Source organism: Rhipicephalus sanguineus, chromosome 3 (assembly GCF_013339695.2).
Source record: "Rhipicephalus sanguineus isolate Rsan-2018 chromosome 3, BIME_Rsan_1.4, whole genome shotgun sequence".
Taxonomy (NCBI): Eukaryota; Metazoa; Arthropoda; class Arachnida; order Ixodida; family Ixodidae; genus Rhipicephalus; species Rhipicephalus sanguineus.
The window spans coordinates 57,737,845-57,882,023 of NC_051178.1; the positions used below are offsets into that span (position 1 = coordinate 57,737,845).

Consider the following 144,179-nt stretch of genomic DNA (forward strand, 5'->3'; position numbering starts at 1 on the left):
CCAACTAGGTCAGGCGGCCTTCTGCAGCCCATCCAGCCACCTCGCCGGCCGTTCCAGCAATCGGGATGGACTTGCTGGGGCCGTTGCCGACGTCAAATTCCGGAAAGAAAAGGATCGTCGTAGCTACCTACTACCTCACGCTCTACGCCGAGACAAGGGCCCTGCCCAACGACATTGCCGCCGAGGTAGCTGAGTTCTTCGTTTGGAACATCGTCCTGCGCAATGGCGCCCCAGGGGTCCTCATTTCTGACGAAGGTACGGCCTTTACTGCGAAAGTAATTCAGTAGATCTTGAAATACAGTCAGGTAAGCCACCGCCGGACCACCGCCTACCACCAACAGACCAATGGCCTCACCGAGCGCCTAAATAGGATCATCGCCGATATGCTCGCCATGGTCATCGACGCCTAACACAAGATGGGGAATGCCATCCTTTCGTACGTGACCTTCGCATACAATACGTCCACGCAAGAAGCGACGCAGATGACGCCGTACAAGTTGGTGTACGGAAGAAACCCGGCAAAGACGCTCGACGCCATGCCACCCAATGTCACTGACGAAGAAAACCTTGACGTGACTGTCTACCTTCGGAGCGCCGAAGAAGCCCGACAACTCACCCGCCTACGCATCAAGAATCAGCAGACTGCCGAGAGCCGCCGTAACAATCTTCGACGACGCTTCGTGGAATACCAGCCCGGCGACCGAGCTTGGGTCTGGACGCCGATACGCCGACGTGGACTAGGTGAAAAACTTCTTCGGCGATACCTCGCGCCATACAAGGTTCTTTGAGGTCCCGGCGCTCTAACCTGCAAGGTCATGCCGGACGGCATCACAAACTGTCAGCGGCGCCGCGCAAGACATGAAGTCTTCCATGTCGTGGGTCTTAAGCGGTTTCGTACGCGTTAGCGAACCTTAGAACTCCGCTTTTTAGGAGTTGGCTCGCAAGGTTCTTAAGCTGGGGCAATGTCCCGCGCCGTAAGCGTAACCTTATTTCCAGAGGCGACCGCTACAGGCGCAGCTCGCGCGATCTTCCTGTCGTTCTTCGAGCGCCTTGATGATGACATTAACACAGGCAAAACCACATTTCCTCAATTTCCTCGAAGACACGTTCGGCCACAGCTGCAAGGCCTGCGACCGCTTGTGGTTCGACATTAACCCTGTAAAACCCAGTGTATGATATATGATACATTAAAAATAATGCCTCAAAAGAGGTAATAAGCCCGTCAAAGCTTCATGGAAAAGCCATTATTGCATATTTAACATCTTATAATGAAGTTATACTGAGTTATTCGTTTAATCAAATTAATTAATTAATTTTAATTAAGTGTAATTAAGTTATGATCGAAATAAAATTTCACCCTTTTTTTTTCCTAAAATGAACTCTACACGAAGAGTAAATATAGTGAGTGTTTTTTCACAATTTTTCGGAAGGCAGAACGCCTTTTGGGCATTACAGGGTTAACCTGACCACAATTGCTACTATAACAACGTGTGACGTCTTTATATGACAGTAGAGGAATTGTACGGAGCATTCTCTGTTTGCCCGATTATCTCCGAGCCAGCTCCTGAATCATAATTCACTTCGTGGATATGGCGTGATTTTTTAACACGAAAGTGTTTTATGCCGGGGTCCACCAAGACTTCACTGACGTTCTTAAAATGTACACGAACATAATACGAAGAAAAAAACCAGAAGAAAGAGTTCCACAAACATGGAAAATTTGGGAATCGAACCCACGCCCACTCGGTCTGCGACGATAGATCGCCGAGCGTTTAAACCCATTGCGCCACAAACGCATTTGCAGAGAGCTACACAGACGCGCCTTATATATCTAACACTCCTCCGTGTACCTGCGCTCTTTGCTCGGGGCAGTGCCGCCGCCTACGAGCAGAAAAGAGAAGTACTGCATTATGACACTAACGCGCACCGACAGTGAACGCTTCGGTGGTCTCAGCACTACGACGATGCCAGCATTCGAAGGGACGCTGGCATCAAGAAGCACTACCAAGGCCACCTAGGTGGCGTTCGCCCTACTCAGCACAGCGGAGCGTGGCCTCCGCAATTAGCTCTGAAAATGTTTCTGAAGTTGATCGCGGAGGCTGCAATTGCGACGCGCTATCCGCCTCGTGCGATGCTGCTTTGAGTTGTACTGGTGGCGCCACCAACGGCGAACGGTGGCGAAAGGTGGATACGCGCGGCTCATGGAAGCCGTGGGCAAAGCGCCCGTTACTCGCCGTTTTTCTATTCATTTTTCATTCTGGTTTGATATTTGTACTGCCGACGCTGCTCCACTAGACAACCATGCCGTTTGTTACGTCGATTGTTCTATATTATTAAATGCGAAGCATTTCTTAGCGAACCTCTGGCACTTTGAGCGTTTCTATCTACGTATCTATCTATCTATCTATCTATCTATCTAGCCGCCTAGGTCTGGGTGCTCTCATGATCGCCTCCTTAACTTGGTGTAGACCAAAATTTGCATGAGAGGGTAAGACGATTTGACGAACATGATTGCCGGTTCATGACATGAATAACGTTAAAATTCTGTGGCGTACGTCGTCAAACCCTTTCCACCTGACACGTGTGGCACATACCCGTTTACCACGGGCCGCGGTGTACGGGTATGAACCACAGTTGATTGACAGTTTATATCTACCCAGGAACGGTGAGAACAGACATTGGTAACCTAAATGCTAGAGCGTTAAGGAAAACCAACATCAGCAGCGTTGACTCAACGAATGGAAAAAATGAAAATTAGGATCCGAGCAGGAATCGAACCCAAGCATTCTGCGTGGCAATCAGGTATTCTACCACTGAGCCACGCCAGGTCTGTAAATTGGTTTGGAAAAACAGCCTACGCAGGCGTAATAACGGTGCAACGTCAATTGTGGTTGTGGTGCTGGCTATCAAATTTTACAAGAAAGCAATGAGCACTACATGATACTCCTACGATGTGTACTCTACGATACAGGCGTCGTATCAGATTAACGTGTGTGGTTCCAGTGTTGGCTCCGCTTTTATAGCAGTCTAATAAACATAACGTTTGTATTCCTATGATTCAGCAAGCTATATTGAAGCATTGCTCGACCCCGGAAAAATACAATAACGAAAGTTACATATGATATCCACATCACCGCACCGTAAAGTGCACTTCGTCCACCAGAATGACGCAGCGTCCTCTTCATTTCTTACGAGGCTGGGCGATGGCCTCATGCTGGCCGAGGATGATGCCAGGTTGATTGACAGCCACTTTGTAGACTAGGCTACGTATGCCACATACGCCCAGGTAGTCTACGAATACGACAAACACCATCCACTGATGTTGGTCTACGTAGCACTATCCAGGCCTACCAGCCTCGACGGCCTATACCTCACCAACGCGAAGGGTGGCTTCAGGTTCCGACATGTCGCCGGCTCTGTCGACAGACAGTTTGTCGACGAAATGACCGAGGCATCCACGAGTACCAAAAGCTCTACTATACCACATACTTCACTACACATGGACCCTTCATCACCACAATCACGACCGCATCCTATAACAAGTCATGACAAGCTGCTGGTGCTCACTGATCACGGTGATGATGCCCTTGTTGATGCCCGTTTTGCACACATGCACACGGGTTCGTAAAACGTGCGTGCGTTCTCGGGACACGTATAAGCACTACATATCAGCTTACCGCTTCTGGTTTTGGTAATACCCACGTTGACATTGGCAGCGTTACCCAACCGTAAACAACTGGTTATATTACTCATATGCCGCTCTTCAACATATATATGTGTGCGTATAAGATTTATACAAATCTTTAGCGTCATGTTGTGACGTGTCGCTCAGTAAAAAAAATTACGCCACAGTCACCTACCCGCCGCATGCTTCGCATAACATCGACTCCCACGGTACGTGGGATCTGCCGAATTATTTGTTTTAAAATTACATGCCCGTTTTTATATGTGCGCGCGCGTTGCACTGCATACGTTTCTTACGTGCATGTGTCCAAGTTGTTTGCGTGGTCTGTTAACACAGATGAAATAAAAACTGTTGCAGTAGGAAACAGCATTCTTGTTTTATTGAACACCCCGAACAGTACAACAAGAATGACTACTACTGCTGTATGCCTGCTTAAGAAACGCACAGACACGCGTTTTTATCTTCGCCTAACACTCGTAGCACTCAACTTGGCCAAGAAAACCAAAATCTAACTTGCTGAACGTTTTAACAGCCGTCACACAGCTGCATAATAATGCGTGAAAGTACTTTAGCAAATGACCAACAAATATTCACACAGCGTTTTTTTTTTTTGTTAACAGACCGTGTTAACATATGAGAAAGTTCTAACTGCACTGCATTCACATATATCGGAATATCTAATCACTTTCACCATTGAAGCCACAGTCCTCTAACACATGCGCCTTAATTTGAGCATGGCATTACTCAGACTTATATAGAAAATGCGCACGCGTGGCATTACTCAGATTTATATAGGAAATGCGCACGCGTGTAATGTATCTCGTATGCTAGATTCTCCTTTGGTACGTGCAACACAACATAAAATGCGATTCTAGAAGTAATGTTCGTGGAGAAGCGAGCATATAGAAGGGAAACTACATACAACTTCACTTACCTTTGCAAGAACAGTATTCCAATTGCAATTCAATATTAACTGACGCAACAACGATAACAACACACTTGTTGCACACAGGCGTACCAGGTTGACGCGCGAGGCCAAGCGCGGTATTTTAAGTGTAGCACAATCGTGCGCGTACAGTACGCTAGAGTATTCTGGCACAACGTCGTCAAGCTTGCAGTCACTTCAGCGGTTCCCACGATGTAGCACCAGTTGACGTCCTTGCGTCATCAAACTGCTGCGACGCCGAGAACTACACGCACAGCTGACTTGGAAAAACGCGGTCTTGCAGGAAGCCATCTTGTCCAGCAACCAACGGACAAAAGTACACAACTGAGGCGCCTGAAACATTGCCGTTGATGAAATGGCAGCTGAACGAAATCAGGGTTCATCGTCCGACGTGTGGCCAGCGCCTTACACAATATTAACGTTGCAACGTTCAAGGAAGACGCGACGAAAGCGACGAGCCCAGCCGGCCTTGTCCGGTGCGCCGTCGACTACACAGTGCACAGCGCGCGCTCTCATGGCCACCGAAAGAAATAAAAGAAAGTGGAGAGAGGAGTTAGCTTGGAGCATGGCCAGTCGGTGGAAGAAAGAGGAGGTGTTGCATTGTCGGTGTGGCGTGTTGTCGAGAGATGGCGCTAGTTTGTTTTCGCGCAACGGAATCGCAAACTTCATTAAAAATGCATGGGATCCTATGGGGGGTTGGGAGAGGGCATAGAGTTTCCTACAATACTTACTAGAGGGAACTCTGGCGCTAGTGTCTATGGGAGCTGCAATGAATCGCGCTTCAGCCAGCATGGGAATCATGGGTAGTACACGGATTTGTCTAAACTTCGTTCTTTCGGCTCCGTTTGGCTCCGCGTCGCCTGCATCCGCTTTGTCACAAACAAAGTTTAGCAAAAAGTCTGCAGGGGGGGGGGATCGGAGATCTCTGTTCGTTCCGCGTTCGTTCTGGCGGTGTTACGTCACAAAAGTGGGCGGTCCGCAGCTCTCTTCCGCCGAGAGGAAGACGACAGCCAATCGTCAAGCGGTGAGCGGCGAACTTTCCGGAAGTAGACGCGCATCGTTTGTCCTCGGCAAAGGGACCGAATATTTCAAAACGAAGTGTTTCTCGCCTTCTAATAAATACAGTTGTTATACAAAATATATTGTTCTTCTTTTCAAGCTCAAGCAGTTTCTCAAACAGCAATAGCTTTGAGTGCTGATATTCATTGGTGTTAGTTTTTGTAACGTGCTTTCTATGTTAAGTCGCGCACGCGAAAAAAAAAAGAGAAAAGCAGCGGTTGGCGCAGTTTTTCAAAATGTCGTCCCACCGGAATGTCTGGCTTGGCTCCCGGGTGTCGAATCGTCAAAGGGAGCTTCTGCTGGCTTTTATAAAAGAGCACCCACAGATAGCTACGCCGTCGCGCCCGCTGGGGCCGTCGTTCACGAGTGAGGACCGGGACGACACGTGGCAAGAGCAGGTAGCGCTTTTTAACTAAGAAGTCCCTGCGCGTAAGACCACAGCCTAGTGGCAGGCCCGTTCATTTCGTTCGCACTGTGCGTTTGGAGAACCGAAAGCGACGCCGCACTCGCTCATGGCTTCAAACGCATCTCGCACCTCCAACGGCAAGAGAAGCACACGTCGCAAGCGCCAGTTTCTGAAAATCAGCTGTTGCGGCAACCGCAACCGCCGCATCATGCCGTGCGAAGCCGTTTGTTCGCTCGAGAGAACGCGTGCGAACGGCCTCGCGATCCGTTCGTTTGTAGCTGACGACATGCTCGTTATGACGCGGTGTGACGTCACCAAAAAATAAAAGATCAAGCAAAAAGAAAAATGCCTACGCCCCTTACAGACGTGGTTTTTTCCGGCTTTGGCTAATCGCTTGCGCCGCCAGAATGGGTGCAGAACGAACGGCGAAGAACAGATATCTCCGATCACCCTACTCGTTATGACGCGATATGACGTCACCACAAAAGAAAAGATCAAGCAAAAAAAGAAATAGCGACACCCCTTGGCCTTGAGTGGCATCTCCCGCTTCAGCCAATCAGCGCACTTGTTCTTCCCCAGGAGAACGAACAATGAACGAACAGATCTCCGATCTCCCCTCAGTTCTACTTCACCACTTTAACTTCTTTAGGCTCACCGATTCAAATCTGGTCACGAAGTTCACAACGATCCATTCTTTTATCAGAAAGAAAACCAAAACATACCAATAAACAAAGCCACAAGTGCGTTCGAAGCCCACAAACACGAAGACTAGGCAAATCCGTGTACTACCCATCATTCCCATGTGGCTGAACGATCGCAGCGCCAGAGTTCCCTCTAGGGCATTCTAAGAAACTCTATAGGAGAGTTTACAACCGCCTTAGCCGAGCGGTGGCGCCACCATACCGATGCACGAGGCGGATACGCGCTGATTTGACTCGGTGACGACGTCGGTGAGCTAACGTCGCGCGAGTGAGTTTGGTGCAGCGATGGACACGCCAGGGAGGAGCGGGAGGACTTCACGCGTTCACGGCTCAAGCTGAGAACCCTGCCTCTCGATTTCCAGAAGTTGACCGCATCGCGACCCAACTGGCTGCCATACACACAGCGAACCAAGACCGAAATGATCGTACCTTCGCCGAAGCGACCCGCCAGCGGGACGCCGCTCGACAATACGACGCAGGATGCCCAGCACACCCACAGGGTGGTCCACGACCAGCAAATCATGCACCCTTCGCTGCAGCGGACCGCGAGTTCACCAAACGATTCAGTGATAACTCGTTCGGTTTCGCCTGCACGGTTTGCGAACGCCTGTGGTTCACGTGTGATTTGCGCGATGCTCCGGCGCGTGCAATGCAGTGTCTCCGGACAATGTATCCCGGTCGCGAGTCTTTCCAAGACTTCCGCTTATGTGCCAACTGTTTCACTTTCGTGTTCTACACCGATTCCTATATCAGAGGGATCAACCACATTTTTAGGGGCGAAGCTCCTTAAGGCGGCACCCGTTCGTCCCTCGTAGTCGTAGTAGTGCGTAACCAGTCGTAACGCTACTACCAGATCTTGACCTCCAAGGTGGTGCCGGTGGGAGATATTTCCTGCGCGTTGTTGAACAATAAAAAATTCGCAGCGTGCGCGTTAACTAAAAGCCGAATTCTGTCTCTCATTCCCCATTAGCAGCCATTGGCATGTTCCAGTAGGAAACGTTAGTAGAAGTAGAAGTGTAAGTGTTAGCTAAAAGCCGACTTCTTCTGTCTCTCATTCCCATTAGCAGCCATTGTTTACCTCCAAGGTAGTGCGTGGTGAGATTTCTCCTGTGCGTGATTAAGCAATAAAAATTTTGTTCAAAACGCCGTTGATTGATGAAATAATCCAACGAAAGATGCCAGATGTTTTCTAAAAGCAAAACGAAAGAACGCCAGATGTTTCAAAAGCAAAACGAAAAGACGCCAGCTGCTTAACGAAAAGACGCCAGATGTTTTCTAAAGCAATGGTTTTCTAAACAATGAAAATCCACAGCGTACATGTAAAATTAAAGTGAGCTGCAAGTCGTCATAACTCATCGAACCTTTAGTATAAACGCGCCCGATCTCACGTCGGTGATGATGTACTGGGCAGAATTCACGGAAGGTTCATGGTTTACCGATGAACCTCCGTAGCTTCGCCCACTCATCATCATTCACTCCGTGGATATGCTGTGATTTTTTTTTCTTTATCATTGTACTTGAAATGCGTATGCACTTTTCCCCCCTTCCATGTTCTGTTACAAGAATCAGGACGATGCTTTTTCAGAGGGGGGGCAATGCAACGTTGATACTTTTCTTATTTTCATGCAACTAGTGCGTTGTACGCGTAGCCGCTGCCTTGCGCAAGCCGTGCCCCAATGTCTGGGAGCCTTCCAAATTATTTTACCCGCCACGGGGGTCTACTGGCTGTGATCCTCGACTGCTGACCCGCAGGTCTCGGGATCGAATCCCGGCCGCAGCGGCCGCATTTTCGATGAAAGCGAAAATGCTTGAAGCCCGTTTAATTAGATTTAGGTGCATGGAAAAGAACACCAAATAGTGAAAATTTCCGGAGCCCTCCACTATGGCGTCTCTCATAATCAAATCGGTTTTGGGACCCAACAATTATTATTATTATATTCCATAGAACTTCAAAATTTTCTTATAGGCTTGAGCGCGCAAATGCGAACAGTTGAATTTATTCTGGAACTAACTCGGCCACCAGAGATAAGGCTCGAATGTTCGATGCCGCATGCATAAATGCCGACGCGCGTTACTGCATATGGAATTATCGGCGGCCGACGCTCTGCTCGCCGCTATAAGTGTAAGCATGTATCGCTTGTAGTTTGACTTCCCGATTACGGGGCACATGTTTGCCCAAATATATAGTTTAGTCTTGAACAAGCCGACTGTTGCCTTCCTCCACGTCACGACCCCGTGACAATATTATTATACACAAAGGCGCGCCGTATCAGACTGTAAACGGGAAAAAAATCACAGTTTCACCGCAAAGGCAAAACAATGAATGCGATAGCAGCATATTGTAATATTTTCACGGGGTTGTGACGTGAACGAAGGCTGTAGTCAACTTGTTCGCGGCTAAACACTTTAATTGAGCAAACATGTGCTTTGTAAACAAGAAGTCAGACTGCAAAAGATACACGCTTACACTGATAGCGCCTAACAAAGCGTGGGCCGTCGATAAAGGTACGTACACGCTGGCTGAAAACATGCCGCGGCGGCGTCGCGCCCGTCGGAACGTCCGCGCGGCAAGCAGCGGCACGGTGTCCATGTTGCCGGCGCGAGAGTTAATAATATTTTACCGTCCCAAAACCACGATATGATTATGAGGGACGCTGTAGTGGAGGGCTCCGGAAATTTCGACCACCTGGGTTTCTTTAACGTGCACCCAAATCTAGGTACACGAGCCTCCGACATTTTCGCCTCCATCGAAAATGCAGCCGCCGCGGCCGGGATTTGATCCCGCGACCTTCGGGTCAGCAGTCGAGCGCCATAACCACTAAACCACCGTGGCGGGGCAGTCACGAGACAAGAGTGGACATGTCGAGGAGCGCGCGCCCGCCGGCTCGCGATTTCTTCCCCGAAAGACGGAGAGGGGTGGCACGGGTGAGTAGAACAATGTCAGATTGCCATGACGACAGCCCGTGTGAGAAGGAAGGGGACAAAAAGCAAGCGCTGATTGGCGGTTTGCTTGCGCGGCAGCAGCGGCAGCGGCAAAAATGGGCCCTGAAGCGATTGGGTTGGCGGCAGAAAAGCGTTGATCCTCCGCTGGAGAAAGAAAGAAAAGCGGCATCGAGCGAGCGGCGGGCGGTGGCGGGTGGGGGAGTGCCGCGCCCTCAGTGTGTTCTTACCTAGAACGGGAAAAGTACCGCATTCCTTTTCTCTTCGCCGCCGCGCGCTCTCGGCGGCTTCGCCACGCAAATGGTCCAGTTCGCACGCCTCGCTAGTGTCTCCTGGCCGCTGCCGCATGGCGCTTCGGAGGGCGATTGTTTTTATAGCCAGAGAAAAGCGTGCTAGATCCTTACGGCGTTCGGTATATTTTTGACTTACATCACAAGTCTGTCAAGACATCGAAGAATGCCTGGGTGTTGCGCTTTTGATTGCAGCAACCGGCGGGAATCGGGTAAAGTTTGCATTGGTATGCCCTGCGGGAATTAAATGCGAAGCATTTCTTAGTGAATTTCTGCGAGCTTAAACGTATCTATCTATCTATCTATCTATCTATCTATCTATCTATCTATCTATCTATCTATCTATCTATCTATCTATCTATCTATCTATCTATCTATCTATCTATCTATCTATCTATCTATCTATCTATCTATCTATCTATCTATCTATCTATCTAGTCGCCTACGACTTTGTGCTCTCCTGCTCGTTTCGTTAATGGAATGTATACAAAGATTGATATGGTATAAGGTGACTGTGTGACAAATATAAATGACAGGTCATAACATGAAAATAATAACATGTATGTCATGAACCGCATAATTTACGCGCCACTGTCTCTGTGCTTTTGCGGCCGCTTTGTTAACTTCAAATATACCACAATTGTATGGCGTGACAAGCGTGTATGACGAACATACGTGACTGGTTCTAACGTGCAAATCATGACACGCATGCAATGTCAAACATGACTCACATGACATGGTCTCGGGGCGCTCGCAGCCATTCAATTAAATGGATATATACCAAAATTACCATGACGAGACAATTCTGTGTGACGAACGCAAATTAAAGATGGTAAAATGAAAATCGTGACTTGCATATCATGTAGAGCATGACTTACTTGACACGCTCATGATGTACTCGCGGCCGGTTCGCTAGCTAGATATGTACCAAAATTTACATTGTCGCGGGACTGTATGACGAACGTAAATGACAGGTGGTAACATGAAAATAATGACATGCATGTCATGTGTGGCATGATTTACATGCCAGGCTCATGGTTGGCTCGCGGCCGGTTCGCTAGCTTGGGCGACTGAACATAATGACAAGCGAAATAGAGCACGATGAGAATGGGGCCCTATATCGCTATCGCGTTCAACTCTTAAAAGCGAAGCTTAAGCGTCCCCCAATTTTTCCATTCATGTTAACGAAAGTGAATTCTAACGAGATCAGACTATGGGCACTAAGAGCTTAAAGGAGTACTGACCCAAAAATTTTTGTCTGGCGTGTTTTCTTTGTTTTTTTTTTTTTTTTGCTGCGTTGGGTAACTCGGGGCCTAGTGGTCAAAGCCAAGCACATCGCTCGCTGAAGCGCGTGGCAAATAATTACAGACCAGCTTCAGTTTCGGTTAGGAAGAGCTCCGAGATCGACCAGCCGTCGGGTGCAATTAGCGCGATTTAGCGTGTGAAACGGTACACAGAACTGCGACGTACGTCACGCGCTGCCTGCATCGTTTCCTCGCGTCCCGCTTACAAAAATCTTATGGAAAAATTATTTCAAAACCGTTGGTCAATGTTGACATATAATGAAGAGTAATTGTCTAATTGTCTGTCCATTGAATATTCATTCATTTCATTGTTGACACCTATTTAAAGTTGGCCGATGAAATTTTACAACAATTTTATTGACAGAGAAGTAGTGGACTTGTTATTTAAAATACATTGTGCATTGAGAATTCTTCCTGACTGTTCGGTTGAATAATTTTTGAGCTATAATTGAAACCAGAATTGAAATGTGATGATGTATTCAAAGTACATATGAGCACGCAGCTGTCTACATGTGCCCTGCCGGTGTATGTTTGCGTAAAGAACTATAGGAGGCCTGCACAGCTTGAGTGTTATTGTGACAGACTATGCCAACTAACTCTGCACTGCAAATGGCAAGCTAAATGTACACAAAAAGAAAAGAATATCTTAAATCAGGCCTGTTTACTTTCACTACAGCTGAATTACAGTAGGTAAGGCACAACTGGTCGGAGGCAGATCGCGCTTTCAATAACTGCAATCACAAAAACTTTTTATCGCCTGCTATAACGCTTCAATTCCTCAAAACGCGCGTAAATCTGAAAACAAGGTAATCTGGGCGAGAAATAAAACACCAAGACACGGGCACATGAGTCAACTTATGTGTGTATAAGTCAACACACAGTCCAGGGGCGTAGCCAAGGGGGGGTTGGGGGGTTCAACCCCCTTTCCCCGAAATTTTTCAGTTCTGCTTGCGCATATAGGCACACACACATACAAACGCACGCACGAACATACATGAAGTATGGTTGAACCCCCCCGAAAAAAATTTCTGGCTACGCCCCTGACCCAGACACTGGGAGAAGTCAGCTCTTTTATAAGTTCTGTGACCTTTCGTTTTCTTTCAAGAGCCCAAGGAAAAGAAGAAAACGCAAATGTGCTGACATCTATCGTTATTTATGCAAAAAACTGCAAATAACCCCACCATCAGACATGAAAGCCATAATTTTGTTTGGTGCAGCACTTGTTTCAAAATATAAAGGGCGAGTCTCACCTGCAAAAAAAAACAAACAAAACAAACAAGTAGCCTCGCAGAGTCAGTATAGTAGTACAGGCGCACGAACTTAAACCTCATTGTATACCTTAAAGCAAGCTCTATTAAGTCTCTATTCCAAAATAGAGCAAATAGCGCAAAGTAGCCTCGCAGAGTCAGAATAGTAGTACAGGCTCACGAACTTAAACGTTAATCTATACCTTAAAACAAGCTCTATTAAGTGTCTATTCCAACATAGAGCAAATAGGGCAAAGTAGCCTCGCAGAGTCAGAATAGTAGTACAGGCGCACGAACTTAAACGTTAATGTATACCTTAAAACAAGCTCTATTAGGTGTCTATTCCAAAATAGAGCAAATAGCGCAAAGTAGCCTCGGAGAGTCAGAAGAGTAGTACAGGCGCACGAACTTAAACGTTAATGTATACCTTAAAACAAGCTCTATTAAAGGGGCCCTGCAACACCTTTCTTTGTTATATTGGAATAGTCCCATTATTGACGTATGACTCTTCACGAGCCATATGCCGCAAAAATTTTTCGAATCCGTCAAGTCTAAGTGGTGTTACCAAATTAGAGAGATCACGTTCCGCAGCTTTCTCTCTCAGCTCAACGCAGCGAGCGCGCGGAAAGCTGCGCGCGGCGTGAGGGGAGGGAGGGAGGGCGGAGGTGCGAGGAGGCGACGTCAGCGCCGGCGGCATTTTTTTCATTTTTTTCTCTCTGGCATCTCGGCGCAACCACGTGGTCTGTGCCACCACTTCCGGTCGGCTTGCGTCGTTCTCGTCGAGCGGAGTCGATCGCGCTGTGTATCGCGCGTGCTTGAAAACTGCGCGTCGGTTTGGTAATGTTGGGTGTGCACCTCGAACGCCGTAGTGTTTTCATCGCTCTGCCAACCATGGAAGCAAACGTGCGCGCTTGTTTGGAACGAATGACAGCTGAGATCGGTTTCGGCCCATACTCCGATACACCGCCTCGTAAGACGGCACTGGCAGACGACCCCGAAGCGCCGCCATTACCGGACGCGAGCATTGTTATCGGAGACACGCTGCGCCCGTGCCTCGGTCGGTCGTGAGAACGTGCCGACGATGCAGTTCTCAGCTGACGAGGCAACACTCGAACGGCTGCCACTCTCAACGGCAACCGGCGATGGTCAAAAGCACAGAAATATTCACGTTTTCGGCACTGCGCATGGCGAAGAAAACGGAACCACGCAACTACGAGCTGTCGGTGAGACCGGAAGTGCTAATATTAATGTTTGTTCGGTGTTTTTAACGCGATAACATAATATAAACGTACATATTATCTACTTATTGAACTCAAAATTAACAACGAAAGTAATAATGAGGGTGTTATCGTGATTATAACATCAGCCAATGGTGGAACTGCCGACAATCGCGTCATATATTGCGGACTAATACATCATTTGTCGAGAGAAGAGGGAGCGATTTTCAGCTGACTTTGAGAATTTATTGTAAATTCCAGGCCGTGCGCATCGCTATAATATTTGGCTGGCGTGTTCTCGGGAGCCTCGACTACCGATCGGCAGCGCTTTTTTGAGCATGCTCGAAAAGTGTTGCAGGGCCCCTTTAAGTGTCTATTCCAAAATAGAGCAAATAGCGCAAAGTAGCCTCGCAGTCAGAATAATAGTACAGGCGAACGAACTTAAACGTTAATGTATACCTTAAAGCAAGCTCTATTAAGTCTCTATTCCAAAATAGAGCAAATAGCGCAAAGTAGCCTCGCAGAGTCAGAATAGTAGTACAGGCGCACGAACTTAAACGTTAATGTATACCTTAAAACAAGCTCTATTAAGTCTCTATTCCAAAATAGAGCAAATAGCGCAAAGTAGCCTTGCAGAGTCAGAATAGTAGTACAGGCGCACGAACTTAAACGTTAATGTATACCTTAAAACAAGCTCTATTAAGTGTCTATTCCAAAATAGAGCAAATAGCGCAAAGTAGCCTCGCAGAGTCAGAATAGTAGTACAGGCGCACGAACTTAAACGTTAATGTATACCTTAAAACAAGCTCTATTAGGTGTCTATTCCAAAATAGAGCAAATAGCGCAATGTAGCCTCGCAGAGTCAGAATAGTAGTACAGGCGCACGAACTTAAACGTTAATGTATACCTTAAAACAAGCTCTATTAAGTGTCTATTTCAAAATACAGCAAATAGCGCAAAGTAGCCTCGCAGTCAGAATAATAGTACAGGCGCACGAACTTAAACGTTAATGTATACCTTAAAGCAAGCTCTATTAAGTCTCTATTCCAAAATAGAGCAAATAGCGCAAAGTAGCCTCGCAGAGTCAGAATAGTAGTACAGGCGCACGAACTTAAACGTTAATGTATACCTTAAAACAAGCTCTATTACGTCTCTATTCCAAAATAGAGCAAATAGCGCAAAGTAGGCTCACAGAGTCAGAATAGTAGTACAGGCGCACGAACTTAAACGTTAATGTATACCTTAAAACCAGCTCTATTAGGTCTCTATTCCAAAATAGAGCAAATAGCGCAAAGTAGGCTCGCAGAGTCAGAATAGTAGTACAGGCGCACGAACTTAAACGTTAATGTATACCTTAAAACAAGCTCTATTAAGTCTCTATTCCAAAATAGAGCAAATAGCGCAAAGTGGGCTCGCAGAGTCAGAATAGTAGTACAGGCGCAGGAACTTAAACGTTAATGTATACCTTAAAACAAGCTCTATTAAGTGTCTATTCCAAAATAGATCAAATAGCGCAAAGGAGCTTCGCAGAGTCAGAATAGTAGTACAGGCGCACGAACTTAAACGTTCATGTATACCTTAAAACAAGCTCTATTAAGTGTCTATTCCAAAATAGAGCAAATAGCGCAAAGTAGCCTCGCAGAGTCAGAATAGTAGTACAGGCGCAGGAACTTAAACGTTAATGTATACCTTAAAACAAGCTCTATTAAGTGTCTATTCCAAAATAGAGCAAATAGCGCAAAGTAGCCTCGCAGAGTCAGAATAGTAGTACAGGCGCACGAACTTAAACGTTAATGTATACCTTAAAACAAGCTCTATTAGGCCACGTACTTCTGAAACATGTGCATGTCGCCCGTGATGCAACAATACACGCATTTTCATTTTTTATATTTTTCGAATGTAATTGTGCACAGGTAAAGAAAATGAACTTACCTTCAACAAGGACAGAAGCCTGCAGTTTAAATAATCTGCAAATCCAAGCAATGGTAAACGCACATCAAGGTGATCGTGTCCGTCCCTCCAAATTAATGGTATTGAAAAAGTAGCCTCTAGTGTGAGGAAGGCAAAAGGTTTTCTTTTGAAGGTTTTTTTTTCTTTTCACAGTAAAGACACATAAAGACAGTTTGCCGCTCAGAACCATAGTTTCTGAAAAAGGTTCTTGGCAGTTGTGCTTGTCTCAGTTTCTTCAGAAATGCTTAAACCAGTTAAACGTTCAGGATCCGTTCATGGTGTCTAATTCAGAGGAAGTTGTGCATTACTTGAAACACTGCAAACCAGGAAAATTCCGTATGTTTAGTATTGATGCAGAAGATTTATATTATTCTATACCGCAGAGGGAATTGATAGGATGTGTGCAAAGATGCTTTGATTTGTACAATGATGAGTGTGAATTGTTCAATAAGTGCTGTGTTTCTGTCAGTTCCTTCCTAGAATTATTAAGCTGTTATTTAAGATCCACTGTTATAGGTTTTGAGGGTAAGATGTACTTGCAAAGAGAGGGTATTTGTATCGGGTCGAGGATTGCCCCGGTTCTGAGCAATATATTTTTGGGTTGCATTGATGAAGATATTGAAGAGGAACTTGGTGGGTGTGGTGAAAAAATTTTTAGGTATGTAGATGACTATCTTGTAATCGTAGATGAAAGTAAAAGCTCTAGAACTTTGGGTGACGTACTTGACGTTTTCAAGAGTGTTGGCAAGGGTCTAAGATTGACGTATGAGGCTCCTCAGCAGAACGAGCTGCGGTTTCTTGATTTGATGTTGTCCGCCTCTCATGATCACATTTGTTGGGAGTTTTGGCCACGTTCTAAAAAAGAAATTTTGAGCTATTCGTATGGCCAATGAAAAATTGTGAAAGATGCCATTGCTGGCTCTGCTCTACGGTCAGCTACTAATAAGATGTGCCTTCATAGAATAAATGAGAGTGTGTCAAGACAGGTGGGTAGGTTAAAATGTGCGGGGTTCCCGGATCATGTTTTGACACGTACTTGTGAAAAGTTAATTCGAGCAGTAAAACAAGCTGAGGGCAAGGAAGCACAGAAAGAACGAATCGATGAGAAAAAGAAGAAATGTGTGGCGGTTGTACCGTATGGTCATGCCTTATCCCATGGTTTGAAAAATGTCGCAGGTAGATATGGGGTGGAAGTGGTTTTTTCGGTACCAAACAAATTAGGGGCTATTTGCGAACGTGTAGAGAGACAGGCAGAGGCCAAAATAGAAAAGAAAGAAGGTTGTGGTGTCAAGCACAAAAATCCGGCTATCAGTTGTGCCACGAATGCGGTTTACAGTCTGCCTTTGTCTTGCGGCTCTGCTTATGTAGGCCAGACGGGCCGATGTGTTAACGTGAGATTAAGGGAACATGCGGTCAACCTACGTTGTGATAGTTTTTCGCACATTTCTCAGCACTGTCAGAAGTGTGGCTGCGCGCCTCAGTTTAGCCTCACTAGCATTATTTCAAGGCATCATGATAAGACGACTCGGGAAGTAATCGAGGCATGGAACATTCAAAATAAAAAACAGTCTTGTATCAGCTGTCCCTCGATTGCGCTACAGGATAAAGAAATATTGTACCTGAATAGTTAACGTGCTTTGGCTTTTGGTTGTTCTTTTTTGTTCTTTTTTGTTTTTTGGCGTTGTGTGTAGCCACGTGTGTGTATATATCTGCTCTGTGATATGGAATAAACTTTAGTTGTGAGTCGGCGCTTGTGTTCGTGTGATCTTTCGTTTTTTTGTCTTCCTTGTTGCGCCGTTCTGAAGCCATGGAAGTACGTCAAGAAGTTAGGCGGTACTTGCTATTATTAAGTTATGTAAAGCTTGCTGGTTAACGACGGTCAAGGACCTTCGCACTCTGCATACTTGGTGACGCAATGCAACACAACACATTTATTATTCTTTTGGCCTTATTTTCTTTGTCGCAGTAAGACATGGCGCGCAAGCTCGAGTTCAAGCGTTCAAGTTTCAACAGTTTTTGCATGGAGCAAACGGCGCGGTGGCGTACGTTTGCGACAGAAGGGGTAGTAATAAAATAACATGAACAGGAAACATAGTCGCTGGCACATCACGTTCCTCTGATAGCTCTATGCGTTGAGGTTTGAGATAATGGTTTAGTCGACACCGCGTACAGGCAGGCGCTGTATTACGCGCCGAGGCCCCCACTATCCATCGGTAGATACTTTTACGTCATTCCCGCGATAACTTTAAAGAGCTCGTTTCGCAGAAATTCCGGTGTTGGCGGCGGCTTCTTTGGTTGCGAGCGAAAAAATAGCGTTGGCCGTGAGCAAAAACTCGAGGTAGATGCAAATAAAGATTTGAGCCAGCGGGCACCCGCACTATGGCTTGTCTTGCGGCATGGTTTGGGTCTCTACCGAGAAGCGAAGGCAGGCTAACGATGGGCAAGGCGATACTCACCCGTATACATTGGACACGCAATACAGTGTTTTCATAAATGTGCTGTTGAAGAGGGCGCATTGCTTTACCTTTACTATATATATTTCGTGTGTGTGTGTAAGTGCGTGCGTGCGTGCGGATATCGCTATCGCGTTCAAGCTTAATGGTTTATCAATTTTTGGTACTGGCACGCCTCCACGGGGGTACATCAATGATGCCTATCCTTAAACACTGCTTATGACCGTTATATCCTCAAAGGAATCTTCTTTTGGGGCCGCCGCGGTGGTACAGTGGTTACGGGGCTCGGCTGCTGACCCGAAGATCGCGGTTTCAATATGGAGCCAAAAGTGCTAAAGGCCCATTTACTTTGATTTAGGTGCACGTTAATAAACCACAGGTGCCTCAAATTTCCGGATATGAGCCCTCTACAACGGAGTGCCTGATTGGGATTTTGGCGCATAAAACCCCAGTTATTCATTATTTAGGCTTTCTTTGTAAAGTCAGCTGCAGTACAGTTTCTGCGCACTACTGTGGCGCACTACTAAAGCGAGAAGTCGGCGATGCTTTGTTGCCGCATGAAGAGTTATGTAGTGGGTCATTCGATTAGAGCTAATTAAAACGGACAGGCTTGAAAAATCACGCTGTCGAAAGTAGCTAGTAATATAATCCCACGTAGGGACCGCCAGGCCAAACAATACGGCCCGATCGAGGGCACTCTGGATGGCCAGGGTTTGGTCATTGAGTTCGGGGCTTCGCAAGCCTCGTGCACTTCTGAATATCTGTTACCATTGCTACATCTCTGCATTACTGTACAAGGTTGCGTAAAATGTATAGTCGAATTTAAAAATAAAATTGTATTTCTTATAATTTATTACATTTCATGCAGCAGCAAGTTCTGCATATGCTTAAAAGAAAATTTTGCTTTACATTAGCTGACACATAGAGAGCGTCCATGATGCAAGTAGTGCTGTAAAGTTGATTGTGTGCAAGGGTATTTGTTGCTTGTTGGAAACTAAATGTCATGTATGTAGGCTACAAAAAGGCAAATAAACCTCTATATGTGCATGTGTGTCTGGATTTCTTAATAAGATGGCAGTAGTGGTCGTGGTATTATCTGTAATAAGCTTCACGCCCACCTTTACACGTGGGCCGGTTGGTCCTAAACTCAACCACCGTACAACAAAAAGAAAAAAACCGACAAAAGATCAATATATCTTTCAACATGTACTTTTTATTGAAAAGAATCAATGACAATTTCGTTGTCTAGTCATTGGGAAGATTCAACGAGATTTGACATTTAGTTGAAAAGTCATTGATTCAGCCATTCGTCAATCATTTGTCAACAGTTATTCAATAGTCATTTCTATAAGGGTTTCGCTTCCGTATGTGCGATGTCGTTGCCGTCATCGTAGAGCACTGCACGGGCTCGGGCCTACCCGAAAACCCGGGTCCGGCCCGGCCCGTGGGCCGGGCCGGGCCGGGTAAAGTAGCTTTCACGGCGGGCCCGGGCCGGGCTCGGGCCTGAAGCTCCGGGCTTAGGGCCGGGCCCGGGTTTGAGGTTGCGGGCTCGGGTCGGGCCGGGCTTGGACTTTGCTCCGTTCATAAACGGTTTCTAAAGTGAAACACTGAATCGGTTTACACCGATAGAGTGTACTCTTAGAATCCGAAAGTCATTAATTTCACCATCAATGAGTCTATTAATAAAGGAGAAAATCAAGGTCAAAGTTCCATCTTGAAATTTCGCGCTGGAATCTCCGCACGTGGCGTCATGGATTTTAAAGTGAATTCGTCGTATTTTGGGGACCTTGGCTCAACGAAATTTCCAGAAACTTCGTATATCAATTCTGTTATGGACCCTCAGAGGTCAATGTGCTTCATTTTTACCCACTATAAGCTACGTAGGGCCCAGTAGATGCCGTCAGAATCTATAACGTCGCGGCATTTGGTGCGTCAATTACAAGTTGGCGTCGTTACTTGCATTTTCCTGCGAGTTTTCTCTCTTACCAAGAGTCTTGTCGCGGCGAGCGTGGTGCTTTTGGATTGGAAAAAGAGTAATTTACTGACGATAGAAAAATCGTTTTGTGCATACATATAGGGTCATTCCACGCCAAACGTCCCAGACATTGCGCTCGACCCTCTCCAATTGTATTGTAAAAAATTGTGGACGTTCATATCAGTGCGCTATTTGCCCTCGGAAAGTATTTTTTGGAAAAAAAATTTTTCTTGTCTGTTACAGTGATTTGAATTTTGCCGTAGTGGGTGAAACATAGGTTGCGAAAAAATACTCTAAAAAATACAATACTTTATGGAACGCCTTAAATATCTGCCGTTTACTTGAAAAGGAATGGCACTATCTTATTATCACCCATTGACGACCACTACTTTGTCTCACGATGTGCTTTGTGGTGAAGCAATGCTGCAATTCTGTGCCCATTTTGATTATTTTTTAAAAATTCTACGAATATTACAGACAAAATAGGACTATATCACATGGCTGGATAGTTGGCAGTAAGTGTGTCAAAAAAGTATTGAAGTCGATGACCGCGTAGTTTCGAATTGGAAGGGGCGCAAACAATGAAAAATGTGTGAAATGCTCCACGTTCAGGCACATGTAGAGTGGTGATGCAGTCCAAGTAAAAATTCATGCTTGGTCTCGTTGGGAAGAGTAAACAAAGGAGATTTATTTGTGAAAGTTTAATCGGAGTGTTTTTTGTTTTTGGCGAGAAACAAAAATTTATGTTGAGCGTTCGCGGCGTGCCTGGGCGCGGGCCCGTAGGTCCGCTTCACTGCGCCGCCACTGTTCCTTGGGGCAACGGAAGTATGCAGCGCCCACGCAGGTGGCACGATCGTGTGCTGCTGTGAGTTTTCACGTTTCGACACGCATTCTTCGGCTTTCCGCAGTGCCGCCGACGAAGTGTCAGGGAAAACGAGGGATGGTTCGTTTAAAATATATTATTATATAATAAAAGTGGCTAACTGGCACCGGGAATACACTTATATTTCTTTTTTATGGGCAGCTCGCTTGAACGTGACTCGCGCCATTCGTGCCTCGGAGCCGAATGGTGCTACGTATTCTTACGCTCGGATCTTCGGCAGAGGTGAACTTTGCTCCGGTGATCGCGTCGCCGAGCGATGATGATGATGAAAAACTTTATTATACATATTGCTGTGTCGCCGAGCGAGCACGCGGCACTCGAAGGTTCGTCTTTCGGCCGCATCCCTTGGCAGCGCGTAAGATAAACATTGCGAATGGTGAGTATACTGCTATCGTGTCATATTTTAGACGGAGAGCCTGTGCGACGGAAACCGAAAGCGATAAATATACAAAAGGACGAAGCCGCCTTTAAGGCGGCTTCTTCCTTTTAAATGTCTATCGCCTTCGCTTAGTAATCGCAAGGCGATTACTAAGATGAAAGCATCTCATGCAGCGCAGCAGAAAGTTGAGCTCTCAGCAAGATTTGAGTCTACAATCTCCCTCAAAGATACGCGCACGTTTCACCTTTTCGTGCCATCATCACTGACCACTCGTAATACCGGGCTCACCACCTACTCAGCAACACAGGCATTTCAAGTGGCGAAGACCATACGTCGGCAACGGAAGTAAGAACTGCAACCTCCGCAGAGATCGAAAACACAACCAAAGCTCTGCGCCTGTCGTACGTGTGCATGCTGTGACGTGGCAATGAAATCGTGCTCTGCTCCGACTACTAACCGGCAGCCTTTAGTGCCCTTCCGAAACATTCTGCCAGCCATATACACTGTTTGCAAGTTTTCAGCAACGTGAAAACTCACAGTAGCACACGATCGTGCCACCCGCGTGAGCGCTGCATACTTCCGTTGCCCCAAGGAACAGTGGCGACGCAGTGAAGCGGACTTACGGGCCCGCGCTCAGGCACGCCGCGAATGCTCAACATAAAATTTTTTTCTCGCCAAAAACAAAAAACACTCCGATTAAACTTTCACAAATAAATTTCCTTTGTTTACTCTTCCCAACGAGACCAAGCGTGCATTTTTACTTGGACTGCATCACCACGCTACATGGGCCTGAACGTGGAGGATTTCACACATTTTTCAATGTTTGCGCCCCTTCCACTTTGAAACTACTCGGTCATCGACTTCAATACTTTTTTGAGACGCTTAATGCCAACTATCCAGCCATGTGATATAGTCTTATTTTGTCTGTAATATTCGTAGAATTTTTAAAAAATAATCAAAATGGGCACAGAATTGCAGCATTGCTTCACCACAAAGCACATCGTGAGACAAAGTAGTGGTCGTCAATGGGTGATAATAAGATAGTGCCATTCCTTTTCAAGTAAACAGCAGATATTTAAGGCGTTCCATAAAGTATTGTATTTTTTAGAGTATTTTTTCGCAACCTATGTTTCACCCACTACGGCAAAATTCAAATCACTGTAACCGACAAGAAAAAATTTTTTTCCAAAAAATACTTTCCGAGGGCAAATAGCGCACTGATATGAACGTCCACAATTTTTTACAATACAATTGGAGAGGGTCGAGCGCAATGTCTGGGACGTTTGGCGTGGAATGACCCTATAAGCCCCACATTTTATCTCGAAAAAAAGCTTTTTCTATGTGGGGTAAGCTCTTTGAAGAAGTTTTATGAGGGATAAGTACTGAACCGATTGCTCTTCTTCGATATGAGCTACTTGATTTATCTGAAACGGGTGAGCTAAAAGTAAATAGACCAGTCGCTTTCGTTATTATTTCCCAAATGTTACTCTGTAATCGCAGTAATAAATATAATATGATAAAATTATACTTATGACATGTCATCGCAAGAGCTATCACAGAGCTACAAAGCGGGGAAACGTTGTTGAAAGTTAGAGCCCCCCTCTAAAACGAAAGGACTGCACGGAGTCTCCCTCCGTGCACAAAGAATCCCTCTGCACATAGAATCCCTCTAAAGAAGGACTGCACATAGAATTCCTCTAAAGACACATTCTTTTTCTGTGACTCTGTGACGGCTCCCAGGGGTCATCTGGCGCGAGATGGACATGCACAGCCTGCTTTGTGTGCCCACATTTTTAATGTCTGAGCTTTCGTCTTGTTCCGCCATATCAGGGGTCTCAAACTCACCTCAGCTAACGGGCCGCATTCACGAAAAATTACTCCCGCAAGGGCTAGGGCAATGACGAAGGTAGGAGCATGGGAGGGGGAACAGGTTTTCAAACTACCGTCATTTCACAGCAGACCTTTCCCATATCTCATATACGGGATCATTTGTGAAGGGGATTTGGCGGAAGGAGTCCCACAACATATCGATACCCATTGTTGCAAAAGAGTGCGGAACGGAGCAGCTTGGAGAGTGCCAGACTCTATAGTGTATATATATATATATATATATATATATATATATATATATATATATATATATATATATATATATATATATATATATATATATTGTTGAGGCGTTTCTTGGACAGTAGTCGGCGACGATATGCAATGGCGACAGTCAAGGCACAAACACGGACCCAGAGCGCGAGCGCGAAGAGCCAAAGGCGATGACCCGTAGAAGGCTATAGAGAGCGCAACCCATTACTCATTAAAGGCTTCGCTACAATTTCCCCGGGTACGAAAAGGGAGCCGTCCGGCGACCTAACAGCTCGTCACTATGAGTGGGTCATAGTAGGCCTTGAGACGCTCCGCGTTGACGATGTCGCGCCCTCGACGGCGCATGTCCGAAGATGGTTCGATGGGTTCGATCACGTAGTTGACCGGGGATGTGCGCTCGACGACCAGGTAGGGGCCTTCGTATTTCGGAAGTAGTTTTGTAGAGAGGCCAGTTGCAGTGGTAGGGACCGAGAGCCATACTAGCGCTCCAGGGAGGAACGTGGACTCAGAAGTGGTGGTTCCACCGCGAATGCTCTTCTGCCGCTCTTGTTCCTGCGTTGTAAACGTCTTGGCAAGCTCGCGACACTGTTCCGCAAGCCTGGCTGTGTCAGATATCGGCGCACACTCAGTTGAATCCGGCTTGTATGGGAGTATCGTGTCGATGGTGTGCGACGGGTGCCTTCCGTACAATAGGAAGAAGGGTGAAAAACCAGTTGTGCTTTGAGGGGCGGTATTATAGGCGTAGGTGACGAAGGGCAGAATGGCATCCCAATTAGTGTGATCGGCGGCGACGTACATTGAGAGCATGTCGCCGAGCGTGCGGTTAAAGCGTTCGGTGAGCCCATTCGTCTGCGGGTGGTAAGCAGTACTTTTGCGGTGAACAGCACGGCACTCTTTTAGAATGGCTTCGACGACTTCCGACAAGAAGACACGGCCTCGATCGCTGAGAAGCTCCTGGGGTGGACCGTGACGCAGCATGAATTGGTGTAGCAGGAAGGAGGCAACGTCGCGCGCTGTAGCCGCTGGGAGAGCAGCGGTTTCGGCGTATCGCGTAAGGTGGTCAACAGCGACGATGGCCCAGCGGTTACCAGACGATGTCAGAGGAAGTGGTCCGTACAAGTCGATGCCCACGCGCCCGAACGGACGGTTCGGGCAAGGTAATGGTTGTAGACCGGCGGGTGACACGTGCGTTGAAGGTTTTCGGCGTTGGCAATCGATGCAGTGCAGGAGCGAACGAACTTCTGCACGTAGCGGTACATCCCTCGCCAGAAGTATCGTTGTCGAATGCGGTGGTAAGTTTTGGATACCCCAGAGTGCGCGCATTGTGGATCAGAGTGGAAGGACTCGCATATTTCAGAACGCAGACTGCGGGGTATCACAAGTAGTCACTGGCGGCCGTCGGCGTTGTAATTGTGTCGGTGCAGTAGGTCGTCATGAATGGTGAAATGGTGGGCTTGACGACGCAACGCGCGAGTGGTTGGTGTTGCCGGCGGATCAGTGAGCAAGTCTATCAGCGAGGCGATCCATTTATCCTTGCGTTGTTCGGTAGCGATGGTGTGAACGTCGATGGAAGAAACAACATTCTTAGGTACCGAGCAGGGGGCATCGTCGTCAGGCAAGGGGGAGCGCGAGAGGGCGTCGGCGTCAGCATGCTGGCGTCCGTTGCGGTACAGCACGCGAATATCGTAGTCCTGTAGGCGAAGTGCCCAGCGGGCGAGGCGGCCTGAGGGATCCTTCAATGACGACAACCAGCATAGTGCATGATGGTCGGTGATGACATCAAATGGGCGGCCATATAAATAGGGTCGGAACTTTGTAAGGGCCCATATGATCGCCAGGCATTCCTTTTCGGTGACGGTGTAATTGGTCTCGGCTTTTGTAAGCGTACGACTTGCATATGCCACGACATATTCAGGGAATCCTGGTTTGCGCTGCGCATGGACAGCGCCAAGGCCAACACCGCTGGCGTCTGTGTGTACCTCTGTAGGGGCCGTAGGTTCGTGGTGGCGTAGTATGGGAGGCGACGTCAACAAACGACGGAGCTTTGCGAAAGCGTCGTCGCACTCCGACGACCACGAATGGAGGGGCCCGTTACTTCCGAGGAGCTTCGTCAGCGGTGATATGATAGTCGCAAAGTTTCGAATGAAGCGTCGAAAGTAGGAACACAGTCCTACGAAACTGCGCAGTTCTTTGACGGACGTAGGTTTCGGGAACTCGGTCACGGCCCGAAGTTTGGATGGATCGGGGAGAATTCCGTCCTTGGACACGACGTAGCCGAGTATTGTCAGCTGCCGTGCTGCAAATCGGCACTTCTTTAAATTCAGTTGCAGACCAGCGTCGCTCAAACGCGTCAACACATGCCGGAGGCGTTGAAGATGCGTGGCGAAGTCTGGAGCGAAAACGACGACGTCGTCGAGGTAGCACAAGCACGTGTGCCATTTCAGGTTGCGCAGAACAGTATCCATCATGCGCTCGAAGGTGGCGGGCGCATTACACAGCCCAAACGGCATGACGTCGAATTCGTACAAGCCGTCGGGCGTGACAAAGGCGGTCTTCGGTCGAGCGTCATCAGCCATTGGTACCTGCCAGTACCCTGAGCGCAAATCGATAGACGAAAAGAATTCGGCTCCTTGTAGGCTGTCAATCGCGTCGTCTATTCGCGGTAGTGGATACACGTCCCTACGAGTGATCTTATTGAGTCGTCGGTAGTCCACACAGAACCGCACAGAACCGTCCTTCTTCGCAAGAAGTACGACAGGAGACGCCCAGGGGCTGTTAGATGGTCGAATAACATCGCGTCGAAGCATGTCGTCGACTTGCTCGTTGATTACGCGGCGTTCTGTGGGAGATACGCGATATGGACGTTGCCGCAGTGGTGGTTGGGCGCCAGTGTCGATGCGATGCGTAACGGTGGACGTGCGGCCGAGAGAAGTTTGAGCAATATCGAAAGAAGCGCGAAATTCTTCCAACAGGTCTAGAAGCTGGGAACGCTGGACCGGCGTAAGGTTGTCAGCAATGGAAGAAGCAAATACATCAGCGGGCGATGAACCAGACGCGGTAACAGAACTGAGCGTGCCGGAACTGGGGCAGTGCGTGCCATCTGGTTCGTCCATAACTTGTGCGTCTTCGAGGGGTTCCACGCTGCCGAGACATTCTCCTCGCACCAACGTAACACTGTACGGATATGGGTTGATAACAAAAATTGACGTGCTGCCCTGAGTGACTTGCACGGTCGTGAAGGGCACCAGCAAGCCTTTCCTCGTGCAAACACGGTCGGATGGCGAGAGGAGGGCGACGGTGTCGGAGAGACTGGCGCAGTAGACGGACACGGCCGTTGACGAGTATGCAGGCAGTTTGGTGTCGTCTTTGACGAGTACCTTGCTCACAGACGATGGACTGCCAGCCGGCGTCAGATCAGAGAATGGTGAGAGCTCTATTTCGGCGGGTGCGCAATGAATCACGGCGTCGTGGTGGGAGAGAAAATCCCATCCTAGGATGACGTCGTGAGAGCATACTGGAATTATTATCAATTCGACGGCGTACAGAGCATCCTTAATCATGACGCGGGCTGTGCACACCGCTGTAGGGTGAATACTTTGGGCGCTTGCTGTACGGAGGGAGAGCCCGGGAAGTGGCGTCGTCACTTTTCGCAGTAGTCGGCTAAGTTTGGCGTCAATAACGGATACGGCGGCTCCAGTGTCAATAAGGGCAGATGCGCGCACACCGTCCACAAACACGTCTAACACGTTTGATGGGCTTCGCTGAGGGCTTTCGCAGTTCGATAGCGTCGCAGCCCTTGCCTCGTGGACTGCGACGACTAGTTTTCATGGTCACGTGTGACCGGCCGTGGCCGCATCGGTGACAGTGAACGGCGTCGTGGTGACGGCGAACGGTGGGTAGATGGAGCTGGGCGAGACGACGGTGACATAGGCGGCGGTGAATCGTAATACGGGCGGCTTGACTGGCTGGTGATGGTTGAGCCGACACGAGGCGGCTGCACGCGATTGCAATAGCGGGCGACATGACCGGCGCAACCACACGCGAAGCAGATCGGGCGGTTGTCAGAAGTGCGCCATCGGTTCGCCGGGGTAGGTCCCATCCATGGAGCAGGACGCGGTGGACGAGGCGTCTGCTGATACGACTGCATGATGGGCTGCATCGGTGGCCTAGGTATGGCGTCGGCAAACGCAGCCGGCCCACTCGCTTCGAAGGCTTGAGGTCTGGCGACGGCTTCGGCGTAAGTAACTGGGGCAGCCACAGGAATCGCTTGGGGTGACCTGGCTACAACCTGCGCGTAACTGAGCGGCGCAGGTGCCGGAGGGGGCTGGTGGTATTCCGGCATGACCTCCGCGATTTCCTGCTGAATAGCGCGGCGTAAGGGAGCCAGCAGCGTGGTCGACGGCTGTTCAACATGCTGCGGATGAGGGAAGGCCAGTAGGGAGAACTGGCGGGCAATTTTCTCGCGCACGAATGACTTGATCTCGGCGAGCAACGCGGACTGATCAGAAATGGCCGACAAGCCTGCGAGATCGGCGTCGCGTGATGGAGGTCGACGGGTCAGCAGTCGCTGCCGGCGCTGCTCCTCGTAGCTTTGGCAGAGCGTGATCACCTCGGCCACAGTACGAGGGTTCTTGGCGAGCAGCATAGTGAAGGCATCGTCGTCGATGCCTTTCAGAACGTGGCGGATCTTGTCAGACTCAGGCATGGCCGCGTCAGCCTTCTTGCACAAGTCCAGGACGTCTTCTATGTAGCTCGTAAAGGACTCACCGGTCTGCTGAGCTCGTTCACGTAAACGTTGTTCGGCTAGCAGTTTACGAACGGCAGGGCGGCCAAACACATCGATGATGGCGGTCTTGAAAGCAGACCACGTGGGGAACTCGGTGGTGTGGTTGTTGTACCACAGGCCCGCCACACCCGCGAGGTAGAAAACCAGGTTGCTGAGTTTGCCTGCCTCGTCCCATTTGTTTGGTACGCTCACACGCTCGTACATCGCAAGCCAGTCCTCAACATCGGTCCCATCCGCGCCGGTGAAGATAGGAGGGTCGCGGATGCGGGGGACACCGGGGCATGCGGTCGTTGTGGAAGGAGACGTTTGCTGAGCAGCGTCTTGAGGCATGGTAGTTGGTAGGGTACGGGATCTCAGCTCCAGGGGCATCGAATAGGAGCACAGCACCTCCACCAATTTGTTGAGGCGTTTATTGGACGGTAGTCGGCGACGATATGCAATGGCGACAGTCAAGGCACAAACACGGACCCAGAGCGCGAGCGCGAAGAGCCAAAGGCGATGACCCACTATAGTCGGTGACAAGCTAAGAATAAAAAAGGGGACCATGAGGCGATGCGAAGCCGGAGCACTTGCACGATCGCGTTCCGTTGGCATTCGTTGGGCATGCTACCGACCTCGCGTCGTGGAACGCGAAGAGGGACGCTACGCGCGTCGTATCTTTCATCTAGCCTGGCCGTTAATTCTCACAGGGCGAGCGGGGAACGCGGTCGACAGGCGGGCGAGAGGGGGGCAGCGTAGGAGAGCAGAGAGAAGGGGAGAGGACGCGCATGCGCTCGAGCTCATCGCGGCGTTGCGCAGGAGAGAATTTCGGCATGTCTAGCCCGCGTTTCAGAGGAAGAGTGGAAAGGGGGAGGGAAGAGGGGTATGGGAGAGGGAATGTGGGGAGGGAAAGTGGAGAGGGAAAGTGGAGAGGGAACGTGGGGAGGGGAAGGGGAGAGGGAAAGTGGAGAGGGGAAGGGGAGGGTGAGTGGAGAGGCGGTGTGTGGAGAGGGTATGCGCATGCGCAGTAAGGGTGGTCATGCCGCACACCACCACCACCACCACCGCCGGATTGAGCTCGACCTTAAGATACTTCGCATCTAAAAGTAAACTATACCGCTGTCCATTTGTATTATGCGCGTCCAACTACGGCCGATCTTTACATTGACGTAACGGTTAAGACGAACCAATGAAAAATTCAACATGGCGCCGTTCGCGACGAGAGGCGAGGTACCGCTACACCCAGACCGAGATGCGTCATTTTGAATTTCCTGCGGTGTTTGTTTCTTCCAGAAGATGCTATTTCCTACTGTTATTCGCACGTACCCAGCATCGTCCTCGCCGGTCGTCATCCGATGCAGTAGAAGCCTGTGACTGTGCCGCGTTTGAAGTGCACCGAAGTGGCAGCAGCTCGGAGTGTTTTACAACGCTTTAGCGCGTTCCGTCGTTTCGGCAGCGTCAAGTTGCAACACGGCGTGTGTTCCCTCCATCGTTCGGATACATCAAGCATATCGCCTGAGGGTCACCACATCGGCGATTGTCGTCGCGTTCATTCGTGTGCAGTGAGGTGAAAGTGAAGTCGGAATGCGCGCGTCTGTGTACGATTTACCGCCCGCGAAATCCATGGCACTAGCGTTGCCACGTGTGCGCGCGTGTGTGTGTTACTTGGAGCTCGCAACGTGGGAATCTTGGTGATCTATTATGATATGCGCCGTGCTGTGCGCCTATATAAACGACGTATGTGCGGACGAAGGGTGAGAAAAAGAAAGCGACCAACATAACCCGTTAGCGCAACACAATGCGAAAGCAAACAAACCAGGTGTGGAGAATATGCAGTGGTGTGTGCATTATAAGAAGATAATTGTGGTCATCTGATGCGTTTGTGATTATGTGACGTGTGCCTATGGGCGCAGTTGCGCCGTATCAACGGAATTTAGTTCCACCAGCCCAGAATCATGTGCTAGGTTGAAGTGACCGTCGCGTAAGTATCGCGCTCGATGCACGAACGCCTTGCAATGAGAAACGCCGTGCGAGGTAATCGCTGTTTACGAACCGTGAAATGATGTGCTTGCTGTGACACGTCGATTACATGGATCGTGATCGTAAGTGAAGTGACGCCGCTAAAACTATTATTCAGTGAAAAAAAAGGTGTTTGTTTTAATGGCGTTGCATCATATTTCACGATATCATATTTGGAATCCTTGTTTTTGTCTAACGTGCGTTTTTTAGCATTTCGCGTGTATTGTGGGCATGTATTACGCAGTGATAATTTGTTTATATTAAACTCGTGAAGCTTATAGTTCATAGACCCTTTTTTAAGCGCTTATCCCTTCTTCTGAAGCCTCACCCCCTCACTATGCTTCACGAACAAATGAGGAGGGGGGAGCCGGAGAGCTGGGGCTTGACAATGTATGAAAGGAATGTACTTACTGATTGTGTCGACCGAGATTACCTATGGAGACATCTATATGTTTTCCTTTTTTTTTTCTTCGAGGATGCACGTGCTTTTTCTATGTCCGAGTGTATATTTGTGGTCGTTTGGCTACTGATTTTTTCATTTCTACATTTATGATTTTTTTTTGTCGCCCTGCCTGCACGGAGGACGATTCTATAAAAGCGCATTGAAGCCTCGTAAATTTTCCCTTGATAAAGATCGGTCTCCGATCGAAATGTTGAAAAATAAACTCTTTTGAGAAGCGTGTATCCTTTTCCTATTTGTCTTACGGCAACCGATGACAGCCTCTTCACAATCTACGTATAGATATATATGTACCTTCGCACAGATACACACATATATAGAAGGTAGGGGCCCCCCTTCTAGCAAAAGTGGGCCCCCCTGCTGTAATTCCCACTGGAGTGGCGCAGTTATGTAATAAATAAGTAATAAATTAACTAAAACTTGAAAGTTCAGTGCAAGTTAAGTTATCGAAGCGAGAAACAATCCCACGTAAAGCTTTTAGTCAATGCCAATTTAGCCACTTGCACCTCCTTGGCGTGAACGGCAAACGCACGCAATGACTCCCACAGTTAAACGCCATGTGTAGAACATGCTTTTATTTCCATGAAAGAAGACGTCAAATGAAGCCTTGGCGTCTTCCTCAAACACAATGACAAGCACGGCGACTAGAGACGCAAATGCGGTATTTACCACAACGCAAGAGTCGAAATTCACAAAAGCGTTCTCAGACCACTTCGCCATACTTCGCTTTGAGTCACAGTTGCCATAATTACAGCAGATAGTGAAGAAAACTGGCGGCGAGAGTTTCGCAAAAAAATTACAAACGACCTTATTAAACGTGATTAATGTCCCTGTTTTCTTCTGTGAAACCGTAAAATAGTGATTCCTTTATTTTAAGTTTTATGTGAAATCTGGCATTCTTTATTTTAATACCATATTAGGTACTGCTCAGAAACATTGTCTTTGAGATGTACATTACTTTTTCGTATAGACTCCGAGATGAACGTGGCGGAGGGTGCGATTTAAACAACACATATATTGTTATGCTGACGCTAAACTCTGTGCCTTCACAATTTATTTTATCTAGCTTTGCTTTCTTTGTTTCAATATCAGTGCAGTATTGCAAAATAAGGTTTATATGAGTGAAAATTATTGCCATTGTTTAGGAACTACTTCGTTTGTAGCGCGGAGGCATGCAAAATATGAGCAATGCGGCCTCGTGGGCGGAGCTTATATTTATTCTTAGGTTGTCACCGACTATAGAAGGCTATAGAGAGCGCAACCCATTACTCATTAAAGGCTTGCTACAATATATATATATATATATATATATATATATATATATATATATACTCCGACGAAGGCCGGTCCCGCGGCCGAAACGTCAGTCCTTTACTGAACAATTTTTCCTACGTGCTTGATATTTTTTGAACTATATATATATATATATATATATATATATATATATATATATATATATATATATATATATATATATATATATATATATATATATATATATATCGAAGAAGAGGAAACCGAGGGACATCGAGGGCACGTGCACGTGGCCGGCGTAGCAGTTCGACTTTAGTATTGCCATTAAACGGACGTCTCTCTTTCACGTCTGCGGAACCAGTCATTTCGTATCACCCATAGTGACTAAAATCTGGACGCCGATTCCGAAATATAGCTCTTGTTTCACGGTTATGTATCAACACACGGTGACCGCAGGGGGCGCCTCACGAAAAATGTCCTTTCGATATGAGACGCCTGTGTATCTCAAGAACATACTTATAAAGAAAAAAAAATGGGATCAAGGCAGTCATGTGCGGGCTGCGGGCCGCTAGCGAGAGGTCCGCGAGCCGCGTGTTTGAGGCCCTATATAGTGCGCTATATAGTGCGAGAGCTACATGATACTGCCGCAACAGCGTTGGAATGTGCAGGAACAGAATAGGTCCATTGAAGAAGGCGTGGGGTGAAGTATATTTGCTTGACAAAATATCTGGCTTGAAAAAGGACAATGACAGATTTCGTGCCGGCTGATGTCCCTTTACCTCGAACCATATGCATCTAATAAGTTTGCTTCGAGAAGCTTAGTCGCGCCTTTATTAACAAACTCGAACGAACCCCGAAAATATATCGAAATCGCTTCGTCCACTTCCTGCCAGTTCTAACCGTGTAGTCCAATGGCCACCTTCTACCGGTACAACATCGCTGGGAAGGCATAAGCCATTATAATATGACAAAAAACGAGCACAGTGCAAACCGTGCATAACATACACTGCTGAAAATTGCAAGGAGAGGAGGTTTATGGATGACATTGAAGAGTGGCACGACGTTCGGGAACGAGAGAAGTGAAGGGATGAGCTACAAGCCATATTCATTCTACAGAGCTCCACAAAGACATCCTAGATTTGCTCCAGTGGTGGAAGTTAAGAACAACGACTGCCGACGCCTTCGCAATTGGCAAGGCAGATGTGGTGCGCCCGTGCGGTCAGCGCGAGCAGTGCAAGAAGCTTTAGCGCGGCAGCATATGTGATGCAACACGGCATGGCGTGCAGGAATATCTTGATACTTTGATTTTTCGCACAATAATATGTGAAGACGTAAACTATAACGTATGCCATAAGAAACTTATAGACTGTATATACTAGCAGTGGTGCGTTATATAAAAATAATGCTATGAGAAATAGTTTTTTTTTCTTCCTTTCGGCTGCTTATACGCATACACGTGGTGCACGCGGTTCCATACCTTTACCTAGGTTAGTGTCCGTCCCTCCAAGCTAATGGTATTGAAAAAGTAGCCTCTAGTGTGAGGAAGGCAAAAGGTTTTCACTTGAAGGTTTTTTTTCTTTTCACAGTAAAGACACATAAAGACAGTTTACCGCTCAGAACCATAGTTTCTGAAAAAGGTTCTTGGCAGTTGTGCTTCTCTCACTTTCTTCAGAAATGCTTAAACCACTTAAACGTTCAGGATCCGTTCATGGTGTCTAATTCAGAGGAAGTTGTGCATTACTTGAAACACTGCAAACCAGGAAAATTCCGTATGTTTAGTATTGATGCAGAAGATTTATATTATTCTATACCGCAGAGGGAATTGATAGGATGTGTGCAAAGATGCTTTGATTTGTACAATGATGAGTGTGAATTGTTCAATAAGTGCTGTGTTTCTGTCAGTTCCTTCCTAGAATTATTAAGCTGTTATTTTAGATCCACTGCTATAGGTTTTGAGGGTAAGATGTACTTGCAAAGAGAGGGTATTTGTATCGGGTCGAGGATTGCCCCGGTTCTGAGCAACAACGGTCACGAATTTGGTTTTTTCCTTCTGTTTCTCTTGCTGTGGCAAGGCGCTACAATGGTGAAAACAGGTGGTACATATCGAGAAGGGTGCATGATTGGTTTTGTGGTTACAGCATGCTATAAATTTCGATTGGCTATAGAGTGCAATAAAAACAAAGTGAAGTGAGCGTTTTGTTCTCTGCCAAGCTAATCTAGAACACATGCTCTGGCGGTGCTCCATGTTACGTGGCGGCGAAGTCATCACGCGGTCCAAATGGGAGACTTCTATTACCAGCTCCGCGCTAGAGCAGCTATAGGGCAGTCCAACGGGCCTGCGACGCAGCAGAGAGACTTGGTCTTTCTGTTCCGATATCGGAGCGGCCCGCAACGTGCTAGAGCGCGTTCCGATGGACCATAATAAATTTTATCCATCCATCAATCCTCCTTTGTTGTTATTGCGTTCCCTATCTAAAGCGAACTCGTGCTGCAAATCAATTTCGTTGCTACAATGTCTGCTACAAAACGCCCTTCATGATCCTCAGTGTATTTGCAGAAAAAATGGGTACGGTATACCACTGCCAAACAAACAAACATTGTATCCAATATGTCCGCTCAACTGTTTGCACCGTGAGCCCCTTTTTACCAGAAATTACCATATGCAAAAGTATAATTGTTAGCGAAACACACGCCAACAAAGCGTCGATATTTGCCACTTAAAACACCTTACTGTCGATTCCATGTTCGGGCAACACCACCTAGATTACTGGGTCGGGCCTCAGTTGGGTCTGATCTGTGGTCGGGCCGGGCCGGGTAGGCGAAATTTTTTCTCGGGTTCGGGCCGGGCCCGGGTATCATTTTGAGTCACCGGGCCGGGTTCGGGCGGGTAAACTTGAACGAGTTCCGGGCCCGGGCCGCGCCCGGGCCGAGAATTACGGCCCGTGCAGTGCTCTACGTCATCGTAGTCCTCGTCAAGATGATCGTCGTTTGTATGGTGGCAACGATTTCCTTGACGCTTCCACACTTTGGCTAGGCAATGCGCTTATGGTAGGTAAACTTACAAAAAACACACTACAAAGAACACAGGACGCAGTTTAGCAGAACGAGCGCAAACTTCGACTGGTTTATTGTTCATGCGTATCCGACATAAATAAAATTGATGGTGCACGTGAAAAGAGATAATGCACTTGACCCCGCCGATATGACGTTCATCACGAAATCCATTTAAGCAGCACATAATTTTATTGATGGCTCACCGACGCAGGTTTTGGCGCCCAGAGATGCCATGAGTGCGGCTTCGTAAGCTGTTTTCTCGCTGTCATCTTTTATCCACTTCATAATTTTTGTTTTTTTTAAACTGAGGTACGCATGTGCATTGGTTACAGTGCGTAGCTGAATTCTCGGGGTGTGTTATCTGTTCACAGTTACGTCTGTGTTCTCTATGGCTTGTGTTAACGCATGTTAAGGTCTGCCAGATACATCTTCTTCCGCATGCTAATGATACACTGTATACAACGCTACATCGCACGGAACAAAGCTTGGTTTGTGGCCTATTTTACGTTTCTCTTTTTCTTGATTTCCTTTTGTGTAATTAACTTTCTTACACAACCCTACAAATTTTCACACAGAGCCCTAACAACCCTACCATAAGCGCATTTCCAAGCCAACAGAACCAACTAGCCCATTTTGTCGTATTAGTTTCACACTTTTCAAACGTTCACCGCCGGCACGGTGTTGCGAGCAGCCGCCGAATATTAACCTGCTGGCACAAAAGCGGCCAAAGGGCAATGACGACTATGACGTCATCATTCTAGTTGCGCTGCAGCTAGGAGCTCTGCCGCAGCGGTGACGTCTCTGAAGTTGAGTGTCACCTTCAAGTCACCTTAGACGTTCGCAGTGTCGCGAGGTGTGCGTGTATCGCTTGATCATAAAAATTCATAAAGTTACCTTCCAAGCTATATTCGCTGTTCAGATCTGGTAGATGATATAAGCATGCATGTTCGCGGCAATTGATCAGACAGGCTGTTTCAGACACACAATTTCGTGTCAGTGCCCATTTAAGATAACTGATATATCTGAGTCATTACACAGAAGCTGGATAACGCTTTAACGGAATTATATTTGTGTGGCTAGTCTTGAAATTTCAATGTCACCATAAAAAAGCAGCGCTATACGCTTTGCATTTTCAGTGACTTCTTTAACGCTCACTGAACTCAGGCAATGACTTATTGAGGTAGCGTACATTCAGTTATATGTGTACAACAATTCAATAACTTCCTGCTCCGTGTATTACTTCTCTACCAGAAGAGTTTGCAGCTCGAGTCGCGCATTGCCTTGAACATGCTCGTCGAAGCACGCAAGCTACTCAAGAGGAACAAACACGTCCTTGCAATAGTAAATGACGCGGCATGGTCCTTCATCCCATACATGAGTTCTTACTGTGAATGCCGATTGGAACTTTTGGGCTTTGCGAGAAATTTCTTCAGCGGTACATTGGCCCGTGCACCGTTCCACGACAAACATCACAGACGAAGACGTGGCGCATGCAGGACGCACTCCGAATGAGCTCTGGCTATTCGAATAATGAACAGCCCATCTCGTCCTTCCGCGACGCTGTGATCACCCGCAATCAACACGTCTCAACGCCCGGCATCTTTTAGATGCGAAGTATCTTAAGGCGGAGCTCAATCCGGTGGTGGTGGTGGTGGTGGTGGTGTGCGGCGTGACCACCCTATTGGAAAAAGTCAAATGGTGGACATGGTGGAAACCACCATCCACCATTATAGTGGATTAATGTAGTGGGTGGATGGTGGACGGTGGCGGATGGTGGGTGGATAGTGGACGGTGGTGGATGGTGGACGGTGGTGGGTGGATAGTGGACGGTGGTGGATGGTGGACAAGGTGGGTGGATAGTGGACAGTAATTTAGGTGGGCAGATGGTGGACGGTAGCCTTGGTGGCTAAAAATTATGCTGTGTACAAGGTACGCGGCAGGTATGGAGATGGCGGGCATATTTGTCAATGAACTCTCTCTTTCAATGCTATTTCAGTTATATTTCAAAACATATTTGTTACACAAGGCATACAGGTTAACCACAGATTGGTAACTCTCAGCTTTGGTTCCAAATGTGTTATCAGGCAAAACAGGCACAATAATACCATGTTTGCACTAAGCAAAAAACACACTGGCTCAGTGAATAAGTTTATTCCCTTTTCTACATTTCTTGGCGTTATGCTTACTCCTTTGCCTCGACGAGCAGCTTCTGCAGAAAACCCTTGTAGAAAACCCTCACCACGACATCACGGTAGTTCCTCGGTGGCTATAATTGAAGCGGCTACAAAGAGATACATTTCTCCAAGCAACCTGAAAAATATTTAAAAAGCATCATTAAAAAATATAAATGATTTGTTTATAATCAATATATTGATGTGTCTTACACTGCTCCTTTCAATCAAATAAATAGTACTATAGTGAGTGCTTGTTGCAAGTATGGCATGTTGTTGGGCTAGTTGGTTCATAGATACAGCAGACACTTTTAAACTGGGCGAAGACAACACGTTAGAAGACAGAAATAAACAGACACACACGAAGCGCACGGTGTGTGTGTTCTCTGCGCTTCGCTCGTCTTCGCGCAGTTTATACGTGTCTGCTGAACTTACGACTAAGTTACTTTTTAATGAATACAGTAAAATTGCACTAGAAATCACTACAGCTGGTGAGGTACTACCGGCTGTTACATTATTTTTTTCGTTGGTTGCCGTAAGCGAAATAGTGCCGGCATTCCGTGCGAGGAGAATTACTTGCCCTCGCAACAGGTCGGCAGCGTTCACTTGATTGTAGCCCTTGAAATAAATCTTATTATAACCACAAGTGGGTCAGTTCTCGCGGCAACCCTCGCAAAATGAACGCCGGATTCGCTAGCCCGCGTTGAGCAAGAGAAAAAAAAACACACCGAAACCACAGCCCAAACTTTCAAACGTTGCAGCGGCAAAAGAAATCCACATTGGACGATGCCGGCGGCCAGCCAACGGGGATACACAGCCGGCCAGTTGACGCTAGCGCCGCAGTGCCGAACCCCCGCCCCATTCCGCCTTCCCCGGAAGCCCACCTACCACATTATATCGTCCTTCAGGGGCGGATTCTGAACAAATTCCCGTTATTTCCGACGTAAAAACTTATGAGTGCACAAGGGTGCTAGCATAATCAGTGTTGTTTATTGCATCGCCAAATGAAACGTATCGCGCCTCACCGATTCCCAGTCACAGCACAACCCGGTGGCAGTAGCAATAATTTTTTTAGTTTGGTTATTACAAGTGCAGTGACGATTGTTAAATACCTGTGTAAGACGAGAGGCTGTCGAAAATTTGATCTATGTTTTCAGTTTTACGGCGGGTAGTGCGCCCGTCTCATATATTCAAGCACTTTGTAACAGTAGCGATTAAGCTGTTCACAAACGTCGGGCGGGAGCAGCTTCAACACAACTGCAAAGACATTCAGCACCACCGTATTCAATATCCCTTGGCAATACGCATACAGCAATAATAATGCATAACGTGCACAGAGTAGCACTCACAGCCACCTACCTTTCGCAGAGAATCATGCTGGCAGCGTACACGTTGCGACGTCCGCCGGTCTTCAGGTGATGTAACGAGTCGGCGTTGGCTGACCACCCCGTTTGCAGGCATCCGTCGGTCTAGAGGCAATATGGTGAGTTCCCATGTGCACGAACTGTCACGTCGATTCTCCATGCCACAGCGCGCGTTGCGAGAAACTATTCCGGCACTCTTCATCGACGATGATCACCAACAAAGGAATCGTACTTGGGAAGCTGGCGCCTGCCGCTCACTTAGTGTGCCGTGTACCGCGCATCATACTGATTCAAGATGTTCCGCCTAAGTCAATGACCGCAACATAAACCACAAAGCACGGGCACGCACGAAAATCAACCGCATCAGCCCAAACACAATCACCACGCCATGATCACGTTGTAAGCAGCGCGCCGCCATGACAGGAAAGAAAAATCTGGGAGGACGACAGCGGCGACGCCAGTGGCCACGGCCTAAACGAATTTCACTTCCGACGATGGCGGACGTGACGTCACCGCCGCCATTGAGACTGCGCCTATGGCGAACACGGCCTCAGAGACCGGCAGTAGACATTAATCTCAGAGGCTAGGTTGTAAGCCGCTACCAGCGCAGCGAGGAGGAGGGAGCTGGGAAGCAGCTGCTCGGCTCAGATAATAACTGCTGGGGTTTGACGACGTCCCAAAAGCACGATATGATTTTGAGAGACGCCGTAGTGTGGGGGCTCCGGAAATTTCGACCACTTGGGGCTCTTTACGTGCGCCAAAATCTAAGTATACGGCTGTGCTTTGCACCTTGCCCCCGTCTAAATGAGGTTCTCGGCTCCAGCCGCAAATTGTTTTAAGTGCGAATGCACTTTATAAGCGACCCTGAATCCGCCGTCCCATAGCAACGGCGCGAGGAAAGGAGAGGAGCGTCTGTAGCAACGGCGAAGCGACGTCACATCCCACGTGACTGCGCGCGCTCCGCCTCCTCACCGCGGTTAGCGCGGGCGCGCGCCGGCTCCGCACCTTCTCTCGCCGTTCGCTCTCTCTCCTCCCTGCGCCCCACTCTCCCGTCCGCTGGCTGGGCGCCTCTCGAAATGTGTGCTCGAGACGCCGCTGTGAAACGCCAACGGCGACCACAAGGCTGAGATTATGGCCGTCAGGTACAATGACAACACAAACAGGTGCTGATGAATGTGTAAATAAATGGTTACGGTACAAATCCTCGTCTCGTCATTAATTTACGCCATTAAAATTACTGCGTCGTGTACTCTCGGCGCAAGAAATGCATTCGCATTTCCTCACGATTCCCTTCGGGGAGGTGGGGGCATTTTTTTGCAATACAGTACATTGTCAATCTGTTTACGCGAGGTGATTCGGTTGCAGCATGCATTTCACGGACCCTTTTCTCAACATTTACATCCGTAGCGCACATGATGTTTATGTTTACTTCCAGCCTCATCATAAATGTGAGCGAGCAGCAAATTCAGCGCGAATGTTAAAGCGCAACAGGCGTGGTCTCGGGTAGGTACATCCCACGGAAGTCCAAAAATTAACTGCTATCCAGTGATCACTAATTTTGCTTTTTCTTCGTGCTCGAATCAATATTCTCAGCCAAGAAAATCGTATTAAAATTTACGAATAATCAGGCAATACACTCTTGAGCATTTTTTCGCGATCAATAAAATAGGCACTGCAAACAAATGTAACATTAAAACGAAAGCTCAAGGGGCTCGACCACTCACCACAAAAATATAGATTTATTTTATGTCAGTCAATAAGAAATAAAAAAAAATGCATGCTCACAAGGGGTGCATTACAAATACAAAACAAGTTCGATATCCTGTCTATTGAGTTTTACATTGCTCCATTAGGCATTACCAACTCGCTCAAAATGCTGTTCATTTGCACTGCAATGATATTTCACATTATACTCATCATAGTTGCCACTGCTTTCGAGTATAATGACGGTGTTTGGTGCAGCTTCTCCAGCATGGTGCAGCATGGTACACCATCATTTTCCTCACCCACCATTCCCTCGCTGCTTTCCACCATTCGCGCCATAGTGGGCGCTGTCTCCTGCCCCTACCCAGTATTTTGCTGCTACTCTCCACCATCGTCCACCATCCTTTCCACATTACCCAGCTAACGTACACCTTGCCACCCACCACTGTCCCATGATTTACAGCATACCCAGCATTATTTCCACCATATCCACCACCTTTTCCAGTATCCACCATGGTAGTTTTTCCGATAGGGCACCCTTACTGCGCATGCGCATACCCTCCCCACACACCTCCTCTCCACTCACCCTCTCCCCTTCCCCTCTCCACTCACCCTATCCCCTTCCCCTCTCCCCCTCTCCTCTCCTCCTTCCCTCTCCCCTCCCCCTTTCCACTCTTCCTCTGAAACGGGAGCTAGACATGCCGAAATTCTCTCCTGCGCAACGCCGCGATGAGCTCGAGCGCATGCGCGTCCCCTCCGCTTCTCTCTCCTCTCCCACGCTGCCCCCCTCTCGCGCGCCTGTCGACTGCGTTCCCCGCTCGCCCTGCGAGAATTAACGGCCAGGCTAGATGGAAGATAGGACGCGCGTAGCGTCCCTCTTCGCGTTTCACGACGCGAGGTCGGTAGCATGCCCAACGAACGCCAACGGAACGCGATCGTGCAAGTGCTCCGGCTTCGCATCGCCTCATGGTCCCCTTTAGCGGGAGATGGTGTAATTTTGAGACTCAGATCTACATCCGGTGAGTTCTTGGCATTTCACCCTCGCTGGAAATTAGGTGCCGGGCAGGCCGCTGCGGTAGGCCTAACACAGGCGCCACGAATTCGGTGAGAAGGCATCGCTCACCTATCACGCCTGACGCGCCACTACTCCGAAGATGAGTGCCGGGCACACCGTACAAGCCACAGCAGCCAATGAAACAACCCCGCCTGCAGCAGTGGACGAAGAATCGAGCGAGGACAACGAAGATGGCACTTGGTTTCTCGTGGCCCGGAAGCGCAAGCGACAAGCCCAGGCCATGTCGAACTTGCCGTGCAACGCTGAGCCGACGCAGCAGAACCATAGGGCAAGAGCTTACATAGGGCAAGAGCTTTATGCTACCGCCACTCCCGATGGACGACTTGGGGTGCTATGCAGGATGGCCCTAGCTTCTCGGGCACACGAGTTTGCTCCGAGCTTGCATTGCGGTGGTCATGACAGGAAGACAGTGCGGAGCACGCGATAGCAGCGTTGATAAAAACGGCTACAAGAACGAGAATGGCGTCACATACGCATGTGCGGCATTTGCGGCGGCTTTCAAAGGAAAACCGCGTGCAAACGCGTCAGCGCCGCCACTCAGTCAAAATTTTGACAGTGCAACGACGTCAGCGTGATTGTCGCGCTATCTTTTTGCCAACTGATCATCGCGCCTCCCACGGGCGTGTCCATGGGCGTTTGTCTTCTTTCGGAAAATTCTTCCGTTCCAGCTGTAGCACGGAAATTTCCACTCTCGAAGGCAGCAAGGGCGCACGCGCAGCACTCTGGTGCAGCTCGTTTCGCTTCTCTGGAATATTACAGATAAATAAACGGACAGGTTACTGCTATACTTACATTACGCGTCTCAAGATTTTTCTGTAGTAGCGAATGGGTAGAAACAATGCCTCCACAAACAAGTAAATAGTAAAGTTCTCGCCGAAAATCCCACCAGGGGTGCTTGCTTCATAGCTGTGAGTGGTACGTCGTGAGAGCGGTGAAAGTGAATGCGAGACATCGTAGCCACGTGATGATATAACCTTTAGTTCTTCATGCGTGTGTGCATAGTCTGTGCGATTAGGCTCATAGATGAATCGTGCCGCTCACTGGCGTTGCGTCATGAGCACTGTTCCTCGGCAAGAGGAAACGCGGTGGGCGGACCCGCTCTTCGGTGCGGGTGTCTGTAAATCAAATTGATTGACGCGCGAACTCGGGCACAAACTCGTTGATTCTGAAAAGGCCCCAGTTCAACTCGTAACTGACATAGTGTCGGTGTGCTTGTCAAGTGTTTCATGCGGCGGACGCTACTCAGCAGCTTCTTTGCATATAAAATAATTTGGTCAGCTTGCACTACTTGTGCGAAGACTGGGGCCATCCGAGGAGCTTGTGATCACCTAGCTTCTTCCGGCTTTTTACGTGGCTCGTCTACTCAGTATGCTTTGTCTCCTTCGGAGTAATCACCGTGTCAGTTCGGTTTCAATATTGGTGCTATTGATTAGGAAGGTCTTAACTACCATGATATTGAATGTCCTTTCTTAATTGTTAATGTTTTAATTACCACGTCATGAATTACCCATGTTTAATTTCGCAAGGTCCTGAATAGAGCTGAGGTAATTAGCATAATACTAATTAGCACGATACTAATTAACACGACCTCAGTGAGTAAGGTCTTCATTATCTTGGTTTTAAATACACGCTCCTAATTAGCGTCGTGTTAATTAGCACTAATTGTCGATGTTTCAATTACAGCGGCATTAATGACTCAGGTTTATTTCGCAAGTTCCTGAATAGTACAGAGGTAATTAGCATAAGTCTAATGAGCACGATCTAATTAACACGCTCCTAATTAGCGCCGTGTTAGTTAACATTAATTTATAGTGTCTTAATTACCATGGCAATAATTACTCAGGATTATTTCGCAAGATCCTGAATAGTACAGGTGTAATTAGCATAATCCTAATTAACACAGTCCTAATTAACACCGCCCCGCCACGGTGGTCTAGTGGTTATGGCGCTCGACTGCTGACCCGAAGGTCGCATGATCGAATCCCGCCCGCGGCGGCTGCATTTTCGATGGAGGCGAAAATGGTTGAGGCCCGTGTACTTAGATTTAGGTGCACGTTAAAGAACCCCAGGTGGTCGAAATTTCCGGAGCCCTCCACTACGGCGTCTCTCATAATCATATCGTGGTTTTGGGACGTTAAACCCCAGAAAAGAAGAAGAAGAAAGAATTAACACGATCTCGATGAGTAAGGTCTTCATTATCTTGGTTTTAATTACATGCTCCTAATTAGCGTCGTGTTAGTTAGCATGATCCTAATTACATTGCTCGTAGCTTTACACGACTTCATTAGCATGGTCTTAGTAAGACGTGGCTTAGTTAGCTCGGCCTTCGCATGACTTGGCCTAATCAGCTTCGCCATAGCACGCCCTGACTTAGCTAGGTATACCGCCCAGCCAATTAGCTAATCAGCCGGGCGCACGTGCTTTGGGAGCGAGCGGACGATGAACAAGAGGACGACGAGGGCACGCGCCGGCCGAGCAACGCGCTAGAATGTACTACAAGCCGACCATGGTGATTATGCACGTGGCCTCGGCGATTAGCTCTAGCCGCCGTGTTATAAGGCGCTCGGTCGGAACTAATCTCAGAGGACACGGTGCTGATTATCCTAAAGAATACTTAGTGCAGACATTAAACGCTTGAAAGTGAATTCAAACGGCCCGCGCACACATAAAAAATATAGTTAGTAGAGCTTTCTGCCACTTTTCTTGCATATGTGCACTTCTGCACTCAGTGGAATGACAAACAAATGAAAGAAGTTTGACGACACCACCCAACCTTCTCGACCACCCTTGACGTGACGCCGCGTTCCATCGTAACCAATGGAACGGAGCGCGAGCTGAGGGATGGATTTCACCTTCTCGTACTATTAGCTCGTTCAAAAGGGGGTGTCGCCAGAGCTCGGAAAGATCCCGAGTTTCGCCAAACTCGGGCCATCCTCCATAGCACCCTTGAAAGTGGTTTTCAGGTCGATAGATGGCCTTAACCTGAGTGAGTGGCCGCAACATATTATAGCACGGGTCATTGGTATGGCAGCACAATTACCCGACATCACCCTCCACCAGCTGACCATACGTATACGCAGAGACCAGAACGTTGCAGGGGTCACCACACTGGACGAGGAAATAGCTGCACGACCACAGGAGATCAAGGTTCTTTGTCTGTCAAGCAAGCAGTGCGAAGTTCAGGCATACGTGGCAGCTCGGATGCTTCCTGGAAAGGAGTAATTTCTGGCATAAAAAAGATCACTACGCGCACAACACTGATGACGAACCTCAGATACCCGACGGCACATATCCTCCATGCAAGAATGATGAGAACTTCAGCGACGGCCATTATAACGCTCTCTGGCACTCGGGTTCTGTGGTATATCTACTATTATGGAGCGGAGTACCGTTGCTACATTCATAAACCCCGACAACAGCTGTGTGGCGTGTGCCTTTCCACGACTCATAGAGCAGATATTTGTCCCACCCCTGACAAACCCACATGTACCGTATGTGGCATTCGAAGCCCCACGGAAAACCGTGTATGCACGCCGAAATGCTTCAACTGTGTGGAGAGCACCCCGCCACCGGCTCCCGGTGTCCAGCACGGCAAAGGAAGCCCTTTATCAAGAGGCACATACACCGACAGCAGAAGACAATGGCGGCGCAACAAATGGAGGAGGAGAGAAAGTCCAGCAAAGGGACATCGTTCAACCTTGAGGAAACAAAGACTACCACTGCACCACATCAGCGCTCCCGCACCCGGTCTCGGTCAGAGGCAGTCCAGGGGCCGCAGCCATTCTCAAGGTCTCGACAGGTCCCGGAGCCGTAGCCATTCCAAGGACCACAAGCGCTCGCGAGGCCAGAGTCATTCTGCCAGCCATATCCACAACCTGCAGCAAGAGGATAACCAACCTCAGGGGGCATGGGTGACAAGGCCGCAACAGCAGGGAAAGAATGTGGCAGTGGGGTCCGCAGACACTGGTGTGAAAACAACGTCGGTGAGTTGGTCAGTGCAGTTTCCTCCTCTTTCATCTTCCCGTCCTTCACCCGCCTCCACACAACAGACACAAATCCAAACACTTCCCGCACAGGCCAACGCACCCACTGATACACCTCCACTTACGCTTGGCAAAAGGATTGACGACTACTGTGCAAAACATGAGGGGTGAGAAATAATAGCTGAGATGGGAAGTATTCAAAGGGCAGAAATGAAAAAAAATCTAAGATATCATGGCCGATGTCAAGTACATAGTGCAAGATGTAATGAAATAGACCATCAGTGACATGAAACAATTCATTAGCACCTTCCTCTTCCAGCAAGCTGACTCCCTTCACATTACACAAACTCCGCTCGTGATCCACGAAGGTAGCACCCATATACCCACCCGGGTCGTTCAGGCACAGTTTCCCTCATCACAAATACACCGAGAAATCATGGCCGGCAAACCTAAAAAACTCGTTACGACACCCTTCCGAGTGTGGTAGTGGAATTGGAGAGGTTACCGCAAGAAGCGCGGGGCACTCACGCAATTCTTATCTACAAAGCCATACCAGCCAGATGTGATAGCTCTCCAAGAAGTGCACTGCACTCCAACACATCCTGGTTACAACGCATACACAGATAAACACGACACCGCCAATCTGCATTTAGTTGCCAGGCTCGTATCCAAACATATCACAGTGGTCATTCACACACTCGACCACTCCAATATTTCACACGTTCTTATAGAAATCTTACCCAGAGCTCGATCGCAAACGAGCTTGTTTGTGCTAAACATCTACTGCGCATAAATCTCGACGGGACGAATTCGGACACACCTTTTTACTGCTGCTTGCAAGCAAGGCAAAAGTTGATAATTCTCGGATTTTTCAATGCGTACTATCCAGCGTGGGGATACCAAACAGAAACTTCTAAAGGCGGCTCACGCTATGATCCTTCATCAATTATCCTTTCAACAGAACCTGACACACCTACGAGAACAAGCAACAGCGTGAGCAGGGATTCGTGTCACGACCTGACAATGGTCAAAGGGTTGACTCAATGCTCATGAATTAATCTGATGGAGAACTTGGGCAGTGACAACATTCTGGCCACAGAGGTCGAAGTAGCGCGGACACGTATTCTCTATCGTAAGATCAAATAATCAATTGGGAGGCATTTCGGCGCAAGAGAACAAACTCCCAACAAAGCGATGCACCGTCCCTATGTGATTGGACTCAAACTTTACAGGCAGACTGCAAAGCTGCAACCAAACAGCGAACTACGACAACGGAGGTCCCAGAGGTGGATAAACATTTAGTTCACCTCTGGGAGGCTAGAAGAGATCTTACGAAGCGATGGAAGAGGCAGCGGCACAAGCACAAGCTTAAACAAAGGATCGCATGGATCACGGCAGAAGCGGAAAAATACGCCGAAACCCTCACTAAGAGCAGCTGGCCCAACTTCTGCGACCGCCTGAATGGCACGCTGGTCATTCAAACATGGTCAATCCTCCAAGCATTACGCTGGTCAATCAAACATGGTCAATCCTCCAAGCATTACTTAACCCAACACATACGAGAACTCAAATTACACCATCAGTACTATTCTTCACAAAGAACAGATGGATGACGCCGACCTCCTGCGAACACTGCGACGGCGATACATATCTGTATGTCCCCGGCCCGAATACAAAGACTATCCACATAAGGAAGAAACAGACCTGGATGCAGACATCACAAAGGCAGAAGTGAGGGCAGCCCTGCTAGGCATAAGACGAAACACGGCACCGGAAGCAGACGGCATCCATTATGCACTACTACGCAACCTCGATGATAAGGCCATCCATCAACTCACTGACTTCTACAATAACTATTGGAAAGACGGAAGACTTCCTCAGGAATGGCGGCACGCCGATATCATATTAATTCCAAAACCTCGCAAACCTTTGTCCCTTCAAAATCTGAGACCCATATCCCTGACATTGTGTGTCGTAAAACTCTTAGAACACGTTGTTCTACTGGGCCTGCAAGATTACCTCGAGGCGACCAACTTCTTTTCTACCACCCTATTCGGTTAACGCTCTAATCGGTCGACACAGGACGTACTGCTACAACTTAAGGAAGATGTCGTGGATGGCTCAAGAGTGGCTCAAACAAGAGCAATTTTAGCCTTAGATCTTAAGGGGGGCATTTGATAATGTCTCACATGACCTCATTTTAAACAACCTTGCCTCCTCCCGATGTGGCAAACGCACCTACGATTACGTACGAGAGTTTTTATCTTAGCGCACGGCAACCATTGGCCTTGGGGAACTTCGGTCAGTCACTATAAGGCTTTCCGGCAGAGGCACTCCGCAAGGTTCAGTTTTATCACCTACCCTGTTCAACGTGACCGTGACAAAACTGCACCACTACTAGACGAAATTCTGAACGTGCTGCATGCGCTCCACGCCGATGACGTCACAATCTGGGTAAGCAAAGGCTCAGATGGCGCCATTCAAGACGCACTGCAGGCGCTGTCAATGTGGTTCAAGGGTATGCCTTAGCCGGATAACTCACTTGCGCAGCTGAGAAGTCGGAAGTGCTGCTGGCGCTTAAACTCCGAAAAAGAACCGACATATACCGCCAGACGTTACCGTGCATCTGGATGGAAACCTTATTCCAAGGGTAGATAGACTCCGCATATTAGGACTTTATATACAACACAACGGCAAGGCCACATATACCCTCCAACTACTGCGCAAACAAATCACCCAAGTGACTTATATGATTAAGCGCATTACCAACCACCGACATGGACTTCTCGAGAAAGACACTCTCCGATTGATGCAAGCCCTCATCATAAGCAGATTGGCCTACCACATCCCCTACCACAACCTTACTCAAACAGAGACAAACCTGGTGAACACCCTTCACCGCGCGGCATTAAAGGGTTCTCTGGGACTGCCCCATGACGAGTCAACGCAGCTCCTTTTACGACTTGGGGTTCACAACACCCTACGTGAGCTAATTGAAGGACATTGTAACAGCCAAATTGAATGTCTCCAGCGGACAAGACAGGGTTGACTCATTCTCTCTCGGTTGAGATACAGCGTGCCAAACAAACCGCAACAAGAACCGAAACATCTTTCACTTGACATTAGGAGGAAAATTCAAGTAGCCCCCATAACCCGCAATATGCACTCTGATCGACATAAAGGCCGGATATGGGCAAGAGTTCAAGCTCTAATGCGAGTCGTAGGTGACGGTACATCTAACGCACCAGTCCTTTACACTGATGCGGCCAGATATCCACAGAAACGGGCCATGTGTCTGGTCGTAGTGGACCATACGAATTCTGTAACGCTATCGGCTACGCTTAACTCCCTACACAGCGGCACGGCAGAGGAGGCTGCTATCGCCCTTGATATCATACAAGCTTCACAAATACCTGCACCGGACGAACCAATCACCGTGGTTACTGATTCATTGATTCACAAACTGCCTGTCGGAACACAGCGAAAGGAATGGTCACACCGTACACACACCATATCCTGACATCAATACACCCCACTTTGTTACACAGGGGACTTATTGTCTGGACACCTTGACACGCCTCTCTCCATGGCAATGAACGCGCTAATGCGGTAGCTCAAGAGCTTACAAACCGGGTGCCATCGGGAGAGCCGTCCAACCCAGACCATGCACCAACAAAGCCACTAAACTACACTGAAACGCTACATTACCGACAAAGCCTTATGTACTTTCCACCTCCACACAAATCACTCAACCGAGAGGACGCTGTTGCCTGGCGGCAGCTTCAGACTAATTCATTCCCCTGTCTTTACATCCATTCCACACAATATCCCTCATACTGCCCCTATTGTGGAGCGAAGCCCACGATTGATCACTGCACCTGGGGATGTCCACAACCACCGGGCTACCGCCCTGTTCCTTCACCCTCACATTCCTCTTGGGACACTGCGCTGGCCAGCTCAGAGCCGCAGGAGCAGCGTCGGCCGATCCAGCGGGCACGTGGTGTGGTGCGAGCCAATGGGGTCCTGAACTAAGGGCTCCGCCCAACGAGGACGATCCTTTAGGCCTGCATAAATGAGAGTTTTTCTCTCTCTTTCTCACCAGTGACCTATTTCGACAGTTCGTTTCAGTCCGTCACTGACCATACGTACCGTCATCATAGCACGGAAATCACCCACGTCGCCCACATGAAGTCTTTCATTCCCCGTTCAGCCAATCTTGGAGCAGTGGCCATGCTGGAAGCTTCGCAGAGGAGAAAATTAGTGCAAGCACATTTCTTGTACTTCATAGCTCCCACTTGTACATAGTCATCTTGTTCTTTTTGTTCACCTTCAACTGTGGCTCGCACCCACTGTGGGGGATTGGCCAAGGGTTGAGTGGTTTTATATAGTCATCGCCATCCCTATTCTTCTTCTTCGTGTTTTGAGCCGAGGCAGACACTGCGGTATAAGCGTTTCTGCTGGCCATGTCTGCTACGGTCGTCCTGCGTCTTCAAATATTTTGTAAAGCCTATTTTTATTACATTAAAAATAACTATTCAACACACCCGTCAATAACTATTCAACTATACCTATTCGACAGACCCGTCACAATGAAATCTAAGTGCAGAATATACCAGCTTTCAGTAATAATTCTACAACTGAACACATTCTTCTTCTTCGCAAATTTTGGCGGCCAGTTTTGAATAGTGACCTCAGTAATATTTCCATGGACAGACAATTACTCTTCAGTACAATATGTCAACAGTGACCAACGGTGTTTCAATGATTTCTCAATAAATTTTTTTGCGAAGGATTGTCACACATCTCGCCTATAATATCTAGAGCAAACTTATGTAATCGTCGGATAGTACGCTGTCGCTAAAAGCGCCTTAGGCAGGTCACAAAATATGCGAATAGAATAGCTTTTTTCCGATTGCTAGGCTCCGAAGGAAACGTGCGACTGTTTTTTTACAATGTACACTCCGCTCAAGGAACGTATACTGTACTTACACGCGTCATAGCGTTTCGCGTCGTTGCAGTATGGTGTGAGTTACATAGTTGTGCAGGTATTATATTCTCTGCAAGACATGTTCAGTAAGCAAGAGAATAGACGCAACAACGCAACTAAATAAAGAAAAACGTGCGACACGTACTGTGTTACTGGAAATGAAACGCCCCATTGTAGGTAAATACGCTTTCTGAAACAACGCGGAGCGTTTCAATGCTGTAGTATACGACTCGGAGGCACATACATATATGCCTAACAGCCTTCTCGCACAGAATTATTGGAATAGGTAGCTGCTCCAGCGGACTCCTTTTATTTAAGCAGGTAAGCCAGTCACTAATATAGCCGGTCGAACATAACTGCCAATTTCTCGTAAGAACTAATCGTATAATTTTGCTGGATATGATGAAAATTGAATGAGGAGGATGACAAAAGTGAACGTATACGAAATTGCAGGCGCCGCAGCAATAGATGTTCTCGGTACTAGCAGCGGTGTGTGCATCCAACTAGGCTACGATAAGTGCACAGCAAGAGCACAGGAGGTGGCTGCGTATAAATCCTCGATGCTTTAGATCTGTGATCGCACAGGTGCCTTGCCTCCACGCCCTCCGCAGCCGATTCATTGTGCCTTGGCATGGCTCAATCGTCAGGAGTCGGGCATTGCCGACTAAGGTGGGATGGCCGAGGCGGCCGTGATTCTACGGAGCCTGCGAGACATGGTGCTAAGTATAGATGGCAAGAGAAATAGACCCAGTGAATCAGGCCAGGCTGGCTAGTCCGCTCCATTGGCGGCGAGATGTGCACGCAGCAATCTTTTCTGCAACACTCTAAGCGATCCTTGTATCGCTATATTATACTTTCCGCGCGAAATTTTTCAACTCATTTGCTGTCCCTCAGAAGATAGAAGCCGATTCCTTAAGAATACTGCCTCGCATTGTTTATGTAATAATGCTGATGTGCAACATTTCAAGTAGCGATATATTTTGATAGCGGTAGAAAGTGCAAAAAAACAGGAATAAGTGATGGTCATCGCGCAACTAAAGGACGCATCGTCGACGTTTCTCCTGATAAATCATGGCGCTTACCTATAACGCAGTTCTGAATTATCCAAGTTAGCGAAGACATCCCTTACAAAAATGGATTTAGACAGTCTATAGAGTGTCTGTAGACTTCTTGTAGTCGAGTTCGCCTTTATGTAGTTTTAGTATTTTGCCTAAAGAAAATCCTTTGACAATTTATAGACAAAAGTTTATAAATGCGTGTCATCTTTTGTCTAATTGCGTTCTATAGATTGTCTATAAACAAAAGTTTTAAAAAGCGTATGGTTCTTTTTTTCTATTGTTAGTCTATATACAATCTATAGACAAAAGTTAAGTTGATGAAGTTTGTGTTTTGTCTAATCCCAGTGTATAGATAGTCTACTCGTATATACAAAGGTTGATAAATTGGTGTTATTTCCTATTGTCAAATCCCAGTCTATAGACTGTCTAAAGACAGAAGCTAAAGTGGAGTTATTTAATTTTTTGCTGAAAATAAGGTTTTTCATTGAAGTTTTATCAGACGTGTGTACTTTATGCAATTTTGCTACCTTTTTGTTTATATAACATCTAAGCATGCAATCCTTATTGCCCCATTGGGCCCTAGCTGTAAGGTATGTTAAAAAAGAACTAAGGGGGCTCATTAATTAATTGAACCACAATGTGAAATTGAGCAGGAATGCGTTTTTGTATATCTCATTAACACATTCTGGCGCACATGGCACATATATATTTCCCCTCGTAACTCGCATGCTCACATTAGAACTAAAGATGTTTCCAGTAAGTATGTCGCACTCTATGGCTCACCGACTCGACGTACTGCAAGGACTGTGTGGTTCTTTCCGCCTTTCTTGCTACAATGCAAAGGGCAATGTATTTCGTCGAACACTGGAAATCGCAGCTTTGAAGCGGGACGATGGGCAAACAGTGAACAGAGTACAACAGCTCTTTTTCAAGACACAAATAGCAGGGCCCACTGTAGTGCTTTCATTTTTGTTACTATTCAATATACAGTATTTCGCCATTCTTTTCATATAAGAAGCACTGTGCCCAGAAACCAATTTTGTTAAAAATATTTTGCGCATTAGCTGTGGCCCTTTCGCTAGCTCATTATATTTTTTCATTTTCGCGACATTTTCAGAAGGTAATATGTTAATTAAGATGTTCTTCAACAAATATGCATTTTTCTATTTTCATTACGACGACGTGCAATGTAATATTGAATCGTGTTTCAGTAAGAAATTTCAAGTACACTTGCTGTCAAAGGCTCAAGTTTTCCACATGCTTGTGATCATACACACAGACACGGCCGTGAGGGCAACAGCTGTTACAGATAGTAGTAAAAACGGACCGTTCGTTACATATCCTGTACACGAATGGTCCACGAACGGTATGTTTAAACAGCAAGCACTGGAAATACAATTGAAGAATCGCTCAGAAGCGGCCTCCCCACTAAGAAGTTGCTTTTTCGTTCAGGCACTGCCGTGAAGGCCAAACCCCATATACGCGAAAATGCACGCGACAGCGACGAGCGACGCGACGTAGATCGTCTTCGCGCAAGCGGTCGCTTGGATGAGCAAACCCCATTCACGCGACGCCCTCGGCGAGCGATCTCCACTGTTGCTGGCATATGAGGGCGTTTACTCGTACCAAAAGTAGCCCATTCTCAGCGGTATGCAATGTAAAATACGATGTTTTGTTGTATAACGGTACATGTTTATCATTGTCTTGCAGCATTTTTTTGGATCCCATCACTGCTGCTACGTGCTGCCAAGCCGCGTCACAGACGGCGCAGGTCCCAGCGTTCGCGTTCAGCAACGTCAACATTGCGCTCGTCGCCGTTGGTCATGTTGATGAACGTTGTTGATGTGCGTCGATAAGAAAGTGGCGGCAATCAGCAATACGTCACTGATGCATCTTATTCCGGTGTTTTGCTATTGGCTGCTTGAGCACAGCACTTCCGGGCGACGAGCGACGGACATGCGACGGATTCCAAATCTGAAAAACCGAGCGATCGCGCGAAATCGACTACGCAACACGTCGCGCGAACGGCTCGTTTCGTCGCTCATAGCATCGCTCGTCGCTGTCGCGTGAATTTTTGCGCATATGGGGTTGTTTCGCCTTGAATCGTGAAGGCGCGCGAGCGAACACGATAAGGAAGGGGAGAAAAGCGAGAACCGGTGCGGCAAATGAACGGAAGAGACGGAAGAGGGCGCGCAGCTGCAACTCAGTTTCAAATCGCTCGCTGAGCGAGCAGAGCGAGAGCCAATCATTTCAAACCAGGGGGCGCGCAGGCGCACTGACGTTTAAGCCGTTCAGGCAGTTGAGCCAGGTTGAGCCATTTGAGGGTCGTTGTAAAATAAGTTCTCCCAGCGCAGTGTGTAATGTCGAAATAAGTTCGTTGCGCGCGTGTATTTTTACCGCGTTGAATAATATTACGTGCCAATATCGTCGCTGGAAGTCGTGGAATGGACACGTACTTACACGGCGTGTCGGGACGGACGCATCGTTGTTTGACATGGAATCGTTGACGGCCATGTGTTGTCGTAGCCCCAACGAGCGCGATGTTTTGAACAAGATCACAAGCGCGCGCCTTTTGACGAGACTGTCGCCACAGCGAATATCGCTCTTCGGTGAGTTCAAGAACGTTGCCAAATCGCGTGACTGTGCATGACGACTTTGTGTAGGTAAGATTGCCCGAGCGGCGAGCTGCCATAATAGAGATGGTGTGCAAGAGGAAGTGTTTGATACGAAAGTATGCCTTGTACTAGTGTCTCTGCCTTCTGTGGTGTTCGTTATACGCTTCCGCGGAGCCGTTGCCGTGTGCGTCGATTAGAGCTAAAAACAGCCTGAAGAATACGCGTTGCATTGCGCGATGCTATGCTTGTATTATGCAGGCCTTGTGTTGTTTCGCCCTTCTTCCTTGACTGTATGCAATGCGGCATCCTTGCATGAAATGACGTGCACATGCCTTGTCACTATAAAATTGAGTCTGCTTTTAAACATTACTGGTCGCCCCGTACCCTTTCTGTGGTGGAAATGCAACAGACGTTATCGTTCAATAAGCATAGTTACCCGCCATGGTGGTCTAAATATATAGTTGTTAATGTGCTCGACTGCTGACCCACAGGTCGCGGAGATCGAATCCCGGCCGCGGCGGTCGCTTTGCTTGAGGGCTCGCGAAGTGCTTGAGGCCCCTGTTCTTAGATTTAGGTGCCCGCATAAAGAACCCCGGGTGGTCAAAATTTCTGGAGCCCTCCAGTACGGCGTCGCTCATATTCGTGGTTTTTGGATGTTAAACCCCATCAATTATTGTTATAAGCATGGTTATAGTTAACTAACGTGCAAATCAACTTTATAAAAGTAGACGGGTGTGCAGATAGAGAGACACATGTACACACACGGCGCGGTCATGCATACGCCATGCTGCTCAGAGGCTATGTGTTTGTAGCTGCGTCGCCGTCTACGGTGCTGCGCTCGTTTTTGCAAAGAATGTACGTAATTGTTCCATATTAAATATTTTAGTCTGTCTCTCGCAGATCGTAGCTCTTGGGTGTGTACAGACACAACCAAATCAATCGATTAGCCAAGGGAATGCATAGCGGACTTTAATTGTTGGCTTTAACTGTAGTGTAGTAATAATGGCATAAATTGAAATGGAATAAAGTGAACGGAAAATCGCCCTTTGCGTTGATGGTATCTAAACGCCCGATGCTCAGCCGATTGAGCTACGACGGAAAGCGCTTCGCCGTACGCTTTGCTGGGCATTTATGTATGTGTAGTCCCTTGGAGTGTTAGCCAGTGCCACTCGTACTCAAGGCGGTGAGTGTGGAACACTCTTCTTTGCCAGAGTTTGTCACGTGGCACGCGATCTTTCCATGAGGCGGCAGCTGACCGATAAAACGTCGCATGCGAACTTGAGGCATAAGTCAGCCGGGGCAAGCACTTCGCGGTGAATGAAAGAAAAAAAGGGGATTTTTAGAGGGCCTCGTTTCTTTTTTATACACAACCAAAACGATCGAAAAGATCCCCTTCTTTCGTAGATTCAGCGAGGGCGTCGCCCCGGTAGACTTAAAGCATCAAGTTAGCGTGCGAGGGTTTATTGGTCAGCTGTATGTGGTGCTAAGACCCCGCCGCGGTGGTCTAGCGGTTATGGCGCTCGACTGCTGATCCAAAGGTCGCGGGATCGAATCTCGGCCGCGGCGGCTGCATTTTCGATGGAGGCGAAAATGTTTGAGGCCCGTGTACTTAGATTTAGGTGCACGTTAATGAATCCCAGGTGGTCCAAATTTCCGGAGCCCTCCAGTACGGCGTCTCTCATAATCATATCGTGGTTTTGGGACGTTAAACCCCAGATATTATTATTATTATGTGGTGCTAAGATCAAGTGCCACGTGATGCCCTCTGTCAAAAATGAATGTTCCAAACTCGCCACCTGGGCTACGTGCGGTGCTGGCTGAGACTCCTAGGGATAACAAATACATAAGTACCCAACGAAGTAAACGGGGAAGCGCCAGACGTGTAACTAGAAGGTTGTGGATTCAGATCCCACCGACGGAAAGGGTGAGTTTTCGTCCACTGTAATCAATTTCAACGTACGCCATTATTACTACACTACAATTAAAGGGACACTAAATAGAAACAATGAATCGGTTTAGATCGATAAATTGGGCTCTGAGAACTCTAATGTCGTTAATTTCGCCACCATAGGTTTATTAATAGAGGAGAAAACCAACGTCAAAGTTTCATTTTTAAATTTCGCGCCGAAATCTTCCTGCGTGACGTCACTGATTTCAAAGTGTATTTATCTTATTTTGGCGTCATTTGCTCAATAAAATTACCCCAAACTTGGTATGTCAAGTCTCTGGCCCCCTCAGAGGACAATGTACTTCATTTTTACCGATTAGGAACTACGTAGTCCCTAGTAGGCGCCGTCAAAACATGTAACGTCACGGCGAATGGTGTGGAAACTTCAAGGTGGCGTCGCCACCCACATTTTGTTTTTGCGTATTTTCATGCTTACTAAGCATCTTATCGCAGCAAGCGTGGTGGTTTTGGTATCGTGAAAGAGTAATTTACTAATATGAGAAAAATCGTTTTGCTCTTCAGTGCCCCTTTAAAGACGACAATTAATGTCCGCTATGCTTTCCCTGGCTTAATTGTCTGTTCGATTAATTCGGTTGTGTCTAACAAAGAAACGAGGCCCTCTAAAAAATTCCCATTCGCTCGTTCATTAGGTTTGTACACGAGGCTCTCTGTAAGGCAATTTATTTGTCTCAAACACGTTTTGAACTGGTAGTAACAGTAAGTACACACATACAACTACAAACTTAATTCATTCGAAGTAGCACACCACGTATATGTAAATTATCGTTGGTGGATGTGAGCTTCAGTTCAATTAAACTTGTTAAGCGAGTGCATGCTCTCCTTGTTGCTGTATCTGTGTGAGAAAAACTGGGGCAAATATTGGTCCTGCCACTCCATATTTTCATTGTTTGATGAACCATAAATTGTCTGTCTAGTAAAAGTTCTATTAACAGAGAAGTAGCTTCGTTACATTGTATGCAAAAATGGGTCTGCATTAGTTTTTCGCGCATGCTTTGTCGCAAGTTTTTATATTTTTGTATCTTTTTCTGATTAAAGCTCTGTTGTAAGTCAGCGCTTGTGCTTGTCATTCTTTTCTGTGTGCTTTGCCTCGTTTTCTTTTCCAGAATTTATTGGGATACATTTATACATCAATAATCTACAGGAACTGCCTCTAGGCAATCTGTAGACCACAGTATATTTGTGAGGTAATAAGTCCGTAGACACTCTATATACTGGGTCATAGGAATAGCCTATGGATAATCTACAGACATTTGTCTGTGGATATTTTATAGACAAAAGTAAACCAAAGTAGATTTATATGAGCCTATAGACTTTTGTTTATAGACATTCTGCAGACATCGGTTTAAACGCATGAATTTTCATTAATCTACAGACCTGCTATAGCCAATCTATAGACTTAGACTTTCTTGTAGACTGGTCTATAAAAACGAGTGTGGCCACTATTCCATAGACTGTCTATAGACCAGTCTAAAGAATTCAGCTATCGAACGTCAATTGATTTTATAGACAGATGTCTACAAACTTTATATGGACTATCTAAACATATTTTTGTAAGGGATGAGCAAGTTTTGAGACCTCCCGAAATCTGCAGGAGCCATACAGCGAACGTGGTGCTATGTGCAGTGTACTAGTTTCGACCAACACAACACCAAGAAACCAGTGACTGGTTGATGTTCCATGCAAGGGTTATACGTTTTATCCATTTCGTCTCGTTTCCCGCTCTGTATACTTCATCGTTACAGGCTTCCGTAGGAGACCTTAAAAATGCACATGCGCAGGTACCTTCGAGCCAGGGATAAAAGCGATAAACAATTAATACTATTATCATCGACTGCTAAACACAACGTTGGATTTCTCGTATTCGACAGAAATGACAAAAATGCATAAAAGAACCATTGGTGACAATTTTTTTTAATCCGACAAAGAAAATTGCGCTATAGGTTCATTTGGGGAAGCCGTTGTGACGAGCTCAGTGGTACAATCTTCAGTACCAAGGAGTGTTTGAATTTGGCAAAAAAGCAGGGTACACCAAGGTTTCCATTCTAGCGATACCTAAATGGGGTCTCCACCGTGACGTTCATCTCAACAGCGCAACGTCACGTGTTCTGACTGACGACGACGGAGATAATAAAAAGTTTCTGCTCAATATTTAAAAGTATAAAATTCCATGAGAACAGTTAAGTGCTCAAAATTTGTCTCCCTCGCCCGTGGAAAGTGTAGGCGCATTTTGTTACGCTGGCGCCTTGGTTTCGTCGAAATGCAAGTGGCTTTTTATGCATTAGCCTTGTCATACCGAGATCTGCACATTAAAACGCATATACAATGCTAAATGTATTGTAGGAAGCTTTCGTAGTTAGGATAACGTTCAACAATGGCCTTTGTTCGCAAGCGACGCTGCCGAATACGGAGCTGTTAAAGCCGCGAGGTAGCAAGATATTGCTACTTTCATCAGGACACAAAGAGAAGCGGTTGATGTTCTTAATACCGCGAGAATACAGACGAAGGCCAATGAAGTTGCATACGTTTGAGTCGTTGCTTCAAACTAATTCAGGCGCCTGTGTGCTTCCACACGCCATCCGCATGTCCATTTCGCTTGGTCTGCCTGTTAACTTGGTCGCAGCACCATTACACTAACTTGCCACCCAGCTCCTAGTGCCAACATTCCGAACTTGCAACAATTTGATGATGCGGCACGTTTTCTACTGTGAAATGTCTTTCTTTTTATTTCAGCTGATATTGAGAAATATCTTTCCTTTTTTCACGGCTTTCTGATTATATATAGGAGTCAAACTCACAAAGCTTCGCTTTATGCACCATATACTAAGCTACGACATCCCGTTACAATATATGTGCGCGATAATAATTGTTGTCATTTCACTTATTTGGAACTGTGCAGAGCGACGGGAAAATTGCGGAAGCTGATGAAAGCTAAAGAAAAGAAAAAAAACACAGTCGAACTCGACTATCTCGAACTCGGGTAAATTCAATTATTCTTTATATCACAATACGTGCGATCACTGCAACGCTTTAACGTCAATGCATTGGAGAATTTGCGGCTACATCGAACACAAATAACCGGAATATTTGATATATCGAATATGATGTAGCAGGGGCGTAGCCCAAGGGGGGGGGTAGGGAGGGGGGCCTTAACCCCCCCCCCCCGGAAATTTTCAATTTTGCTTGCGTATATATACACGCACACATACCAACACACGCACGAACATACAAGAAGTGTGGTTGAACCCCCCCTACCCCGAAGAAAGGCCCCCACCTGCTTGAAGGGAATCGGTGAGAAAATGCGAATGCATTTCTTGCGCCGGGAGTACACGGCGTAGTAATTTTATTGGCGTAAAACTGGACACATCGACGCGCTCAAGTGTCTCCCTTTTGGGCGCCTCTTTCAACGAACGCTTCCAACGTGCGTTCGTAATCACCTGAGGGATGTTGCCACCACCATCAATGCAGCACAAACGCGTTTACAACGCGCTGTTTTCAGGCTGTGCCAAAGCAGCACAAACGCTACAAACGCGTTTCAAACGCACTGCATTGAGGCGGTGGCGCAGGGAGGAGAGAGACCTAACGGCGAGAGCAGGAGCGGCGAAGCACTGCACCTACCCTCTTCTACACTCTCTCCACGCACGCAGGAGCTCCGCCGAGCTCCCACGATGCGAGCGCCCTCACACGCCAGAGCGCGCTCCTCCTCTCCACTCACTCTCCGCTACTGCGCCCGCACCACCTGCTCCAGTTGCTAGGGGCGAGGATAAGCGCGCGCGCCCGCAGCTGTTGCTATGGGAAAGGGAGTGAGAGCGGAGAGGCGCGCGGACAACGCCGGATGCCTTGCATAGCCCTACTAAGAAATGCATTCGCATTGAAAAAATATGTGGCTACGCCCCTGTGAGGTAGCATGAAACGCCCCAAAAAGGTTGGCCTTTCCTCAGAAACGTTTGGATTTTCCTCACGGAAGGGGACTTTCCTGCATTGATTTGGAAGAGCTTGTGGTGTAATTAGGAGGGCACCACACGGAGCGAGTAGAAACTACCTTGTGCCATCGTGCGCTTTTGCCCAAGATTCCTCGTCGTTTCGCCGCCGGTCGCCGGGATCGCCGTTAAATTCAACCTCCTCTAATCGTCTCCAAACGCGACGAAACCTCGTCGAATCGCAGAATAAATCGTTTCTGAAGGGTAGAAGCTGCGCTCCTTTTGTTGGCGCTATGGTTGCCGGGAAACGCGATAGCCCGCTGTTCTCCGCAACGCTGGCCATTATCAACACAGTCGAACATAGAGAAAAGAAGTCAGACGTCGCCGCTGGGTACAACATCCCAAGAAGCACGCTGAGTATGATATTGAAAAACAAGTCCTTCATCACTAGACGCTTCCGGCACCCAACGTGTACGTACAGCTGCGTATGAAGATTTTGACTTTCTATTTTCACCGATACTGTATTTTTAGGGGCGAAGCTCCTTAAGGCGGCACCCGTTTGTCCCTTGTAGTCGTAGTCGTAGTAGTTGTAGTGCGTAACAAGTCTTACGCTTTGACCTCCAAGGTGGTGCCGGTGGGAGATTTTTCCTGTGCGTTGTTGAACAATAAAAAATTCGCAGCGTGCGCGTTAACTAAAAGCCGAATTCTTCTGTCTTTCATTCCCCATTAGCAGCCATTGGCATGTTCCATTAGGAAACGTTAGTAGAAGTAGAAGTGTAAGTGTTAGCTAAAAGCCGACTTCTGTCTCTCATTCCCATTAGCAGCCATTGTTTACCTCCAAGGTAGTGCCTGGCGAGATTGTTCCTGTGCGTGATTAAACAATAAAAATTTTGTTCAAAACGCCGTTGATTGATGAAATAAACCAACGAAAGACGCCAGATGTTTTCTAAAAGCAAAACGAAAGAACGCCAGATGTTTCTAAAGCAAAACGAAAAGACGCCAGCTGCTTAACGAAATACGCCAGATGTTTTCTAAAGCAATGGTTTTCTAAACAATGAAAATTCACAGCGTACATGTAAAATTAAAGTGAGCTGCAAGTCGTCATACCTCATCGAACCTTTAGTATAAACGCGCCCGATCTCACGTCGGTGATGATGTACTGGGCAGAATTCACGGAAGGTTCACGGTTTACCGATGAACCTCCGCAGCTTCGCCCACTCATCATCATTCACTCCGTGGATATGCTGTGATTTTTTTTTCTTATGCCCTGCTTCTGCATTACCCTGCAGCCCCAACTAGAAAGCGCGGTAAAATACAAAATTAAAAATCACAGCATATCCACGCAGTGAATGATGATGAGTGGGCGAAGCTGCTGAGGTTCATCGGTAAACCGTGAATCTTCCGTGAATTCTGCCCAGTACATCATCACCGACGTGAGATCGGGCGCGTTTATACTAAAGGTTCGATGAGTTATGACGACTTGCAGCTCACTCTATTTTACATGTACGCTGTGAATTTTCATTGTTTAGAAAACCATTGCTTTAGAAAGCATCTGGCGTCTTTCGTTAAGCAGCTGGCGTCTTTTCGTTTTGCTTTAGAAACATCTGGCGTTCTTTCGTTTTGCTTTTAGAAAACATCTGGCGTCTTTCGTTGGTTTATTTCATCAATCAACGGCGTTTTGAACAAAATTTTTATTGTTTAATCACGCACAGGAGAAATGTCACCGGGCACTACCTTGGAGGTAAACAATGGCTGCTAATGGGAATGAGACACAGAAGAAGTCGGCTTTTAGCTAACACTTACACTTCTACTTCTACTAACGTTTCCTACTGGAACATGCCAATGGCTGCTAATGGGGAATGAAAGACAGAAGAATTCGACTTTTAGTTAACGCGCGCGCTGCGAATTCTTTATTGTTCAACAACGCACAGGAAAAATCTCCCACCGGCACCACCTTGGAGGTCAAGATCTGGTACTAGCGTTACGACTGGTTACGCACTACTACGAGGGACGAACGGGTGCCGCCTTAAGGAGCTTCGCCCCAAAAACAAAAGAAAATATCCCCGTGTAGCCGTGTTCTTTACATTATCGTGAAGCAGTGCCGTGAAACGAACACGCACACCGAAATCTGCAACGTAAATACTATAATTTTGTTAAAAGTTGTACATCGAATTATTCGATATGCCGAACTAATTTCCATTATTTTTACCAGTTCGATATATGCGCGTTCGATTGCAGTTATACCGTAGCCTGGCAGCATACGAAGCGTCCTGTGTCCAGATTGTGCTATCATTGTCAACCGCTTTTCGCTTGATCTAAGCATCCTGTCCTGGACGTCTGATCCAACGCTGACAAGCTGTAGCAGGCGTCCGGAGTTCGGCGACGGCCACGCGCTTGCGTTGTTTAATATTTACGATTCAAAAAATAAATTAAACTACAGCCATTGCAAATTCAAGGAATGATAACGACGCTGTTTGCCAAGTGTATGCGAACTCCAGGCCGGAGACACCGTAACTGTAAAGACGCGTTTAAAATAGAGCATGCGCGCATCTGTCATTAAGTCATCTTCCCCCACTGTCACTGGTGTAAATTCTGTCACGAAGTTCACTGAGTTACAAATAAACCGGTAAGCTAGAGTACAATACATACAATTCATGAAGATGCTTCTAGAACGCTCTGAAGTTGGACATAAAGCGTTGCGCTTAGTGCAGCATTCCTAATACCAAACAAATGTGCGGCTTTCAGGCTACGGAACGGTCGTTGATCTTTAAAAGGCTGCAGCTACTGGAAGGCATGTTCGCCTGAGGTGACAAGGCTCCGGCCGCAGCGGCCGCATTTGGATGAGGCCGAAATGCGAACATGCGAACAGGCGCATGGTAAACTCTTCAATAGACCCCGCACATTGGTATTATCTTGCCATGCTGCTGGCTCTGTTCTTATTATTTAAGTTGACTTGTGTTTCTTAATCCTTTTCATACAGTCATCGTATTCAGACCGACTTATGGTCGGTCTGAATCGCCAAAGACTACACTCCAACTATAGTAGTAATAAGGATCAAATGCGATTTTCTATTGACAGCATGCGGAGTAAAATACGACCAAGTCTATTTGTTATGTTTCTTTTTCTTAATATTTGCTTATTATTAATCGTAACGTTGCTTTTTCACTCTCACGTTCTGGACGAGGTAGCGTAAGCGTCATTCTAGTGAAAACGAGTATGTAGACAAAGAGAGAAACAACGCGTTAGTAAGCTGTTGTTGCAAGCTTGAAAAATCCTGAAACCGAGTTTCCGTATGCGCGCCAGCTACATTGGACCAGGGGCGTAGGCAGAAATTTTTTTCGGGGCGGGGGGACACTCCTTGATTTGCAGTGGGGGCCGGGCAGGCAGATGTGTTCAAGTGCCACTTTGGGCTCTGTATGCTATAGCGAAAGAAAAATTACAGCATATCCACGAGTGAATGATCAAGAGCTTGGGCGAAGCTCTTGAAGCAATCATGGTCTCGGGATCCGCTTCTCGTTGAGCCCGTTTCGCAGCGGCGTCCTTGGCGCCCACCGTCACGGGATTCGCCTGCCTGCGTCAAGCGAGTGCCCGCCGCTGCGCATCGTCCATGCTCCACCAACGATCCGACACGTACGGCGACGATCCAGAGGCATGAGAGAGGCGCTCGCTCCCCGCGAATCCCCGCGCAGCCCGCGCAGCAGCCAATCGGAGAGCAGCGGCACTTCTAGCGCCATCTAGTGTCGATTCACACAAGCGCCATATTGCACACAATTCTATTGGACCAACGCCATCTAGGAAATGAGAAGAAATGGTCATGACGACACAGATTGTGTACAGCGCCATCTAGAATATTGTCCCTGAACTGCAGTTTGTATGTACTTCTATGAGACAGCGCCATCTATTGCATTATACGGGAGATACTGCCGTTTACGCCGGTAACGCCGGACAACGGAGACGTGAAAAGGTTAGACTAAGAGAAGCTACGCCCCTAAAAATCGGAGGGGGGACGGCGGGCCCGGTGTGCTCCCCCCCCCCCTGGCTGAGCCACTGCATTGGGCGTCCGGTTCACTATCGGCGAGCTCCGTCCTTATGATTCCGAGATTCAAGAGATGACACGCCGACTGACGCCAAAACTTTGTGCTTCAGAAGTGGCAGCTCTTCTGTACGACATTCAAGCATACCGCATGCTGCTGCGCACACACAAATCAACCTCTTCTGCGACCATAAGCAAAGAGTTCTATAGCTAAGTGGGCGAAAAGGAAAACGACAAAGAAGGTGGTTGTGTTTCTAGAAAGTAGAAAAAAAAACAAGATGTAAAGGAAGCGCTCTGTGTGCTTTTTTATTTTCACTTAATTTCTTTTGCAGTATTTACCAATAATCTGGATAGCAGCAACCAGCAAACACAAAGTGCCATAACAGCGAACTTTTTCTGACTGTAGGCTTGAAGCTACCGCGGCAAGAGCAACGCAAAGCGAGCAGAACTTGTAGCTCCATGGTGGCACCACTGAAGAGTCAAGAGCTAATTTAAAGGTTACCACATTTATGGCAGAATGCAGTGGTGTGTTAATTGAAGTTTTGCACATCACTACGTTGGAATTGATGTTACCACAATCAGATGTGACGGCGAGTTGAGAAACAAAAGAACGAAAGGACTGGTGAATTTTTAAAGCTGATTGGAACTATCACCGCGAATTCATGGCAGAATCAATCTGCAACCATTCAGCTTAAAACCCATAGGTCGAAGCCGTTGCGTACCGTTCGATGTTCTGCCACACGACCACTCATTTTTGACACGTCGCTGTGAACAGGCGACAGAAACCACTCCCTGAGAACGGGAGCACACCAAAATTTCGACGCGTAAAAAATTTATATCTCGAACGTGGCTTTTTTTTTTGCCACTCACAAATGGATCAAAGTGCGCTCCGTTGCAAGGAAGAACTCATTAAATGGGGTATTTCATGAGTAGCTTTCCACATAAATCTCGTAACGTGTAGCAATGTTGTGAATGAGAAATCTCACATAGCATAGTTAGTTTCTCACGGGTTCTACTCTCTGCGGAAGTTACAGCGATCGCAACGCAATCTTTCGAAAACTGAAGATCAAGAAAAAAGCTTTTGCTAAAGCGGCATCGCCCCCAAAGAAAATTGCTTATGTTGCCTTGTTGTCTTCGAAAACTGCTTAGCTGTGTCCGGCACTGGAAAACTTCTCTGATGTGAGAGAGAGAAGACATGACTAATAGGACGAGGACGAAGTAAAAAAACGCCAGGCCTGCGCTGAAACCGCAGCACAGTCACAGCGAAAGCTGGAAGAGCGGGGTTTCTAGAGCCCGTTGTAAGCTCTCTTGGGGCTACAATACAAGTACACTAGAAGGTACCCACTACACCATAAATCACAATTTTTGTGAAGTTGGGAAGCACCTACAAAGCCATTATTCATCATTCTGCCGAGAAGCGAGGCACTAGCTACACGTCTGTAAGGCATTATGTGCACTTTGTTGACGCGACGACTGATGACGATGAAGAATTATGGCTCAGCCCTTTGTAATGGGTTGGAAGCTTTAAACGGCCCACGAGTCATGTTTTTGCATTGGTTGACGCCCGGTCGCTATTTCCCTCTCTCGTCATGCTGTATAACATACGTTGACGTGGGAGAGAGACGGGGGGGGGGGCGAAGAACTTTACTGAGACCCCGAGGAAATGGATCATGCGCTTATGGGCTTCCTTGGCAACCAATACAAGTGCACTTGCGAGGAACCCACTACGGTCTAAATCATTGTAATTTTACTGAGACCCCGAAGAAATAGATCATGCCTTTATGGGCTTCCTTGGCAACCAATAGAAGTGCACTTGCGAGGAATCCACTACGCTCTAAATCATTGTAATTTTACTGAGACCCCGAGGAAATGGATCATGCGCTTATGGGCTTCCTTGGCAACCAATACAAGTGCACTTGCGAGGAACCCACTACGCTATAAATCACTGTAATTTTACTGACACCACGAGGAAATGGATCATGCGCCTATGGGCTTCCTTGGCAACCAATACAAGTGCACTTGCGAGGAACCCACTACGCTATAAGTCATTGTAATTTTTGAGAAGTAGGGCAGCAGGCACTGTGCCATTTTTCGTCATTCTACGGAGAGCCGTGGTACCTGCTAAACGCATGTAAGGCATTATGTGCACTTTGTTGATGTTGTGCCTGATGACGATGAAGAATTATGGCAGACCCTTTGTAATGGCTTGGAAGCATACAACAACCTACTCGTTGCGCAATTCGCATTGCGTGACGCCTGGTTACAGAATTCGCGTTGTGCGACGCTTGGTGCTTATTTTACTATTCTACCACGCTATATTGCATATGCTGATGTGGTTCCATCCCCACATGAAGCCTGTATAGGACCCTTTTGCAAAGCAGTTACAAGCACCGGCATGGCTCAGAGGTTGAATACTGGGCTCCCACGCAGAGGACTCTGGTTCGAACCTCGTTCCATCCTGGAATTTAATTCTTTTTTCGTTTTTTTTCTTATTTCGAGCGATACTGGTTACGGAAAGCGGCGGTGGCGGCGGCGGCGGCGGACAACTACGGTGCCAAAAACGGCCGGTGAAATGATCTCATAACAGCTTTCGCTGTAAAAAATCGCCAGGCCTGCGCAGAAAGCGCAGCACAGTCACAGTGAAAGCTCGAAGAGCGGCATTTCTAGAGCCCGTTGAAAACTCTCTTGGGGCTACTAATACAAGTACACTAGCAAGGTACCCACTACGCCATATATCACAATATTTGTGAAGTTGGGAAGCACCTGCAACGCCATTATTCGTCATTGTGCGCAGAAGCGAGGTTCCAGCTACCCATATGTAAGGCATTATGTGAACTTTGTTTACGTGATGACTGACGACGATGAAGAATTGTGCCTCATCTCTTTGTAATGGGTTGGTAGCTTTAAACGGCTCACCAGTTACGTAGTTCGCTTTGTGTGACGCCCGGTCGCTATTTCACTCTCCCACCATGCAATAAACATACGTTGACGTGAGAAAGAGAGACAGAGAGAGGGGGGAATAACTTTATTGAGACCCTGAGGAAATTGATGATGGGCTTATGGGCTTCCTTAGTAACCAATGCAAGTGCACTTGCGAGGAATCCACTACACTATAAATCATCATAATTTCTGTGAAGTAGGGAAGCAGCCACTATGCCGTTTTGCGTCATTCAACGGAGAGCCGTGGTACCCGCTAAAAACATGTAAAGCATTATGCGCACTTTGTTGGTGTTGTGCCTGATGACGATGAAGAATTATCGCAGAGCCCCTTGTAATGGGTTGGAAGCATCCAACAGCCACTCATTGCGCAATTCGCATTGTGTGACGCCTGGTTACAGAATTCGTATTGTGTGGTGCGTGGTTGTTATTTCACTCTTCTACGACCCTAAATTACGTATGTTAGTGTGCTTCCTGCGCGACATGAGGCCTGTATAGGGTCTTTTTGCAAGGCAGTTCCAAGCACCGGCATGGCTCTGAGGTGTAACACTGGGCTCCGACGCTGAGGGCCCAGGTTCGAACCCCATTCCATCCTGGAAGTTTTTTCTTATTTCGTTTTTTTTTCTTATTTCGAGCGATAGTGGTTACGGACACCGGCGGCGGCGGACAGCTATGGCACCAAAAACGGCCGTTGAAATGATCTCATAACAGCTTTCGCTGTAATAACAACCACACAACGCAAATTCTGTAACCACGCGTCACACAATGCGAATTGCGCAACGAGTGGGCTGTTGGATGCTTCCAACGCATTACAAGGGGCTCTGCGATAATTCTTCATCGTCATCAGGCACAACACCTACAAAGTGCGCATGATTCTTTACATGTTTTTAGCGGGTACCACGGCTCTCCGTTGAATGACGAAAAACGGCATATTGGCTGCTTCCCTACTTCACAGTAATTATGATGATTTATAGTGTGGTGTGTTCCTCGCAAGTGCACTTGCATTGGCTGCCAAGGACGCATATAAGCCCATCATCCATTTCCTCAGGGTCTCAATAAAGTTCTTCCCCCCTCTCTCTGTCTCTTTCTCACGTCAGCGTATGTTATATTGCATGGTGGGAGAGTGAAATAGCGACCGGGCGTCACACAAAGCGAATTACGTAACTGGTGAGCCGTTTAAAGCTTCCAACCTATTACAAAGACATGAGCCACAATTCTTCATCGTCCTCAGTCATCACGTAAACAAAGTGCACATAATGCCTTACATATGGGTAGCTGGAACCTCGCTTCTGCGCACAGTGACGAATAATGGCGTTGCAGATGCTTCCCAACTTCACAAATATTGTGATATATGGCGTAGTGGGTACCTTGCTAGTGTTCTTGTATTAGTAGCCCCAAGAGAGTTTACAACGGGCTCTAGAAATGCCGCTCTTCGAGCTTTCCCTGTGACTGTGCTGAGCTTTCTGCGCAGGCCTGGCGATTTTTTTATATTTGGCGCAGCTCGACAGGATGTGGATAGAAGTAAGAGTTGGCACTACTGCTACGGGACAACCGTACGTCACGTCCTACAAACTGAAGACGAGCAACAAGTCGAACTCCAGGAGTCAGCGACGTCCCCAAGCCTGCTGCAGTTCATCGCAAGCAAGGCGAATGTTAACGAGGCGGACCTCATCAGCCGAGGTATGTGGAAAATCAATATCAAAATGTCCGACTATGAAAAGCACTTCAGGCAGGTAACCAGTGACGAACCGTTTTCAACTAGCACAAACCAGCACATTGCGGTGCTTATGGAGTAGAAGTTGCAAGTGCAGGCATTACAAACTGAGCAACTGAGACACTACGCACTAACAGCGCTCCCAGAAATGATTTAGTCAAGCCGGACATGTTCGATAGGACGTGCTCGTCAGCAACAACTTGGCTAAAATTCTTCGAGTACGCTTGTGAGAAGAATAGGTGGACGACGTCACAAGACAAAGTGCAGAATTAGAGGTTGTTCGTCATTCACAATTCCAAGAAGTGGTACGAGCTCCGAATATTAGACCATCAGGACGATTCATGGGATCAGTGGAGAGCAAGTTTCATCTCGGCTTTTGACCAAAACCCTGTCGACCGGTGGGACAGGGCTGTATTTTTCAAGCAACGTTCAGGATCACTAATTGATTACTTCTATGAGAAGGGACGGCTATTGCAGTTAGCAGATCCTGAGCTGCCTGAATCATCTATTGCACCTTTAGTCATCCATGGTATGACGACGGCATGTCGCAAGCAAGTGCAACTAAGATCGCCTATGACAGTTGAAGACTTATTGGGATGTCTTAAGGACGTTTGCCATGAGACGTCTGGACACGCTGCACAGCATAATTGGACCCATTCAGTGAGAGTTCTTGCAGATAATGCAGCGCCAGCAGTGACAACAGCCTCAAGAAGTACCGCTGTATACTATCGGCCTAGTAACGGATACCCCCAGGAGACAAAAACTAATCAACGTGGCTGTACAGCCCCACCAATGTAACCAAAATGAGGCTGTCTACTTGATTCGGTCAAATGTTTAACAAAGTGCACTGATTATAAATGGTAGAAAACTAAATGCATTAGTTGACACAGGAGCTTCAGTAAGCCAGATCAATGAAATCATGGCGAAGCCAGAGGAGATGCGACGAGGTAAAACGATAACAGTTAAGAGCTATGATGGATCATCTCGTACACTGCATACCTGGACAAGAGCTAACGTACATTTGGCTTAGGAAGACTTCACGATAGACGCACTGGTCATGCGTGATGTCGAATTTTCGTTTATACTCTCAAGACCTGACGTGAAGGAGCTAAGGATGAACATTTCTTGTAAAGATGAAGTTGCTCTGGATTCCATGGTTTCATCTCTTCCCGACACCGACGCAGATGAGAACTGTCAAGTGCGCTCGTGATGTATAGACAGTTTTTCCGGAGCTTGTATGCTTGGACGCATATCCACCTGCAGCTTTCGTACCCGAAGTACCTTTCGAACTTCGTGACACGACTATTGTGCAAAAAGGCGCCTATAGGATATCCCATGAAAACAAGACATGGCTGAAGCAAGAACGGCAACAAATGCTAAACGCTGGAATCATAAGGCCATCGATGTTACCGTTTGCGTCGCCTATAACTATTGTCCCTAAAGAAATGGTTCACTGCGACTTTGCGCCGATTACCGACAAGTCAACACCCAAACAAAGCTATATCCATACCCTATGCCCTTTGTTCACGACACAGTAACGACACCGGAGGCTGCAAAAAGTTCTCCCGAATCGACTTGTGCAAAGGTAACTGGCAGGTACCTCTCCAGGAAGAATCGAACAAGTACACGGCATTTATAACGCCATTTGGTATATAGGAATACAACCGCCTGCCACTCGGTTGGAAGAATTCGGGCGCTTGGTTTAAGCGAATGATGAACACTGCACTTAAAGAGTTCATAGCAGACTTCTGCAATGTTTACGTCGATTTTGCCATCATTTATTCTCGTGCGGAGGAAGCGCATTGTTCCCACTTGTGTCCGGTACTTGAGGCACTGAGGAACTCACACCTGAAAATAAACAAGAACAAAAGTGAATTCTTCCAGAGAAAAGTGGTGTTTCTTGGCAGAGTCCTCGACGTCTCCACAAAGACTACAAAGGAGCAGTCCGTCCAACGCATCAAGGAGATGCAGAAACATTGCGATGTCCATTCACTGCGCGTCTTCCTAGGGCTAGCCGGACATTTTAGGGCATTGATAAAAGATTTTGCAGCAATATCCAGGTGACTTCGAAACTAAATCAAAAGGAAGTCCCTTTCGTGTGGAGCGATGAGTGGGATCGTGCATATCAAGAACTGGTGCGTGCCATATCTTCAGACCCAATCCTCATATTACCCGATTTCGCCAAACCATTCGAGCTCTGCACCGATGCGTCCAATTACGGAGCAGGAGCAGTGTTATACCAACGAGACATAACCGAAGACCGAAGCCAGGAGTCGAAGGTCATCGGTTATTATTCCCACATCTTTTCAAGAGCTGAAGTAAACTACAAGACCACGGAAAAGGAGGCCTTAGCAGTGGTACTGGCGTTGCGGCACTTCAGTATTTATTTGGAAGGCCGTCAGTTTAAACTTTTCAGAGGCAATCAAGCATTGACGTACCTTCTGAGCCTCACACAACCGAAGGGCAGAGTAGCAAGGTGGATCAGCGAAATTCAGCAGTTCACGTTTGATGTTAGCCACAGACCTGGTGACAAACTACCTGACGCGGACGCCTTATCAAGATTGCACATAGCACAAACGAATGACTATCAAGAGGCGCACGTTGCAAGTGTATGAGAAGGCACCGAAGATTTAGAACTGATGAACGGAAAGTTTGTTGTGCCTCAAAGCTGCATATAAAAATATTGAGGCTCTATCACAACAGTCGACACTCAGGTGTCCATGACGGCTTTGGCGGACGTACTGGAAAATTCAGAAAAGTGTTGCTTGGAAGGACATGAAGGCAGATGTAGAAAATTACGTAAGAACCTGTTATCAATGCCAGACGATGAAAGCGAAGTTCCGCCCCGAAGGAAACCAGATGGTGATTCCTTCATATTCAGATGGGCCATTTGAAGTTGTCCAACTAGATTTTGCTGAGCTCAAAAGAACGGAGAGGGTGTACGCCAAACTCAGTCCTTCCTAGTGGCTGTTGACCAGTGCACACGTATAGCTGCGGCCAAACCCCGAAGAGAAGACGCGAACAGTGTCATTTCATTAATGGAAAGACAGGCAATTAGGCACACCAAGGTAATTGTATCTGATAATGGACCTGCATTCCGCAGTGAGAGGCTCCGACGGTAAGCAGATGAAAAAGGTATCACTTTAAGATTCGCTCCACCGTACCACCCCGAAGGAAATGCTCTCGCGGAACGCCTCATCCATGATTTGGAGACTTTTATTTCCATATACGATGACTTCTGCGGAGGATGGAAGTGTGCCCTTGAGGCAGCGGTGAGGCATCAGAATCAATCTCACACTGCTGGACTTGGCTGTAGCCCTCAGTTTGCTGCCTTTCAGAAGACGACGTGGCTGCCAGCAGATTACGAAGTTGGCATAGTGGGGAAGGTTCATATTCCTGAAAGCAGGAAGACGATCGAGGAAACCAACAAATATAAAAGTTCAATGAAGAAGTACTACGACTTGCGCCATGCAACTGGCATGCCCAATATACCACCCGGAGACATGGTACTAGTGCGGAAAGGTCTTGATCATTCGAAGAATGCATTTACAGGTCCTTATATCGTCTTCGAAACGGTGAAACAACGAGGTATACTGACAAAACCTTTTAGATTCAACCATGCATAATTAAGCCACCTCCGAAAATCAATGCGCTATTTCATGTCATCAGCATTGAGTTCAACAGCTGAATGTTTGTGACAGCATTGTCTATTACCTTAAAGACTGACGCAGGTAAACGACCGTGCATGGATGTACAGGAAGCATAGTCAAGATCAGATATTATCGCAAAGACCTACATGGACATTAAACAAACAATAAAGGCAAACATGAAGTTGCCGTGTACTTTGGAAATAGCCCAGCCACGGTGGTTTAGTGGTTATGGTACTCGATTGCTGACCCGAAGGTCGCGGGATCAAATCCCGGCCGCGGCGGCTGCATTTTCGATGGAGGCGAAAATGTTTGAGGCCCGTGTACTTAGATTTAGGTGCACGTTAAAGCACCCCAGGTGGTCAAAATTTCCGGAGCCCTCCACTACGGCGTCTCTCATAATCATATTGTGGTTTTGGGACGTTAAACCCCAAATATTATTATTAGTAGTACTTTGGAAATACTATTCGAGAAAGCTTGTGGCGCTTGTTTCGTGCCGAGCAAATGGTTACTTTGTGATAAAGTCACATTTTAGTTTTCCACATATTCTTATCGCAATTCAAACTACCCACCTCCTAGAAGGGGCTCCTGACGTATCATTCGCCATCCGTTCCGATAGCGTGCGCTACGCCAGCGCTTTCCGTTCTCTGGCAACATTGCAGCTGCACCGGAAACGCACACTAGGATACTTCCTGCCAGGCATTTTGCTGGCTGCTGCTTCTTGCGTTCTGTTGCCTTGTTTTCGACAGTGCCAACGGTCGCACCACGTGTGTGTCTTTTGAAGCTGTTCTTTGAGCCTCTGTTTACGCTGCGGGTGCGCGGGGCCGGCAAAATACGACACGGTAGACCACTGTGAACCATGATATCTGTGCGCATAGCCATCACTCTTGGGATCCTCCTCAGACTAAAAATGCATCCCCTCCGAGGATTCGGGCGGAAGGCGCCTGGTGACTCAGTGGGCTACAGTGCATGCCAAAAGAATTATACGTTGCCCTTCCTGTTGCCACGCGCACTCCATTTTTCTATTTTTATGTTACCGACCCATTACGCGTGTAACCACTGCCTTGTACAAACCGCGCCATCATCATTGGGAATTTTCTTGATTATTTTAGAACCTTTCGATAAGATTACGCGCACAACGTGAACATTATAGTTTATTCTGGAACTGACGCGGCCACCAGCGATAACGCTGGAATCTTCGACACCGCATGCATAAATGCCAACACGCTTTACCTCTTGGTAGATTCTCGATGGCCGCCGATTGTTGTCGCCGCTGTCAGTGTAGAGCGTGAATTGCCTGTGCCTAGACTTTTAATTTTCCGGACACAAGTTAGCGAAAATAAAGAGTTTCATATTTCCCAGTCTTGCTGCAGCCTTCTTCACCTTCACAATCACGAGATACTATTATTAAGCTCATACTATTTTGAAACGTTGAAACCATTTTTTAGTCTTCCATTTGCTTTACCTGGGCATGTAACGTCATGGATGAAATAAGAAATGCACAAGTAAAACTTTATAGCCCTTTGATGCACTGCTGTGGCGCTTTTGTAATGGGTAGTTGGAGAAGTCGTGATTAATTACACTGAGGACCTGCTATTTTCATCGGGCTTAGTGCTAGAATGTCCCACCGGTGGCGCGAATCGCTCCTTACATTTACCTGAATTTCTCGTCTACTAAAGCGCCGCTGAACATAATATTCACGTCTAAGAGGTTCTCCATTATTCACCATGCACTCTAAGGTAAAATGCTCCTTGCCTATAGTGTTCCTTTATTGAAATAAAACTGAATTACGGAAACCGAAACCACTTGTCTGTTCCGATTTTCGCCGTCACCGCTATGTCAGCGAGAGTGGTTTGGAAAACTATAGTGTGATCGTAGGCACTCTCCTTAACACGAAAGTGTATTGTGTTTTATGCCGGGGTCCACCAAGTACATCTGCTACGGATATGACACTGATAAAATGGACGCCAATGGGTAAGAAAGAAAAAACCAAGAAAGAGATCCGCCGCTGCGAATCGAACCCACGACCTTGCGGCTGCGACAGTAAGCGCCAGACTCTCAAGCGACTAAGCTACCTTGGCATATGCTGGGCACTTCACGAACGCACACACATTATCTTTCACACATTATTTCTTGCATGGTGCTCTCTGTTGGCGGTGCAGGTATAGGCAGAGCGGAGCGGGGTGGTGCTGCCGTCTGTGAGAGGTGAAAATAAGTAGTGCGTCGCGCTCGACACTTGCTAGCGCTTACTCCGAGATTGCGCGCGATCTCGGAGGTCATGGATAGAGGGTCTCGATACCAGCGAAGGACACTGGCCGCGCTGGCGTCGCCGAGGCAAGACGCAGTTACGTTCTTTGCCTTTCGCTTCGTGTTAGCGTGCGCCGGCTCATCGGAGTAGTGCAGCTTCTACATGCACCAACGGGATTTCTCCGCCACCGACTGCTTCGGTTGCGAGAGCACCGACTAACAAAACTGCTGCAATACGCATTGCAGAAAGGACATGATTTCGACGGGCGAATGTGGTGCTTCGGTGGAGCGAGACAAAGGCCAGCGGGACGCACGCGTTTGCGCCTCAAACTACGAACCTCAGCCTCCAGTGTTCCTGAAGCGCAGTGTGGTAGTGTATGAACGAGCATAGGCGTCGATTACCTATTACTAGAAAGCGCAAACCGTGTCGTTTCTCTCCTTAATTGACGTCGTTTTGAAGAAGTGCATATAGGGTACCAGTGTTGATTATGAGTAGAGCTCCGTGTTTTCGGTGTTTATGTTGCTTGAAAATCGGTGGGTGTTTATCGGAGTTGATATTTTTGGCGGAAATTCGGCGTTTATCGGAGTTTATTTTTCGTTAATCCCCAAATCTCCGAAATTCGGAGATTTGCATTATTCTTGAAAACCCAAAATCACATAAATTCATATCCGAATACTATAACATCAAAACACACGAAGCACATTTTATTTACAGAAGGTTTGAATCCACAAAAACATATACACACAAGCGAAATACTTCAACACAAGACACCTATACTTGTGCGTACAACAACCCCATGCTTAAAGCTTATCGTAAAACATGCAAGCATACTTTGCGAGATTGCTGTCAGTGATCGAAGCGCGCTCCTTTCGATTGACGACTCTCAGCTTTGAAATTGCCCTTTCAACGTTAGCACTAGAAACAGGAAATTCCAGAAGATGCAGCGCGCAGCGAGAAAGCACAGGCCACTGGAAAATGTGAAGTCTCCAAAACGACAGGGGTTCAACAATGTTACATATTTCATAGCACTGATAGTTCGCAAAATCACTCCGGAGCTGGCTCATGCCATCAGTTTCAAGGAGCAGTAATTGAAAAATAGGCGTACAGGTTTCGAACGCACAGGGCAGCTCATGCTTCACATTTGGATTCACAATTTGAACAGAGTACCGAAACGATTGTTTGGTGTACTGTAGTTGATCGCACAGGTTCCTCTCAGATGTCTGTCTCCACTTTTCGGCGACAGCGGCGTAGTATCCGTGAAAGTCTGCGACAGTCGTTAAGCTGTCAGTCTCGTCAAGGAGGTCCGACAGACATGCGACATCTGATGTGAAGATCTCGGATGAATGACGCCATTGACTGATGAGTGCGCGCAAACGAACCCCCATTATGGGATAAACTTTGTGTACCAGGGTACTCTCTGCCTCAATTTCCTTGATGAGTGAGAGCACGGCACACGAGTCGTGCACAGCTTCAGGTGATGAAATAAGACTCTATTGAGCTTCCCACACTTCGTTCCCTTGACGAAGTCAAGGGAACGTTGTCCAAAATGTTGTCCAAAATGTCTTATAGAACTTGATAAAAAGAGAACTACCTCGACGGACATACGGTTTTCAGTGACTTGATGGACATGGTCATGGCCACGCACACAAGGCCAAACTTACGGCGCAGCTCCCGCGACGACTTCAACAAGGCAGAAAAGTGCACAACGAAATCGTGGACTACCTTAAACAAGCTCACCCTGATTCCATCCACCAGAGCATTGTTGAGTAGGTGACACGTGTCTTTGAAGTGAGGCGCCTTGAATTCGGGGTTGGAGAGTTGCAAGTCCTTGTGAAGCTTCTGCATGTAGGAAGCTGAGTCGGAGCACAGTACAGCTACATCGCCTAATACAGCTACGCACGGTAAACTTTAAATCGGTCAAACCATAAGATGTATGAATAAGCGCTTAGAACTTGCCCTTTCGTTAAAGAACGGAACCAGGTCATATTGGCCCTTGAAATCGGAGTTTATCGGATAAATCCGAATTGTTAAATATCATACCGGCGAACGTTTATCGCATTTTTTCGGATAAAATCGAAAACACGGAGATCTAATTATGAGCTTGTTGATGGCATCTTTACGCGAGATTCACGTTTCGCTGTGTCCAAGTATATGTTCCCACCTTCAGTTACCACAATGGTTTAATCATGATCACGTGCGTAGTCGTCGCGATTGGAGACATGCCACTAGGCGTCAACATGGGTGCATCCACGTCAAACGGTGCTACAGCTGCCAAACACGAATATATATTGTACAAGCTCTCGCATATCACTCACAATAAGCACTACTGCTGTAAAGACACGTTTCACTTTCGTGTTATACCGATTCCTATGACGGAGGAATCAGCCATGTTTTTTCAACATTTCTGTTCTATGCATCTCCTTAGCGCGTGTTTCTCAGCTTCGCAAAAATATGGACTCTGCATCTTAAATGCTGACACAGTCATGCGGAATCGTAGCACGACATCAAGGCGCGATCGGTGTGTGATCCTGTAGAATATTCCGTCGCTTTTATTTTGCTTTGCGAATATACTAACGCTCAAAACTATCCTTAACACGAAAATTTGCTAAGAGAGACATGGAGAGAAGTATGGAAGGAAGAGAAATTAACAAGGATGGAGCCCAGTTGGCCTCCCTCTACTGAGAAACGGGGAAGTGGAAGGAAAGTGCAAGGGTTTTGTATATTTCGCCAAAAGCCCTTGGGCTTTTGATTAATTTTGATAGCTTTGTAGGCATAACGATGTCACCTTACTAATATGTAGTGCTATAATTAATACTTTCAAGCTGGGCACCATTTAAAACCAGGTGTTCTATAGGTACCACCTGGTTGTCTACATGAGGGCCTGCTTTGTGATCGTGTTATTACCTTACCTGATCGGTGAGTGCGCTTTACTGCGCATTATTTATTTCTCTGTATTCTTAAGCTGTGATCACTCTATGGTTCGTTGTGCCACAGGCTGTACACATACTCAAGCGTAGGCAGTCCTAATCCCATTTATTGATTCATTACGTTGGAACTCCTCCAAACGTTGAAAGTGTTCAGCAACCATAATCGTGCGGTTAAAGAGGTCGGCGTTTCATGACGTAGTGGATATCATATGTGCCTACAACGCGATGCATGTCAGAGCTCCCAATTTCTTGTGAAACAGAGTGATAAACGTATGGAACCTACTTAGAATACGGACCTAACGACTTCGATTCCCATGTTCTTCTACTAACGAGAATTTAATACTATTGTTTTTGGCTTTGCCATTCACCGTTTCCACGTTGGGCGTCAGTCTGAGCTTTTGCGGGTATGGTGGGCAGTGCTGACGCAGTAATGTTGTGAGCACCTCATAGGTCGTCGCAAGCAACTGTCTATGATGGATTATATCAGCCAGTAAAAAAACCCGTAGCGCCTCTCAAGAGTGTAAGAAATCCTTTCTAGACGTTCTCTGTCGTGTATGTGTCAATTATGATAATGAAATACATGCATAAATTTTATCAACATATTTTCTGCAGAAAGTGATAGAGGAGGAAAATGATCAGAATATGAGCCTCCTGAAAGCTTCCTGAGAAGCGAGAATGGTTGCCGTTGAGCATATCGACTGAGCCATGACACTAGAATTGGTAGCGCGTTCTTGCGGGCTCGTCGGTTCATTACGTCAGTGAGGTTAGGACTGCGCGAAAAAACGAGGACAGGCTATTTAGTATTTTTTCATAAAGTTCGATAGCCTACTCTGAGCATCATAACTTTAATAATGATACTTTGTTTAAACAAAATAGTGCCTCAATGCTCAGAAAAAACGATATGCCGCCATTCGATATCTGTAAACTTGTCTTACCTTGTTTCGCACAGTACATAGTGGTGCCCCTAAATGAAAAGTAACACAAAAAACAAATAAAAATGTAATATAGCAAAAATGTTTTTGGACAATATTAGAACAGTAGCAGCGAAACACCAAGGCAAAAGTATGATGCATGAAAAGAAATGTTACATTTACACGCTAGGATGAGCTTTACGCATGCAATATATAGATTATGCATACAGCGACATCGTATGGTTTGTTTTTAACACGAAAGTGTTTTATGCCGGGGTCCACCAAGACTTCAGTGACGTATTTCCGTCACGGAAATGACGTAGAAAAAATATACACGATCAGATGGCAAAGAAAAAAAAAGTTCCGTCAGTGGGCATCGAACCCACGATCGCACGGTCACCAACAACAGATGCCGGGCACGCTATCCACTGCGCCGCGGTCACAGACTCTAGAGGCTTTGCAAACGCGTCTTTTATATCTACCACTCTCCCGGTCGGCGGGGTGGTGTTGCCCTCTGGGAGCAGTAAAATAAATTCGTCATTACTGTGGCCTCCGCAATTAGCCCCTGCACCGCGTCACACGTCCCTCCCATTCGGCGTGTTTCCAATTGAACTTCAATTTTGTCAATGCCTTAACACATCGCGAGGTGGCGACCTTAGCCAAGCGGCGAAAAAGCGTCGGCCTCGCTCATAGCTTTGCGACGCGCACATGCCTTACCTGGCTGTTACACCGCGTTCCCCGCTCACGCGCTCGCCCCTAGAAAAATCGCGGCCGGGCTACCGGGGCGGCACGACGCGCTTTGCGTTTCCCTCTAGTCCGGCCGTGGTGTTCAATCACATTTTAACATGCCGCGGGATGGCGACCAAGTTCTGCGTCCAATATGCGACGCTCTCCTGGCTATCACACCTCGTTCTCTGATTACGCTTTCACCGCTAACTACTACAGCTGCAACAAGGGTTTGTTTTATCATTTGGCAGGGACGTTAGTCGTCGGGATGAAGATGTACCACCAATCATCAAAGTGGGCACATCCACGTTAAATGGTGCTATAGCTGCCAGACATCAATATACATTGTGCAAACTCTCTTATATCAATGTACAGTAAACATTCAGTTACTTCTGTAAGGGCACGCTTTAGTTTCGTGTTATTCCGATTCCTATGATGGAGAGATCAACCATGTTTTCTTGTTAGCCGCACTCTCACGGCGGCGTTCTGTATTTTTAGAACAAGACAGGAAGAGGTGCTGTTTCACTTATTCCCACCGACATTTTTTATTCAAGCGAATGTGCTTCAGAAGCCTAGGTGTCGTGAATAGCATGCGCCATCATGATCCTAATTGTTTGTGCAGCCACATTGGAGCGGGCGTGTGCCAAGCCTACGCTAAGTGCCCACTTGGCAGATCACCACAGTGGTCACGTAACTGGTCATCACGATGCCATTATTTACCAGCTTGGTCACGAGGATCCACATAGAGGAGGTAAGCAAGTGAATGTGATGAATAATTACGAATGACTTTTTTCAGAGAATATATACGTAATAGGCAACACACTTAGACAAAAAAGAGTGACAGAGGAAGTTAAATCCTACTTTTAGACGCGATAGGAAAAACACCGTTTACGTTACTAAGGGCTGCTCTTTGATGGGTAGTCCCATCCACAAGGCGGTCTTATGTGTATGTATCCGATGGAAGAATCAATTGGTGTCTGTATAATTGTTCCACGTAGTTGGGAATCGGGTAAGTGTGCTTCTAGAAGCGAGCTAGCTGCTGTGAATAGCATGCACAATTATGACGCTCTTAAACTTTATTCTCGCAGCCTTGTTGCACCTGGCGTCTATCCACGGCCACGATGTTCACGGCAATGGCCACGAAGCGGGTAAGCGTCTCTGCATTGTTCAACGCAAGCTAGCGGAATTGATATCATGCCTGTCAAGTCACACTGTTTTGATCGCAATCTGAGCTGTAAGGGAAAGGACGAAGGCTCGTAAATCAATAAGAAATTCTGGCACTTGCTAGCCATTAAATTTTGGTCACAACTCTACTTAAGCTATTTCATTCGTTTCATGCACAGTATACACATGATATACCACACGTCCAACATTAAAAACTAAACTTTCTAGATTAAAGTTATCCGCTCGGTTTTGTCAGTGCAGAGTAACAACGTCCCTACATAAAACACAGTATTCAGCTGGAGTTTGCGAGCACTGGACATTTTCGAATAGTTTTAATATCAGCTCAGTCGTACAAAGCAATAGCCACTCTTCCTAATTATGAATGTTTTTCGTATAGTTAAATATATATTTCTAAATTTCAACCGCAACAGAATCGACTCAAGATTGGTCGAAACTACTATAAACTACGTTTCAGCGCACATGCCATAGCGACGAAACATAATATTTGGCAAGTACTGCACCCTAGCAACACAAGAAGGTGGAAGCCTGGCAGCACTCATGTAAGACAAATAGCCGCACTGAGCAAGTACATTCATCAGGCGCGTAAGCATTTATATGCCGACTGGACGAGAAAATTCTACGTCCATCGCTATGTCACGTGCGAGGATCATTTCCATAAAGAAAGGAATTAATAAAACGTAAGGAACCTTACCGCCCACGCTCCGAAAGCAAGTGGCTTACTCACACAGGCTTGCAGAATATAAATATATCTGAACTATATAAAGACGTTGCGCCCGCGGTGACATACAACTATAGAAAGAGAACGCTTTAGCAATCTCCGAATTTCGTGGCTGTAGAATAAAAGCCATCTACAAGGCAAGATGTAGAGCCGATATAGAGGATTTTACACGTCAGCAAAGTTTATGCTTTGCGAACATGTAATTGAATCTGGCGTTTCCGTGGCCGCGCGATGCATACGCGCTGACGGGGCAATTCGAGAGCACGTAGGTTGATCAAGGAAGGAGGTTTAAACTTTCTTGTTTCAGACGCTGACGAACAGTGGTAGGAATATACAAGGCGCCATCAACATGTTACACGAAAACAACGTCCTAGCAAAAACGTAACCTAAAATTGTACTTTGCCCCGCCATGGTGGTCTAGTGGTTATGGCGCTCGACTGCTGACCCGAAGGTCGCGGGATTGAATCCCGGCCGCGGCGGCTGCATTTTGGATGGAGGAGAAAATGTTTGAGGCCCGTGTACTTAGATTTGGGTGCACGTTAAAGAACCCCAGGTGGTCGAAATTTCCGGAGCCCTCCACTACGGCGTCTCCCATAATCATATCGTGGTGTTGGGACGTTAATAATAATAATATATTATTAAAGTTGTACTTTAGGCTTACGCATCATTTCGACAACTCCAAAAGGGCAAACTGCGTGGGCTTTGAACGCTTCAGGCAAGGACGCTGCCTTTATATGTCTTTTTGAAAGGTGCGCAGGCTTTATCAAAGCACCCACTACGCCTCTGTAACGCAGTACGTGCACCTAGATGGCTGCGATCGTTGTTGATGCTGTAAGTTATAGGATAAAGATGAATATGTTGACACGAATAATGTCAATTATGGCGGAATAACGTAAATGGATTTGAAACTCCTTACCACTCATTCGTGACGCATTTCACACGCTCTGACGCCTGGTAAGATTCTCCTCTTCTATTTGGCAATATTACGTCTGTTATCGTGCCTCTCCACCCGACATAATAACTGTATACGATCTTTCTTCCAAAGGAGCTTCGAGAACTGGCTTGGCTCTGCGATGGAACACATGACGGTCACGCAGAGTGCCTTGGTTTGATTATGGCTCGAACTTTGTCCCTAAGGTTGCACTTGTGAAGTCGCGTGCATTTCTGTACCGCACGCCACGTCATTGAAGGCCATCGTCGGATGAGGCACTTAAGGCTTAGAAGGTGCAGCAGACCACAATACTATCAATGTCAAATTTGCACACTCGCTTGTGGGAATCACTTTATGATAATGTCAAAAGTTATGGTAAATCTTTGTAAAATATTTAACATTCCATTCTATTCAATTGACTTGTGCGTAGCACCGCTTGGTTGCTATTCGATTGGGTACAAAGATTAGCTACTCGCATAACCCTAGTAACGAGTAACGAAAATTCTATGGAGAGAAGTATGCAGGCTGCGCAAAGCTACAATCACTGCCATCTGGAGCGCGAAAAGAACACCTCCTTGCCCCACTTGGCTATACCCATAACTCAAGAGTTTATGCAGGAAAATATTGCTGATATCTTAATTTCCGAAGCGTACAGTTAAAGCTTTCTAACAAGCAAGTCGTTCGTAATTTTTTTTCTCTAACGGTACTACGACTTCTAATAGATTTTCTTTGTATGTGTTCAGAAAAAAACTTGGAGGACGCTTGAACTTTGCCTTGAAGAGTAGAACGCGATAGCGTAGTCGGACCCCGTGCGCATGGCCTTCTGAATTGCTGGCCTCGCTTCTGTTCTTGGTGCATGCCTCAACCATGCCTTAAGAAAACGAACTACTGTGCGCGTACATTGGCCGTTTCAAACTATCCTAGGGTGCTATCCTAGACCAACGTTACTAGAACAAACTCAGTTTCAAAGCTCCGTATCTCCGCCAGCGGAGGAGGGTGTTCCGAACGGCGGTCGCGAGAACTAGCGGCGCTGCAGTTCCGTCTTGCGCCACTATCGGCGCGTCGTCTGCTGCCACGACATAACGCTGCGGTCCGCCGCGCGGTTGCTCGCGGCAACTGCGCGGCAACTTTCTTATTGTACTAGTTAGGTGGATACTTAGGTGGATATGCATAAGGTCGTCTGTATGCACTGGCCCGCGTGCGTTGTTCATTGATTGGCTAAGAATCGATGTTCGGTTTATATTGCCACGCCCACTTGTTTTATTTTGATGTATTCGGGTTTGACCAGCAAGAACGGTTATCAACGCTCGACGCTGTCCGCGAAGCAGTGTTCGAGAAGCTTCGCGATTGTAGTACATCATTTTGGTAAGATTGCGCGTCGCACGTGAATGTTCCAGCTTTTCCGAGAGATAACGCCGCCACCAGCGATATCGCTGGAAAGTTCGATAGCGCCTGTATAAAAGCCGACGCGCTTGACCGCTTGTCAGTTGATCGACGGTCGACGCGCTGTTCGCCGCTATCAGTGTACTGCTGTAGTTTGACTTTCAGTTTCCCAGCCACAAGTTCAACCAAATAAAGAGTCTTATCTCGGACCTGCTGACTGCTGCCTTCGTCGACGTCACGACCCTTTGACAATATTTGAGCTGTGTACATTGCGCTTAACTTCCAAGCATGGGAGTTTCTACGCGAATGAGCGTTTTCAGCGTAATTTTTATAACTACCACCACAATTTTAGCCGCTGCCGTCTTATCTAGACCAAGAACAATCCAACACGTTTGTAAAAGTCTTTACAGTGTACAAAGAAGCGTACTTACTCGAGATACAAAAACGTTCTAGAAAAACAGTACTCATGTTGTCTACAATTTATTGAAAAAAACTTTCTCGAAAAACATCACCAATGCTTTGCAATGTTTACAAGACACGTTTTTGCGACGGTTAAAGGGATACTGACCCAAAATCGGAAAAGTTTACGAGAACTCGGTAAATGAAATCTCAGTGTGCGATTACATCGAACAGATGTCGTCTCTGAGCAATTTTTTCAGCGGATAGTTGTATTTTAGGTGTCTCATCTTTCTACGTCGCATCCTTCTACGGTGCCTTAAACAATTCGTACAGATCGGCCGTGATGTGAGTACTCTGTCGCTAGAAGAGTCGTCAGTATTCAACTTCAGCTTTTCAACTTCACCAAGCAGATGTTCCATGCCCGCAGCACTTCTTCCACTGTACGACAGCCGTTTGCGTTTCCTGCTGTAGCCGTTCACTACGCAGTTAAACTGCTCGTCAACTACAATTATCTTTTGCACAAGTAAGTCTCCGTTCCCGAAGCAAAGTGTGGGATTGGACTAGTTGGTATTCCATCATTAAACTGCTCAGCGCAAAAAAAAAATGACACGGTACAAATAGAAAAGACGAGGACCAGTCTTTTCTATGTGTACCGTGTCAAAATTTTGCGCTGAGCAGCCCTGTTCCCGAGCCGGCTAGTGTAAAATATTCCACACATCTTGTTCGATACCTCGTCGTAAAATCTCTCGAAAATCCACTGCTTTGAAGGCATAGCGACAGCTGACAACTGATCGAATGTCAGTGTGATGCAACTCTCAGTCTCGGTAGCGTATATAGGTAATCGCCTACCTTTCGTTTTGCTGTTCTATTTCTGGCCGCTCCTCCAAACTGGGCACTGGGCTTTCGCAGGACGCCGTGCGTTTTGGGGAGGATTTGCGCCTAAACCCTGAACATTTTGGCTTTGAAATGTGGGGTGGAAGTGCTGGGAACAAGCGCGGCACGGCACCGGGCGCGAGTTCCCACTTTCCACGTGGGATCAAAACTGCTTGTCCCGCAACGACACGACGATAGTGCTTTACAACGTCGTCACTCACAAAATGAACGTCACAGACCTTGCATTTCGCAGTAAGCTTTCTATCTTTGCGATGCAAAGCTTGAATGGCGTAGGGTCTTTTGGAGTTCCGAAGAAGTGTCGTGAAGCGGAGTCGTCGTTGCGGTAGCCGCTCTTGCAGGCCGGCGCAAAGCAAGTCGTCATACCGCACTGTGAATCTGTTCGCCCTCGTTACGCTTCGTACATCATGCACGTGTCTTCGAACAAGACGCTAAGTCTGGTCAAGAACAGCCGCAAAAATGACGAGCGAAGAAAGCGCAGACGACGCTGTAACCCACGTGCGCTCGTACATCGGCGTCGCCGATCACAAGCGCCAGCCGCGGGAGCTAGACGTGACTGCAGCGCCACTAGTTCTCACGACCGCCACGTGGACCGCCTCTCCGGCGGAGCTTTTAAACTGAGTTTGTTCTAGTAACGTTGTCCTAGACACTGTCGAATTCCGTCATCTTGTCAAATTTCGTAATGGCGGCACTTTAAGCATAGGCGTGCGCAGAGGGGGGCAGGGAGGCCTAGTCACCTAAGAAGAGGGGGGCGCAGTCTGTCCCATACATTGACCTAATAGGGAGGGTGAGCGCCGCGATGAACCTCCCCCCCCCCTGAAACGGAACCCTGCGCACGCCTATGCCAATCAGACTTGTCCAATGGCGGAATTCGACAACATGGCGAAATTTGACAATGCCCAGAATAGGAACCCTAGAATGCCTACTAAAAATACAGTTGTTGAGTGCCCAGTACGATATAATTCTTCCTTTTGCGAATCAGCGAAGGGCCCACCACGCGTCCGTAAGGCAACACGTGAACCTACGCTGCTGCTCACTTTGTAGATACTTTGCAGCTGACGATGATAAATATGTCTGAGTGCTTTGTAATTGGTGAGCTTTTAAAACACCTGTTCCTTGCGCAATTCACATGTTTTGACGCCTGGCGCGATTCAACGTTTCTGGAACGCAATATTACATGCGTTAAAGATACTCCTTCCACTACATGACACTCATGTAGTGTTTTTGTTTTCAGAGCAGTTTCAATTAATGGCGTGGCTATGTGGTAGAGCACCCGCTTGCCATGCAGATGGCCTCGGTTTGATTCTCACGCGAACCGAATACTTTTTATTATTTATTTCATTGGCATCTTTATCAATTTTGCGGTCACGGACAAGATGACGATTTTTCGCTCACAACCAACGACGCCGACATCGACGCCGCCACCGACTCCGGAATTTCTGCGAAACGAGCTCTTTAACGCTATCGCGTTAAAAAACTGACTGCCTACTTCTCGTTTTTCTTTGGTCAGTTACACATTTCTTAAACGAATCAGTTTTTTTTTTTTTTCAATTTACCTCGTCAAGGGGGCTGAATCGATAACTATGGCGAGCTATGTAGTTTTCACAGGCATTGAAGAATAGCTATAGTAGGCAAGTGTGGCAAAATAAAAAAAAAAATTCAGGTAGCTTCTCACTAGTGGTGCCAAGCCTGAAGGAAGTGCCGAGCTGGGCCGCCTTGTCTCTCTTTATTTTTCTCTTCCTTTCTTCCTCTTTTTTTTTAAATAAATATATATAAGGAGAGGTTGGTGCCAATGCGTGGCGCCGGCTACTCCTCTTGCGCAAATGGTTGTCGTCGCGAAGTAGAAAATAAACACAAGGCTATGCAAAGGCACATAGTACAGCACTCACGCACTCAGACCAAGTTCTTCAATAGAATATTTTGTCCACTCAACGCAAAAGTCGACAAAACACAAGTATTCACACGATTGAAATGTCCACACAAAACATAATAGTTCACTAAAATGTTGCCATAACCGATCATGTCTCTTGGGAGTTGTCTCTTAAATGCCGCAGTGTAACTGCAGCAATGATGTTTTCACAAAGAATTCTCTGCTGAAACGAAAACTGCAAGAATATGTTGTCGAAGGATACCGGTTAACAATAACGCGAAATAATTTTATCAGATTTAGTGCCTTTGTGATATTTCTGATTCTTCCAAAAATTTCACTACTGCGCGAGTAGCAATGTTTTGAGAATTTCCTGTTGGCCATGGGCCCACGTTTTTTGCTCTTGATCAGGCCCGTTTATCCAAAGAATTTAATTTTTGCAAAAGTTTCTTTCGAGGAACATCATAATTTTTACAGTGTAGAAGAAGGTGCTCTATGTCTTCAGCTTCTCCACATGAGCATGTAGCACTGTCAGGTTTTCTTATCCTGTACAGCAATGTCTTTTTATAGGCCGTGCCAAGCCGAAGCCTATGAATGACTCCTTCTACGGATCGGCGAACCGTTATCGGAATAACAAATTCTACGCTCGATCAGTGCTACATAACTGAGAGTTCTATGCACCGTTTGCGAACCAAGTTTCCTAACACAATCGACTGTACAGCTTATTCAGTATACATCGCGTATCACTCATAGCTAGACGTAGAGGTAGTAGTGATAAATCATTCTCCTTATGTGCTGCACGTGCCATGAGAACATCTGTGTCGTTTCCTATGATTTCACGGTGACTTTGGACCCACTGGAATATTATGCTGTGGGTTAATTCTCTTGCCATGGCGCCTGTTTTCTGTATTTCGTATGCCAGAAAGCTAACTTTGTTTCCTAAGCTGATTCCTTTTGAACAGATTAATGAGACTTGTGAGTCGAAGAGAACTACCCAGCAAAGAGGACCTGGCTGACGACATACGAAACGTAACGCACAGAGAATTGCATCCAGTTCTGCCATTGTGGATGAAGTAGAGTAGCTGAGCTGAAAAGCTTTTTTTCTCTTTTTAATGCGATAGCGTTAAAAAGCTCGTATCGCAGAAATGCCGCCGTCGGCGCCGGCGTCGATGTCGGCGCCGTTGGTTGTGAGCGAAAAATGATCATCTTGTCCGTGACCGAAAAATCGAGAAAGCTGCAAATAAAATAAAAAACGCCAGGCCTGCGCTGAAATCGCAGCACAGTCACAGCGAAAGCTGAAAGAGCGGCGTTTCTAGAGCCCGTTGTAAGCTCTCTTGGGGCTACATATACTAGTACACTACAAAGGTACCCACTACGCCATAAATCACAATTTTTGTGAAGTTGGGAAGCACCTACTAAGCCATTATTCGTCATTCTGCGGAGAAGCGAGGCACCAGCTACACGTCTGTAAGGCATTATGTGCACTTTGTTGGCGCGACGACTGATGACGATGAAGAATAATGGCTCAGCCCTCTGTAATGGGTTGGAAGCTTTAAACAGCCCATTAGTTATGTAATTTGCATTGGGTGACGCCTGGTCGCTATTTCCCTCTCCCGTCATGCTATAACATACGTTGACGTGGGAGAGAGACGGAGGAGGGGGCGAAGAACTTTACTGAGACCCCGAGGAAATGGATCATGCGCTTGTGGGCTTCCTTGGCAACCAATACAAGTGCACTCGCGAGGAACCCACTACGCTATAAATCATTGTAATTTTTGAGAAGTAGGCCAGCAGGCACTGTGCCATTTTTCGTCATTCTACGGAGAGGCGTGGTACCTGCTAAACGCATGTAAGGCATTATGCGCACTTTGTTGATGCTGTGCCTCATGACGACGAAGAATTATGGCAGAGCCCTTTGTAATGGGTTGGAAGCATTCAACAACCTACTCGCTGTGCAATTCGCATTGCGTGACGCCTGGTTACAGAATTCGCGTTGTGAGACGCTTGGTGCTTATTTTACTCTTCTACCACGCTATATTGCATATGCTAATGTGGTTCCTTCCTGACATGAAGCCTGTATAGCACCTTTTTGCAAAGCAGTTTCAAGCACCGGCATGGCTCAGAGGTTGAATACTGGGCTCCCACGCAGAGGGCCCAGGTTCGAACCTCGTTCCAGCCTGGAATGTTTTTCTTATTTCGTTTTTTTTTTCTTATTTCGAGCGATACTGGTTACGGACACCGGCGGCGGCGGCGGACAACTACGGCGCCAAAAACGGCCGGTGAAATGATCTCATAACAGCTTTCGCTGTAATAATAAAACGTTGAGTACGACTGAGAATCGAACCCAGGCCGCCTGCATGGCAAGCAGGTGTTCTACCACACAGCCACGCCTCTGCTCGGAGCTGCACTGAAATTAACTTTGATGCTTCCCAAAAATACACGTCCTGTATACAGGTGTCACAGAACGAGATGTAATATCGCAGTAATATTGCGTGGTACAAGCGTACATTGCCATCGGGCGTCACACCATGTCAACATCCTAACGACTTGGTGGTTTAAAGACAGCCACCCATTACAAAAGGCACACACATTACTGCGCGTATTTCCTTAAGACCACGTAGTGGGTGCATCGCAACTTCGAAATAGTTGCTCGCGCATAATTGCTCCTGGTTTAAAGCATGCCACCCATTACATAAGGTACACACCTTAGTGCGCGCATTCTCTTAAACACTCGTAGTGTTCGAAGTGCGCACTAGGGGCAGGATATCGCTATCGCGTTCAACTCTTAAAGGCGAAGCTTAAGTGTCCCCCACTTTTCTTTCGTTTTTCCTCTTCTCTATTTTTCTATCTCTTTTGTGTCTGTTTATTTGTAGTTCTTTCCTTCTCTCTTTCTCCCCTTTATTTTCGTCTTTCTCGCCCTTTCTTTCTCTTTCTTTCGTGTCTCTCTCTCTGTCTCTGAATATTCCGCTTGCTCTTTCTTTCTATCTCTTTCTCTCATTTTTCTCTTTCTATCTTGCTCTCTGTTTTCTCTCTCTTTTTGGTATCTGTTTCTTTCTATTTCTTTCTGTCTTCATACATTTCTTTCTCCGCATTTCTATCTTTTTCTGCCTTTCTTCCCCTTCTTTCTCTCGGTTTCTGTCTTTCTCTTTCTTTCTCTGTCTCTGTACACGTTCTCTCGCCCGTCAGAGGTATTGCACCCCACGCCGGACAAATCGACGCACGTATTATGGGAGCGAAGCAGAAGATGAAGAAGAGGATGAGGAGGAAGAAGAGGGCGCGTACCGGTTCATGATGATGATAACTTTTGTGCACGACTAACGGAGTGTCTCCGAGCTTAAACAGCTCAGCTGGTAATAATCCATCTGGTGATTTCGGCAAATTCTATGCGTTTAGGGGTTTAAAACTTCTTCGTAGCATCTCCCAATTAGAAGTTCCAATAGAAAGCTGTGGGCACATTAGTCCTTATTGGTATCTTCCTTCAGACAAAAAAAGCAACTTAGCACTTTTATTGCGGTAGCAATCATATGGACAGTCTCGGCTGGTTTTTGCCGCCGCCGTCATCCACCGCATATATATATATATATATATATAAAAGTCCCAAAGAAATATAATTCACAAAAATGCTTCCGAAGCGCGGAATCGAACTAGCGACCTCTCTCTCCGCAGCGCGTGGCGCTAACGACGACGCCACAAAGCGCAGATGCTTCAGGTAGCTAACGGCGAGCGTTATATACACACCCTTTACCGCTGGCAGGACTAAGAGACGGCAGGCGCTTATAAGCGTTTCTTCATTAGCAGCGAGATGGCGCGAGGAGCGCAACGGGCGCATTTAAATGTGGTCGGCCAGCTCGCTCGCTTCTAACATTTGCGCAGGGAAAACATTGCCCTTCCGCTGTCTGCTCGCGCGGTATTTGCGGCCTGGGGGCAAACATTTTTGCAGCGTAGCAGCGCGTCCATCACGGGCCGCTTTGCTTGTTATCGCATTCATTGCTTCGCCCTTGCGGCGAAACTGTGACTTTTTCTAAATGTTCTATCAACAAACCTATTCAGATGTGCTCTTTCCATATTGAAAATGTGTTGGCCGGCTTATAGGCGACGACTTCAATTCGTTTACATTTTTCATTCGGTCATGCAGTGTACTCATATCGTCATTGTTTTTTGTTGTATGCATTACTCATTCAATCAGTAAGGAAGTCATGCTACTGTAAATGAAGAACGTTTTATAATGCTTGACTATTCTATTCAGAAAACAAACTCTGTACCTTTAGGTGCTATGAAGTTTCATAATATGGTGTTCAATATCCCTGCTGTGCATCCTCTCCATACGACGGTTTTGACTAAAACTGCATTAGTGTACACGTGAATTAATTGCCGTGTGGTTATCCTGCCGACGTAGCACGTCAGCAGGATAACCGGTGGTCATTAAGGGTAACTGACTGGATTTCAAGAGATGGCACACGCGTGAGGGAGCGACAGAAAATTAGGTGGGTAGATGAGATTAAGAAGTTTGTAGCTATAACCTGGCAGCAGAAAGCGCAGGAGCGGGTTGATTCGCGGAACATGGGAGAGGCCTTTGCCCTGCAGTGGGCGTTAACAGGCTGATGATGATGCTGATGATGATGAATTAATTGCAGTGTTTTCGTCGCCTTCAAAGATAAGCATGCCGTTTCGCAGTAGTAAATAATTAGTAAATAATTTTGTCAGGCAAATTCGCTTTGACTCTACTCCTGAGCGCTCTTTGACATGCCGCACATTTTTCGCAGCACATTGTGACTCGACTTTGACAGTGACACGTCGTTTGGCTTCCGGAAGTGCTATTTACTAGATTGGTCTACAATATTTCTTCTTTTCATCGTCTGTGCAACTTTCAAAGCTCTCTCTAGCAAAAATAACTGCAAAAAAGCATGTTAATTCCAGGGGCACTCAAAGCCTGTCTAGCATCCCTTTATCCCTTTATTGTTTTTTCCACTTATAGCCACATAAATTTCAGCATGGTTCATGTAGGAGCATCGCGTTGTGCGATTTTGACGCGAAGAGTGCGCTTCAGATCGTCATTAAGTTAAGTCAAAATAAATTGGAAGAAACCTTGATCTACTCCATCAAAAGCACCTGTCACATATGTACAGTACTAAGGCATTCAAACGCGACATAAAATTTTTGAGTATAATGAATGGTATGCGCAATTGCTCGAGATAACCACATCATGTAGCGACCAGTCTGATCTTCAAAGCTTGGCTCTGATGTACGCGTTCGAGTCGAAATTGCGCTGGTACCACCCTAACTGAAGATGGTGGAAACAAAAGTATGTCCGTTACTTAGCGTTAAACTGTCCTGTTTCAATACATGAGTATTGTACGTCCGAACACACGCAGCCCTTCGCCATCAACAGGCAGAGGTTTGATCTAGCTGAGTTATAGGTAATGTTCTTTCTGTTGTACTTGGCTGATTTCTACGTCTTTGAGATGAATAATGTAAGGGAATGATAAATAACTTCAAAAAGCTGAACTTCCGAGAAGATATGGACAGACAGCAAATGTGTAAGTTCCCGTAGGGAGTTAGATTGAGTGAAGAAATTAATGACTTCGGAGGGATAAAAAGGAATCAGCTCACACAAGATGGAGTTAATGAGATATCATTCGGAGAGGATTTCTTCCTGCAGTGGCATGCCGATATAAACTGAGAACGATGATGATGACGTAGATATCAATTCAAACTTTTATATGCGATCCACACCACTGAATCATTTTTATTTTATACTCCATCTCTTCCATCCCGCACGATATCCCTCAGACTGCCCCTACTGTGCAGCGACGTCCACATTGTATCACTGTACCCCGGAATGTCCACGCCCACTGAGCTACCCCCCGATTCCTTCACCCTCACACTCCTCCTGGGAGACTATACGCTGATCAGCTGAGAGCCGCAGGGGCAGCGTCGATTGAGCCAGCGGGCACTTGGAGTGGCGCGAGCCATTTCTAGGCTCCACCCCACGAGGGGTGGAGCGCATCGCTGTTTTCCTTGAAAAAATAAAAATCTATCTCCTCTCCTCCACAAGGCACATTTAAGAAGAGTTAAATTTCAATAGTCTGCAAAGAAAGAAATTTCAGCCTAATTTTCTTGCTAAATTTTATGCCACGCTTCCTATTTGAAATCTAACAAGACAGAATTTTAGGAAAAAAAGAAGGCTTAAAGCGATGAGAAATCGCTGAAAGGGAATGTCGCTGGAGCCAACGTTTTGACATAAGGACTTGTTTGACATGAGGACATGAGGACAAGTCCCCTTTTGGAAGCGTTGTCTCCAGCGACAATGCCTGTTAAGCAATTTATCTCCAATTCAATGTAATTTTAGTAGAAAAATCTCCGGGCAGTAAGTCGTCCTAGTGGAAACTGATGGGTAACATTGCGAAAAAACTTCGATTGGCTAGCAGAGGCAATGGTTCACGTCCAGTAAACAGGCTCCGACTTTTTAAATGCGAAGCATTTCTTAGCGAACTTCTGCGACTTTGAGCGTATCTATCTATCTATCTATCTATCTATCTATCTATCTATCTATCTATCTATCTATCTATCTATCTATCTATCTATCTATCTATCTATCTATCTATCTATCTATCTATCTATCTATCTATCTATCTATCTATCTATCTATCTATCTATCTTATAAAGGCGTTTATTGACGGCACTAGTCGACGAAGCACAACGGCGACAGTCAAGACAGAGCGCGGACTCTGAGCGCGAGGAGCGTGCTGTCAGAGAAGAGCCGAAGCGGAACGACCCACTAGAGAGCGCCCGAGAGGGCGACCCATTACATAGACTTCCAACGCTTCGCTACAATACCCCGGGTACGAAAAAGGGAGCCGCCTGGCGACCTAACTGCTTGTCACTATGAGCGGGTCATGATAGGGCTTCAGGCGCTCCACGTTGACAATGTCGCGCCCTCGACGGCGCATGTCCGAAGATGGTTCAATGGGCTCGATCAGGTAGTTGACCGGGGATGTGCGTTCGACGACACGGTAGGGGCCGTCGTACTTGGGCAGCAGTTTGGAAGAGAGGCCAGGTGCAGTGGTAGGGACTGAGAGCCATACGAGTGCTCCAGGGCGGTACGTGGGCGCAGAAGTGGTGGTGTCACCGCGAATGCTCTTTTGCCGCTCTTGGTCATGCGTAGTAAACGTCTTGGCAAGCTCCCGACACTCCTCAGCAAGTCTGGCTGTGGCAGAAATAGGCGCACACTCAGACGGATCCGGCTTGTATGGAAGGATTGTGTCGATTGTGTGCGACGGGTGTCTGCCGTACAATAAGAAAAAGGGGGAGAAACCAGTAGTGCTCTGAGGGGCGGTATTATAGGCGTAGGTGACGAAAGGCAGAATGGCATCCCAATTGGTGTGATCGGCGGCGACGTACATCGAGAGCATGTCGCCGAGCGTGCGGTTAAAGCGTTCGGTGAGGCCATTCGTCTGCGGGTGGTAAGCAGTAGTTTTCCGGTGAACAACGTTGCACTCTTTCAGGATGGCTTCGACGACTTCCGACAAGAAGACACGACCTCGATCGCTGAGCAGCTCCTGGGGTGGACCGTGGCGCAGCATGAATCGGTGCAGTAGGAAGGAAGCAACATCGCGCGCTGTAGCCGCTGGGAGGGCGGCAGTTTCGGCGTATCGCGTAAGGTGGTCAACAGCGACGATGGCCCAGCGGTTACCAGCCGACGTTAGAGGAAGTGGTCCATACAAGTCTATGCCAACGCGCCCGAACGGACGGTCAGGGCAAGGCAGAGGTTGCAGAACTGCCGGCGACAGGTGCGTTGATGTTTTGCGGCGCTGGCAATCGATGCAGGAGCGAACGAACTTCTGCACGTAGCGGTACATCCCTCGCCAAAAGTACCGTTGGCGAATGCGATGGTAGGTTTTCGATACCCCAGAGTGTGCGCACTGCGGATCAGAGTGGAACGATTCGCATATGTCAGAACGCAGACTGCGGGGTATTACGAGTAGCCACTGGCGGCCGTCGCCGTAATTGCGTCGGTGGAGGAGGTCGTCGCGAACGGCGAAATGGCGGGCTTGACGACGCAACGCGCGAGTGGATGGTGTTGCCGATGGATCAGTCAGCAAGTCTATCAATGAGGCGATCCAGTGATCCTTGCGCTGTTCAGTAGCGATGGTGTGAATGTCGATAGAAGAAACGACATTGTGAGACACTGAGCTATGGGTATTGTCGTCAGGCAAGGGGGAGCGCGAGAGTGCGTCGGCGTCAGCATGCTGGCGTCCATTGCGGTACAGCACGCGGATATCGTAGTCCTGTAGGCGAAGTGCCCAGCGGGCGAGGCGACCTGAGGGATCCTTCAGTGACGACAACCAGCATAGTGCATGATGGTCGGTGATCACATCAAATGGGCGACCATACAAATAAGGTCGGAATTTCGTAAGGGCCCAGATGATCGCCAGGCATTCCTTTTCGGTGACGGTGTAATTCGCCTCGGCTTTAGTAAGCGTACGGCTTGCATACGCCACGACATATTCAGGGAACCCTGGTTTGCGCTGCGCAAGGACAGCGCCAAGGCCAACACCACTAGCGTCTGTGTGTACCTCTGTAGGAGCCGTAGGGTCGTAGTGGCGTAGTATGGGAGGCGACGTCAACAAACGGCGGAGCTTTTCGAAAGCGTCGTCGCACTCGGACGACCATGAATGGAGGGGCCCGTTACTTCCGAGGAGCTTCGTCAGAGGCGATATGATAGTCGCGAAATTTCGAATGAAGCGCCGAAAGTAGGAACACAGTCCTACGAAACTGCGCAGTTCTTTGACGGACGTAGGTTTCGGGAACTCGGTCACGGCGCGAAGTTTGCCTGGATCGGGGAGAATTCCGTCCTTGGACACGACGTAGCCGAGGATTGTCAGCTGCCGTGCTGCAAATCGGCACTTCTTTAGGTTCAGTTGCAGACCGGCGTCGCTCAAACGCATCAAAACATGCCGTAGGCGTTGAAGATGGGTGGAAATGTCCGGAGCAAAAACGACGACGTCGTCGAGGTAGCACAAGCACGTGTGCCATTTCAGGTTGCGCAGAACGGTATCCATCATGCGCTCAAAGGTGGCGGGCGCATTACACAACCCAAACGGCATGACGTTGAATTCGTACAGGCCGTCGGGCGTGACAAAGGCGGTCTTCGGTCGAGCGTCGTCAGCCATAGGTACTTGCCAGTACCCTGAGCGCAAATCGAGAGATGAAAAGAATTCGGCGCCTTGCAGGCTGTCAATCGCATCGTCTATTCGCGGCAGTGGATACACGTCCTTACGAGTGATCTTGTTGAGTCGTCTGTAGTCCACACAGAACCGCACAGAACCGTCCTTCTTCGCAACAAGTACGACAGGAGACGCCCAGGGGCTGTTGGAGGGTCGAATAACATCGCGTCGAAGCATGTCGTCGACTTGCTCGGTGATTACACGGCGTTCTGTAGGAGATACGCGATATGGACGTTGCCGCAGTGGCAGGTGGGCGCCAGTATCGATGCCGTGCGTAACGGCCGAGGTGCGGCCGAGAGGCGTTTGAGCGACATCGAAAGAAGAGCGAAATTCTTCCAACAGGTCCAGAAGCTGGGAACGCTGGACCTGCGTAAGGTTGTCAGCTATGGTGGAACCAAACACGTCAGCGGGTGATGAACCAGACATCGAAACAGCACTGAGCGTACTGGAACTGCGGCCGTGCGTGTCATCGGGTTCGTCCATAACTTGTGCGTCTTCGAGGGGTTCCACGCTGCCGAGACATTCCCCTCGCACCAACGTAACACTGTACGGGGAGGGGTTGATTACAAAAATAGAGGTGCTTCCCTGAGTGATTTGAACGGTCGCGAAAGGCACCAGCAAGCCTTTCCTCGTGCAAATACGGTCACATGGCGAGAGGAGTGCAACGGTGTCGGATAGACTGGCGCAGTAGACGGACACCGCCGTTGACGAGTTTGCAGGCAATTTGATGTCGTCTTTGACGAGTACCTTGCTCGCAGCCGACGGACTGTCTTCCGGCGTCAAATTAGAGAATGGTGACAGCTCTATTTCGGCTGGTGCGCAATGAATGACGGCGTCGTGGCGGGAGAGAAAATCCCATCCGAGGATGACGTCGTGAGAGCAGGCAGGAATTATGATCAGTTCGACGACGTACATAGCGTCCTTAATCATGACGCGGGCTGTGCACACCGCTGTAGGGTGAATACCTTGGGCGCTGGCTGTACGGAGGGAGAGCCCGGAAAGTGGCGTCGTCACTTTGCGCAGTATTCGGCTAAGCTTTGCGTCCATAACGGATACAGCGGCTCCAGTGTCGATAAGGGCAGATGCACGAACACCGTCTACAAACACGTCTATCACGTTCGATGGGCTTCGCTGAGGGCTTTCACAGTTCGATCGCGTCGCAGCCCTTGCCTCGTGGACTGCGACGACTAGTTTTCCTGGTCGCGTGGGACCAGACGTGGCCGCATCGGGGACAGTGAACGGCGTCGTGGTGACGGTGAACGGCGGGTAGAGGGCGCTGGGCGAGACGGCGGTGACATAGGCTGCGGTGAATCGTAATACGGGCGGCTCGACTGGCTTGGCATGGTTGAGGCGACTGGAGGCGACTGCACGCGATTGCAATAGCGGGCGACGTGACCGGCGCAACCACACGCAAAGCAGATGGGGCGGTTGTCGGCAGTGCGCCATCGGTTCGCCGGGGTGGGTCCCATCCATGGCCCAAGACGCGGTGGACGGGGCGGCGGCTGATAGGACTGCATGGTGGGCTGCAGTCGTGGCCTAGGAATGACGTCGGCGTACGCAGCCGGCACACTCGCCTGGAAGGCCTGTGTTCTGGCGACGACTTCGGCGTAAGGATGTGGGGCAGACACAGGGATCGCTGGGGGTGGCCTGGCTACAACTTGCGCGTAACTGAGTGGCGCAAGCGCCGGAGGTGGCTGGTGGTATTCCGGCATGACCTCCGCGATTTCCTGTTGAATAGCGCGGCGTAAGGGAGGCAGCAGTGTGGTCGACGGCTGTTCAACATGCTGCGACTGAGGCAAGGTCAGTAGAGAAAGCTGGCGGGCAATTTCCTCGCGTACAAATGACTTGACCTCGGCGAGCAAGCCCGAGTGATCAGAAATGGCCCACAAGCCAGCGAGGTCGCCGTCGCGTGATGGAGGTCGACGGGTCAGCAACCGCTGCCGGCGCAGCTCCTCGTAGCTTTGACAGAGCGTGATCACCTCTGTCACGGTACGAGGGTTCTTGGCGAGCAGCATGGTGAAGGCATCGTCGTCGATGCCTTTCATAACGTGTCGAATCTTGTCAGACTCAGACATGGTTACGTCGGCCTTCTTGCACAAGTCGAGGACGTCTTCGATGTAGCTGGTAAACGACTCACCGGTCTGCTGAGCTCGTTCACGTAAACGCTGTTCGGCTTGCAATTTACGTACGGCAGGTCGGCCAAACACGTTGATGATGGCGGTCTTGAAATCAGACCACGTGAGGAAATCGGTTGCGTGGTTGTTGTACCACAGGCTGGCCACACCCGCGAGGTAGAAAACCAGGTTACTCAGCTTTCCTGCCTCGTCCCATTTGTTGGGTACGCTCACGCGCTCGTATATCGCGAGCCAGTCCTCCACGTCAGTGCCATCCGCGCCGGTGAATATAGGAGGGTCGCGGATGCGGGGGGAACCGGAGCATGGTGTCGGTACAGGGGGAAGCGTTTGCTGGGCGGCGTCTTGAGGCATGGTAGAGGGCACGGTACGGGATCGAAGCGCCAGGGGCATCGAACGGACCGAAGCTGGTTGGACGGCGCAGCACTCTCCACCAAATTATAAAGGCGTTTATTGACGGCACTAGTCGACGAAGCACAACGGCGACAGTCAAGACAGAGCGCGGACTCTGAGCGCGAGGAGCGTGCTGTCAGAGAAGAGCCGAAGCGGACGACCCACTAGAGAGCGCCCGAGAGGGCGACCCATTACATAGACTTCCAACGCTTCGCTACAATCTATCTATCTATCTATCTATCTATCTATCTATCTATCTATCTATCTATCTATCTATCTATCTATCTATCTATCTATCTATCTATCTACTAGCCGCCTACGACTTTGTTTTCTCCTGGCCATTTCGTTAATCGTATGTATACCAAAATTGGTATGGCATAACATGACAGTATTACGTACATAAATGACAGGTCATAACATGAAAATCAAGGCATGCATGTCGTGAACAACACGACTTACATTCCACGGTATTAGGGCTCTTGCGGCCGTTCCGGTAATTTCATATGTAAGAAAAGTGGTATGGCGTGACAAGAGTTCATGACGAACATAATGAGAGGTCCTAACGTGCAAATCGCGACACGCATTTCACGTACAGCAACATTTACATCACATGGTGTCGGGGCTCTCGCGGCCGTTTAAATGAATGGGTATATATGAAAACTGGTATGACGAGACATTTCTGTATGACGAACATAACTGACACGTAGTAACATGAAAATCATGACATGCATGTCATGTACGACATGGTTTACATGCCACGCTCATGGCGCACTCGCAGCCATTTCGCTAGATTGATATTGTGCGACGCGATTGTCGACGAACATAGGTGACAGGTGGTAACATGAAAACCATGACATGCATGTCATGTATGTCATGCTTGAAGTGCCACGCTCATGGTGGATTCGCGGCCGTTACGCTAGCTTGATATGCACCAACATTGGTATTGCGGGATGCGACTGTATGACGAATATAAATAACAGGTCCTAACATGCGAATCATATTAGGCATGTCATGTACGGTATGATTTACATGACACTGTCATGGGGCGCTTGCGGCCTTTTTATTAACTGGATATATACCAAAATTGGTATGGCATGACACGAGCGCGTCGTGAACATAAATGACAGGCCATGCAGTGTATATACCAGAATATACGTAGGAGGGTAGCGAATTGGGCGAGTTTTTTCTCTTTTTCCTCCGTGTTCCATTTGCGCTAGCCATCATGACCAGAATATACGTTTCATTGGACCAGCTGACCACACACACACACACACACACACACACACACATATATATATATATATATATATATATATATATATATATACAGGTCATACATTGTATATACCAGATTGTGCACGCATGCGTGCATGGCACACATGCGATATATGATGAACTAGATGCCGTGGCATGAATGATTTCATTAGGCTCAAAGACAAACAAGGCAATGTATGCAGCTCTTTGCTGGCTGCTTCGCATTACATCAATTGCCACAGTGCGTGGGATGTGCCGGATTTTCTTTTTAGCCAAACAAGCTTGGCGATTCGTGCAGACAGCCTAGACGATCACATTTTATGAATAGCATAGCGCTGCGCGCCACGCAGATGCTTCATTTCGAAAAACAATTTTCGCGTCCCTCTCTAGCGCCTGTCCAGTCTTCCTCGTGCTCGAAGTGACGTGATCTTGCCCATGGGCAACATTACGTTGCACCGACTTCATCTATTGATCATCTGCACTACGAGACGGCGCCTTGGCCCTGCGGTAATGTGGTTTTGGCCACGCATTTACCGCACTTCCTCACCCCACCGCTACGGTGACCCCAGCACCACTCTGACTAGCTGAAGGAAGCTTCTGACACGTGGAGGAAGCCTTGCTCGGTCGTTGGCTGCGTGCCGATGACGTATTCGCTGTCGTCATATTACGTTGCCGAAGTGGGCGTAGTCACGACAGCGGGCTACGGCTACTCCTCTTGGCTGCCGAAAAGGGTGGGAAGGCCGAGCGAGAAGCCGAAACCAGCCGACGCGGGTTGTTCTATACCCTGTAACTTTCTTATCACAGCACTTATTAGCAAAAATCTTGCGGCAGCATGTTCACATCGTACAAGCGCGCAGTTACCGCTTCATTGCATGTTCGTTTTGGAGCGTGGGGTTGTTTACTGGCCCTTTAAAGACAACTGTCAGCATCATGAAGAAGACCTTGATGCCTTACTGCAGTCATGTATATTGCCGCGAGTCTTATATTTCATGAGTGTAAGCTTCACCCACAAAGACTGTGGGCAACGCGCTGCGCAGGCCTCGCCGTGATGTGTAGGAAGCTTCGCGATTGTTTTGGAACAATCTGTTAAGATTGCGCGCCGCACGAGAATGTTCCAGCTTTGTCGAGAGATAACGCCGCCACCAGCGATATCGCTGGAAAATTCGATAGCGCCTGTATAAAAGCCGACGCGCTTGACTGCTTGTCAGTCGATCGACGGACGACGCCCTGTTCGCCGCTATCATTGTACAGCGTGTATTGCTGTAGTTCTAGTTCTCATTTTCCCGGCCACAAGTTCGGCCAAATAAACAGTTTCATTCTGCAAACGCCGACTGCTGTCTTCGTCGACGTCACGACCACGTGACATCTGATGGAGGTGCTGCTTCATGATCCGGACACCACCGCGGAGCGCTGACCCAAGCCCAAGCCGCGAAGAAGACGACTCTAAGGACAACCCGAATCCTCGAACCAGCCGTCGGCAGAAGGGACTACAACCAGAGTACGGGCTCCTTCCCGAAAACGCCAGGCTGCCGAAGACCGCCACATCGACCGCCGAGACGATGACTGACGCAGTGCCCCCTACGGCAATCGTGATGCAGCCACCCAGGGAGCCGCCGACGTTCCGTGGTTCGCCATGTGAAGACCCCGAGACTTGGCTCGAGACCTTTGAAAGGGTCTCAACATTTAATAACTGGAACTGCGAGGACAAGCTGCGCCACGTATACTTCTACCTAGAAGACGCCGCGAGGACGTGGTTCGAGAACCGTGAATCCGCCCTACAAACATGGGATCTCTTTCGGACGACGTTCCTAAGCACGTTCACGAGCGTGGTCCGCAAGGAACGGGCCGCGGCTATGCTGGAGACCCGTGTGCAGCTGCCCAATGAAAATATTGCCATCTACACGGAAGAGATGAATCGCCTGTTTCGACACGCCGACCCAAGTATGCCCGAAGAGAAGAAAGTGAGGTTCCTCATGCGGGGTGTCAAACAGGAACTCTTCGCTGGATTGATAAGGAATCCGCCGAAGACGGTCGCTGAATTTGCATCGGAGGCTTCCACGATCGAGAAAACGCTTGAGATGCGAACGCGGCAATACAACCGCAGCTTCTCGGCTACAAGCTACGCCGACGTTCAAGCCCTAGGACCCGCCGACCTGCGTGAGACGATTCGAGCAATCGTGCAAGAGGAGTTGCGAAAAATTCTACCTCCGTCGCAACCTCAAGTAGAATCCATCGCCGACGTCGTGCGCCAGGAGATCCAGCATTCACTCGGCGCGCCTCAGCTAGCAGAGCCGCAGCCGCAAGCTATTAGCTATGCTGCTGCAGCCCGCCGTCATGTTCCTCCTCCACGCCCCCGCCAAGACGCCACACCGCCGCAGTACCGTCGCCAGACGCCGCCGCCGCCACCGACGCCCTACCGACCACCTGCCGGCCAGCGTAACACCCCGAGGAAGACCGATGTCTGGCGTGCCCCCGACAACCGCCCGCTCTGCTACCACTGCGGAGAGGCCGGCCACACGTACCGCCGCTGCCAGTACCGACAGATAGGACTACGCGGATTCGCTATCAACGCGCCGCGCCCGGAGCCAGGCGAACGGCCGCGCGACATCAACGACTACCTCGCCGGAACACAGTGGCAAGAACGACGACCTTCCCGCTCGCCGTCGCCCGGCCGCTACATGTCACCGCACCGCCGGCCGTACACTGGCCCAAACCGGGGCCGGTCGCCTAGCCCGTATCCGGAAAACTAAGGGCAGCAACCGATGGAGGTGCGGTTGCTGAACGACGAAATGCTGAAGATCCTCCGCCGTCGACGACGACGCCGCGACGAAGTTCAGAGCCCCCGCCGAACGCCGAACGACGTCCTGAAGACGAAACTTTGCGACCGGAAGCAGACCTGACAACGCAACGAGGAAGCAGCGGTGCAAACCGACGCAGCCGTGACCCGACGCCGCGACGTAACCGCAACGCAAGACGGCGGACTAGCGACCTCGACGTTCTGATCGACGGCCACAACGTCACCGCTCTCGTCGATACTGGAGCAGACTATTCCGTCATCAGTGGGCCGTTCGCAGCACAGTTGAAGAAAGTTAGGACTGCTTGGGAAGGCCCCGAGATCCGGACCGCTGGAGGCCATCTGATAACGCCGATTGGTGTCTGCGCGGCACGAGTCACCATCAATAACTGGACTTATCCTGCAAGCTTTCTAATTCTACAAAACTGCTCCAGGGATGTGATACTGGGAATGGACTTCCTAAGTGACCACGGCGCCGTCATCGACCTGAGCTCTGAGTCGATAACATTGAACTCAGACAAAGCGCTCCCGCCCCACGCGATGCCAGGCAACCATGCATTGAATGTGATAGAAGAGCAGGTGACCATTCCGCCGCGCTCCAGCGTCATTATTTCCGTCGGCACCGAAAAAGCTGCGAACCTTGAAGGCGTCATCGAAGGCGATCAGCACCTACTCCTGAACCGTCAAATTTGCGTCGCACGAGGTATAGCCGAGCTGCGTGACGGTAAAGCCAAAGTAGTGCTGACAAACTTCAGCCAAGAATATAGGCACCTGAACTTCGGTACGACTGTTGCCTACATCGACGAATGCGTAGCCGCCAGCGATGCTTTCGCCCTCTTCGATGCTGCCGAACCTGCTTCGACGAATAGAGGTCCCGAACCGGATTTTGACGTCAACCCAAGCCTTCCGAAGGCCAAACAAGACCAGCTCAAACCCTGCTCTTGCAATACAAGGACTGTTTCTCGTCGTCATCGCGGGTCCGACAAACGCCCCTTGCGAAGCACCGCATTATAACAGAAGAAAATTCTCGACCACTCCGTCAGAGCCCATACAGAGTTTCTACTCGAGAGCGCGACGCGATAAAGAAACAAGTCGACGAGGTGCTATGCGACAACATCATCCAGCCGTCCAAGAGTCCGTGGGCGTCACCCGTGGTGTTAGTGAAGAAGAAGGATGGGACACTGCGCTTCTGCGTTGATTACCGGCGCCTGAACAAAATCACGAAGAAGGACGTGTACCCCCTCCCACGAATAGACGACACCCTGGATCGACTTCACAACGCGACGCACTTTTCGTCGATGGTCCTCAAGACCGGCTACTGGCAAATCGAAGTCGACGAGAGAGACCGAGAAAAGACTGCCTTTATAACACCCGACGGCCTCTTTGAGTTCAAGGTCATGCCTTTCGGTCTTTGCTCGGCACCTGCGACGTTCCAGCGTGTCATGGACACCGTACTGGCCGGATTGAAGTGGCAGACGTGCCTTGTGTATTTGGACGACGTCGTCGTGTTTTCCTCGACCTTCGACGAGCATCTCCGGCGGCTTGAGACAGTACTTCAAGCAATCGAGGCCTCTGGACTGACCCTGAAGCCAGAAAAGTGCAGATTCGCGTATGACGAGCTCCTGTTTCTGGGTCATGTGATCAGCAAGTCTAGAGTGCGCCCAGACCCGCGGAAAACAGCTGCCATCGCCGACTTTGCGCCACCCACCGACAAGAAGGCCGTGCGCCGATTTCTCGGCTTATGTGCCTATTACCGACGCTTCGTCAAAAACTTTTCACGGATCGCCGAACCACTGACGCTTCTCACGAAGAATAACGTGGAATTCAGGTGGGAAGCGGCGCAAGTGGAAGCCTTTCAAGAACTTAAACGACGCCTGCAGACGCCACCCATACTTGCGCATTTCGACGATTGCGCCGATACGGAAATACACACCGACGCAAGCAGCGTAGGACTCGGTGCCGTCCTTGTGCAAAAGACTGACGGGCTTGAAAGGGTTATCAGTTATGCTAGCCGGTCACTATCCAAGGCAGAAGCAAACTATTCCACAACAGAAAAGGAATGCCTTGCCATTCTCTGGGCTACGTCAAAGTTTCGCCCCTACCTCTATGGCAGGCCCTTCAAAGTTGTTAGTGACCATCACACCTTATGTTGGCTAGCTAACTTGAAGGACCCTTCAGGTCGTCTCGCACGATGGAGTCTGAGGCTTCAAGAATTCGATATTACCGTCGTGTACAAGTCTGGACGAAAACACTCCGACGCCGACTGCCTGTCTCGTGCCCCCGTCGACGCGCCGCCGCAAGACGACGACGATGACTGCTTCCTCGGAACTATAAGTGCTGACGACTTCGCCGAAAGGCAACGGGCCGACGCGGAACTGGGGGGCCTTATTGAGTACCTCGAGTGCAAGACCGCCGTGGTTCCGAAGGTATTCAAGCGAGGACTGCCGTCGTTTTTCTTACGGAACGGCGTTCTCCTGAAGAAGAACTTCTCGCCACTTCGAACCGACTACCTTCTCGTCGTGCCCTCATCATTGCGACCAGAAGTCCTCCAGGCCCTACACGACGACCCGACGGCTGGACACCTCGGTGTTTCCCGAACGCTCGCCAGAGTACAGGAAAAATACTACTGGCCACGCCTTGCTGCCGACGTCGCCCACTACGTTAAGACTTGCCGAGATTGCCAGCGGCGGAAGACACCGCCGACTAGGCCAGCGGGACTTCTGCAGCCAATCGATCCACCTCACCGGCCGTTCCAGCAAATCGGGATGGACCTACTGGGGCCGTTCCCGACGTCGACTTCCGGCAACAAGTGGATCGTCGTAGCGACTGACTACCTCACCCGCTACGCCGAGACAAAGGCCTTGCCCAAAGGGAGTGCCGCCGAGGTAGCCAAGTTCTTCGTGGAGAACATCGTCTTGCGACATGGCGCCCCAAAGGTCCTCATCACAGACAGAGGTACCGCCTTTACTGCGGACCTAACTCGGGCGATCTTGAAGTACAGCGAGACGAGCCACCGCCGAACCACCGCCTACCACCCGCAGACCAATGGCCTCACCGAGCGTCTAAATAAGACCATCGCCGACATGCTCGCCATGTACGTCGACGTTGAGCACAAGACGTGGGACGCCGTCCTTCCGTATGTGACCTTCGCTTACAACACGGCCGTCCAAGAAACGACGCAGATGACGCCGTACAAGTTAGTCTACGGAAGGAGCACAGCGACGACGCTCGACGCCATGTTACCCAACGTCACCGACGAAGAAAATGTCGACGCCGCCGCTTACTTACAACGTGCCGAAGAAGCTCGACAGCTGGCCCGCCTGCGCATCAAGACCCAGCAGCACACCGACAGCCGTCGCTACAACCTTCGACGACGCTTCGTCGAGTACCAGCCCGGCGACCGTGTCTGGGTCTGGACGCCAATACGACGACGCGGACTGAGCGAGAAGCTTCTTCGACGATACTTCGGACCGTACACGGTACTTCGACGTCTCGGCGTACTCGACTACGAGGTTGTCCCCGACGGCATCACGAACTCCCAGAGGCGCCGAGCTCGACCCGAGGTCGTGCATGTGGTGCGCCTTAAACCGTACTATGCTCGTTAGCGCACCGGAGGACTCTAATGTTTGCTTTCTTTATTAGTTTTCTTTAGTATTGCATGTATTCATGTTCTGTTTTTAAGCATCGGGACGATGCTTTTTCAGAGGGGGTCATTGCCGCGAGTCTTATATATGAGTGTAAGCTTCACCCACAAAGACTGTGGGCAACGCGCTGCGCAGGCCTCGCCGTGATGTGTAGGAAGCTTCGCGATTGTTTTGGAACAATCTGTTAAGATTGCGCGCCGCACGAGAATGTTCCAGCTTTGTCGAGAGATAACGCCGCCACCAGCGATATCGCTGGAAAGTTTGATAGCGCCTGTATAAAAGCCGACGCGCTTGACTGCTTGTCAGTCGATCGACGGACGACGCCCTGTTCGCCGCTATCATTGTACAGCGTGTATTGCTGTAGTTCTAGTTCTCATTTTCCCGGCCACAAGTTCGGCCAAATAAACAGTTTCATTCTGCAAACGCCGACTGCTGTCTTCGTCGACGTCACGACCACGTGACAATATCTGCGTGAACTGAGAGTTACAGAACATGCGCTGAAATCTCTCGGACAACCTTGCTAGCTTTCGTATGTAGTTATTTACTCAGCGTGAAGGTAGTGACATTTTTCTTAATATCTGCGCAGCCGTTCTGGCCGGAGCCGCTGGTATTTCGCCGCATGATCATACGGAGCACCATCAAGGAGTTCACTACGAAGGTAAGAATTCACATGCGATGAATATCCTGCGGCAGATAATGCTCACATTATCTAGTGTTTCTAAATGTACAAGAGAAATAAAACTTGTTTTTAGTGAAATACGAATTGTGCGGACGCATTAATGACATCCTAAGCGCCACCGTCGTTATTTCGTCCTGGTATGGGCTTGATAAGCTAAAGTTTTGAAAGCTGCCATTTCCTGACGAGCAGGGAACATCACTGTGGTGCAAGTCGCAACTCTCCGCATTGAATTACGGTTTCAATGGGTAACCCTACTATGACATTCCGTATGAATCCCGATACTTTTGTGTTTTCTATAAAAGTGGTATTTTAAATTTGTCGGAGTTTATGTGGAATACGCATACACTCTGTAAAATATACGTTAATTATAGGCACTTATTCAAATGACAAACAGAATGTTTCAATAAAGGAGTACAAACACTTTCGCTTAATTCATGTATTGGTGCATGCAACACTTATTTTATTGTGATGTTTGCTACCGGAAATTTTAAGATAACAGGGAGCTGAGCTAGTTGGTTAATGTTAAAGAGACGTGCCTTCTTTCTTTTCCGCTGTTCTGCGCCTTTTCAATTGTTAGTCGGCGCTTGTGGTGCCTTGACTTCTCTCTTGTGTCCGTGTTTGCACGCCCTGTCTCCTTAACGTGGTTATCGGAAATGACGCTTCGGTAAGAAGACAGTGAGTTGATTAGAGGCAAGCATTGCAGTGCTAATTGCAGGAACTAAATAAATTAACTTTTTAATTATAAGATACACGCGGCCTGCGCCACTGAAATATTGAAGTCCTTCCTGCGAAGAGACCATTACCGCTTTACATTTACGAAAGTGACCTTTCTCAGTTATTGCGCAGTAATGAAATGTGACCAAATTCACCGGCGGAAGTGAAATCGAAGCGCCGATGAGCGAGACGACCAGACTGACGTCATTGTTTCCGACAGCTATTGCAGTGGTGTTAGTTCCGCATTAATCAACTTGTGTGCGCCTTGCGTTCTATACCCACAAGTGCAGCGCTCACTACGAAGCGAAGTATATCGATGGTTGCTGTAAGAACGCTAGCTGATGCTGGACGTCTCGAAGAGTATGTAAGTTGCACTCTTCCGCGTTTCGGTTTCAACGGCGAAAATTGTCAGAATAAATCACTCTGCTAAAATTTCCAGAGCCTGTTCTTTGAAAACTTGAAAACAACTATTGGCTCCTTTCTGAAAGAGTTCAAAATCTCCTATTGGACCTGGATGAATTAAAGAGTTAATTTAATTTATATAATTAATGCATGCAGTGGAAACCTATACCTATCCTAAGATGTCTGCCGCTGCGAGCAAATATCGCCCTAACCTTATTTTTGAGGATTTTCGGACGCATTTCTTGAAACTCCCTGTGTATGTTTCACCTAAATGTTCAGAAGGTTTTATAACCGTTATTGTTTTTGTTGACGTTTGACCTGATTCGTCTCTTTCTGCAATAAGACTCCAGCGCTATTCTGTGCCACTTGTGACTACCATCTATGGCAGTGTGCCACGGGCACCCCAAAATGAACGCGATCCCCACTTTTAAAGCGGGGAGGTACAAAGGTGGACCTCACATTTACACCAGCAATACACGGTCTCAGTGCAAACTGTTACCTGATATATTGTTATTATACTTTAATTATATCAGTGTTGACAAGCCGAGCTCCCGAGTTTAACCACGTTAAGTGCATCATGCACTTGATTGACAAAGTCGGCGAGGCAGCGTGACATCACAAGTCCTGAGCCCATATAGGACTTTTCATGAACATTGTACGCATGCAGCGCATTTACAACTTCATTCTCAGTGGACCACGTGTTACAAACGCTCCAATGCATAAAATTCTCCAAAATTCCTTACAGCAGTGCAGCTCAGACCTCAACGATGTAACGCGTACTGTAAGCAGGACCTCTCGTTTTGTACTTCTCAAAACCGGGGGCTTCTGCATGAAGGTAGTTGTGAAGAGTTTCTGCAGAGACCCCCCGACAGCACGCCACACATATCCACGGCGCTCGTGCAGCTTATCTGAGGTGCACAGCTACACAACACGTTTCCAGGGCATATGTATAAGGACAAACAGAGCGAACAGTTGAGGATTTTTTTGTTAATTTGATTGTTTTTCGGACTCCTAGGGCGGAGAAAAGCCTTCCAAAACATTCAAGCTCAATAATGCATACATCCTGGCGCAAAGAAGATGATGATAACGGGAGGACTAAAACCAAAGCGCACAAGTCTCGGCCGCTTGTTGCATAGTCGAAACTTGAAATAGCGCGAGCCTGTTACCCCGTGAACTAGACGCAACCGCCGAGCGAATCAAAACGACTGACGTCTTTTGCAACGCACCTCGAAAGCCGTCCTTTGGTGCGCCAACGAACGCCAGTTGTTGTCCAAAGACCGAGTTGCCGCCCGGCTTCGAAATAACACGCAAAAGACGCCTAACCCTAATTTAGACAGTTGCAAACTTTCATATAAATGCAAAATTCGCTGGTTACGCCTCCATAAATTCAAGCTGAGTTTTAACTACTCTGGGGATGAATTATAGACTAGAGCTTAAGTTAAAGGGGCCCTGCAAACATTTTCCAAGTAATAGTGAAACGACTTCATTCAAAAAGCTCATTGCTTCACGGATAGAGTGCCGCGAAAATTTTTAGAATCAGTCAAGTAGGATCGGAGTTGCAGGAATGTGTCGCGCGCTTCAAGCGCTTTCTCTCTCCTTCCGTACTAGCGAGCGCGCTGAAACTAAGCTAGGCAGGCAGGGTGATGACAAGGGGCCTTATCCTTTTTTTTTTCTTCGAACGCGCGCCTTACTCTAAGTGGATGGATGGATGCAGTGGATGGATGGATGCTATGAGCGTCCACTTTATAACGGGGCGGTGACAATTCTGCCACTAGGCTCGGAAAAAAAAACTTCCTTGTTTCATGTTGGCCTAATACCTTATCTACATTGATTAAATCTATGTTATTATACCAAAAAAATATAAATTCACGGTCCATCTCTCTGCCTCTTAAGGTAGAATGACCTTATTTTTCCCCATTATTTATTTTTGTACTTTATCTCTACTTTTCTGCCACCAATACTCTAACCGTCTCTTACTTATTTCTATCGTGGACGTGTTCAGCTTTCCATTGTTGTCCCTAAAACCCAAGGCTTCATATAGACTCGTGCCCACACGTATACCTGGTTGAGTATCGCCACATTCAATCAGTACATGTTCCATCGTTTCCTTAGTTCCCCCGCAGCATGTACATTGTTCTTCTTCGTTACCGAATCTCGCTTTATAACTACGCGTTCTAAGGCAGCCCGATCTTGCTTCAAACAGTAAAGCGCTTCCCCTTGAATTATCATAAAACCTTTCCCTCCTCATTTCGTTTTTTCCATTTCGGCAGTTACTCAGAGCCGGCTTCTGTTCCATCGCTGTCATCCAATAAGTCCTCTCTGCCTCTCTGACCTTCCTCTTAATGCTGCTTGTTGCCATATCGCCCGCACTGCTAGCTGTATATTTACTGGTGCGCCTCCTAGTTCTTTTTCTCCACTGCGTCTCAACGCTTTTTTTATACAAATACCTGAAAACCTTCTCTGCCCATCTACTCTTCTTCATTTTCCTCAGCCTCTCTTCGAATCTCCTTTTGCTCTGAGCTGCCCTCACTTCAGAGCCTGTGCATCCCATATCACCCTTTACCGCCTCAGTTGTCGTCTTCCCGTGAGCGCCCAACGCGAGGCGGCTCACCGTCCTTTGATTTACATCCATTCCTGATTGTACCTCTGACTTCATGCACACCACTGAGTTCCCAAATGTAAGCCCCGGGACCATCACACCCTTCCACACCCCTCGAAGCACCTCGTACCTATTGTGTCCCTATAAAGCTCTGTGCTTCATAATTGCAGCATTCCTCTTTTCCTTTGCTACCGATGCTTTCTCTTGTACCTCCATATATCTGTCTCCCTCATTTACCCATACTCCGAGGTACTTGTACTCGCTTACCCTGGGTATTTTTTGCCCCTGTATTAAGACCGCATGGTCTTCGTCATCGTTGAATACCATCAATCCACATTTTGTTGCACTAAATCCTAGTCCTAGAGCCTCACATTCCCTTTCGCATATATCTGCCGGTCACTGTATATCATCTTGACAGTCCGCAAATAAGACAATATGATCAGCATAAAATATACCTGGAAGCTTCTGCTCAACCATCCTGCCGACCTGTTTTTGCGACAAATTAAATCCAATGTTGCTACCCTCTAGCGCTTTTTCCTTCCTCACCATGTACAGCATGAATAACAGCGGGGACAAAGGACATCCCTGTCTTAGCCCCTTGCTAATTTCAACGCTGTCCTTGCTACTTATTCCTTCCCATTCTATACAAACTGTGTTTTATCGGTATATTTCCCTCAAAAGCTGTATACAGTCGTCCCCTATGCCCACTTCTTTCAATATATCCCGTAAAATTTCCTGATTAACGTTGTCATACGCCCCGGTGATGTCTAGATAAGCTACGTATAAGGGCCTGTTTTCTATTCTCGATATTTCTATACACCGGATAAGAACAAACAGATTATCGTCTAACCGCCTGTCGATTCGAAATCCATTCTGAAGTTCTTCCAAAATATCATTTTCTTCTACCCACGCTTCTATTTTTTTTACTGCCTGCATCGCCAACCTGTATAGCACCGATGTAATGGTTAGCGGTCTATACGAGCGACTGTTATCCTTTTCTCCCCTGCCTTTATAGATTAAGTTCATTCTACTTTTTCGCCAACTGTCTGGTATTTCCCTCTCCTGTAAGCACTTTTCTACTGCTTTCAGCAGTGCTTCTTTAGTGTTATGTCCGAGTTCGTTAATGAGGCTGACGGGAACCCCATCCAAGCCCGGAGTAGTGCGCTTAGGAATTTTTCCTTCGGCCTTCTTCCAATTGAAATTCTCTAGTGCTACATCTTCGTCGGTTGCACTCCTTTGCGTACTTTTACTCACCGGGGGAATCCCCTGGGCGACCGTTTTAAACGAATCGGCTGTTATCTTTCTGATGTAACCTAGCGCTTCATACCCTTCCAATTGATTTCCTCCTTCATCTACAAAACGTTGTTGCATTGTGACAGACTTCCTACCCAGCGCTTTTAGGTGGCTTCAAAATATCCTAGGCGCGGCCTTCTTCTTTTCGCGAGTCTCTGTCATCCAGCGTTCAGTTTCATTTCTAATTTTTGCCTCGACTAATTTCTGCACAATGGATTTTTGCTCTAAATATATTTCCCATATTTCGTTGACTTCGTCCTGTGGCCGCTTCTCCTTTTTTGCCTGTCTGTGCTCCCGTGATGCCTCACGTCGCTTCTCGATCGCCTCTTGGATTTCTTTGTTCCACCAACTTTTTGGCTATCTCTTTACTTTCCAACAAATAGTTTTCTTCTCTTTTTCCATTTCTTTCGTGATTACATGCAGCAGCTCACTATACTTCCAGTCTTTACCTGGTAGTTCGTCTACTTTTTCCTCGACTCTTGCGGCTATACTTGTTATTTGTTTGTCATTTAGATACAACCTGCCAAACTTTGATTCTATGTTCTTGTTTTCAGTTTTATGTCCCATTTGTAATATTATGCGTTTATAATCACTACCCAAGCTGTTAATGCCTTCCTCGTCTATTCTCATCTCTCTGAGTTTGTCATATATTCCTTCTGTCATGAGGCAATAATCAATGCTCGATTGCCTGTTTCCGACTTCCCACGTGATCTGCCCCTCACAGTTAGGCCCCACGTTAACTATCTCAAGACTAGGTTGCTCGCAGAGATCTAGCAATAACTTGCCATTGGTGTCTGAATATCCGTCAAGGTCATGAATGTGAGCGTTCATGTCCCCTAGAAGGATTATTTCAGCATCATGGCCAAATTCTTTAATATCGGTGCTTATGCATTTCACTATCTCCAGATTCTTTTCTCTGAAGTTATTCCCCGTCCACGAGTAAGCTACACCTAGCCACGTTTTCTTTCCACCCACTGCCCGAAACCCATATGTGGTCTGAGCACGTTTGTTTCACTCTATCCCATTTTGTTCTGCTATGAATTAGCATTCCAAAACCTTCACCCCTCCTTTCTGATGTGATCCTGTTACATCCTTCCCAAATATAATTGTCAAAGTGTGGTGGCGCTTTGAAGTTTCTAAGGTGTGTTTCTGTAACCGCATAAACACCTATCCGTTCCTTGTTTAACTGTCCCTCAACCTCTAACCATTTCGCCTTTTTTCTGCCACCCTGCATGTTAAAGTAACTAATTGCAGCACGCGCCTTCTCCCTTTTTTTACCTTTTCCCTGGTTTTTCCGTATACTGCCTGTCAAAGAGTCCTCCTGGTCTTTTTCCTCATTACAAGCTACCCTGGGCACCGAAGGGCCCGCGGGCCCCCCAGAAAAGCTACTGCGCGTCCTCCAAGTCGCCAAACCTCCTCATGACGAAGCTTCCTATCGAAGTGTATTCCGAAGTGCGATCGCGAGCGAGCGGCACCTGGCGGCATCCCGCGGCGTCCACGCTACCTATGCAGAGCATGATACTTAAATCAGCCAATGACCGTGGACTTCGGCTTTATGGCATCATTTGTCAAGAGAACAGGGTACAATTTTCAACTGATTTGGGAATTAATTTTAAATTATTCCTCATACTGACTGACTGACTGACTGACTGACTGACTGACTGACTGACTGACTGACTGACTGGCTGGCTGGCTGGCTGGCTGGCTGGGCTGGCTGGACTGGACTGGACTGGTGCTGGACTGGACTGACTGGACTGTACTGGACTGGACTGGACTGGACTGGACTGACTGCGGACTGGACTGGCTGGACTGGACTGGACTGGACTAGGCTGTCTGGACTTGGCTGCTGGACTGGACTGGTGGCTGGACTGGCTTGACTGGGACTGGACTGACTGCTGGACTGACTGACTGACTGACCTGACTTGACTGACCTGACTGACTGGGACTGACTGACTGACTGACTGACTGACTGACTGACTGACTGACTGACTACTGACTGACTGACTGACCTGACTGACTGACTGACTGACCTGACTGACTGACTGACTGACTGACTGACTGACTGGACTGACTGACGGCTGACTGACTGACTGACTGACTGACTGACTGACTGACTGACTGACTGACTGACTGACTGACTGACTGACTGACTGACTGACCTGACTGACTGACTGACTGACTGACTGACTGACTGACTGACTGACTGACTGACTGACTGACTGACTGACTGACTGACTGACTGACTGACTGAACTGACTGACTGACTGACTGACTGACTGACTGACTGACTGACTGACTGACTGACTGACTGACTGACTGACTGACTGACTGACTGACTGACTGACTGACTGACTGACTGACTGACTGACTGACTGACTGACTGACTGACTGACTGACTGACTGACTGACTGACTGACTGACTGACTGACTGACTGACTGACCTGACTGACTGACTGACTGACTGACTGACTGACTGACGGACTGACTGAACTGACTGACTGACTGACTGACTGACTGACTGACTGACTGACTGACTGACTGACTGACTGACTGACTGACTGACTGACTGACTGACTGACTGACGACTGACTGACTGACTGACTGACTGACTGACTGACTGACTGACTGACTGACTGACTGACTGACTGACTGACTGACTGGACTGACTGACTGACGACTGACTGACTGACTGACTGACTGACTGACTGACTGACTGACTGACTGACTGACTGACTGACTGACTGACTGACTGACTGACTGACTGACTGACTGACTGACTGACTGACTGACTGACTGACTGACTGACTGACTGACTGACTGACTGACTGACTGACTGACTGACTGACTGACTGACTGACTGACTGACTGACTGACTGACTGACTGACTGGCGTACTGACTGACTGACTGACTGACTGACTGACTGACTGACTGACTGACTGGACTGACTGACTGACTGACTGACTGACTGACTGACTGACTGACTGACTGACCTGACTGACTGACTGACTGACTGACTGACTGACTGCTGACTGACTGATGACTGACTGACTGACTGACTGACTGACTGACTGACTGACTGACTGACTGACTGACTGACTGACTGACTGACTGACTGACTGACTGACTGACTGACTGACTGACTGACTGACTGACTGACTGACTGACTGACTGACTGACTGACTGACTGACTGACTGACTGACTGACTGACTGACTGACTGACTGACTACGTCTTTGGCGTGGTTTCTTCTTCGTGCGGGCTCGTGAGGCAGCACTTTGTGGCTGCTTGGCCCGTGTATGCCGTTGCGGATGCTTGGTCGAAGCTATCGGCTGGCGGTTGTTATCTAACATGTTCATTAGAAAGTGGTTGCGCGCGATTTCGTGCACATGGTCGTTTGCCACACTTTCCCAAATTTAAGAATAGAACAAATAATGCTCCGATAACACAAAAGAGCGCACACCAATGTTCCAACCATTTGAGTACTTTAGTCCATATTTCAATGCACTAGACATTCGTCTATTTCATTTCAAAATATATTGGAGGTAAACACATGTCAGCTAGGTGCAGTCATGAATAATACCTCTCTTGCATAACAAAGCTCTCATACGAAATAACAATTTATAAACAATCTAAAAAATATGAAATTGTAGCATTTCTTAGCGAACCCAACGAACAAGGTACTTCGAGTATTTCTATCTATCTATCTATCTATCTATCTATCTATCTATCTATCTATCTATCTATCTATCTATCTATCTATCTATCTATCTATCTATCTATCTATCTAGCCGCCCACGTCTGCGTGCTCTTGTGTTCGCCTCCTTAACTTAATTGGTGTAAACCAAATTTTGCATTGAAGGGTAAAAGGGTTTGACGAATATGACTGTCTGGCCATGACACGAATAACGTGAAAATCCTGTCGCGTACGTCGTCAAACTATTTCCTCCAGACACGTGTGGCACATACCCGTTTACCACGTGCCACGGTATAAGGGTATGCGCCACAGGTGATTGACTATATCTACCCAGGAAAGGCGAGAACAGACAGTGGTAATTAAATGCGAGAGCGTTAAGAAAAGCCCACATCGGCAGCGTTGACCCGACGAATGCAAAGAATAAAAATTAGGATCCCAGCAAGAACCGGACCAAATCATTCTGCGCGGTCTACCACAGAGCCACGCAAGGTCTAAAAAAAACGTCGGGCTTGCGCGGATAGCGCAGCACAGACAGCGAAAACTGGAGGAGTGGCATTTCTAGAGCCCGTTATAAACTATCTTGTGGCTACTAACACAAGTACGCTAGCGACGTACCCAATGCACCCAAATCATAATTTTTGTGAAGTTGGGAAGCACCCACCACGACATTATTCGTCATTCTACGGAGAAGCGAGGTACCATCTGTAAGGCATCATGTGCACTTTGTTGATGCGACGGTTGATGACGACGAAGAATTATGGCTGAGCCCTTTGTAATGAGTTGGAAGCATTAAAAGACCCAGTAGTTACGTAATTCGCATTGTGTGACGCCCGGTCTTTATTGAACTCTCCCACCAGACTTTATAACATATGTTAACGAGAGAAAGATTGAGAGAGAGGGAATCAACTTTATTGAGACCTTGAGGAAATGGATCATGGGAGCCTTATGGGCTTTCTTGGCAACCAAAGGAAGTGCACTGCGAGGAACCCACAACGCTATAAATCATAATTTTTGTGAAGAAGGAAAGCAGCCAATATGCAATTTTTCGTCGTTCTGCGGAGATCCGTGGCACCCGCTAAATACCTGTAAGACATTATGTTCACTTTGTTGATGCTGTGGCTGATGACGATGAAGAATTAATGACAGATCCCTTTGTAATGGCTTGGAAGCATTCAACAACGCTCTCGTTGCGCAATTCGCGTTGTGTGACGCCTGGTTACAGAATTTGCGTTGTGTGACTCCTGGTTGTTATTTTACTCTTCTACCACACTACATTACATATGTTAATGTGGTTCCTTCCCGACATCAAGCCTGTAAAAGGTCATTTTGCAATCTATTTTTTCCATAATTCTATACGAAGACCCTCGTAGAAGTAATTTGCGGTTGGCATAAGCGCTCGAGCGGAGTTCTCTCGTGAGACTGCATCAGTGTAGTGCTTAGGCTGGTGTCGGAAGCGTCCGCGCACAGTGCACATTATTTCGGGAGACCGGATAGGCGAAGCACAGGAGGGCTGCAGGTGCATTATAGAGCATCTTAAACACGTTCTCATGTGCCGCCTTCCACTTAACTTGTCAAAATGGCTTCCACTTAACAATGCTTTTATCACACTTTCTAGTTAAGTCCGTAACTGTAGCGTTGGTCTTGGCGGCATTTGGAATGAAGTACTCGTGGTAGCTGGTCAAGCGAAGAGTGCACACCTGTCGCTTCTTCCTTGGTTCTGATGCGGCTTGGATATTCTACAATATTATCGAGCCTTTCTCAGTGGTGCTAGCTTGTTCTGCCCAATGCGGTGTCCGATAAAATCTATTTCTTCCGTGCCGAATTCGTATTTGCTTGGACGCACGGTCAGTCCGACCGCTCCAGTTCAAGCGAAGAGCTACCTTAGAGAGGAGATATGTTCTTGCCAGGTTGAGCTTGCTAGCAAGACGCCGTCGTACTGGTACTCGACGCCGGGAGTTCCATCAGTAACTTGTCGCATCAACCAGGCGAAGACGGCGAGTGCCGTGTGCCGAACGGCATGCAGCGCAAATGTTATAGGCCAGAATTTGAAAAAAAAAAAGAACTTGGGTTTGGATATTTCGAAAAACAAAAGTTTTTTTTAATATCCCTGCAACAAATCTAACTTGAACAACCATCTATTGTTCGTAGCAATGGCGAAAAGTGGGTCCACCACGTGCGTGGTTTCTCAGTCCGCAATCAGAGCGCTACTCTCTCGTTGCAGATCGAACACAAAACGTTTACCTTTGTCAGGTTTGTCCAGGAGTAGCACCGAGGAAAGACGGGGTGACCTTGCGACCTCGATTATGCCGAGAGCCTTCATCTGATATACCTCGGCTTTGATGTCATCGAAGGTAGCAAATTTTAAGGGGCACTGCTTGACGTAAACCGCGGCGTCTGTTGTGAGTATGGATGATTGGAAAACGTGATGTAAAAAGGTGACAGTGTCCTGGAGCTCCTCTTTTTCTCGAGTGGTATATTTGTGAGTGTTTGTTTACAAGTTCTGGGACAGGGATCATTTCTTCTACTTAGAGCATACGACGCACGGGTGATATTATCGGTTTACAATTCGTGCAGAACATGACGGCGACGTCGTAGCGATGGCAAGTCCCGTCGAGAGTATCCATTTAATTCCTATCACAATATAGTGAAAATTAAGGAAGCACTGAGATATTTGCTTTGTTCAGTTGGCATGAAACATGTAAGACTTAAAGGCGCCCTGCAAAACTTTTCCAGTAACTATCGAATGGCTTCACTAAAGGAGTTTATTGCCTCTCGATTAGATCACCGCAAAAATTTTTAGAATCCCACAGGTAGGAGCGGAGTTACAGATTTGTCGCACGCTGTCATTACTTTCTCTCTTCCCTCGTCCTGACAAATGCGTTGGAAGCTAAGCAGAGAGGAATGGCACGGAGGAAAGAATTTACGTCACGCGCACGTCATGACCTTCAGCTCTTTTTCTTTCGTTTTCTTCGAACACCCTGCTTGCTTTCAGTGCGATAGCGAGCGCGCGCACGGGAATGTGGCGACCTCCTGCGGCGGTCGCCGTAAGTATGCAGCTCGAGATCCTCGAGAGCCAATGGCTGTGAATTCGAGTATATGGCGCGGTTAAATATATGGCACGGCACTATTTGTCGAGAGAAGAGAGAACGATGTCTAGCTGACTTTGAGAAGTAATTGTAAATTGCAGGCCATGTGCTGCGCTGTAATGTTTGGCTCACATGCTTTCAGGAGGCTCGACGACTAATTGGCAGCGTTTTCTGACCATGCTGAAATGTGTTGCACGGCCCCTTTAAGAGAGAGACATGTTAGTAGTAGTTCTAAAGCAGTATCGCCCTTTGCGCCGCTACAGTGTTTTTTACAAGTACCCGTGGAAGCTGTCGATCACTGTTATTTCGATTGGAACAATTGTTTTTTTTTTAATTTGCGTCTGCTACGTTCGAGTATTGTGGAGAGGCAATTTTATTAACGACAAGAAAAACTGAGTGTAAGGTGTATAAAAAACCTACAAAAAAAAAGAACGACCATGAAATAGACCACCGGTCCTAATTTAAAGCTTGGCGCAGTGTACTGATGAGTGACAATGAAAGAAACATAGTACACTGACTTATATTTTGATACGTTGATTCTAGGCTAATTATTTCGTAGGGGAACACTATGACGCAAGAGAAATCCTAAGTAGTGATTTGTAACTAAGCACAGCTCCTATTAGAGCGTATAATTCTGTGCTGAGGATACCTTGCTTGCTACCAATTTTTACTATTAATGGTCTTCCTGTTTATCGTTAAATGTCTATGGTAACCTGTGCCATATTACTTACAGATGGTGCCTATGGCTGCCCTTTGCTCGGCTTCATCTGCAAGCATCACTGCTTGTCGAGTGGACATGGCAGCGGCTACTGTGGTGGGCCTCATTTAGGAAGGTGTATTTGTCCCATTTGGTAACCCTGGAGGAGACTATGGCAGTAATAAATCAGACGTGTCTGAGCAATTTTTACACTGTGTTTTCTAACCGCAAGTACGTTCGTAAATTTTTTTCGGTTTCGGTAGTTGTAGAGACTTATGCGAATGGATGTTTGACTTCGATACCTAAATTCTGCAATCATGCAGCAGCGGGAATATATTGCTCCGATAAAAATACAAGTACATTTTCTTTGAATTATTACCAGAGGCAGGAGCGTAGCCGGGGGGGGGGTCGGGGGGGTTAATATCCCCCCCCCGAAAATTGTCAGTTTTGCTTGCGTATATATACACGCTCACGTACAAACGCACGCACGAACATACATAAAGTACAGTTGAACTTCCCCACCCTCCCGAAAAAAAATTCTGGCTATGCCCCTGACCAGAGGCATACGCATACGTCAAAATTTAGAGGCCTAAGAGCAAATACGGCTTTATTTATTATATTGCGCTTTATTTAATACGCAACACTTATGTTGATCCCCTTGGCGCAGCAAATAGCTAGCGAATAGAGATGGCCACGTGTTCTCTTTATATCCGCCTGCAAGGTGACCACTCAGTGTTTTACTTCCCATAAGCTGTTTGCGTGCCATCACTTGGCACAAGATGCGGCCTTAGGTGCACGATAATTCACGAGGGTAAGGGTGTGTTGTCGAGAAGAACAAACATGACTATATTCATACTGAGCGCGCAAGACAACAAGTCGTATACATTTTGGAGCGTACGCGGGTACCAGTGATTATGCTGGTATGCACGTAAAATGAGTAGTGTCCAGAAAACTGATGCGTCTCCCCTGTATATAAAGCTCTACGACATATGGCTGAGCTCGCCGCTATCGTTTGCTTTGTGTTTTGGATTTTCGCTGGGCTCTTGCTCGTACTAGCATCCTTAAAGGAGCGTACTTCTTTCCTTAAAACGTTACATACGTCAACCATAAAATTGGAATGTTATTACCATCAGAACTACGTGAAGCAAGCAAATACTAAAGTTTCGCTTATCGACACTATTACATAGAACCCACAAAGAAAACAACCTAAATCTAACTATTCTTGCTTTCAAAGGTCTACTCAATGTGTGTATATGATTACTGTTGCTGCAGTAAAAAGCTGACGCTCTTTCACTTTGTTCTCTATAATTCTCCTTGCTACAGATGCGTGAAAATTTTCCATTGTGATTCTGTTTATTATTTCGGCAATGGCTATTGTGTGTTACAGTGGAGAACAGCACGTTATAGCGTGTGTTACATTATGTAGACATTAAGCTTTGCATGTTGCCTTTTGTTCAACCGCTATTAAGCAGCCTTTTGTGGTCAGGTTCCCCTCAAGCTGCTACTGGCAGCTTTTTACATTGAAGTTGTAAGTACACCTCCATGACTTTGCCGCGTCCGCCCACGTAACGTCATCCCGTGACATCATACATCACCAGAATATGGGACGTGATTGCGAAGCCACATGATGACGTCATGAATTGATTTATGTCGGTCCAAGGTAGGCCGATGCCGCAAGCAGTGCAACATCACATGAGGTGGAGATACATATTTTGTGGATCGGTAGGCGTTTCGTAGGTGTATCGCAACACCGATCGATTCTAAGCGCTGCTGCGTTGGCGTCGTCATGCACCGTGAGTGTTGGTAGACCGCGTATTTGAGAACGCCTGATGAGCAGCGTCCTAATGAAGAACGCCGAAGAGAGCGGACAAGGGAATGCGCCCTCCATCTCCGCAGGTAGGATAACTTCTCCTTGGGCGAGTGGGTGTATACTAAACATATCGTAGTTGCGCAAAACTCGAAAATGAAAACAGATAGGAAAAAGAAAGGAAAAAAAACCGGGGGCTGTTTGAGGTTGACGACGTACCCCTTGGCTACCAGCTCCCTCTGTCTGGTTTTTATAGCATCTATATCTGCTCGTACATGCTCATACACCAGTATATTATATACACATTACCTTCAACACACCTGTCACCAGCAGGTCTGCAGCCTTTACCTTGCCCTGACCGGCCATTTGAGCGCGTTGGCATCAATTTGTAGGGGCCACTTCCTCTGGTCGGCGGGTAACCGCTGGGCCATCGTAGCTGTAGACCACCTTACGCGATACGCCGAAACTGCCGCCCTCCCAGCGGCTACAGCGCGCGATGTGGCCTCCTGTCCACCCCAGGAGCTTCTCAGCGATCGTGGCCTTGTCTTCTTGTAGGCAGTCGTCGAAGCCATTCTCAAAGAGTGCAACGTCGTTCACCGCGAAACTACTGCTTACGCAGACGAATGGCCTCACCGAACGTTTTGTATGTAAAGGCGCCGCCGATCGCACAAATTGGGATACTATTCTGCCGTTCGTCACCTACGCCTACAATACTGCCTCTCAAAGCACTATTTGTTTATCACACTTTTTCTTAATGCGCGGCAGGCACCCGTCGCACACAAGCGACACAATCCTTCCATACAAGCCGGTTCGATCTGAGTGTGCGCCTATTCTGCCGCAACCAGAGTTGCTGAGGAGTATAGCGAGCTTGCCAAGAGCTTTACTAAGCACAAGCGGCAGAAGAGCATTCGCGGTGACACCACCACTTCTGCGCCCCAGTGCCTCCCTGGAGAGTTCGTATGGCTCTCGGTCTCTACCACTGCGACTGGCCTCTCTTCAAAACTGCTGCCGAAATACGAAGTCCTTTACCGTGACGTCGAACGCACATCCCCGGTCAACTACCTGATCAAACCCATTGAACCATCTTCGGACATGCGCTGTCGAGGGCGCGAAATTGTCGACGTGGAGTGCCTCAAGCCCTGCTATGAAGTGCTTAGTAACAAGCTGTTAGGTCGCCAAGCGGCTCCCGTTTCGTACCCGGGGTAACTAGCGAAGCGTTGAAACTGTGTAATGGGTCGCTCTCTCGAGCACCTTCTAGTGGGTCGTCCTTTTCCGCTCTCTTGAAGAGGATGACCCACTGGAAGGCTTGGGGAGAACGAACCATTACAATGTATTTTTTACTGAATAACCAGCCGTGAGTGAAGCGCCGGTCTTTCTTTCATCTCCTCCTGTTTCCTTTCATTGTCGAGTTTTGCAGTGCTACATTACGTTTGGCTACAAACCTTTTGGCTGCTCGCCCTCCAAACCTTGTTAAATGCCGAAGATTTCTCAGCGAACGAAAGGCACTTTGACCGTTTCTATCTTTGTGTCTATCTATTCATCTAGCCGCCTATACGTCTTGGCACTGCCCCGCCACGGTGGTCAAGGGTGATGGCGCTCGACTGCTGACCCGAAGGTCGCGCGATCGAATCCCGGCCGCGTACGTTTTCGATGGAGGCGAAAATGCTTGAGGCCCATGTACTTAGATTCAGGTACATGTTAATGAACCCCAGGTGGTCGAAATTTCTGGAGCCTTCCACTACGGCGTCCCTTATAATCATATCGTGGTTTTGGGACGTTAAACCCCACAGATTATTATTACGCCTTGGCACTCTCGTGGTCATCTCCTTAACTATAGGTATACACTAAATTGGCATTTGAGGTCGTGAATCGTTCACGAACACAATTCGCAGTTCATCACATCACTGACTTAGACTTCAAATCCCTGTCGCGTAAGTCATGAAATCATTTCCATTAGTCACGTGCGACATATACCCGCATATCGCGGCTCGTGGTTGCTGGGGATGCGCCAATGGTGATTCACAGTCTATATGGACGCATACTTCGAAAATCTTGACCCGTGTCGCAGAAAACGCGGCACCAGCGTCAACTAGGTCGTCAATGGGTAAAATATTCCGACGGAAGCAAAGAATATAAATCAAGTAAAGCTGTATGGGGGTTAGTTGATAGTACACGGAAAGACGTATAACGACACGGAAAGACATATAAACAAAACACATAGGCTGATAAGAGTACTAATAACTAGTTTCTTTCTGTGCCAGACACTTCCTTATGTACGACATGAAAAAAAAAGGGAGAGAGAAAGGAAAAATCGAAAAGAACAGCAAAAACCAAAAAGCACATGTTGTACATCAGCTGAAACGCGTCATCGTCCACTGTTGACACTTCCAACACAATAATGTCTAAGTAATCATGGCTGCCTTTGACACACGGACAGGCAGGCAAGCAGGCAGGCAGGCAGGCAGACAGACAGACAGACAGACAGACAGACAGACAGACAGACAGACAGACAGACAGACAGACAGACAGACAGACAGACAGACAGACAGCGAACTTTATTGGATCCTGACGAGTTACTGACAGACCCCCTAATGGGAGGCCGTTGTAACCGCTGGCCGCGCCCACGTAGAGGACAGAACGCCGTGACGCTCCGCCCTTTCCTGGGCCCTCTGGATAGACTGTGCTTGCTTTCGGAGTACCGTGCTTCTCATGGCCTCCTCCCATTCGGCTTCGCTGAAGAGAAGGTTTTTAGGCAACGCGGGACATCGCCAGAGCATGTGAGCCATGAAACGAAAGGTTTCACTGCAGTCGGGGCAACCAGGGTCAACGCCCCAGTACATCTTACTGAGGATGCCCCGCGACGGGAAAGACCCCGTCCGCAACATTCACAGAGTAGCTGACTGAGGTCTGCCGAGCTTCCGGTGAGGAAGAGAATAGACTCTCCTGCCAAGGTAGTAATGCTTTATTAAATGTGAGCAATGGATCATTCCCTCCGGAGCTTCCAGACCGTCGCAGCGCGTGAGTTCTCACGCGCGATCGTGGGCCAGCTCGTTGAGGTTTGGGAAGCCCTCGAGAACGTTCTTCCCCATGTATGCGGGGAAGCAAGCGATAAAATTATAGCTGGGACAAGCCCTCTTCTCTAGAACAATTCAATGTTTTCTCAGACAGGACGATCGAAGGCGAGCTAAGGCAACCTTCGATGGTGTAAATAAGAAAAGCCTCGATCATTCCTTTCTGTTTGATTGGATGCATGCTTTAACACTTTTGTGCCCGAAAAATGTGGCTCGCATTTGCCACGCACTACGCAGCGTGCAAATCCAAGCCATATTTTTTTTTACTTCGAAAGGCACCCGCCGTGAAGAAACGCCTACATTGCACATCCATCGGGTCAACCTCAGAGGGGTGAGCTGGCCACAGGCCTTTTTATCCGCCAAGTTACAAGGCGATGCAGAAAAATGTACTACAGTAAAAACTCGTTAACTACACACCCGTTAATTCAGAAACTCTGATCATTCTCACGCGTTCTCTGATCCGACAACCCTGTGTATTGTTCAATGGTATTAAGCTCTCGTTAATTCGGTCATATGCGACCGACATCCGGGTAATTCGGGCGAATCTCGGAGCACGCCGAGCGCAAAGAGCCCGAAATGTGCAATGTGTAATAAATTGGTTGAACCACCCGCGGGAATGTCACGCGCATAAAGGGCTTTCGGTAAGGAAGAGGAAGAAGTTAACGTGAATGAAGAGAGAGAGAAACAACTTTATTGACGGCACAGCGAGGTCGTTGAATTTAGCTTACCGGTGGTTCGAATAGTAGTGGCAAGTAGCTCGCCACGACCTTTTCGGCCCAGTTAATAACTTCTGTCTGAATACGTCCTTCATTTGATGACAGGAGTGACTCCCACGCCTCGAGGGAGGAAGCTGGCAGTACTGCTTTTGGAGGCGGGTTTCCCTCGCATTCCCAAAGAATGTGATTTTGGGTAGCCTTCAGGCAGCCGCAATGTCGGCAGTGTGGTTGAATTGATTCCGGGTAAATTTTAGACAGCCGATGGGGGCTCGGAAAAGAATCTGTTTGAATTTGCCTCCAGATCGTAGCCTGTTCCCTTGTGAGGTCTGTGTGCGGGGCCGCGTATGTCTTGCGGTTCTCTCTATAATATGCTGTAATTTCATTATATGTGGTGATTCCCTCCTGCGGGAAGTCCAGGGTTGAGGGGTCCACCTCCCGGTTGATCAAAGCTCGGGCTACACGGTGGGCCGCCTCATTTCCCGGATTCCCCGCGTGAGCGGGCACCCATACAAGTTGCATCTTATTGCTGCGTTTGTTATTTTTAAGAATGTTGGCCGCGATCGGCCCAAACAGCCCATCATAAAGTTCGTGAGCGCCCTTTTAGAGTCACTGAATATGTAACTAGTTGCGCGGACTGAGGTGGCCAGAGCGATGGCGGCTTCTTCGGCCTCTAAGGCTGAGGCTGTTTTTACGGTGGCTGCAGTAATAGGTTCCCCGTGGCCGGTCACCGCGCATATGGTGTAACGGTCTCTCGCCTGTCGAGCAGCGTCGACATAGACTACGTTTTGGCGATCCTGAAAGGTTTGTGCAAGTTTTTCTGCCCTTGCCTTTCTTCTGTCGTCATGTATTACTGCCAGCATATTTTTGGGCAAGGGTTTAATGGTAAGGTGTGCACGAGTTGCCATTGGTAAGAAAACCCTGTTGTTGAGTGTGTAACTAGTGCGTCGGCCGAGGCGGCTGAGTATCTGCAAGCCTGCCTTGGTACGTGAAAGCCTTTCTTCTTGGGCCGTTAGGTGTCCTTCGATTAATTCCTCCACTGTGTTGTGGATACCCAAACGCAGTAGTTTTGCTGTGCTTGCGTACCTGGGAAGGCCCAGAGCACAATCCGGTGGTGTGCAGCGTGACCACCCTTACTGCGCATGCGCATACCCTCTCCACACACCTCCTCTCCACTCACCATCTCCCCCTCCCCTCTCCACTTTCCCTCTCCCCCTTCCCTCTCCACTTTCCCTCTCCCTCTCCACTCTCCCTCTCCACTTTCCCTCTCCCCTCCCCCTCACCCATACCCCTCTCTCCCCCTTTTCCACTCTTCCTCTGAAACGCGGGCTAGACATGCCGAAATTCTCTCCTGCACAACGCCGCGATGAGCTCGAGCGCATGCGCGTCCCCTCCCCTTCTCTCTCCTCTCCTACGCTGCCCCCCTCCCGCCCACCTGTCGACCGCGTTCCCCGCTCGCCCTGTGAGAATTAACGGCCAGGCTAGATGAAAGATACGACGCGCGTAGCGTCCCTCTTCGCGTTCCACGACGCGAGGTCGGTTGCATGCCCAACGAACGCCAATGGAACGCGATCGTGCAAGTGCTCCGGCTTCGCATCGCCTCATGGTCCCCTTTAGCGGGAGATGGTGTAATTTTTTCTCTGGCGCCTTTAGACGCCGAAGCGCGGTTTTTCACATAATCACCCAAAAACACTCGCGCAGCTCCGAAAGGGTATCATTTACCCCGCTGCGAAGGAGGCGCCGGTGCGTGCTGTCGACGACGAGGTAAGTGCAGCGGCAGTCGGCTGGTCGCAAGATCGGACATCTCGCGTCTTGTGGTGCTTTCATGTTGTCAAGCCAGGTCTTGATCCTTAAAACCTCGGGATTGTCCAGGAATGGATGCAGATGACGAATGCGAGACGCCTTAGGTAGTGGTTTGTCTTTTAAAAAAGGCAGCAAGTTCGATGCCAAATGCTGCTGCTTGGGCATTCTTCATCCATGTAAACTCGCCATCCTTTATCACAGCGGCGGTGAGCGGGCCCATAAGACGGCGGCTGTTCTGGACTCGACAATTGTAAATGAATCTGTGAATCCAAGCTGTGATCACCGTCACGCACGGGATCAACACCCGGCTTGAAAACATGAAAGCATCAGAAGACGTGAGGTGTCCGATCTTGCTACCAGCTGACCACCACTGCACTTACTTCATCGTCGACAGCACGCACCGGCGCCTGGTTCACAGCGGGATAAACGATACGCTTTCGGAGCTGCGCGAGTGTTTTGGGGGGATTAAGAGCCGCCAGTGTGTAAAAAAAGGTAATCATCTGTAGGGGCTCAACTATGGGCTGTCCATAGAGCCCACGATGCGGCGGTCGGGCTTGGCCTGACTGTCCCAACGTGGGAGCGACCCGCTGCGCGTTTAGTCGTGCACCTCAGGACTTATGTTAAGCGGTTTATTGGACGGCACTCGGCGGCAATGCACTATGGCGGGCCCCGAGCGCGAGCGGCGTTTAGAAGAGGACGACCCACTAGGAGCCGCTGGAAAGCGCAACCGTTAAGCAGTAGCAATTGCTTCGGCACAATACCCCGGGTACGAAAAGGGAGCCGTCCGGTGACCTAACAGCTCGTTACTATGAGTGGGTCATAGTAGGCCTTGAGGCGCTCCACGTTGACTATGTCGCGCCCTCGGCGGCGCATGTCCGAAGCTGGTTCGATGGGTTCGATCAGGTAGTTGACCGGGGATGTGCGCTCGACGACCCGGTAGGGGCCTTCGTATTTCGGCAGTAGTTTTGAAGAGAGGCCGGTTGCAGTGGTAGGGACCGAGAGCCATACGAGCGCTCCGGGGAGGAACGTGGACTCAGAAGTGGTGGTGCCACCGCGAAGGCTCTTCTGCCGCTCTTGTTCGTGCGCTGTAAAGGCCTTTGCAAGCTCGCGACACTCTTCAGCAAGCCTGGCTGTGTCAGAAATAGGCGCACAATCAGATGGATCCGGCTTGTAGGGTAGTATCGTGTCAATGGTGTGCAACGGGTGCCTTCCGTACAACAGGAAGAAGGGTGAAAAACCAGTAGTGCTCTGAGGGGCGGTGTTATAGGCGTAGGTGACGAAGGGCAGAATGGCATCCCAATTTGTGTGATCGGCGGCGACGTACATTGAGAGCATGTCGCCGAGCGTGCGGTTGAAGCGTTCGGTGAGGCCATTCGTCTGCGGGTGGTAAGCAGTAGTTTTGCGATGAACAGCATGGCACTCTTTGAGAATAGCTTCGACGACTTCCGACAAGAAGACACGGCCTCGATCGCTGAGAAGCTCCTGGGGTGGACTGTGACGCAGCATGAATCGGTGTAGCAGGAAGGAGGCAACACCACGCGCTGTAGCCGCTGGGAGGGCAGCGGTTTCGGCGTATCGCGTTAGATGGTCAACGGCGACGATGGCCCAACGGTTACCAGCCGACGTCAGAGGAAGTGGTCCATACAAATCGATGCCCACGCGCCCAAACGGACGGTTAGGGCAAGGTAATGGTTGTAGACCGACTGGTGACACGTGCGTTGAAGGTTTTCGGCGTTGGCGATCGATGCAGGAGCGGACGAACTTCTGCACGTAGCGGTACATCCCTCGCCAGAAGTATCGTTGTCGAATGCGGTGGTAAGTTTTGGATACCCCAGAGTGCGCGCATTGCGGATCAGAGTGGAAGGACTCGCATATTTCAGCACGCAGACTTCGGGGTATCACAAGTAGCCACTGGCGGCCGTCGGCGTTGTAATTGCGTCGGTGCAGTAGGTCGTCACGAATGGCGAAATGGTGGGCTTGACGACGCAACGCGCGAGTGGTTGGTGTTGTCGACGGATCAGTGAGCAAGTCTATTAGCGAAGCGATCCATTTATCCTTGCGCTGCTCGGTAGCGATGGTGTGAACATCGATAGAAGAAACAGCAGTGTGAGACACTGAGCAGGAGGCATTGTCGTCAGGCAAGGGGGAGCGCGAGAGGGCGTCGGCGTCAGCATGCTGACGTCCGTTGCGGTACAGCACGCGGATGTCGTAGTCTTGCAGGCGAAGTGCCCAACGGGCGAGACGGCCCGAGGGATCCTTCAATGACGACAGCCAGCATAGTGCGTGGTGATCGGTGACGACATCAAATGGGCGACCATACAAATAAGGTCGGAATATTGTAAGGGCCCAGATGATCGCCAGGCACTCTTTTTCCGTGACAGTGTAATTGGTCTCGGCTCTAGTAAGCGTACGACTTGCGTAGGCGACGACATATTCGGGGAACCCTGGTTTGCGTTGCGCAAGAACAGCACCGAGGCCTACACCGCTGGCGTCCGTGTGTACCTCCGTTGGGGCCGTAGGGTCGTAGTGGCGTAGTATGGGAGGAGACGTCAACAAACGACGGAGCTTTGCGAACGCGTCGTCGCATTCGGACGACCACGAATGTAGGGGCCCGTTACTTCCAAGGAGCTTCGTCAGCGGCGATATGATGGTGGCAAAGTTGCGTATGAAACGTCGAAAATAGGAGCACAGTCCTACGAAACTGCGCAGTTCTTTGACGGACGTAGGTTTGGGAAATTCGGCCACGGCCCGAAGCTTGGCCGGATCGGGAAGGATTCCGTCCTTGGACACGACGTAGCCTAGGATTGTCAGCTGCCGTGCTGCAAATTGGCACTTCTTCAGGTTCAGTTGGAGGCCGGCGTTGGTCAAACGCGTCACAACATGCCGCAGACCTTCAAGATGCGTGGAGAAGTCCGGAGCGAAAACGACGACGTCGTCCAGGTAACACAAGCACGTGTGCCATTTCAAGTTGCGCAGAACGGTGTCCATCATGCGCTCGAAGGTCGCGGGCGCATTGCACAGACCAAACGGCATGACGTTGAACTCGTACAAGTCGTCGGGCGTGACAAAGGCTGTCTTCGGTCGAGCGTCATCAGCCATGGGTACTTGCCACTACCCCGAGCGCAAATCGAGAGATGAAAAGTATTCTGCTCCTTGGAGGCTGTCAATCGCGTCCTCGATTCGCGGCAGTGGATAAACATCCTTCCGAGTGATCTTGTTGAGCCTTCGGTAGTCCACACAGAAGCGCACAGAACCGTCCTTCTTGGCAACGAGAACAACAGGAGACGCCCACGGGCTGTCCGAGGGTCGAATAACGTCGCGTCGAAGCATATCGTCCACTTGCTCATTAATTACCCGACGTTCTGTGGGAGACACGCGATATGGACGTTGCCGCAGTGGTGGTTGGGCGCAAGTGTCGATGCGATGTGTAACAGCGGACGTGCGGCCGAGAGAAGTTTGCCCGACATCGAAAGAAGAACGAAATTCTTCCAACAGGCACAGAAGCTGGGAACGCTGGACCGACGTAAGGTCGTCAGCAATGGAGGGACCAAATACGTCCGCGGGTGAGGAATCAGACGTGGAAACAGCACTGATGGTACGGGAACTGGTGCAGCTGCGAGTCATCGGGTGCGTCCAGAACTTGTGCGTCTTCGAGGGGCTCCACTCTGCCGAGACATTCCCCTCGCACCAACGTAACAATGTGCGGGGATGGGTTGGTAACAAAAATAGCGGTGCTACCCTGAATGACTTGCACGGTCGCGAAAAGTACCAGCAACCCTTTCCTAGTGCAAACCCGGTCAGAGGGCGAAAGGAGTGCAATTGTGTCGCAGAGACCGGCGCAGTAAACTGGCACAGCCGTCGACGAGTTTGGAGGAACTTTGGTATCGTCTTTGACGAGGGTCTTGGTGAATGCCGATGGACTGTCTGCCGGAGTCAAATGTGAGAACGGTGAGAGTTCGAGGGCGGCTGGTGCGCAGTGAATTATGGCGTCGTGGCGGGAGAGAAAATCCCATCCCAGGATGACGTCGTGGGAGCATGCAGCAATTATGATGAACTCGACGTCGTACAGAACGTCCTGAATGACGACGCGAGAAGTGCATACTGCTGTAGGCCTAATACTCTGGGAGCTGGCGGTACGGAGGGACATCCCAGAAAGTGGCGTCGTCACTTTTCGAAGTAAGCGGCTAAGTATTGCGTCCATAACGGATACGGCGGCTCCAGTGTCGACAAGGGCAGATGCGCGAACACCGTCCACAAACACGTCTATGACATTCGATGGACTTCGCTGAGGGCTTTTGCAGTTCGATAGCGTCGCAGCCCTTGCCTCGTGGACTGCGACAACTAGTTTTCCTGCTCTCGTGCGACAGAACGGGGCCGCATTGGTGACAGTGAGCGATGGCGTGGAGACGGAGAGCGGCGTGTGGATGGAGCTGGGCGTGACGTCGGCGACATAGGCGGGTCGTAGAATGCACGGCTGGACTGGCTGGTGGTGGTTGACGCGACTCGAGGCGGCTGCACGCGATGGCAGTAACGGGCCACGTGACCGGCATAACCGCATGCAAAGCAGATGGGCCGATTGTCGGGTGTGCGCCATCGGTTCGCAGGGGCAGGTCCCGCCCACGTCGCAGGATGCGATGGACGGGGCGGCTGCTGTAATGACTGCAAGGTGGGTTGCAGTCGGGGCCTAGGGATGACGGCAGCATACGTAGCCGGCACGCCCGCTTCGAAGGACGGAGGTCTAGCGGCGGCTTCGGCGTAACTCAACGGTGCAGCCGCAGGGATTGCCTGGTGCGTCCTCGCGACAACCTGAGCGTAACTTTGTGGCGCAGGAGCCGGAGGTTGCTGGTGGTACTCAGGCATCACCTCCGCGATTTCCTGCTCAATCGCTCGGCGGATGGGAGGAAGAAGGGTCGTCGACGACTGTTGAACGTGCGGCGGGTGGGCGAAGGCCAGGAGAGAGAACTGGCGTGCGATTTCCTCGCGCACGAATGCCTTCATTTCTGCCAGCAGCGTGGCCTGGTCAGGTATGGCCGCCAAGCCAGCAAGCTCTTCGTCGCGTGATGGAGAGCGACGAGTCATCGAACGTTGCCGGCGGAGCTCCTCGTAGCTCTGGCACAGTGTTATGACCTCGGCCACGGTGGAAGGGTTTTTAGCGAGCAACATGGTGAAGGCATTGTCGTCAATGCCCTTCATAATGTTCCGGATCTTGTCAGACTCGGACATGCTGCCGTTGGCTTTCTTACACAAGTCCAGGACGTCTTCGATATAGCTGGTGAAAGATTCACCGGCCTGCTGAGCTCGTTCGCGTAAGCGCTGTTCTGCTTGCAGCTTACGAACTGCAGGGCGGCCAAAAACGTTGATGACGGCGGTCTTGAAATCCGACCAAGTGGCAAAATCGGACGCGTGGTTGTTGTACCACAAGCTTGCTACTCCCGCGAGATAGAAGACCAAGTTGCTCAACTTGCCTGCTTCGTCCCAATTGTTGGGTACGCTCACGCGCTCGTAAATTGCGAGCCAGTCCTCCACGTCGGTGCCATCGGCGCCAGTGAAGATAGGTGGATCGCGGATGCGTGGGACACCGGGACATGTGGCCGGTGTGGGAGGCGGCGTTTTCTGAGCGGCGTCTTGAGGCATGGTAGATGGCAGAGTACGGGAACGAAGCTCCAGGGGCATTGAATGGGAGCACAGCACTCTCCACCAATTTGTTAAGCGGTTCAGTGGACGGCACTCGGCGACAATGCACTATGGCGACAGTCAAGGCAAAAGCACGGGCCCCGAGCGCGGGCGGCGTTTAGAAGAGGACGACCCACTAGGAGCCGCTGGAAAGCGCAGCCGTTAAGCAGTACCAACTGCTTCGCCACACTTACAATAAAGTTTCTTATCCATCCATCCATCTCTAGGCGCAAAGTGTGTGCAATATTCAAGCTCCAACAAGCCTCAGCTCCTACAGCGCCGCTTCCGATCGACAGGGTGGAGAGATGGCACCCATTTCAAGTTGTGGGTGTTGAATTTACCGGTCCTGTTTTTGTTAAGGGAACCAGTGCTGTGAAAGTATACATCGTCATTCTCACGTGTGCCGTCGTTCGTGCTATCCACTTAGAGTTGTGCAGTGATATGACTGCGGGGCCATTTTTAATTGCTTTCCGTCGATTTGTGTTGCGACGTGGCTTGCCTAGTGTTGTTTATTCCGACAATGCTTTAGCCTTTCGTGCTGCCAGTCGTGACTTAAAAGTGATGTACCGAATTTTGTGTAACTTCCAAGTGCAAGACTTTTGCTCTACTAACCACATTACCTGCAAATTCATTGCAGAATGTGGTCCGTGGTGGGGCGGATTTCGGGAAAGGATGATTCACACTGTTAAAAGCTGCCTACGGAAAATTCTAGGCAAAGGATGCTTCGATTTCGAGCAGCTTACTACCATGCTTACAGAAGCAGAGAATGTAGTGAATTCTAGGCCTCTAACCTACCTCTCCTCTGAAGCTACTGAACCGGTTGTACTAACACCGTCAGATTTTCTAACAGGTAGGACGTCTACTGCACTGCCTAGTTCTAATACGGCCGAAACATCCGGAAGTCGCTCCGATACTTTAAGGCATTGGAGGTTCAGGCAGCAAAGAATAAATGATTTGTGTAGGCGTTGGTATAAAGAATAGCTTTTGTGTCTGAGAAGTGCACACATCAGGGAAGTACAGCCTAGCAACCAGTTTAAGGTTAACGATGTAGTAGTCATTAGCGAAGACCAGGTGCCCATAACATTTTGGAAAATTTGTAGAGTAACTGCTGCGTACTTATCTAGGGATAATCATGTTAGAGCATGTAAGATCGTCTTGGCAGAAGGTGCGGAAGTTACAAGGCCGGTACAACTGTTGTGCCCGTTGTAGATGGGCGCTTGAACTTTGTCGAGCGCGGAGGATGTTATAAATTGTTTGAACCACCCGCGGGAATGTCACGCGCATAAAAGGACTTTCGATAACGAAGACGAAGAAGTTAACGTGAGTGAATTAGAACACGCTTGAAGCGTGGAGGCTGGGTTTTGCGTCTCTTTTCTCTGGCGCCTTTAGACGCCAAAGCGCGGTTTCTCCACACAATATGCAGCGCAAAGGGGCGAAAATGATGTTTGCGGACAACCGAAACGAGACGGCGCATTCTGCATCGCCATCGTCATTAGCGTGAACCGTACGGTGACAACGGTAACAACGTTTCGGGTTAATTTCGGGTTAGCGCGTTTCGGGTTAGTTAGGACGGGGAGGTCTTGAGCCGCGGCCACAATGTGAACAAGGTCGCGAGTGGCGAAAATTTCGGCTTTTACAATGCAATGCTCTTATTGAAAGTAAGTACACCCGTCGGCAAAATAAGTCGGGACGAGCGAGCGACAGCGCAATTAGATAAAACTAGAGTGCCTCGATGCGTGCGCCCGCTTAGAGTGGCGTCAGCTCTTGAAAGGGCAGGTGCCGCCCCCTCAGGCTTGGCGGCTGCGCGGCCGCCATTTTGACTTCTGCACCGGGTACCTGGTGGCGTGCGCGCTGCTTTAAGGTCGGTGCTCGCTTCCCTCCAGCTTTATGCGCTCGCTACCGTCACCATAGCTGGGTGTTGCGTGCAGCAGTGCACCATCATGCCAAGAATGCTGGAAGCTGTACCGTCTTCCAACAGACCCGAAGAGAAGGCTTCTTTGGACAGTGAAAATCAAATGTGATAAGTGGCATCCGACGAGCACATCATCCATTTGCAGCGTATATTTCAAGCCAGTATTTAGAATAGACATGGAAGCTAAAATTGTGCCGGCGTCAACCTTGCGTAAAAAAATGGACGCACTAATATCAGCTGCATGCTTTAAAGACTTTGCTTCATGCGTGCATGGATCCTGCATTTTACTTCGTAAACATTTCTTACTGCACTTGGTTGGCCCCGTATCTGCCTTTGATTTTTGCTTCCGCTTTTTTGTGTGGTGTGAAATGTATTATGGAATATATTATGCATGTTTGTCTGCAGATAATATGCTTCTTTTTTTCTAATAATAATAATTGGTGAGAATTTACGTCCCAAAACCACGATATTATGAGAGACGCCGAAGTGGAGCGTTCCAGATATATTTCACCTCCGTCGGAATGGGGCCTGTGCGGCCGGGATTCGATCCCGCGACTTTCGGGTCAGCAGTCGAGTACCATAACACTAGAAAACCACGGCGGGTTCTTGTTTTCTATATTCCTTTCTGTGGTTTAAGTACGCCTTCTGTGTACGCCTTCTGTACGCCATGTACGCATGTGTGCAGTTAAATCGTTTTTCTTAACGCGATAGCATTGAAGAGCTCATTTCGCAGAAATTCGGGTGTCGGCGTCGTCGGTTGTGAGCGAAAAATTGTCATCTTGTCTGTGACAGAAAGATCAAGAAAGCTGCAAATAAAATAAGTAATAAAAATGCTGCGTCCGAGTGAGAATCGAACCTAGGCCATCTGCGTGGCAAGCAAATGTTCTACCACGCCTTTGCTTCGAACTGCACTGAAAGTAACTTTAGTGCTTCACAAAAATACGGGTTCTGTATACAGGTGTCACAGTACGAGATGTAATATCGCAGTCATATTGCATGGTACGCGCGTACATTGCCATTGGGCGTCCCATCATGTGAATAGCATAACGACTAGGTGGTTTAAAGCCAGCCACCCATTACAAAAGGCACACAGATTACTGCGCGTATTCCCTTAAGACCACATAGTGGGTGCATCGCAACTTCGAAAAAATTTCTCGCGCATAATTGCTCCTGGTTTAAAGCATGCTACCCATTAGATAAGGCACACACCGTAGTGCGCGCATTCCGTTACACACACGCAGTCGTCGAAGTACGCACTACGGGCAGGATATCGCTTTCGCGTTCAACTCTTAAAGACGAAGTTTGAGCGCTTCCCAATTTTTATTAACTGTTTTTGTGTTTCAAGGTTACCTTTTCGCCCTGTCTTAAATCATTAGGCACTTCTTGTTTTTTTAATCATTCACGATCACTGTGAAGCGACTAGTGGCAGTCCTCAGCAAATTCTACGATGGAGTACTTTATATGTGTTATTGCTTCTGTCAGCGCAGCATTAATGCGCACAAATAAATGAACTGCACACTGGATATTAACCGGAAAACGGCAGGCATTTACCCCCCCCCCCACACACACACACATGCGCATTCGGTATTTATGTTCTTTGAGCAAGCATAATATATTTATCTATGTTTCATTTATTGAATAATAATGTAAGCCATGAAGGCTCATACAGGAGTGTGCATACAAACAGTACTCGCGAAGCGTCTATACAAAGAAGAGGCATGAAAACCAGAAGACGGTGCAGCATTGTAGACACGCTACGTCAGTAAAAATACAAGAAACAAAGTCAAGTTGTACAATGAGTACCTCATGGAAAACCACTTAAGAAAAACTCACAGGGTCCCTTGTAGGCGAAAGCCATCTTCTTCTTAGTCAATCTATTGATCCTGCCCGTAATTCCCCAGACATCATGAAGGCACTACTCGGACATTTGAAACTTTTAGGCTTGTCTGATGGCTAAGCCTTGCCTTTTTTTATTATTGGACCCGGACTGGGGTTCGTTTATTTTTAATAAAGTTGTTCTCTCTCTCTCTCTCTGCCCGCAACCGTCCGAAACCTTTGCGCAGCTAGAGTGGCTTTGCAATGCCTCCGTGGTGTGCTCGCTTTTGACCAAGCTACGATGTCATATGATGAAGGCATCATGTGACGTCCCGCCAAAATTTGTGACGTCGTGGTGACGTCGTATTGTGACATCATCACGTCACGATGATTTTTTGCATGACTCGTCCCCAACGCCGCGGAACGCCGACTGTCAAATTTTGCGTTGTCTGAGGCATTTAAAGCTTTCTCCTTTAGAAAAAAATGCCCCCATCTCCCCGAAGGGAATGCATTTCCTCCCGCCGAGATTTTCTTGCGCCGAGAGAGGGTACCGTTGCCGTCAGACATTCGCCTTCACCGACTTCTGCCATCGCCTTGAGAGGCGCCCAGCCAGCGAACGGTCGAGAGTGAGGCGCGAGCGGACGGGAGAGTGAGGCGCCAGCGTTCTCGGCTCGGCGTTCGCGTTTCACAGCGGCGTCTCGAGCACACATTTCCGGATGTTCTTTTTTTTGCGTGAGTTTGCCCTGCGTCATCAATACACGTTACAAAAACTGGTGCAGCTGTGTTTCCTCCATGAAGTCCAGGAGGGACCTATGGTTCGGACCGTATATCCATAGCTGCAGATCCGGTGGTCTGGTGTGCTGAAGTCCTGCACGCCGCAGATGGCGTCGACGAGCCGCTTGTAGCCCAGGGCACGTCCATAAGAGGTGGTTCAGGTCTGCGTCCCGCACCGGCGCAGGACAAAATGGGCAGCTTGAAGTTGTGTCGGTGTAGCCCCACTTAGCGCGGATTGAAGGTGTCACAGCCGCACTCATGCGAACTCTTCGGAGCGATACCTCCTCTTGACGAGTAAGTCCACTCGGGAGGTCATGACCACGCGGAGGTATGAGAGCTCGCGTGGTGCGCCGAAGATTTTCTTTGTGAATGTCCACAGTGTCAGAAGGTGGCATCCGGAGCAGAGGTAAAGGGTACATGATGGTTACAGGATGGCATGCGGCATCTGCCGCGGCATGAGCCATAACAATAGACCGGCGAATCCCATATACTCGAACAAAGCATGGATAAGCTGCAGCAAAAACGATGAAATTGCACTGCTACACCCACAGAAAGGTCTACGCGACGGAGTGCGCGCACCGCTTGCGTCGAGTCCATGTAAAGGATCACATTTGATGGGTGTTGCATCTCGACGAGCGGTTGAAGTGCGGCAAGACCATCGCAGAGGGCAACTAACTCGGCTAGTGCGGATGTAATGGGGGTGTCTAATGCATAAGAGCAGGTCTGGTTGGCATGTGGGTGAGATGGGCACACTAAGGAAGTGTGCAGTATAGAAGATGTCAACCCGGCGTCCACATATGCTCTTAGTTCAAGTGCCTGAGGTGCCAAAAATAAAGGGCTGAGCGGTGTGCACTTTGAAATAGAGTTCACTTCTTGGCGGATACATCCAAGTGGCTTGTTGGTGGTCACTTGGCAATGATCCCACGGTGGTACTGACAGCGTAGGTTCGTCAACCAAAGGGGCTTTAGGGGTCATGTAATTCGCTAAGGCAGCAGCCGCAGGAACATTGCTGTGTTTCATCATCCTTGCCTTGCGTCTTTGGTGAATGAGTTCATCTAGCGTATTGAGCTGTGCTTCTGCCTGGAGTGTCGGAATCGGTGTGAACCTTGGAAGGCCTGTGATCACACGCATGGCTTCACGATTAAGAGTTTCCAGTCGCGCCCATTCCGCTTTGGTGAAGTGCTGAAACTGTGCTTGGTACACTAATCGAGGCTGGAATACGGAACATACCAGTTGCCGTGCGATACGAGTTCGGGCTCCGCCACTGCGCTGAGCGATGCGACGAAAAAGATGAAGCATGCTGGAGGCGGTTCTGCGTGCAGACCGAAGCCAGAGTGAGGCCGATCCAGATGCAGAAAATTCTACCCCAAGGACGCGGATTGTAGACGTCTCCGTGAGAACACGACCATCAAGCGTAAGTCGTACAGGGGTTCGGTCAAGCTTGCGGCGCCCCCACTTATTGGCAATGCTCATGTAAGTAGTCTTTTCTTGTGAGAGTGTGAGTCCCACTGAAGTGCACCAGGCAAATTTTGCATCTAGTGCTGCCTGCAGTGCCCGCACTTGATGGTCCAGAGAAGAGTGAGTCGACCACACTGTCACGTCATCAGCATACATCAAAAATTTTAGGTCGGGAATGCTTGATAGCTTCCACGCCATCGGTAGTAGTGCAACGTTGAATAATATTGGCGCAAGCACAGACCCCTGTGGCACTCCACGCTGTGTGTTGAAGCGGCCGTAGCTGTTACCTAAGATGCGGACGGTAAAGGAGCGCTCTTGAAGAAAGGAATTGATGAATTCGCGGACACGACCAGGCAAGTGAATCCATTGAAGAACCTCAAGGATTGCTTCGTGGCTTACGTTATCATAGGCTCGATGTATGTCCATTGCAATCAAAGTTCGTACACGGTGTGAGCGGCCACCTATAAGCATCGCAGAGGAGAGGTACTCTAGGCCATCCTCGGTTCCAAGTTGAGGCCGAAATGCAATCTGGGCGGGATGGTACCACTTGAAGTGTTCCAGCCACCATGTAAGGCGCGTAGCCACCATTCGCTCGATGAGTTTACATAACGTTGCAGTAAGCGCAATTGGTCGCAGATTTTCGAGAATGCCAGGGGGTTTGCCTTGTTTCGGTATGGCTACAACAACCGCATATTTCCATGACTCAGGGACTTCTCCCGATACCCAGACACTATTAAGAGTATCTAGAAGCCACAAAAGTGCCGGCCCTTCCATGTTTTTGTATACTTCATATGGTATCCCATCAAAGCCTGGAGCTGTCCGAGGTTTAGCCTTGTCGATCGCCGCCAACAACTCGGCCATAGTAAACGCTGACTCCATACCTTCGAGATGTTCGTCGCTTGGGACTGCTCCCGCCTGTGTCCGAATGAAGAACGGGCGTGTGAAGGCGGCTGGCGCACTGTCGAAGTTCGGATACAGGGATCTTGCAACCTCTGCTGCAAAGAGAGCAGGATCTTTCCCAGACGCCAGGCACGCACTGGATACTGAATCGGGTACTCGTGCACCTCGTTCCATCGCCCGAAAGGTACGCCAGATCGAATAGGTCGTCAAAGAAGGGCCAAGCGACGCACACCATTGCATCCAGTTGCTTCTAGAAAGACGCTTTTCATGTCTGCGGGCCACTGCAGTCAGTCGGTTGAGGTTGTACCGATCCACAAAAGAATCTGGGGAGCGGGAAAGAGCGTTCTCTGCACGACGACGCTCTGCCCACAAGCGTAGCAGTTGTAGATCAGGTGTGGGGCGGCGCTCGTCGACCCAAGAAATCACGGTAGCTTTGGAAACTATAGTTCGAATGGCATCTAATGGATCCTCGCTAGCGGCCGCTGCAGTTGCTGATATCCACTCATTTAGCTTAGAGCGGAATAAATCCCAATTCGTGACCTGGCATTTACGGCGCAAACCTTGTGTTCTATCCGTGTGCAGTCCTACGTGTATGGGGTAATGGTCACTACCCCAACAATCTGGTTCTTGTTTCCACCTGACTGATGCATGGCCAAGCCACCAAGTGAGGTCGGGAGAGTAAGCAGGAACACCCGCATGATCGCGGCGTCGCGTTGGTGCGTCTGGTGAGTTCAGCAGCTCGAATTGTGCGTCCACGAATGTTTCCATCACAATTTGACCCCTTTGACTCGTAGTGGGGTAGCCCCAGGCCATATGCGGCGCATTGAAGTCCCCCGCCACTAATATTGGTCGACCAGAGTACGCCTGCCGCAGATGTCGCAACCACCCGAGATTAATGTGCGAGTTCTGTCCACTGTATGGACGCACATAACAGGACACCAGGATCACGTCAGTGCAATGCAGTCGAACCAACACGGCAACCACTTCCTGCCACCGATTGCACCATTGTGTCAAGGGGATGGGTGACTGTGCAAATTTGGTGGTGACATACACAGCCACTTTTCCAGGGGTACAATCTGGAGCGCCGCGCTTGTCTACAATAGAGGGGTCAGCATATGCTTTAAAACCATAGAGGCGCGGCAATGAATTGGTCTCCTGTAGAAGCAATGCCCACACAGACAGTTTGTTCATGCGCATTCGCTGATGAAGCTCGCCAACCTTTGTTTTCAAACCGCGGCAATTCCAATGTAGAACGCCAGGGAGAGACTGGTTGTTCACCTGGGAAGTCAGTTTGGAAGATTAGCTGCTAACACCGCCGTTATGTTTTGTAGCTGTTTGACTACAAACTGCAGCAGTTCCGTTGCGGGACAAGGTACCATGGGAGACAGGCACAGGCTGAGACTGGTGACACTGAAGACGCTCCTGCTCACACGCTTGTGTGCTAAGGTGGTGTTCGGATGATCGAGTGGTGCGCTGACGTATTGCTGCACGACGCTGCGTCAGACGACGGACTTCTTCTTGCAGCGATGTCAAGCGTTGATCCAGCTCAGCCAAGGTGGGATCCGAATCAATTTCCTCGTTCGAAGATGGCGTGACCACATCTCGTTTGTTTTTGGGACGTCTCTGTTTTAATGCCTCGCAGTATGTCAAGTGATTAGGAGGCGTAAGAAAAGTTTCTGCTTGAGTGTCATGCTCGTCCTCTTCTTCTTCAAGTAGTGCAAAACGATTGGTTGTGAGCACTGCATTAGTAGCGCCTGGGTTAGATGTCTTGGAGTTTTTGCGGTGTGCCTTCCGCTTAGCTTTCGTGGCTTGTTGCTTTGTGGGGCAAGACTTGTCTGTTATGTCATGGTCATTTGATTTACACAAGCCACACTTATACGCAGGAGCATCGCCCGCTGCCATGTTGGAGTCAACTCCATACGGACACGAAGAGCGCATATGTCCAGTACGGAAGCAACTGTAGCAATGAACCACTGATGGCCGGTAGGGACGAAATTGCAGTAAGCATCCATAGTAAATAATACGCTCGGGGGGAGTTGGAGGACCCCTCAGAGTGACGAGACACGTTCGACCTTTGCCCATGTAACGAGCACTAATCACTTGATGCGAGGCACAAGCTATACTCTTCACCAGCTCCTCTGGGCTTTCACCCATATCCACGCCGGTGACAACATAGCGGCGAAGGTCGGTGCCCGACGTCAGATAGGCTTGTACGGGTACTGTTGTTTCTTCAGACGTGGCCACAGCCTGCAGCGTACGTAGGCGATCCACATCCTGGAGGGAACGCACCCAGACCGATACAGTGTTCGTGGATTTGTGGATGGCAAACCCTTGAAAGTTACTTGTCTTGAGACAGGAATTCAATGCCTGTTGACGTGCACGGTTTGAGAACGATGCAACATCGAAGCAAGCTAGGGGCTTAACGGCCACTTTGTAAACAGGCCCCGAAGCACGGAACGCGGGGAACTCATCGTTAGGAGCAACGCAACTCCGTTTAGACGCCGGAGGAGCCACCAACGCAGCAGATGCGGGAGACGAAGCGTCTATTCGGCGTTTTCCAGAGCCAGAGGCACTCGGTTCCTTATGCGTCGGCGTACAAGCGTTCATATCGGCAGTCGTTCCCTGAGCACAGCCCTGCGTTTCGGTCACTACTGAAGCTGCCTCACAGTTCAATGTCATTGCTGTAGCACACAAGTGACGAAGGACTGCTGGACGCGAGACGAACGCACCTTGTTGAGCTCGGGTCTGTCCGCCGCTGCTGCCGGAGGTTAGGCTTTAGTCCCACCTCGGTGTCTTCGTTGACCCGGGGCTACCCCCAGGGCATTCTGATGGCTTGCTGACCACTCGAAGAGGTGCCAGGAGTTGTCTTGATGCCACACAATGCACAGGGACACGATAGCAAGAGTATAATTACAGAACGGTTCCGAAAATCACAGCGTGAAACACTGGCTACCAGTCGCCGACGCGCAGGTTGCCAGCCTCCCGGATGTTCTTGAGAGGCGCCCAGCCAGCGAACGGTCGAGAGTGAGGCGCGAGCGGACGGGAGAGTGGGGCGCCAGCGTTCTCGGCTAGGCGTTGGCGTTTCACAGCGGCGTCTCGAGCACACATTTCCGGATGTTCTTGACAGGCGCCCAGCCAGCGAACGGTCGAGAGTGAGGCGCGAGCGGACGGGAGAGTGGGGCGCCAGCGTTCTCGGCTCGGCGTTGGCGTTTCACAGCGGCGTCTCGAGCACACATTTCCGGATGTTCTTGAGAGGCGCCCAGCCAGCGAACGGTCGAGAGTGGGGCGCGAGCGCACGGGAGAGTGGGGCGCCAGCGTTTTCGGCTCGGCGTTGGCGTTTCACAGCGGCGTCTCGAGCACACATTTCCGGATGTTCTTGAGAGGCGCCCAGTCAGCGAACGGTCGAGAGTGAGGCGCGAGCGGACGGGAGAGTGGGGCGCCAGCGTTCTCGGCTAGGCGTTGGCGTTTCACAGCGGCGTCTCGAGCACACATTTCCGGATGTTCTTGAGAGGCGCGCAGCCAGTGAACGGTCGAGAGTGAGGCGCGAGCGGACGGGAGAGTGGGGCGCAGGGAGGACAGAGAGCAAACGGCGAGAGAAGGAGCGGTGAAGCACTGCACCTACCCTCTCCTACACTCTCTCGCACCACATCCTCCGGTTGCTAGGGGCGAGGATAAGCGCGCGCGCCCGCAGCTGTTGCTATGGGAGAGGGCACCGCGGACAACGCCGGACTAGAGTCAAGGCTCTGATATACTCCAGCGTAACGTCGACGCGCGCGTGTGCGCATCACGGCGACGTGACGTCCGCAAAAAACAGCCCTCTATAGTCCGGCGTCGGCTGACCGCCGACGCAGCCGACGGCTGCTGGCGCGCTAAGGCGTCGCTCGGCGCCGAATAAATCCTGCTGCATTTCGCGCCGGCCGCGCCGGACTCGCATGTACAGTAACCTGCTTCGTGGGCTGTTTCGTCAGTTCCCGACGGGTGGCTCGAGCGTTCTTCGCTTTACTGCGCATGCACTCCTCTAGATGCGATCGAACCGGCGCGTTGGAGCCGGCTCGACTGTAGCGGAGACCAATTTGCGCCTGGCGTAGCGTCGCCGGCTCGGCGTGACGAAACGCAAGGTCCTCGCGGGCGCTCGCGTCGGACGTCGGAGTATAATAGAGTCTTCACCGTATATGCTACCTTTAGGTAGCAGAGTTGCGCATAGGTCTGGCTAGCAACCACAGCTATGCGGCGAAGCTGCACTCTCTTTTTCAAGGCGTCATGCCTGCCGTGTCGCGTATCGACATGCTTGGCGTGTCCAAGACCGGTGATTAATTTGACTGTCGATGACTAGTGTGAATCCAGTTCACTGCTGCGGCGGCGTGAAAAAATACAAAAATGTGCTCGAGCGTCAGCTTCTCCGCAACGCATGGTTGCTCGCGGCGTTTGGAAGACACGCGCAACTCTGCTCCATAAAGGTAGCATATACAGTAACTCTACGCCGGACGCCTGACATAGCCCGACTAAGAAATGCATTCGCATTTAAAACGTCCCCCTCGGGGGTAGAGTGGTTATGGTGCTCGGCTAGTGACCCGAAAGTCGCGGGTTCGATCCGGGTCGCGGCGGTCGCATTTCGGTGGAGGCGAAATGCTAGAGGCCCGTGTACTGTGCGATGTCAGTGCAGGAACGCCAGTTGGGCGAAATTCATGGAGTCCTCCACTACGGCGTGCCTAATAGTCATATCGTGGTTTTGGCACGTGAAGCCACAGATATTATTAATTATGAAAGAGACAAAAAAAGGACACAGTGGATCTGGCGCACAAAATGCAAAACAGTATTGGAAATACTCAATAACATGTGCATGAAGTTGGGCATGCAAAAAAATAAGCTACAGAAAAAGAAATTACAGATACAAAAAAGGAAGAACGCACAAATACTGCGCGTATGAAAATTTTTATGGCATATCACACAACAATGTATTTATCGTTTTTATAAGGACTCAAGGTGCAATTCGAGTGCCGATACAAATGCGGCCACAGATTGTGAGGACGAAATGTCAGCAATAAAAAATTCGGCATATCCCACGTACCGTGGAAGTCAATGTTATGCGAAGCATGCGGCGGGAAGGTGACTGTGGCATAGTTTGTTTTACTGAGCGAAACGTTACGAAATGATGCTAAATATTTGTATAAATTTTATACGCACACATATATGCT

At 48.4% G+C, this 144,179-nt stretch overlaps 1 protein-coding gene across 1 annotated transcript; it reads left to right on the top strand.

Annotated features, from left to right (window-relative positions):
- The first annotated feature begins 50,675 nt into the window (after positions 1-50,675).
- Positions 50,676-119,256, top strand: LOC119386652 (uncharacterized). The gene is made up of 6 exons (XM_049413206.1): positions 50,676-50,695; positions 77,367-77,428; positions 79,699-79,827; positions 80,165-80,224; positions 106,481-106,552; positions 119,095-119,256. Exons 2-6 carry the CDS (start codon positions 77,386-77,388, stop codon positions 119,214-119,216), a joined length of 426 nt encoding a protein of 141 aa, XP_049269163.1. The 5' UTR covers positions 50,676-50,695; positions 77,367-77,385; the 3' UTR covers positions 119,217-119,256.
- The last annotated feature ends 24,923 nt before the right edge of the window (positions 119,257-144,179 follow it).

Bases quoted from the DNA above. Each gene is read 5' to 3' on its own strand.
- LOC119386652 (XM_049413206.1), top strand. From the start codon at position 77,386: ATGAGGGCCTGCTTTGTGATCGTGTTATTACCTTACCTGATCG. The intron at 77,429-79,698 runs GTGAGTGCGCTT...TTGTTTGTGCAG, and splicing joins GTTATTACCTTACCTGATCG to CCACATTGGAGCGGGCGTGT. The intron at 106,553-119,094 runs GTAAGAATTCAC...TATTACTTACAG, and splicing joins TCAAGGAGTTCACTACGAAG to ATGGTGCCTATGGCTGCCCT.